This window comes from Scyliorhinus torazame, chromosome 18 (assembly GCF_047496885.1).
Source record: "Scyliorhinus torazame isolate Kashiwa2021f chromosome 18, sScyTor2.1, whole genome shotgun sequence".
In the NCBI taxonomy this organism is placed as follows: Eukaryota; Metazoa; Chordata; class Chondrichthyes; order Carcharhiniformes; family Scyliorhinidae; genus Scyliorhinus; species Scyliorhinus torazame.
In genome coordinates, this window is record NC_092724.1 from 70,027,877 (window position 1) to 70,172,055 (window position 144,179).

The 144,179-nt window shown below is 47.5% G+C and overlaps 1 protein-coding gene and 2 non-coding genes across 4 annotated transcripts; all 3 read right to left on the reverse strand.

Annotated features, from left to right (window-relative positions):
• Positions 1 to 15,241: 15,241 nt before the first annotated feature.
• safb (scaffold attachment factor B) lies at positions 15,242 to 117,047 on the reverse strand. Of its 2 annotated transcripts, XM_072482862.1 has the most exons (24): positions 116,838 to 117,047; positions 115,243 to 115,330; positions 114,694 to 114,755; positions 92,312 to 92,563; positions 90,519 to 90,596; positions 89,006 to 89,033; positions 87,028 to 87,529; positions 86,476 to 86,525; positions 85,612 to 85,727; positions 80,237 to 80,386; positions 71,029 to 71,153; positions 70,269 to 70,420; positions 69,964 to 70,052; positions 54,813 to 54,955; positions 50,701 to 50,857; positions 48,668 to 48,789; positions 48,424 to 48,579; positions 41,046 to 41,315; positions 39,167 to 39,200; positions 30,395 to 30,546; positions 26,334 to 26,449; positions 22,304 to 22,370; positions 20,956 to 21,019; positions 15,471 to 15,628 (listed from the first exon to the last, which is right to left on the reverse strand). In XM_072482862.1, exons 1-23 carry the CDS (start codon positions 116,988 to 116,990, stop codon positions 20,980 to 20,982), a joined length of 3,102 nt encoding a protein of 1,033 aa, XP_072338963.1. In that variant the 5' UTR covers positions 116,991 to 117,047; the 3' UTR covers positions 15,471 to 15,628; positions 20,956 to 20,979. The 2 variants fall into 2 exon arrangements, with proteins under 2 accessions (XP_072338962.1, XP_072338963.1); XM_072482861.1 differs by lacking the exon at positions 20,956 to 21,019 and having other exon boundaries at positions 15,242 to 15,628.
• On the reverse strand, positions 23,984 to 24,122 carry LOC140395814 (small nucleolar RNA SNORA42/SNORA80 family). Its single transcript, XR_011936325.1, has one exon. It is a non-coding gene; the product is annotated as a small nucleolar RNA SNORA42/SNORA80 family (small nucleolar RNA).
• Positions 47,701 to 47,839, reverse strand: LOC140395813 (small nucleolar RNA SNORA42/SNORA80 family). Its single transcript, XR_011936324.1, has one exon. It is a non-coding gene; the product is annotated as a small nucleolar RNA SNORA42/SNORA80 family (small nucleolar RNA).
• Positions 117,048 to 144,179: the final 27,132 nt, after the last annotated feature.

A 144,179-nucleotide genomic window follows, 5' to 3' on the forward strand; every position in this document is an offset into this window, starting at 1 on the left:
GTTACCCCGGGGGAATTTCTTGAGATATATGCAGGTGAGGGCGTTTACTAGACAACAGGTGAGGGAATTTCCGCGGCTCCCAACACAGGGGATACAGGACAGGGTGTTATCAGGGGTGTGGGTCGGAGAGGGCAAGGTGTCAGAGATTTATAGAGAGATGAGGGAAGAGGGGGAGGAGTCGGTGGGCGAACTAAAAAGTGGGAAGAAGAATTAGGGGAGGAGATAGAGGAGGGTATGTGGGCTGATGCCCTAAGCAGGGTAAATTCCTCTTCATCATGCGCCAGGCTTAGCCTGATTCAATTTAAGGTGCTACATAGAGCACACATAACGGGGGCAAGATTGAGCAGGTTCTTTGGAGTGGAGGACAAATGTGGGAGGTGTGGCGGGAGCCTGGCAAACCATGCACATATGTTTTGGGCGTGCCCGGCACTGGAAGGGTATTGGAAGGGACTGACGGGAGTGATTTCGCAGGTGGTGAAGGCCCGGGTCAAACCAGGCTGGGGGTTAGCTCTATTTGGAGTTGCGGAAGAGCCGGGAGTGCAGGAGGCGAAAGAAGCCGATGTCGTGGCCTTTGCGTCCCTCGTAGCCCGGCGCAGGATCCTACTCATGTGGAAGGAGGCGAAACCCCCCGGACTGGAGGCCTGGGTAAACGATATGGCGGGGTTTATTAAACTGGAGCAAATAAAGTTTGCCCTGAGAGGATCGGCTCAAGGGTTCACCAGGCGGTGGCAGCCATTTCTCGACTACCTAGGGGAACGTTAGAGGGAAGACGGGTGACCAGCAGCAGCAACCCGGGGGGGGGGGTAAAATATATTTTTTAAAAAACTAAATGTGTATGCGCCAAATTGGGATAATGTGGAGTTTATAAAGAGGATGCTGGGGAAGATACCGGACCTGGACTCACACAGGTTGGTCATGGGAGGGGACTTCAACAGTTATTGACCCTGGCTTGAGCAGGGCCTTACTGGTAGGGATGGTGGACACGGGGTACTCGGCTATCACAATCTCAGACCATGCTCCGCACTGGGTTGACCTGCAGGTTAGTAAGGACAGTAACCAACGCCCGCACTGGAGGTTAGATGTGGGACTTTTAGCTGACGAAGGGGTGTGCGAGTGGCTGAGGAAATATATTCAGAACTACCTGCAGGTCAACGACACGGGGGAAAGTTCAGCAGCGGTGGTCTGGGAAGCACTGAAGGCGGTGGTCAGAGGGGATCTGATCTCGATACGGGCTCATAGGGAGAAGGTGGAGAGGGCAGAGCCAGACCGACTGGTAAAGGAGATACTACAGATTGATAGGAGGTATGCAGAGACACCAGAGGCAGGGCTTTTAAGGGAACGGCGGAGGCTACAGGCAGAGTTCGGCTTGTTAACCACAGGGACGGCGGTGGAGCAGCTGAGAACGGCGAGGGGGTTGATCTAGGAGTATGGAGAGAAGGCCAGCAGAATGCTTGCACAGCAGCTTAGAGAGAGGGAGGCAGCCAGGGAGATAGGGAAAGTAAATGATGGCGATGGGAGCCTGGCAAGAGATTCAGCAGGAGTGAATAAGGCGTTTAGGGATTTCTACAGTTGGCAGTATGGGTCGGAACCCCCAACGGGGCCGGAGGGGATGCGGCACTTCTTCGGGGGGCTGAATTTCCCAAAGGTGGACGGAGAGCTGGTCGAAGGGCTGGGGGCCACGATCGGGTTGGAAGAGCTAGCGGAGGGTCTGAAGGCCATTCAGTCGGGTAAAGCCCCGGGGCCGGACGGGTACCCAGTGGAGTTCTATGAAAGGTTCTCTGGGATATTGGGACCATTTTTGATGAGGATGTTCAATGAGGCAAGGGAAAGAGGGGTGCTGCCCCCGACGATGTCACGGGCCATGATTTCGCTGATCCTGAAGCGGGACAAGAACCCAGAGCTGTGTAGGTCCTAAAGGCCGATATCCTTGTTGAATGTGGACGCCAAACGGCTGGCCAATATTTTGTCCTCCAGGATTGAGGATTATATGTCCCAGACATTATTGGGAGGACCAGACGGGGTTTGTTAAGGGTAGGCAGTTGGTGGCCAATATAAGAAGGCTATTAAGTGTGATCATGATGCCCCCGGGAGGAAGGGAGGTGGAGGTAGTGGTCACAATGGATGCAGAGAAGGCTTTAGATCAGGTAGAATGGGAATATCTGTGAGGTACTGAGCCGGTTCGGATTTGGGCGGGGCTTTATTGACTGGGTCAGGTTGCTGTATTAGGATCCTGTGGCAAGCGTATGGACGAATAGGACATCGGACTACTTTAGACTGCACCGGGGGACGAGACAGGGATGCTCCCTCTCCCCACTGTTGTTTGCGCTAGCTCTAGAGCCACTGGCAATTGCTCTGAGCTTCAATGGGCTGGTCTGGGGGTGGAGGGGGGGGTGGCGCACAGAGTCTCACTTTATGCAGACAACCTGCTTCTGTATGTAGCGGACCCAATAGAGGGGATGGAAGAAATCATGAGGATTCTAGGGGAATTTGGCCGGTTTACGGGGTATAAGCTAAATATGGGGAAAAGTGAGATAGTTGCGGTCCAGGCGAGGGGAGAGGTGATTGGAGGAGCTGGTGTTTACATTAGTAGGGGGAAGCTTTAGGTACCTCGGCATTCAAGTGGCGCGGGAATGGGACCGGCTGCATAAATTAAACCTTGCCCGACTAGTAGACCAAATGAAGGACAATTTTCGGAGATGGGACGCGCTTCCGTTGTCACTGGCTGGGAGGGTGCAGATGGTGAAGATTACGGTCCTCCCGAGATTCCTGTTTGTATTTCAGTGTCTCCCCATTTTTATTCCGCGGTCCTTTAAACGGGTCAACAAAGTGATCACTGGCTTTGTTTGGGCGGGCAAGACCCCGCGAGTAAGGAAGGTGATGCTTGAGCGGAGCTGGGGAGAGTGCGGGCTGGCGCTGCCAAATTTTAGGAACTATTACTGGGTGGCGAAGATAGCCATGATCAGGAAGTGGGTAGTGGGGGAGGGTCGGTATGGGAGCGTATGGAGGCGGCTTCTTGCAAGGGCACCAGTCTGGGGGCGTTGGTAACTGCGCCTCTGCCGTTCCCGCTGGCACGGTACTCCACCAGCCCCATGGTGGTGGCGGCCTTGAGAATTGGGGCAATGGAGGAGACATGTGGGAGCATCGGTCTGGTCTCCAATCTGTAATAATCACTGGTTTGCCCCGGGAAGTATAGATGGGGGGTTCTGGATATGGCGGAGAGCAGGGATTGAGGGGATTGGGGATATGTTTCTAGAAGGGAGCTTTCCGAGCTTGAGTGTGCTGGAGGAGAAGTTTGGGTTGGCGAAGGGAAACAAATTCAGGTACCTGCAGGTGCGGGGACTTCCTTCGTAAACAGGTGTCAACCTTCCCGCTCCTACCACCAAGGGGGATTCAGGACAGGGTAGTTTCCAGAGGGTGGGTAGGAGAGGGGAGCGTCTCTGACATTTAGAAGAAACTTATGGGATCGGAGGAGTCGCAGACCGAGGAGCTGAAGCGCAAGTGGAAGGAGGAGCTGGGAGGAGAGATAGAGGATGGTCTATGGGCGGACGCGTTGAGTAGAGTCAACGCGTCCACAACATGTGCCAGGCTCAGCCTAATACTGGTCGTAATCAAGGTCGTTCATCGGGCTCACATGACAGTGGCCCGGATGAGCAGATTCTTTGGGGTGGAAGACAGGTGTGCAAAGTGTGCGGGAGGACCAGCGAACCATGTCCACATGTTCTGGACATGTTCGAAGCTTAAGGGATTTTGGCAGGGGTTTACAGATGTCATGTCCACAATGTTAAAAACAAGGGTGGCACCAAGTCCAGAGGTGGCGATTTTCGGGGAGTCAGAAGATCTGGGAATCCAGGAGAAAGAGGCAGACATGCTGGCCTTTGCTTCCTTGGTAACCCGGAGACGGATACTATTAGCCCCTGAAGTCGGAGACCTGGCTATCGGACATGGCTAGCTTCTGTTTGGAGAAAATCAAGTTTGCCTTGAGAGGGTCAATTTTAGGGTTCGCCTGGAGGTGTCAACCTTTTGTCGACTTCTTTGCGGAAAATTAATCATCAACAGAGGGGGGGGGGGGGGGGGGGTTAGTTTAGCTTGGAGTAGGGGGGGTTACTAAAGGTGGGACCTGTAAGGGAGGGAGACGGCTTTTGCACTATGTTTATAGATTAATATACATTGTTTATTTTGTTGTTGTAATACCAAAAATACCTCAATAAAATGATTATAAAAAATAAAAAAAATACAAACACCTCTCCCCCTCCCAGGGGTCAGCGAACGTGGCTTGGGCTTGTCCGCCTTCGGATCCAACACTATTTCAGGCAGATACTCTTTTTTAAAAAATATATATTTTATTCAAGTTTTTTGGCCAAACATAACAATATGTAGTGTTTCTTTTACACAATAAAGTAATATAAATAACCGTGGCCAGTTTTAAACAAATAAATAAGTAATATATAAACAAAAACAAAAAAACAAAACTAAATGGCAACTGCCTTGTCCAAAATAAATACTCTCCAAAAATACAATCCAACAATCCAATATACAATTACATATACCAAATACCTATACATATACAATAACATCCCTGAGAGTCCGTCCGATTCCTCCCCCCCGCCCTCCCCCACCCACCCCCACCCCCCTCGTTGCTGCTGTTGTCTACTTCTTTTCCATTCCCTCTACCTTTCTGTGAGGTAGTCGACAAACGGTTGCCACCACCTGGTGAACCCCTGAGCCGAACCCCTTAACACGAACTTAATCCGTTCTAACTTTATAAACCCTGCCATATTGTTTATCCAGGTCTCCACACCCGGGGGTTTGGCTTCCTTCCACATTAACAATATCCTGCGCCGGGCTACAAGGGACGCAAAGGCCAACACGTCAGCCTCTCTCGCCCCTTGCACTCCCGGCTCTTCTGCAACCCCAAATATAGCCAACCCCCTGCTTGGTTCGACCCGGACCCCCATCACCTTCGAAAGCACCTTTGCCACCCCCACCCAGAACCCGTGTAGTGCCGGGCATGACCAAAACATGTGGGTGTGATTCGCTGGGCCTCTCGAGCATCTCGCACACCTATCCTCTACCCAAAAAAATTTACTAAGCCGTGCTCCAGTCATATGCGCCCTGTGTAGCACCTTAAATTGTATCAGGCTTAGCCTGGCACACGAGGACGATGAGTTTACCCTACGTAGGGCATCAGCCCACAGCCCCTCCTCAATCTCCTCCCCCAGTTCTTCTTCCCATTTCCCTTTCAGCTCATCTACCATGATCTCCCTCTCGTCCCTCATCTCCCTGTATATGTCCGCCACCTTACCGTCCCCCACCCATGTCTCTGAGGTCACTCTATCCTGCACTTCCTGCGTCGGGAGCTGTGGGAATTCCCTCACCTGTTGCCTCACAAAAGCCCTCAATTGCATATACCGAAATGCATTCCCTTGGGGCAACCCATATTTCTCCGTCAGCGCTCCCAGACTCGCAAACGTCCCATCTACAAATAGATCTCTTAGTTGTACTACCCCAGCTCTTTGCCATGCTCCAAATCCCCCATCCATTCTCCCCGGAACGAACCTATGATTGTTTCTTATTGGGGACCGCACCGAAGCTCCCGTCCCTCCCCTATGCCGTCTCCACTGCCCCCAAATTTTCAATGTAGCCACCACCACCGGGCTTGTGGTGTATTTCTTTGGTGAGAACGGCAACGGCGCCGTCACCATTGCTTGCAGGCTAGTCCCCCTGCAGGACGCCCTCTCCAATCTCTTCCACGCCGCTCCCGCCCCTTCTCCCATCCACTTACACACCATTGAAACATTGGCGGCCATTGGTAGTACTCACTTAGGCTCGGTAGTGCCAGCCCCGCCCTGTCCCTACTACGCTGCAAGAATCCCCGCCTCACTCTCGGGGTCTTCCCAGCCCACACACAACTCATAATGCTCTTCTCAATTCTTTTGAAAAAAGCCTTCGTGATCACCACCGGGAGGCACTGGAACACAAAAAGGAATCTCGGGAGGACCACCATTTTAACCGCCTGCACCCTACCTGCCAATGACAGGGACACCATGTCCCATCTCTTGAAATCCTCCTCCATCTGTTCCACCAACCGTGTTAAATTGAGCCTATGTAATGTACCCCAATTCTTGGCTATCTGGATCCCCAGGTACCGGAAGTCCCTTGTTACCTTCCTCAATGGTAAATCCTCTATCTCTCTGCTCTGCTCCCCCGGATGCACCATAAATAACTCACTTTTCCCCATGTTCAGTTTATACCCTGAAAAATCCCCAAACTCCCCAAGTATCCGCATTATCTCTGGCATCCCCTCCGCCGGGTCCGCCACACATAGCAACAAATCATCCTCATACAGAGATACCCGGTGTTCTTCTCCCCCCCTCCACTTCCTGGAACCCCTCAGTGCTATGGCCAGGGGTTCAATCGCCAATGCAAACAATAACGGGGACAGAGGACATCCCTGCCTTGTCCCTCTATGGAGCCGAAAATAGTCAGACCCCCGTCCATTCGTGACCACGCTCGCCATCGGGGCCCTATACAGCAACTGTACCCACCTGATATACCCGTCCCCAAAGCCAAATCTCCTCAACACCTCCCACAAATAATCCCACTCCACTCTATCAAATGCTTTCTCGGCATCCATCGCCACCACTATCTCTGCTTCCCCCTCTGGTGGGGGCATCATCATTACCCCTAGCAGCCTCCGTATATTTGTATTTAGTTGTCTCCCCTTCACAAACCCAGTTTGGTCCTCATGGACCACCCCCGGGACACAATCCTCTATCCTCATTGCCATTACCTTGGCCAGAATCTTAGCATCCACATTCAGGAGGGAAATGGGCCTGTATGACCCGCATTGCAGCGGGTCTTTTTCCTTCTTTAGGAGGAGCGATATCGTTGCCTCTGACATAGTCGGGGGCAGCTGCCCCCTTTCCCTCGCCTCATTAAAGGTTCTCATCAGTAGCGGGGCCAGCAAGTCCAAATATTTCTTATAGAATTCAACTGGGAATCCGTCTGGTCCCGGGGCCTTCCCCGCCTGCATGCTCCCAATCCCTTTCACTACTTCCTCCGTCTCAATCTGTGCTCCCAGCCCCACTCTCTCCTGCTCCTCCACCTTAGGAAATTCCAGCTGATCCAGAAAGCACATCATTCTCTCCTTCCCGTCCAGGGGCTGCGCTTCATATAATCTTTCATAAAATGCCTTGAACACTCCATTCACTCTCTCCGCTCCCCGCTCCATCTCTCCCTCCTCATCTCTCACACCCCTATCTCCCTCGCTGCTCCCCTTTTCCTCAGTTGGTGGGCCAACAACCTACTCGCCTTCTCCCCATATTTGTACTGTACACCCTGTGCCTTCCTCCATTGTGCCTCTGCATTACCCGTAGTCAACAAGTCAAATTCTACATGTAGCCTTTGCCTTTCCCTGTACAGTCCCTCCTCCGGTGCCTCCGCGTATTGTCTGTCCACCCTCAGAAGTTCTTTCAACAACCGCTCCCTTTCCCTACCCTCCTGCTTTCCTTTATGTGCCCTAATAGATATCAGCTCCCCTCGAACCACTGCCTTCAGTGCCTCCCAGACCACTCCCACCTGTACCTCCCCATTATCATTAAGTTCCAAGTACCTTTCAATACACCCCCTCACCCTTAAACACCCCCCCTCATCTGCCAATAATCCCATGTCCATTCTCCAGGGTGGAAGCTGTTGTTTTTCTTCCCCTATCTCCAGGTCCACCCAGTGTGGAGCATGATCCGAGATGGCTATAGCAGTGTACTCGTCCCCGTCACCTTTGGGATCAGTGCCCTTCCCAAAACAAAAAAATCTATTCGTGAAAATACTTTGTGTACATAGGAGAAAAATGAAAACTCCTTACTCCTAGGTCTACTAAGTCTCCAGGGATCTACTCCCCCCACCTGCTCCATAAAATCCTTAAGCACCCTAGCTGCAGCCGGCGTCCTTCCGGTCCTGGACCTCGATCTGTCCAGCCCTGGGTCCAGCACCGTATTAAAGTCTCCACCCATTACCAACTTCCCCACTTCTAGGTCCGGGATTCGTCCTAACATACGCCTCATAAAATTGGCATCATCCCAATTCGGGGCATACACGTTCACTAATACCACCGCCTCCCCTCGCAGTTTGCCACTCACCATCACGTATCTGCCCCCACTATAGTCTTTGCCTCAAACATTACCCGCTTCCCCACTAGTATGGCCTCCCCCCTGTTTTTTGCATCTAGCCCCGAATGAAACACCTGCCCCACCCATCCTTTGCGAAGTCTAACCTGGTCTATCAGCTTCAGATGCGCCTCCTGAAGCATAACCACATCTGCCTTAAGTTTCTTTAGGTGTGTGAGTACCCGTGCCCTCTTAATCGGCCCGTTCAGCCCTCTCACATTCCACGTGATCAACCGGGTTGGGGGCTCTTTACCCACCCCCCTTGACGACTAGCCATTTCCTTTTTCAATCCAGCTCCTCACCCGGTTCCCACGTAGCTGTATCCCCCCCAGGCGGTGCCCCCCCGCCCCGACCCCCCCTCCCATACCAGCTCCCCCTTCACCCCAGCAGCAGCAACCCAGTTAACCCCCCCCCCCACCCGCTAGATCCCAAGCTAGCGTAATTGCACCCCCCATGTTGCTCGCAGAAGTCAGCAAACTCTAGCCGACCTCGGCTTCCCCCCCCCCGTGACCTCGGCTCACACTGTGCGAGGCCCCCTCCTTCCTGCTTCCCGCCATGATTACCATAGCGCGGGAACAAAGCCCGCGCTTCCCTTTTGACCCCGCCCCCAATGGCCGGCACCCTCAGCTTCTCATCCTCCCTCACCCCCTCCCCCACGACATGGGGAAGAGAGAGAAGTTACAGGGTCGCAGGTTTAACAACTTGGGAAGTCCTCTCTTCCCCCTTTTATCCCACAAATTCACCCCCCCACTTTTGTCCCAAACGTTCTTTTTCTGGCCCGCTCACTCCAGCTTCTCCTCGACAATAAATGTCCACGCCTCATCTGCCGTTTCGAAGTAGTGATGTTTCCCTAGATGTGTGACCCACAGTCTTGCCGGTTGCAGCATTCCGAATTTGACCTTCCTTTTATGCAACACCGCCTTGGCCCGATTAAAGCTTGCCCTCCTTCTCGCCACCTCCGCACTCCAATCTTGATATATGCGGATCACCGCATTCTCCCACCTACTGCTCCGAGTTTTCTTTGCCCAACTGAGGACCATCTCTCTGTCCTTATATCGGAGAAATCTTACCACTATTGCTCAAGGAATTTCTCCAGCCCTCGGTCTTCGCGCCATAACCCGATAGGCTCCCTCCACCTCCAGCGGACCCGTCGGGGCCTCCGATCCCATTAACGAGTGCAGCATCGTGCTCACATATGCCCCGACGTCCGCCCCTTCCGGAAGACCAAGAATCCTTAGGTTCTTCCTCCTCGCATTATTCTCCGGCGCCTCCAGCCTTTCCACACATCTTTTGTGTTGTGCCTCGTGGATCTCCGTTTTCACCACCAGGCCCTGTATGTCGTCCTCATTCTCAGCAGCCTTTGCCTTCACGACCCGAAGCTCCTGTTCCTGGGTCTTTTGCTCCTCCTTTAGCCCCTCAATCGCTTGTAATATCGGGGCCAACAACTCCTTCTTCATCTCCTTTTTGAGTTCATCTACGCAACGCCGCAGGAACTCTTGTTGGTCAGGGCCCCATATTAAACTGCCTCCTTCCGACGCCATCTTGCTTTGTGCCTGCCTTCCTGGCCGCTGCTCTAGAGGATCCACCGCAATCTGGCTACTTTCCTCTCTTTTTTCCATCCGTGTCCAGGGGGGATTCCCTTCTGGATTACTGCACAGTGTTATTTGCCGTTAAAATTGCCGATGGGGCTCCTATTAAGAGCCCAAAAGTCCGTTCCACCGGGAGCTGCCGAAACATGCGACTCAGCTGGTCATCGCCGCACCCGGATGTCAGGCATATACTCTTAGCCAGCATCACCAACCTCCCTTCCAAAGCTCCCATTACTACTATGTATCTATCCCTCTGATCAGATACCACCATCTCCATCTGAAACCTCAACCTCTTACCCACCAGAATTGCCACTTCCCAGGCCCTGCTGTCAAAGCTCGAGTGGAACACCTGATTCACCCAACCCTTCCGAAGCCTCACCTGGTCCTGCACACTCAGATGGGTCTCGAGCATCAGCACGTCGGCTTTCAAGCTCTTCAAACGCGAGAGAACCCTCGCTCGCTTCACCATTACCCCCAGCCCTTGCACGTTCCACATCACCAACCTGACCAGGAATCTTCTATCATCAAATTATGTTCAAGGCTGTGATCCAAAGATTTTTTAAATCCTTCAAGGAATAGAGGTTTTTTAAAAAAGTGTGTTCAGGGCAAGTGGGCATCACTGGCTGGAGCTGGACCAACATTTATCGCCTGTCCTTAATTGCACTTGAACGGAGTGACTTGTTCTGCCATTTCAGTCAACCACATTGCTGTGGGCCAGGGGTCACATATCCAAAAAGTGCTGTTTCTGTCTGGTGTCAGGTGCGCTAATATTTTCTGCCCAATGCAGGTCATTTCCTGCTGTGGCTGAGTTCTGACAAGTGCAACTAAATTTGAGTTTAACTGTAAGCCTCTGATATTTTAAATCTTTTGGCTGCTGAGAGAGACCAGGAATCAGAAGGCCTAACATCCAGAATCAGTTAAAATTATGTAGGCATGGAGTTTGTAATCACAGAAATGGCCATTTGATTGAACTGGTTTATACGAGTCTTCTCTAACTCTGATCAGGGGGATAGATACATAGTAGTAATGGGAGGGGAGGTTGGTGATGCTGGTTAGAATATCTGCCTTAAACAGTGTTGGATCCGAAGACAGCCAAATGCAACAGTGTTCGCTGACCCGTGTGTGTCACATTGGGGGGGGGGGGGGGGTGTTGGCCGTATTTATTTATAATGACCTTCCTACCTTGTTCCATATCTCTCACATATGCATCAAGTCTCATTAAATGTTCTAATCCAATCTTTGTCACCACGTCATGAGGTAGCGAGCTATTCTCACTCATTTTCTAGCCTGTCTGGTTCTCCCAGGGTCGAACAGCTTCAGTGACAGGTGTGACGGGGTGGGTGAGCGGTGCACCGAGGACTTGGTTTGAACCCGGCCCCGGGTCACCGTCCCATGTGGAGATTGCACATTCTTCATGTTTGCGTGGGTCTCACCCCCACAACCCGAAAAGATGTGCAGGGTAGGTGGATTGGCCATGCAAAATTGCGTCTTAATTGGAAAAAATATTGTTTTAAAAAAAAAAAAGGGGACCAGGTGTCCAGAGTAGAATATGAGGAAAACTCCATGAAGGGCTATCCATTCACCTTCCCTCTTCGGAGCTCCATCCAATTCCATCCTTGTTTCAAAGACCACGGTAACTCTTCCTCTGGGTTTAACTAACCAATACCTTTAATGGGATTCCCAGTTCCTCCCCATTCTTCTCCAGCTTTCCCCCTCCTACTCAGATGTCCAAGTGCTAGGTATCGAAAGGTGAGCCTTTGCTGCCCTGATCTCAGAGCCATCATGTTCTTCCTGGAATAGTTTCCAGAAATGCAGTACCAGAGATAGCAACAAACTAATTCTCAATAAGCTGTTCACAAATTCCGTCAGGTTTTTTTCCCTCTGAGCACCCTACATACAATCTAATGTAACTCCCAGTATGTCTCATTCTTTCATGGGATAGAACATAGAGCGCAGGAGGCCATCGAGTCTGCACCGACCCACTTAAGCCCTCAATTCCACCCTATCCCCGTAACGCAATCACCCCATCTAACCTTTTTGGTCACTAAGGGCAATTTATCATGGCCAATCCACCTAACCTGCAAGTCTTTGGACTGTGGGAGGAAACCAGAGCACCTGGAGGAAACCCACGCAGACACGGGGAGAACGTGCAGACTCTGCAGTGACCCAGCAGGGAAACAAACCTGGGACCCTGGCGCTGTGAAGCCACAGTGTGCTACCGTGCTGCCCATGGGTGTGTGTGTCACTGGCAAGCCCAGCATTTGTTCTTATTCCTTCCAGGGCAATTAGGGATGAACAAATACAGGGCTTGTCAGTGAGACCACCAACCCATGAAACAATAAACCATCATGTTCTCCTTACTACAAAAACAAATTACTGCTGATGCTGCAATCAGAAACAAAAACAGAAAACACTGGACAATCACAGCAGGTCTGAGAGCATCTGTGGCGAGAGAAGGGAGTCATCGTTGAGTCTGGATGACTCTTGACTATGTTCTCCTTCGGTACTCTTGGCACTTCTCTCATGTTGACTTGGTATTTGATTTCCTATGTCTCAGTCCAACATCTTCCACCATCCAGCTTTTAAACTTGGGCAGCCTCTTGGGCTATTTAGACACCAGTTACTTCCTGGAGCTTCAGTGCAAGTCCTCGGCCAATTTCCTTCAACTGATTCTTCAGTTGTGAGACCAGTTTAGTAATTTCACTGGGAGCTGTGATTAGTAATTCTTGATGCACCCTAGAAGGTTTAGTTTATGACTATGGTGCTCACACATTAAAAGGCCAGGCAATTGGAGATCAGATGTCACCCAACCAACATTTAGAACATAGAATCTACAGTGCAGGCCATTCGGCCCATCAAGTATGCACGGATCCTCTGAAAGAGCATCTACCTATGCCCACTCCCCCACACTATCCACATAACCCCCGCCAAACCTGCACATCTTTGGCACAAAGGGCAATTTAGCATGGTCAATCCACCAAACATGCACAACCACTTCCATAGATTAGTTTTTTTCCAGGGCCTTCTCATTTGGTTCCCTTCTCCCCATCCTACTTGATCTAGTTTTTTTTCTGGCCAATACAATACTTAATCATGCTTGCGCCTTCCAACGGTCAAACAGATCTTCCTTTTGTTCATTATCATAGAAAGGTTACAGCACAGGAGGCCATTTGTCCATGGCTGCCCAAGGACCCCTAGGTGCCCTTTGTAGTCCCACCTTCTGGCACCCTGTCCATAGTCTTATAGATTACAGCACTTAAGGTGCAGATCCAGATACTTGAGTTTCGGGTCTGTCTCCATTACCAACCCGGGCAATGAATTCCAGACTCCCACCACCCGCTGTGTAAACAGGTTCTTCCTCATGTCCCCTCTACACCTCCTGCCACTTATCTTGAATCTATGTCCCCTGGTTCTAGAATTCTTCAAGGAGAACAATTTTATCCTGTCCAATCTTTCCTCGTAGCTACATTTCTAGCCCTGGCAACATTCTTGTAAACCTCTCCAGAGAAATTACATCCTTCCTGTAATGTGGTGACCAGAACTGCACAAATACTCCAGTTGAGGCCTCACCAGTTTCATACAATTTCAACGTTATATCCTTACTTTTATATTATATACCCCTGCCAATGAAGGAGAGCATTCCATATGCTTTCTTTACAACCGTGTCTACTTGAACTGCTGCCTTTAGGAACATGTGTACTTCTACGCCAATATCTCTTACTTCATCTATTCCTCTTAGTATATTCCCGTTTATTGTATACTCCCTAGAACAGTTTAAGCTCCCTAAAAGCATGACCTCACACTTCTCGGTGTTAACTTCCACCTGCCACTTTATCACCCACTCTTCTTCCAAACTCTACTTGCAGAAAACCAGTTAACATTTGGGACTTTATCCAGTTTGCACCTGAAACATTATTTATTTCTACCCTGCACAGATGTTGCCTGACCCAAGTATTTCCAGTATTTTACATTTTCATTACAGTTCTATTTTCACTTGACTGGAGCAATCTGCAAATCCCACAGTAAGGTACATCCAAATCTTAATGTCCTTCTTTGGCTGCTTCAGTTAATACATTCAAACCCAACCTACTGCAAGTGCCATCATCTGCCTGGGCTGCTTAAAGGCCACTTGCTCTGCCAGTTTATTGACCGTCACTACACAAAAACATTTAAAGGCTTTGTTTAGGGGACATTTGGCCTTACTGCTTATACTGCCAAAAGAGAGCTAATCAACCGAATCCAACTTTCCAGCTTTTCTTGGTCCATATCCCTGTAGATTATGACACCCAATATTCAGATGAGTGTTTCCATCTCGATCATTCTTTCAGGCAGAGTTTGGGTGAATAAATTACTCAAATCCTTCTATCAATTACTTTAAATCCATGTCCTGTGGTTATTGACCCCTCTGCTAACAGAAATAGGTCCTCGAGTCCATCAACTTGAAGAGTCGATGGACTCAAAACATTAACTGTTTCTCTAATAGATGCTGGCAGATCTGCTGGATTTTTCCAGGGTCCTTGGTTCATGTTTTATACAGTTCTAGAGTAACCTCCTGCTCTTATACTCTAGGCCTCAGCCAATAAAGTGTCCCACATGCCATTCTGGCCATTTTCCTACCTGCCCCGCTACTTTAGGGATCTGTGAACAACCACGACAAGTTTCTCACACTCTACACTTCAGAATTTTAGCATTTGTTGTGTATTCCCTTAGCTTTGTTCTCTCCCCCCACTCCCAATCCCACTCCCCAGCAAATGCATTACCTCACACTTCTTTGGATTGAATTCCGTTTGCCATTTTTCTGCCCAAAAATGTCTTTTTGCATTCAAGGATCAACAAAAGAATAAAAAGAGACCTGCACTGTGGCTTACAAGGAATTTCTGGACCCCTACTTGGTGAATTGTATGTTATCCGGTCACTTACTTGAACATAATATCTACTGCCAAGAGTTAGGAAGTCAATGACGATTCAACATCACTAACTTAGTGAGGAAGGGTGAAGACCTCTCACCCTAAGAAATCCAGTGGAAGGAAAGAGTTGGGGGGGGGGAAATGAATCAGCAACTCTTCTCTGAAGAGTGAAAATACCAGGGGATGAAATTCTAAATTAGAAAAATAGTTGTAAAAAAGTATATCTGCCAGGACTATCTAAAAATCGTGCATCAAATTACAAGAATATTAAGAGAGGCATATTGAACTAAACAGGGTGGAAGGGGTAATTAAATGCAGTGTTATGTAGAACCATTGCCCACAGACTGGACAGCATATTTCGGCATCTCCAAATCATTTTAAAAATACATTCAAGAAGTTGTTATTTGAGGACCAGATGGAAAATACTAGAAAAGTGCACTATAAGACATTCCTTTTAATAACCAAAACTCAAAATGCCTGCAGACATTAAATCATATTAGAAAACTTCATGGGCAGTCACACCATCACAAAGAGAGTCCCCAAATTTGCATCTAATCTTAAAATTAAGTGCAGACACGCAAAATCTATTTTTACTTTTATTTATGGAAAATTGAAGTGACTCCTTCAGAGTCTAGGCTCAATACAAGTACTTTAACAATAAAGTAACCATGAAATGATCATTAATTCCAAAACAATTCTGGTTTCAGAGGCAGTAAACAAAAATACACAAGAACATGGTACTGTGATTAGCACTATGCACCACTATTAAAGATTTCCTTTACATTAAAATCAGTTGATAAGAAATAAGAGCTAGTAGCGATGCTGGAAGCGGGGATCGCTGGACAGTATCTGCACTTGTTCACCAAAGCTGCCCAATCCTTGTATGCCGCTGCCTGCCATCATCTGGACAGTGCAGTTCATTGGTTGACCACTACCCCCCTGGTTCCCGTCTTGTACAAATCCTCCATGCCTGTGGAAAAAGGATGTTTGTCTCAATTCAGTGATATCGATGTGGACATGCCGAGAAACGAATATGCACACATTACAAGTGGATCCACCGAATAGTGCTATGAGCCCTAACAAAAATCAGGCATAAATGGCCAGAACATCCGATGATAGGACAAGACAATCAATATTCATATTACTGGTCCATGTGGACAGACATCAAATTAAAACATTTTTAACTTCAGGTGAAGAACAGAGATAAGGCTGAAATCTCACTTGCATATAAATCAACAGGTTAAAAAGACATTTTTTGACTCAGCCTCTCTCACTCTCTCCGCCTCACTCACTCACTCTCTCCGCCTCACTCACTCACTCACTCTCTCCGCCACTCACTCACTCACTCTCTCCGCCACTCACTCACTCACTCTCTCCGCCACTCACTCACTCACTCCGCCACTCACTCACTCACTCTCTCCGCCACTCACTCACTCACTCTCTCCGCCACTCACTCACTCACTCTCTCCGCCACTCACTCACTCACTCACTCTCTCCGCCACTCACTCACTCACTCTCTCCGCCACTCACTCACTCACTCTCTCCGCCACTCACTCACTCACTCTCTCCGCCACTCACTCACTCCGCCACTCACTCACTCTCTCCGCCACTCACTCACTCTCTCCGCCACTCACTCACTCACTCTCTCCGCCACTCACTCACTCTCTCCGCCACTCACTCACTCTCTCCGCCACTCACTCACTCTCTCCGCCACTCACTCACTCTCTCCGCCACTCACTCACTCTCTCCGCCACTCACTCACTCCGCCACTCACACTCTCCGCCACTCACTCACTCACTCACTCTCCGCCACTCACTCACTCACTCACTCTCTCCGCCACTCACTCACTCACTCTCTCCGCCACTCACTCACTCTCTCCGCCACTCACTCACTCTCTCCGCCACTCACTCACTCACTCCGCCACTCACTCACTCTCTCCGCCACTCACTCACTCACTCTCTCCGCCACTCACTCACTCACTCTCTCCGCCACTCACTCACTCACTCTCTCCGCCACTCACTCACTCACTCTCTCCGCCACTCACTCACTCACTCTCTCCGCCACTCACTCACTCACTCTCTCCGCCACTCACTCACTCACTCTCTCCGCCACTCACTCACTCACTCTCTCCGCCACTCACTCACTCACTCACTCTCTCCGCCACTCACTCACTCACTCTCTCCGCCACTCACTCACTCACTCTCTCCGCCACTCACTCACTCACTCTCTCCGCCACTCACTCACTCACTCTCTCCGCCACTCACTCACTCACTCTCTCCGCCACTCACTCACTCACTCACTCTCTCCGCCACTCACTCCGCCACTCACCCACTCACTCTCTCCGCCACTCACTCACTCTCTCCGCCACTCACTCACTCACTCTCTCCGCCACTCACTCACTCACTCTCTCCGCCACTCACTCACTCAGCCACTCACTCTCTCCGCCACTCACACACTCACTCCGCCACTCACTCACTCACTCCGCCACTCACTCACTCACTCCGCCACTCACTCACTCACTCTCTCCGCCACTCACTCACTCACTCTCTCCGCCACTCACTCACTCACTCTCTCCGCCACTCTCTCTCTCTCTCAGCCTCTCTCTCACTCTCACTCAGCCTCTCTCTCTCTCTCACTCAGCCTCTCTCTCTCTCTCACTCAGCCTCTCTCTCTCTCTCACTCAGCCTCTCTCTCTCTCTCACTCAGCCTCTCTCTCTCTCTCACTCAGCCTCTCTCTCACTCAGCCTCTCTCTCACTCAGCCTCTCTCTCACTCAACCTCTCTCTCACTCAACCTCTCTCTCACTCAACCTCTCTCTCACTCAACCTCTCTCTCACTCAACCTCTCTCTCACTCAACCTCTCTCTCACTCAACCTCTCTCTCACTCAACCTCTCTCTCACTCAACCTCTCTCTCACTCAACCTCTCTCTCACTCAACCTCTCTCTCACTCAACCTCTCTCTCACTCAACCTCTCTCTCACTCAACCTCTCTCTCACTCAACCTCTCTCTCACTCAACCTCTCTCTCACTCAACCTCTCTCACTCAACCTCTCTCACTCAACCTCTCTCTCACTCAACCTCTCTCTCACTCAACCTCTCTCTCACTCAACCTCTCTCTCACTCAACCTCTCTCTCACTCAACCTCTCTCTCACTCAACCTCTCTCTCACTCAACCTCTCTCTCACTCAACCTCTCTCACTCAACCTCTCTCACTCAACCTCTCTCACTCAACCTCTCTCACTCAACCTCTCTCACTCAACCTCTCTCACTCAACCTCTCTCACTCAACCTCTCTCACTCAACCTCTCTCACTCAACCTCTCTCACTCAACCTCTCACTCACTCAACCTCTCTCTCACTCAACCTCTCTCTCACTCAACCTCTCTCTCACTCAACCTCTCTCTCACTCAACCTCTCTCTCACTCAACCTCTCTCTCACTCAACCTCTCTCTCACTCAACCTCTCTCTCACTCAACCTCTCTCTCACTCAACCTCTCTCTCACTCAACCTCTCTCTCACTCAACCTCTCTCTCACTCAACCTCTCTCTCACTCAACCTCTCTCTCACTCAACCTCTCTCTCTCTCACTCAACCTCTCTCTCTCTCACTCAACCTCTCTCTCACTCAACCTCTCTCTCACTCAACCTCTCTCTCACTCAACCTCTCTCTCACTCAACCTCTCTCTCACTCAACCTCTCTCTCACTCAACCTCTCTCTCACTCAACCTCTCTCTCACTCAACCTCTCTCTCACTCAACCTCTCTCTCACTCAACCTCTCTCTCACTCAACCTCTCTCTCACTCAACCTCTCTCTCACTCAACCTCTCTCACTCAACCTCTCTCTCACTCAACCTCTCACTCAACCTCTCTCTCACTCAACCTCTCTCTCACTCAACCTCTCTCTCACTCAACCTCTCTCTCACTCAACCTCTCTCTCACTCAACCTCTCTCTCACTCAACCTCTCTCTCACTCAACCTCTCTCTCACTCAACCTCTCTCTCACTCAACCTCTCTCTCACTCAACCTCTCTCTCACTCAACCTCTCTCACTCACTCAACCTCTCACTCACTCAACCTCTCTCGCTCACTCAACCTCTCTCGCTCACTCAACCTCTCTCACTCACTCAACCTCTCTCACTCACTCAACCTCTCTCACTCACTCAACCTCGCTCACTCACTCAACCTCTCGCTCACTCACTCAACCTCTCGCTCACTCACTCAACGTCTCGCTCACTCACTCAACGTCTCGCTCACTCACTCAACGTCTCGCTCACTCACTCGTCTCGCTCACTCACTCAACCTCTCGCTCACTCACTCAACCTCTCGCTCACTCACTCAACCTCTCGCTCACTCACTCAACCTCTCGCTCACTCATTCAACCTCTCGCTCACTCATTCAACCTCTCGCTCACTCAACCTCTCTCTCACTCAGCCTCGCTCCTTCACTCAGCTTCCCCCCCCTCTCTCTCTCACTCAGCCTCCCTCTCTCACTCCGCCTCCCTCTCTCTCTCATTCCACCTCTGCCTTCCCCCCATCTCTCTCTCTCTCTCACTCCACCTCCCTCTCTCACACTCCCTCTCTTTCCGCAGGTAGAGATTCAATTCCCACAGTCTGAAGCCGGGAATAACAGATGTGTGACTGTGACCGGACTGCCTGATGATACAGAGGAGGCTGTCCACCATCTCCTCAATCTGGAGGAGGAATATCTCCTGGACATCGCACAGGTCGGCCAGACCCCGCCGCCCACCTGCAGCGTGGAGAAACCAGACCACCGAGGATTCACCATCCGATGCGCTCCCTGGGACCAGCAGCAAGCACCCGATCTCAGCAGCACGGAGGAATTCCCCGCATTCAGATCTGTTGTAGGACAGACGACCACAAGTGTGTGGGGCCAGAAGAGGTTCTGAAGGTCTTGCGTTTGTCCAGGATGCGGACAGAAGGGGAGCAGGCCTGGCACGGAATTAAGGGGCCTCCTACAACCCGTCATCACTGCCTAGACCCGCCTGGAGTGGGGCCCCCCCTCTCTAAAGCCCTCATTCACCCACTCAAATATCACAATAAAATCAGAGCAAAAAAAAACGGACATGTTTCAGTGCCATAAAATTACTCTGGGGAAATAATCCCTTACAGAAAACCTCAGCCCTGGGCATGTAAGGAAATCATGAATCAGTTTGTGGCGGTGTTTTACCATTCAGATGAGTAGTGAACCTTTGTGCTAACGTGCCGCACCTTTCCCCTGCCTTCAACCAATTTATTAAGTTGACAAAAGTATTTCAATTACTAACTCCAGTATAACCTCGCATTTCTTACTTTTAACCTTGTATCCACATCCTAGACCCACCACGCACCAGAAACAATCTGTTTCTTTATAAGCTGTTTCATTCGCAAACATTTCTTTTAAATCATTCTATTCTAACAAAAGCAGTTCTGAATTTCATGGTCTCTCCTATGTGTATTTCCCCCATACCAGGCATCATACCATCTTATAAATGTTCAATGCAGCTTCCTTTATTTCTCAAAATGATTAACCATGTTCCCACTTCAACATCTTCTAATGGAATAACATCCCTTCTGGCCTTTTATCTAAATCAATATATACACTCTCAGAATTGCCTGCTCGAAGCCCGATCCTTTTTAAAAATAAATTTTAAAGTGGTCTCTTATTTTTTCCAACTAAGGGGCAATTTAGCGTGGCCAATCCATGTGAGACCCACGCAGACATGGACAGTGACCTGGGGCCAGGATTGAAACCAGGTCTGTGGCACTGTGAGGCAACAGTGTTAACCGCTGCACCACCGTGCCGCATTAAACCTGGTCATTTTTAAATAATAAATTTAGAGTACCCAATATTTTTTCCCAATGAAGGGGCAAATTAACATAGCCAATTCACCTACCCTGCACATCTTTGGGTTGTGTGTGGAGAGAGGGGGAGGTGGAGAGAGGGAGAAGAAGAGACCCGCGCACACGGGGAGAATGTGCAAACTCCACACGCAGTGACCCGGGGCCGGGATCGAACCCAGGTCCTCAGCGATGTGAGGCAGCAGTGCTAATCACTGCACCACCACACCGCCCAACCTGATCCTTTTTAAACCAGTTTTAAAATTCTATCAACTGAAACTTGAGAAGCACAAATATAATTATTCTTGACCATATGATCTCTTAATTACTTTTTCTATGCACATATTTTTGTAATAAGTACATTTGAGTGGTTGGTCAATTGTTTCTCAGTAAATGGAGCAAAATAGAATGGATAATAGCATTGACTTCATTCACTAATGCCAGCAGCAATGAAGACTATACTGACCTCCATTCTGCATATTTACATCAGTCATAAGCTGCTCCGAGAATGCCAAATGAACTCAGTTGCTCTGGTAAAATGAGAAGGATTGGGATCAACCTTTTCACAAAAGTAGCCACGATCAAATAATTCAATTTTTATTTATTTCTTTATAAAATAAACTTTATCTTCATTTGCAGGATATAGGTTTTACCCATTCATCCATAAACAGCTGCTGAAACCATTCAAGCAGAAGTTAAATGTAACCGAATTAATATGCATTAAAAAAAATCATAAATGGAAAGTTAACCCAAAATTCTTGTTTTTAAAATCTGTTTTGTATGAAAAGTGCGAAGCAGAAAAATGAAAAGATATGATCAGTGACTTTAAATCGCCGTTCAATGCCGATAAACATTTCCCCAGAAAAATGATACTGTGTAGAAAACAGAGTCCTTCACAAAGTATTTTTTCTGCAAATACAATGTACCTAATAAACTGGAAGTATTACAGACCATAGGACTATGCTAATTAACACTTCACAAGTTTTTTTTTTTAGTCATAATGAAAATGATTTTTTTTACTTGGTCTGAATCAAAATGGCAGCTTGTTTTTGGAAACCAGACACGGGCAGTTCGCATTGTGAACAAGATCGTAGAAATGAAGACAAACAACAGCTTTATAGTAATGGACATACATACAAGTGCAGACAGTATCTGATTAAGGAGTTCGAGAAAGTCAACTCAAATGAAATCATTTGCTTTATAGGTATGAATGAACAGAATTTTTGCCAGAGGCTATTAAAGAAGCTATTAAAATTTTTAAACTAATTTTGAGATTTATTAATAGATGATAATCATCAGGCTACATCCGACAGTGTAATGTAATATTCCGTTGCATAAGGTCCAGTTAAGTTCAGAAAGATGGAATTGCAGTGCAAATTCCAGTTTACAAATACAATTTTAAAGTTTTTGGTAACTATATGCCCATTCTAGAGATTGGAATTTCTCTATTTCTTGCTTCCAGCATTGGTTCAAAATAACCTAGTTTCACCTTCAATGGGTACCTATCAATCAATCTTAGCTTCATCAACAAACCTTCCAGCACAGGCATAAGCCTGACACATTACAGACAATTTTGTGCAGCAGGCCCACACAAGGAACTTCCCAAAACTCATTGATGACCAACAAGAATGATCACTTCTATCCCATTAAACTGGATTGGTTCCAAACCAAGACCCCAGTGATTAAATTGCCAACAATTCTAGGAAGGGTACCCAGACCTCCTGATCAAATATTGTTTAATTATATTTGTGCTCAGCAGGATTCAGCAGTAGCTAACAGTTGCAGAGCCAATAATTACAGCATGCTCATCTTACCCAGGAATTCCTCCTCGTTGTATGATATGGCCTTGCCCAGACTGGGCAGGTATGCCCCTTTCTCCTCCTACAAAAGCAGAATATCAGGTTATTCCCACAAAAAAAAATGACTGATTTTTTATTAAAAAACGTGCATGTTAATTCAACAAAAACTTTATGAAATGCATTTCTCATCGGGGTTAGCACTTGCTTGCCATTACTTCAGATTTCCAGGGAAAATATTTTCCACAGCAGATTGAAAGTAAATGAGAACCAAAGCATAATCTTAGAAACAGAAGGGTGACAATTCAGTGTTCCAGAACTCATGACAATGCAAAGTCATTGAGTTGTAAAAGCTAATGCTGTTCCAAACTTTAAAGTCATTTGGGTTTCAGGAACATCAGCTTGGCAGAACCATTGCTTGAATCAGAACTACAGAAAGTAGTATTGAGAAAGATTTGCACTGCTAGGGCATGTACCTTTAAGAGATGAACCTATAGAGTGCCTGTGTTCAGTTCATAGAATCATAATTTACAGTGCAGGAGGCCATTTGGCCTGTCGAGTCTGTACCTGCCCTTGGAAAGAGCACCCTACACCTAAGCCCATGCCTCCACCCTATCCCCGAAACCTCAACTAACCTTTTTGAACACTAAGGGCAATTTAGCAAGGCCAATCCACCTAACCTGCACATCTTTGGACTGTGGGAGGAAACCGGAGCACCTGGAGGAGACCCACGCAGACACGGGGTTTGGTATAGAGAAATCTTGTGGCACAGAGCAAAGACAGTAAGAAGTCTTACAACACCAGGTTAAAGTCCAGCAGGTTTATTTGGAATCACTAGCTTTCAGAGCGCAGCTCCTTCATCAGGTGAGTGATAAAGTGATCACCCGATAAAGGAGCTGCGCTCCAAAAGCTAGTGATTCCAAATAAACCTGTTGGACTTCAACCTGGTGTTGCAAGACTTCTTACTGTGCCCACCGCAGTCCAACGCCGGCATCTCCACAACAGAGCAGAGAGGTCTCCCAGTGTTGTCTTCTTGTGTGGAATTGGTTACCATATTTGCCTAAATATCAACGACTGCACTTCCAAATTAACTCCCTGGGTGTAAAGTGCTGTGGGGTGGCCTGTGAATGTAACAGGTACTAGATCAATTAAAATTATTGATAGCTTTTTAATCATAGTTTGATATTTCTCACTTTACCATAGATAAAAGCACTGAATAAATAGGGATTTGAAATGTTTTTAGCTAGGCACACTAACATTAGAAAATGCTATGGATTCTGGAAATTTGCAACACATAAATAGTACTCTACTCACTGCAAATGTCAAACTTGAAAGGATTAGATGATTGCATTTTTTTATGAGTCTGACCGTAATGAGGAAGTGCCTCTCATTTAAAATCTAAGTTTGTGTTGAGGAATAAATTGTGGTTACATCTTCAGTTAGACTAAAAACCCTCAAAGGAAATTCCCAATATAACCTCCAATAAAATGTTTGTTATAATATAGTTGATATATTAGTGCTCAAGTAGTTTGTACATGTAGCGAATATGAAAGGTTAAAAAAATTAAATTGGGAATTACATTTGGGAATAGCAAAATTGAGAAATTTCAACATTACAGCAACCATCAATAGAGTGAGATGACCTGATAGAACATACTAAATATACAGAACACACCTTTAAACAAAACAACCGATTATTCTTTGTGCTGCCCACATCAGTGAAGCAGGCCTATGGATGATTCAGGCCAGTCAATGGTTTGGGACAGTGATTTGATTTTGCATGGAGTACACTATGAAGAGACCATGGGATGGATCCCACCATAAATCCACAGCCATGCAAATGGTATTTTTTTTATTTTTTAAGAACTACAGTGCAGAAGGAGGCCATTTGGCCCATCGAGTCGCCACCGACCCACTTAAGCCCTGCCCTCATTTCCACCCTATCCCCGTAACCCAATAACCCCATCTAACCTTTTTGGTCACTAAGGGCAATTTATCATGGCCAATCCACCTAACCTGCACATCTTTGGACTGTGGGAGGAAACCGGAGCACCCGGAGGAACCCACGCAGACACGGAGAGAACGTGCAGACTCCACACAGAGTGACCCAGCGGGGAATCGAACCTGGGACCCTGGCGCTGTGAAGCCAGTGCTATCCACTTGTGCTACCGTGCTGCCCAAATACAAAGAGTGATTCCACAGTGAGACAATCATGGCTGCTCTTTAAATCCAACATTTCTTTCACCGGTCCTTGCTGACACTCAACACTTTAGTCCCACAGACACAATTGGCTGGATTCTCCCTTTTGGGGACTAAGTCCCCACGCCCACCGGAAAACGGGCGAGAATCACGTTGAACTTTTTCCTTGAAAGCCCGGGGGGATTCCCCGTTTTCCAGAGAGCTAGCAGAACCCCGGTGCATGTCCCGCAGCTCTGGCTGCCGGCAAGGCCCTGCTGTCCAGGCAGCGCGGCGGCCCACATCAGGGCAGGCACCACGGACATGGCAGACCCACACAGCGGGCCAAAGCTAAGGATGATAGCCCCTCCCCACCCTCCCAGATCGCGATGGCCCGCCGATCGGGGGCCCGGCCACCGCTGAACCCCACCTCTCCGCCGGAGTCAGACCCCATCCCCCAGCAAGGCAGCCATCGTGGCTGCGGGTGGTACCAGACGTGAACCACGCCGATGGGAACTCAACTGCGGAGAGTCGCCGCGGGACCCTCTTCCAACTGCCCCAGACCGGCACGTTGTCAACTGCGCGCGAGACTGGTGGGTCCGCGAAACGATTTCCGGCGTGAACAGCTATTCTCCGCCCCCGCGCCAGGCGCGATTCCGACACGGAGATTCCTGCCCAATATGTTTTCCCAATTTCTCCATAATATGCTGGATGTCTAACTTAAGCAATGGTCAGGACTTGGAAAAAACAAAGGAACTTGCATTTATATGGTGCTTTTCACAACCACCAGGTGTCTCAAAGCACTTTACAGTCAATGAAGTTGTTCTGTGGTGTAATGAGAAAACACAGTTGTCAATTTGCACTCAGCAAGCTTCCACAAACAACAAAGTGATCATGGCCAGATAATCTGGTTGTGTTGTTGACTTGAGGAATAAATATTGGCAGAACATCGGGGAGAACTCCCCTGCCTGTCTACAAAATAGTGCCAGGGGATTGTTTATAGCCACTTGACACAGCAGACAGGTCCTTAGTTTAATTTCTCATCCAAAAGGCCATCAATATTGCTGCATTCCCTCAGTCCGGCACTGGAATGACAACTTTGATTTTTATGTCAAGTCCTGGACATGAACCCAGAATCTTGTGACAGAGGCAAAAGTGTACCAATTGAGCCATGGCTAGCCTGTAATGTACACTGCTTGTTAATGCTACTTTCAAAAAAAAAAAAAAGCTCCCGCGCAAGTTGGCAGGCATCACAGAAAATTGGGGCGATGTGGTGAGGCAGCAAGTAGATTTTCTTTTGATTCCCATACACATTTTAAAAATGATTCCTTCACTATTGGAATATTTGAAGTTTAACGTGCACCATACACAAAATTTGCTAAAATGAACAGGTTTAATTATTGGATCAAGATTAGAAAACTTGGCTTGTTGATTTTGAATTACAAGTTTTCTAATCTTGATCCAATAATTAAACCTTTTCTAATCTTGATAGACAACTAAACATTAAACTTGAACTGTCAGGTGCACAAATTTCAATTTTGATGAAAGTTGCAAAGCTGGACTCCAGTTAAGCACATAACGTACTACTAACACAGAGCTGACGAAGGTCTAGTCTTCCTGCACATTAATACATAAAATAAACAATGCATAGCTCATATTACCTGAATTAACTGCCAGAAGTGTAAAATGATATGCCAGTCCCTTGCAATTATTGGTTATCAGTGATATCGACGAAGTGTTGTAAAAAGCTTTTGGAAACAACTAACGGTAAAATGATCTTGATCACAGCTTAAGAATGACCAGACTCATCAAACAATAATTGACTCTTATTTTTTTTTTTTTAAATTACAAGTTTCACTGTTCTAAAAGTTTACCTTGCCAACGATCAGGATCTCTTCCCATAATTCCTGCTTCCAGGGTACTCTGCCAAGAGCGTTCTGGGTGGCCTTCTATCTTCCGTCCATGGTCATTGTTCCAATCCCTACCATCTCTGTACAAACAGAAGTAACATTTACAATGTACTGAGCCGATGAGTTAACATCTAAAAATGTTTTCCATGGGGCAGGAAGGGTGACTATAGTTCAATTTAATTTCTGTGGCCACTAAATTTCTCCTAGTTTTACCCTCTAAGTTAGACTCGCTCAGGTACTGCATTAGCTGTTTTACCCTCAACTCCTGCCCTCTATACTCAGTAGTTCTTCATCTCTGTCACTGTTATCTCCAAGTTAATCTCCTTCATGAGACTACCGAGCTCACATCCACCCAACAAATTTCTAATCAGCTACCGTTCTTTGCTCCTGTGCTTTCTAACATATTAAATGAACCCTTTTTCTTAGGCATCTCCAATGCTGCCTTGTGAAAAGTCCATTACTGGTTGGACATTTCCAACCTCCTTCCTCTCCAAATGTCACCCCACTATTTAAGGGGTGGAGAAAGAAAACAGGGAACTATAGTCCTGTTAGCCTTACATTAGAACAAATGCTAGAATCTATCCTAACATATATGATAAATGGACACTTGGATAATAATGAACTGATTGGGCAAAGTCGATATGATTTATGAATGGGAAATGTTTGACAAGCCCATTGGGAGTTTTTTTTGAGCATGTTACTTGGAGATTGGTTAGCAAAATTAAAGCGCCTGGGATAGGTGGTGATATACTGGCATCGATTAAGGAAGCATTCCTTGTTAGTACAGTGGTTACTGTGAGGATCGGGGTTCTATGTCTCGACGGGGCAGATGCTCACTTTTCATTGACAGAAAATTGTACTAGACTTGCAAATCGTTTATCCAGGAGACGGAGTGTAGACAAAGATTATGTTTAGGGTGGCACAGTGGTTAGCACTGCTGCCTCACAGCACAGGGACCCGGGTTTGATTTCGGCCTTGGGTGACTGAATGGAGTTTGCACATTCTCCCCATGTCTGCATGGTTTCCTCGGGGTGCTCCAGTTTCCTCTCACAGACCAAAGATATGCGGGTTGGGTGGATTGGCCATGATCAATGCACGGGGTTACAGGAACAGGGCAGGGGAGTGGGCCTAGGTAGAGTGCTATTTCGGAGGGCTCTACAGGCTCGACGGGCCGTATGACCCTCCTTCTGCACTGTAGGGATTCTATGGATTGGTTAACAGACAGAAGAGTAGGAATAAATGGGCCATATTGCGTTGACATGCTGTGACTAGTGGGGTACTGTCAAAAGTATTTGGGCCTCAGTTCACAAATTACATCAATGATTAGTATGTGGGGAGCAAATGTAATATTTCCCAGTTTATGGGTGACACAAAATCAGGTGGGAACATGTGATATGAGGAAGATGCAATGCAATAATTGCTTTAATATTAAAAAAAAAAAATTATTCATTTTTTCCAATTAAGGGGCAATTTAGTTTGGCCAATCCATCTACCCTGCACATCTTTGGGTTGCGGGAGCGAAAACCAAGCAAACACAGGGAGAATGTGCAAACTCCACATGGACAGTGACCCAGAGCCGAGATTAAACCTGGGACCATGGCGCCATGAAGCAACAGTGCGAACCACTGCACCACCATACCGCCCATGCAACTTCCAAAGGGATTTGGACAGACTTAGTGAATGGCAGATGGAATATAATGTGGAAATATGAGGCTATCCACATTGGTAGGAGGAACAGAAATGCAGGGTATTTCTTAAATGCTAAGAGATTAGGAACTGTTGATGTACAAAGGGGCCTGGGTGCCTGCATCAAAAGTCACTGGAGGCTAATGTGCAGGTTCAGCAAGCAATTAGGAAGGCTAATGCCAAGTTAGCCTTTGTCACGAGAGGATGTGAATACTGGAGTAGCAAAGTCTTGCTTCAATTACGTGAGTACTGAGATTTTGATCCCCTTACCTTAGGAAGGATATTATTGTCATAGATGGGACTGTCTAAAGCAGAGAGTGGCAGATTTCTAAGTGCCGCAAATAATAATCTTTGTTGTCACAAGTAGGCTTACATTAAAACTGAAATGAAGTTACTGTGAAAATCCCCTAGGTGCCACACTACGATGCCGGAGGGAGAATTTAGAATGGCCAATTCATGTAACAAGCACGTCTTTTGGGAGGAAACCTGAACGCCCAGAGGAAACCCACGCCAAATACGAGGAGAACATGCAGATTCCGCAGTGATCCAAGCCGGGAATCGAACCCGGGACCCTGGCACTGTGAAGCAACAGCGTTAACCACTATGCTACTGTACCGCCCAAAATCGAATTCAAATGTCACCATCTGCCATGGCGGGATTCGAACACAGGTCCCCAGAATATGTCGAAATCTCTGGATTACTAGTCCAGCAACAATACCATTATGCCGCTGCCTCCGTACATCAAGGGATATGGGGATATAGTGTGGAAGAAAGGCTTTGGTATGGATGATCAGCCATGATTGTTATTAAATACCAAAGCAGGGTCAATGGACTGAATGGTCTACTCCTGTTTCTGCATATGGGGTATGTCTGCATGTTATGAGACAACTCCCTATTGGTTTGCACCCATCCATAAAACAAAGCAGCTGAGATCAACAACCCGTGAAACATAATTACCCGTCTTATTTGCCATTTCCCCATATCTTCTCTAGTTACTTAACCATTTCTGTGCATATGCTCCTACACAGCTCCACTCATATCTGCCCTAGTAAGCCAATACATCAGCAATGTTAATGCCTTTGCAACACGAACCCCTCCTTCCCCAAACATCTCCAGCTAGTCGATATCCTGCAATACACCCCAAAACGTCAAACTCAGCTCCACAGTGCCCATCAGTTATATCAACTATGGGCACAAGACTGCCTTTAATATGCATGATAACTAGTTCTACAACTTTCCCTCAAATACACAACCACACTTTCCCTGAAATACACAACCACACTTTCCCTGAAACGAACACTGGTGAGAACAAAGACACTAAATTTGGCCACGGGTTCTATATAGTTATCATATTCCATCTCCCATCTAATCACCCTCTCAAAAATATCCTGGTAATCAAAATGATTACTTCCACCTCTGCAAAGAATGGTACCAGGGTAAAACTAACGCGGGCGGCACGGTAGCTCAAGTGGTTAGCAGTGCTGCTTCACAGTGCCAGGGACGCGGGTTTGATTCCCAGCTTGGGTCACTGCCTGTGCGGATTTCCTCCGGGTGCTCCGTTTTCCTCCCACAAGGCCCGAAAGACATGCTATTTAGGTGAACTGGACATTCTGAATTCTCCCTCCGTGTACCCGACAGGCGCCGGAGTCTGTCATCTAGGGGATTTTCACAGTTACTTCATTGCAGTGTTAATGCAAGCCTACTTGTGACAATAAAAGATTATTATAATGTTAGTATCCCCTTGGGTAAATTTAAAGATGCTCTAATGGAGATTTAAAAATGAGTAAGAAATCCATAGAATTAAATTTTACAGCACAGAATAGTCCCATTTACCTAATAAGTCTACACAAGAGTCTCCTCTTGCCTTATATAACATCACCTAGTTTGTGGAAATCTGGAACTTGCCTCTTCTAAAAGGTTCTGAATGCTGGGTCAAATAGAACTTTTCAATTTCGAAGTTGATACATTTTTGTTAGGTAAGGCTACCAAAGAAAGGTGGGCGAATGGAGTTGAGGTACAATTAGCCAATCTAAATTAATAGTAGAATAGGTTTAACCCAAAGTCCTATTTGCCCACCTCCGCTGAAATCTTTATTCATGCTTGGGTCCAAGCTCCTGCCAATCCCTCCCAAGTCTACCACCAACACGTATAAATACCCACTTACATATCACTCTAAACCTCGTCTACATAATGTAGCTTCCTGTATCCCAAAATATTATATCCTCCACAAACCACAGCCGACCTCCAAACTTCGCCATCCGTATACCTTACATCAGCCCTTCTTTCCACCAATCCAAGGCTATGTTTAACTAGTCCCTGCAGTTTTATCAAACACTTACCTTGATTGACGAGGCATAATTCCTCCTCTGGTGTCTCCTACACGTTTCATGTCAGATGCAAAGCCACCACCAGACCCGCCCCAACTCTCTCGCTGTGACCCTGAATCACGACTGCGGGGTTCTGGTCCTCCATGCCTTCCATCAGGATAATGCTGAAGCCATTTAAAAAAATGAAGTTTGTTCAAAGAAACTACATAGAATAACTCATTTTATGCTTTAATTTTTGAGCATATTCCTTTCAAATCAACATGATAAACAACAGCTTTTAACAATATGTTTTTGTCTTCTGAACCCTTTCTTGCTCCATCAAAGCTGCAGATATGTTTGTGCTTTTCCTTCACCTTGCATCCTACTTGATTAAAATTAAGACCCATGACACTGTCTCTCCCAAGATTACAGAACGGAAGAATCTTCGGTTTCACAAACAATGAGCTTGATATCATTCCTCACTTGGTCTTTCAACTAGGATTAGATCAGAGTGCAGGTTTAATACCTCAAATCCAGATTCCCCCAGCTATACTGAGGCACTGGGCGGAGAAGCTGACCTCCAACCCATCAGCACCCACCTTTGAGTAATCAGCCAGGCCAAAGCCAGAGCATCAGCCTCAATGTCACCTGCAGCTCTGACACCCAAATAGGGCCCCCCAAAGGAACAGTGTTTCAGTTCAATTTGCAGGATACAACCAGAAATTGTGCACATGGTTAGCCGGACCCCTCCCACAACGCTCACATTTATTCTCCATTCCTGCAAACAACCTCCTCATCTTAGATCTAGTCAAATGAGCCCTATGTACCATCTTCAACTGTATTAACCCGAATCTCGTAGACTCTCCACAGGGCCTTGCACCATACCCCACCCTCCAATTACAAACGTAACTCCCCCTCCCACTTGGCCTTATTCCCCTCCACCAAATTCTGTTTGCGTCCTCCACCATAATCCATCCATAAATCCCCGAGGGACTCCCCTCCTCCATCCCTGCAAGTGACAAAACCCTCTCCAGCAACAAGGTGGCAGCATCATAGGGATATTGGAAAGACTTATTTCGCAAAATTGCGAACTTCTAGATACCCAAATGTCTCAAACTGCGAAAGCCCAAATTTATCCGAAAACTCTTCCCAAGCTCAATCGCCTTTCCAAAAACAAATCCCTTCCACCCCCTCCATCTGCACCCAAACAGCCTCAGGATCCCCACACCACCGCAGTACCTTCTCCGCATTCGCTGCCGAATAATAATAAATTGAATGCCAGGCCCCGACTGACGATCCCCATGAAGGACAGTCTTTCGAATCCTAGCTACGTTACCCGCCCAAATAAATGACAAAATTAATCTCTCAACTCCCCCAAAGGAGAATTTTGGTAGAAAAACCGGCAAACATTAGAACAGAAACCACGGTAAACTGTTCATGTTCACAGACTGAATTCTGCCCAAGGACAGAGGAAGACGACCCCACCTCTGCAATTCGGCCTTGACCCTACTCACCGCTCGCAAGAGTCAACTTAGGAAGTCAGGCCCAATTCCTAGCTACCTGTACCCCCAAAACCTAAAACGAGGACCCGTTAAACAAAACGGCATCACCCCCCAGATTGGTCCCCCTCCCTGGGGTGGCCAGAAATCACTCACTTTTCTCAGAATTCAATTTGTACCCCGAAAAAGCCCCAAAATGTTTCAATAGCGCCCACTGTGTCACATAGAAGATCATCAACGTACAAGGAACACCGCGTTCCACCCCCCCCTCTCCCGAGGCTCCCAGGGCAATGGCCAAAGACTATTGCAAATGCAAACAAGAGGGGGGTTGATGTCATAGGGCATCCCTGCCTAATTCCCCCGTGCAGCTGAAAATACCCTGAACTCTCATTATTTACACTGACATTCGCCTTAGGTGCCTTATATAACTGAACCTACAACACAAATTTAGGCCCTATCCCAAACCATTCCTGCACTGCAAACAAATATCCCCCATTCCACCCCATCAAAAGCCTTCTCAGCATCCAATGCCACAATAACCTCCTGCTCCCTCCCCTCAGACAGGGAAAAATATCCCGAACTCTCATTATTTGTACAGACTCTCATCTTGGGTACCTAATATAACTGACCCCATGACACAAATTTAGGTCCTATCTAAAACCGTTCCAGCACCGTAAACCAAAATCCTCCATTCTACCCCATCAAAAGCCTTCTTGGCATCCATGCCACAATAACCTCCTGCTCCCTCCCTTCTGACGGGGACAACAGCACATTTAAAAGCTGCTGCAGATTAGATGCAAACCCGGTCTGATCCTCCCCTATAACCTGAGGGAGACACTCTTCCAACCTCAGTGTTAGAACCTTGGTCAACATCTTCGTATTCACATTTAATAAGGAAATCGGATGGTACGGCCAACACTCCACTGGGTCCTAATGTTTTTTTTTTAAAAACAAAATCAAGATGGACACTTGCATCAATCTTTGGAAGAGACCCCAGCACTACTGAATATTCAAACATCTCCATTCACCAACAATGATACCAGCCGATCAGCAAACCTTTTATAAAATTCCACCTGGAGCCGACCCGCCACTGCACCTTGCCAGTCTGCATTTGCCCAATGCCTGTCTTCCACCCACAAAGGTTCTTGCAACTCTTCCCGATCCTCCTCCTCCGCCGAGGTGAGGAAATTAACAGAAAGGCATGATGGGTAGTTAGGCCAAATTAGGAGTAAAATCTTAATGTGCAGCCTGCAAGTGGGATTCAAGGCAGGAAGAAGGGGGATGGGCAGCCATTAGGACTGTTTCTTTGTGCAGAGGATGGTGCAGAGAATGCTGGGTGAAAGGGGCCCCAGAGGGCTGAGGAATATGGAATGAGCCTATTGGGATCAGTAATTGTGAAGATCAGCTTATATGGCCAGGTCAAGGAATGTGTGGGAAAGCCTACGGGAGCTTTGCATTTGCCATCTTGCCTTATTTGGTTGTGTGAGAAACTTGATTCTATGTTCATGTGTTTAAGATGCTATGTGCTTTGTTTTCACTCACTTGCTCTGGGGATCTCAGGAACAGTGTTGGTCCTGCTGTTATCAGAGTGAGTCTAGCTTGCAAGCTATTTGAAATAAAATAAATCAATACCTACGATCCCGACTCAGCGTTTTACTGAGACCAGGCTGAGGGCTGAAAGAACTCAATATCGTCAGAGGGACACTCCAACCCCTCTAAAAACTCCACTATATCCAACTCCTTTGCAGGCTGCTCCGACCTGTAAAGATTCTTATAGAACGCCTCATACACCCCATGACGTTATCTGGCACAGACACTACTCCCGAACCTGAACAATCTCTCAGGAGGCTGTAAGACATATTCATGTCTTACACACACCTGCCTCGTGCGCTGCGACTGGTACACCGCCTTGTCAGTGGATAATAGGGCAAACTGCATCTGCAGTTTCTTCCTACTAGCCAGGAACTAATGACCTGGAGTTGGGTCACTCGAATACTCACCATCTGCCTCCAAGATCTCATACATCACCTTTAGCGTTCCGTCCTTGCCTCCCTATTCATCTGTGCCTTATGTGAGATTATCTCCCCTCTCACCACCACCTTCAGGGCCTCCCACAGTACCAAGGGTGAAACCTCCCCATTTTTGGTAAACCCCACATACTCAATCAAATCCAAAATCCGCCAACAGCCCCATATCAAAACTCTACATCGGCCGCTGAACCGCTCAGTCTCCAAAACCAAATCTACCAGGCAGAGCATGATCCGAAATAACTCACAAAATATTCCGCTTTCCTCAGCCCTGCAAGCAGAGACCCCCCCCCATCACAAAAAAGTGATACGCGAATACACATTATGCATCGGAGAATTCCTTGTTCCCAGCGTGCAAAAAAACTGCCACGGATCCGCTCCACCCAGCTCCTTCATAAACGCCGTCAGTACCTTTTCTATGCTCGAAGGGGCCAACGACTTTGGCTTAGACGGATCCAACTTAGGATTCAAAACGCAATTCAGAACTCTCTCCTCCCCCCCCCCCGCCCCAAGATCAACCGGCATGCGTCTATACTCTTCATAAACTCCACATCATCCCAATTTAGCACATACACACAAAAGAAACTAAAACCCAAACCACCAAACCCAAGAGCCGAAATTCCCCCACGCCCTCCTTCAACCCTGAAACTACCAAAAACCCCATGCTTCCTCCAAAGTCATATGCTCCCTCAACTAAAAATAGCACCTGAAAAAAAAAAAAAATTCCAATTAACAACTCCATACCAAAAAAAGGGGGCGGTGGAGAGAAAAAAACACTTTACAACAACATCCCCATACAAACCAATCCCAACGACCAAACACCCATTCAAAGCCCCTCAGTTCAGTTCAAGTCCTTGAGATTTAATAAAAGCTTTCGCTGTCTCAAAGAATTTGGAATTATATGCAATTCTCAGTCTCGCCAGGTACGCCACACCAAAACGCTGCCACTCTTATAAAAATGCCGACTTCACCCTGTTAAAGGCCGCATGCCTCCTTGCCAATTCTGCCTTGATATCCTGTTATAAACGAAGACTGCTGCCTTGGCCCAATTCAGGACTCTCTCCTTCATCCGATAGCTATGAGAACACACCATCACCACTTGTGGTTTTGCCCGGTGAGCCCTGTCCAGCTCGATTTGGGGGGTGGGGGGGGGGTGCAAAAGACGCTATCATATCTGCTTCCACACCTCCACCGACAGCGCATTCCACGCATTCACCGCCCAGTGTTAAAAAAAAATAATTTGCCTCGCACATCTCCTCTATCAGGTTGCCCCTCAACCTCCGTCGTTGCAGTGAAAACAATCGGACTGCCGGTGGCGACCATGGAGTGAGCAGTCGCACATTTGGTGGCTCCTGCTCAGTGTGAATTTTTTTGGTCTTTTCCCTGCCCGAAGGGTGAAGTATTTGAGAGCAAGAGGTGCAGGAGTGCCCACGGAAGGTTTTACTCCTCTGGTTTGGTTGGTGGATGGATTCACGGACAAGGAGTGGTGCAAGAAGGAAATAGCTGCTGGAGCAACATTCTTCGTGGTGCGCCACAGGAAAAGATGGCGGGGGGCAAAGGGGCTGCGCTGCCTGCCCAGTGATCAAAGGAGCAGTTAATAGAGTTCCTCAATGATACATTTCGGCAGCAGAGGAAAGAGGCCCTGGAAGATCTAGCCATGGTGGTGGAACCGCTTAAATCTGGGAGAGGAGCAGAGGTTGGAGTCCTAGGGACTGGCAAACCAAAAAGTGGAGGCAGCAATAGAGAGCACGAGGAGTTGGCCTCGTTAATGGCGGAGATGGGAGTGATGGAAGAGAGCCCTGGGAGCGATGAAAGAGAGCCAGAAGATGCTGAGGGAGGAGGAGGAGAATCGCTCTAGAAGGCATAATCTCAGGACTGTCAGGATGCCTGAAGGCATTGAAGGTGCGGAGGCCAGCGTGTATGTAGCCAGAACACTGGAGAAATTGGTGGTGGTGGTTGGGGGTGCCTTGGGGGGTCCCTAGAGGTCAACCAAGAGCACAGGGCACTGATGAGGAGGCCGCAGCCGGCCAGCTGCTGAGGGAGACGGTGGTGCAGTTGCACCTCTTTCTAGACAAGGAGAGGGCAAGGCAGACCAGGAAATGTACCTGGGAAGGGAATGAGGTGTACCAGGATCTGGGAGCAGAACTGGCGAAGAGGGCCGGGTTTAACTGGGTTACGGCTGCCCTCAAAGGGGGTGAGGTTTGGAGTATTGTACCCAGTCTGCCTCTGGATGACTTTCCAGAAGCGAGGTTGTTATTTCGGTACGCCAGAGGAGGCAATAGGAGTTTGTGAAGGACAATGGACTGGGAGGAATGCATTGAACCTTTGGAGAGTTTTGTGTGTTTTTAAAAAAAGTTTTTGATGGTGGGTTTTTGGGGCAGGTTTTTTATTTAAAACGGGGGAACAACAATGGTGAGTGCACCTTTTGTTACACTTCAGGGAGGGTGTTGGGGGAGGGGGGTGGAAGAGAGAGAGATGGAAAGAAGGGTGAATGGAGGCAGTGGGATGGTTGGTTAGGGGCTACCATGCTAGCTGGGCGGGCTAGTTAACGGGAATGGGGGGTTGCCAGGAAGCAGGCGTTGGGGAGCACGAATGTGATGGTTAGTGGAGATGCTGGTGCTTCTGGTAAATGACTATGCCCCAAATTGGGGCGATGTAGATTTTATGAGATGGGTGCTAGGAAAGACTTGGGAATCGTATCGGCTGATTATGGGGGAGGGGGGGTTTTAACATAGCTATAGAACCAAGCCTGGTCCGGTTGACGGAGGATGTCGGCAGTGGCCCAGGAGCCAAGGGGGCCCAAGGAGCACGACGGGGGCAAAGGCGTTTTCATTCTTCTCCCATGTGCACTGGGTGTACTGCCGGATTGCTTTTTTAATGCGAGACAAGACATTGCAGGCGGGGGTGGTCGTCTCTAGGTACTTCGGGGGATGAGGGGTGCCCACTTTTCATGTTCTTCTTTGCCTTGTCGACAGAGCTGCTGGCAGTGGTGCTTAGGGCGTAGAGGGACTGAGTTTGGGGGGGCACGTTGACCACTGTGTCTCATTGTATGCTGGTCACTATTTCAGACTCGTTGGACAGTATCGGAGGCAATATGGGGATCCGATAGGAATTTGGCCACTTTTCGGGATCCATGAATATGGGGAAGAGCAAAGTGTTCCCGATTGAGACTAGAGGACAGGAAATAAGATTAGGAGACACACCGTTTATGATGGTGGGGGCGAACTTTAGATACTCTGGTATCCAGGTGACGCCGGGCTGGGCGCAGCTGCACAAGTTGAACCTGGCTCGGCGGGTGCAGCAGATGAAAGCGGATTTCAAGAGGTGGGATGTGCCCCTGCTGGAAGGGCGGGTGCAGACAGAACAAATGATGGTGCTACCAAGGTTCCTCTTCATGTTCCAGAACCTCCCAATATTCGTCCCACGAAATGTTTTAAAGGCCATTGCTCTAATCCCGGGATTTGTGTGGGCGGGGAAGACCCCGCGATTTAGGAGAGCTTTCTTGGAATGGGGACTTATTGTTATGGTTAGGAAATGGATCGCGAGGAAGGGGCCGGATGGAGGCGGCATCGTGCAGGGGAACATGTTTATGGGCTTTGCTGTTGGCACCTCTACCATTCTCGCTGACCAGTTGGAGCATCTACCGTTCTGTGATGTGAAGATGCCGGCATTGGATAGGGGTGAGCACAGTAAGAAGTCTTACAACACCAGGTTAACACTTCTTACTGTTCTCCGTGAGCCCAGTGGTGGTGTCGGCCCTAAGGGTGTGGGGGCAGTGGAGGCAGCATTTGGGGTTGTAGGGTGCCTCAGTGTGGATACCATCCTGCGACAACCATAGGTTTGCGTGGTTTTGGGGTGGCGGCAGGCATGGATTGAGCGATTCGTTTATGGGGCAAAGTTGGAGGACCTGGATGAAGACTACAAGTTGCCCGGGGGAACGGCTTTAGGTACCAGGTCCGAGACTTTGCAAGGAGAGAGGGGTGCGGTCCTTTTCTGAGCTGCCGCCCCTGGGGTTGCAAGACAAGGTGCTGTTGAGGGATGAGATAGGGGACCGATGTATAGAAGGAGTTGATGGATCAGGAAGGAGCCCTGGTGGGGAACAAAGCGTAAGTGGGAGGAGGAGCTGGGAGGGAAGGTGGGGGCCGAGATATGGGCAGAAGCCTTGCGGTGGGCGAACGTAGCGCTTGAGGCTAAGTCTCATCCAGTTCAAAGTGATACATAGGCTTATAACAGTAGCAAAGATGAGTAGGTTCTTTGAGGGGATAGAGGATAGGTGTGGATGGTGTATGGGGGGGGGGGGGGGGCTCGTGAATCACATCCACACATCTGGGCGTGTCTAAGGTTGAAGGAGTTCTGGCAGGGGTTCGTGGATGTGATGCCCGAGGTGCTGGGTGTGGAGGTGATTCCTCGTCCAGAGGTTGCGATATTCAGGGTGTCGGAAGACCTGGGAGTTCAGGGGATGATACTGGCTGATGTTTTGCCTTTGCCTCCCTAATCGTCCGAAGATGGATTTTTCTCAGGTGGCAGGACAGTCGCCAAAAGCGGGGGTTTGGGTGAGCAACCCGGTGGAATTCCTGAGGCCGGAGAGGGTCAAGTTCATCTTGAGGGAGCCGGTGGATGGGTTCACCTGGAGGTGGTAGCCGTTTACGGATTTCTTTAAGGATTAAAGGGGTCCACAGGGAAGCTTAAGGAGGTTAAAATGGGGAAGGCGGGATGAGAGTAGGGGTGCAGAGTGGGTGTTGGCTGCTTTTGCTTGTTTATATGAAAATGCCTTGAATAAAACATTTTTTTTTAAAAAGTCTTAGACTTTATTCACCCTCTCCTTATAGCTAATACCCTCCAGACCAGGCAACATCCTGGTAAACCTCTTTTGTACCCTCTCCAAAGCCTCCACCATCCTTTTGGTAGTGTGGCGATCAGAATTATACACTATATTCCAAGTGTGGCCGTACTAAGGTTCTGTACAGCTGCAGCATAACTTGGCAGTTTTTATACTCAATGCTCCGACATATATAGTTAAGCATGTCGTATGCCGTTCCCACTTTCAGTGACCTGTGGACCTGTACACTCAGATCTCTCTGCCTGCCAATACGCCTAAGGGTTCTGCCATTTATTGCATGCTCAGTAAAAGATTTCCTTCTCTATAATTGATATTCGGTATGTATCAAGATCATATTGCCAGGAAACATATGACAATCCTGGTTTAAGATCTGAAAGTGACAATCCCAGAGTTTCCAAATCCGTAGACATAATTAATAAATTCAAGTGAAATATGTTACCTGTCCATCTCTATCACTGACTATGCCTCGAGAACTGTGAAAGAAAGGAACACAACAAAACTAAATGATTACAAGATTTCAGACTGCTAGAGCAAGAAACACATCAGCAAACCAGTTCCCAAAATACTATTTAAATATTTCATTCAACTACTGCGACTTTTAACTGTTAGGTAGTATGACTACAGCGGACATGGGGTTCCTCTTCCAGCTTAAGAGAAGATTGGAGAAGTTGATTGCCACTCTAATAAATGGTCAAATGGATCATTTCAAGTTCTGTTAAACATAGCACTATTAAGATAAATAAGTTGCACCAGAGTGGCATCTAACAGCAATCCATTTTAAACTGGATATCAATAATAATAATATTTATTAGTGTCACAAGTAGGCTTACATCAACACTGCAATGAAGTTACTGTGAAAATCCCCCAGTCGCCACATTCCAGCACCTGTCTAACTAGCACATCTTTCGGGATTTGTGGGGGGAAACTGGAGCACCTGGAGGAAACCCACGCAGACACGAGGAGAACGTGCCGACTCCAGTGACCCAAGCATGATCACCAAGAAATCCAATAGGAGGGGCAGCACGGTGGCAGTGGGTTAGCCCTGCTGCCTCACGGCGCCGAGGTCCCAGGTTCGATCCCGGCTCTGGGTCATTGTCCGTGTGGAGTTTGCACATTCTCCCCGTGTTTGCGTGGGTTTTGCCCCCACAACCCAAAGATGTGCAGGATAGGCGGATTGGTCACACTAAATTGCCCCTCAATTGGAAAAAAATTTATATTAAAAAAAGAAATCCAATAGGGAATGGTTGAAGCAATTAGCAGATGCATTTAAGGGGAAGCTGGACAAGCACACGAGGCAGATGCAAATGCAGGTTATAATGATAAAGCCAGGAGAGGAAAGTTGGAAGGCCAAGTGGAACACCAGCATGGACTTATTGGGCTGTACGTTCTGTTGCTGTGCTATCTTATGTATATTAGATATAAATTCTTCTCAAATACTTACTCATTCATGCCCAATGAAGGCAGCTAGGCCATACCAGATTATGCAACATTAAAGTTTGTTGAAGGGTTCCAGTTGATTTTAGATTGGTCAATTTCCAACTGAACAACTAAAAACTAAAGTTCAAGAGCAGTGGTACAGAGAACTTTTTGAGCACAAGTATTTCATTCCCTCTCATAAACTTCTTAATGTTTTAAAAGCAAACTTGTTTTTCTTCTCGCATTATACATCTCAATCCATTTATTTTCTGTGCCATTCTAGATATTTAAATGCCCCTGCACAGATACTTGCAATGGCCATGATGCATATCCTACAGGAACTTTTTAAACTGACTAAGTATTGTAGACTAGCATAGGCTCAATTTATTGTAGTAATAATAATATATAATAATCGCTTATTGTCACAAGTAGGCTTCAATGAAGTTACTGTGAAACGTCCCGAGTCGCCACATTCTGGCGCCTGTTCGGGGAGACTAGCACGGGAATTGAACCCACGCTGCTGGTCTTGTTCTGCATTACAAGCCAGCTGTTTAGCCCACTGTGCTAAACCAGCCCCATGGAAACTATATTCTGTAATCATTAGATTCAACCATATTCATTGCATTTCAAACATGATGAAATGGTAAATGACCTATTAACATTCACCCTACCCATCCGATAGCACAACCATGTGCATCATCCACCCCAATTGCTAGAATTATTAACTCTAGGATAGACAAAAAGCTCACTAAAAACCTGCTATAATTTTCAGGTTATCACCCTCTGACAATCCAAGTACATTTCAACAGATCCATGTGACATCTCTCCCGTCCTGATGCATCACAACGTCCATTGGACCATCATACAGAGACAATCACAGGTTCTATGAATTCAATACACACCCAGAATCACGCCTGTCTGGGATCCGCTCAAGTTTCCAGTTGCCACGTGGTGGCCCTCTTCGTGGAGATTCGCGCCGAGGGCTGTGGTTGCGATGGGAGCCGTGATCAAGATGTCGATCGTGGTCTCTACCTGATTTGAGAACAATATCACGGCCCCGACTACCACGTCTATCATGGAATCCTTCAAGCCTCTTGTCAAATCTTCCTCCAAAGAGTCCTTCATCCCGACGTGGTGGGCCACTATCTCTGCGGTCAAATCGATCCATTCGCCTACATGAGAGAGATGATGTTATCAACAATATGACCAAACTCACTTTTGCTAGTGGAAAAATTAGTCAAAGACCAGTGAAAACAAAGCAGAGACCAAAATCTAGGCAAGATCCACATCTTAATATGGAGGTCTGAGGATTGGGTGACTAAGAACACTTATCTGGGACCTGGGTCTGAGGGCAATCCTGGCCAGGATAATTGCCTCCCTTTCTGCCAGCCGCAAAAAAAAAAGAATCTCTGGCAGTCACTCTAGCTCAGATTTAATTAAAATAATTTTGGTAATTGATGTCTCAAGTAGAGCTGCAAAGCTGTGGTGGGAAATAACTGGGGTTGCAAATTTGGATTTCGGGCAGATTAGGAAAGTGTACTGTACCTGATCTCAGAGCTTGATACCATACATGAAGAAATACAAATGCTGCATCTCTGCATCTTTAAACTTTGCATAATTAAGAAATTTATAAATTAACACTAAATGCCGTAACTCACTAACATTCACTTTCTGGAGAGTCCAGTGCACCCAGAAAATTGTATCAAAGTTTATTTTAAGCTTTAGATTTTCACCAACATCAACAAACTTGTTTCGATCAACAGCCTTCTCACAATTAATGCTGTGAACAAGTAGCTTTTGGGAAGATTCCCAAAATCACAGAATCCCTACAGTGCAGAAGGAGGCCATTCGGCCCGTCGAGTCTGCACCGGCCCTTGGAAAGAGCACCCAACCCAAGCCCATGCCTCCACCCTATCCCTGTAACCCCAACTAACCTTTTTGGACACCAAGGGCAATTTAGCATGGCCAATCCACCTAACCTGCACATCTTTGGACTGTGGAAGGAAACCAGAGCACCCGGAGGAGACCCACGGAGTTTGGTGTAAAGAAATCCTGTGGCACAGAGCAAAGACAGTAAGAAGTCTTACAAGTCCAGCAGGTTTATTTGGAATCACTAGCTTTCAGAGCGCAGCTCCTTCATCAGGTGAGTGATAAAGTGATCACCCGATGAAGGAGCTGCGCTCCAAAAGCTAGGTGATTCCAAATAAACCTGTTGGACTTTAACCTGGTGCTGTAAGGCTTCTTACTGTGCCCACCCCAGTCCAACGCCAGCATCTCCACAACAGAGCAGAGAGGTCTCCCAGTGTTGTCTTCTTGTGTGGAATTGGTTACCATATTTGCCTAAATATCAACGACTGCACTTCTAAATTAAATCCCTGGGTGTAAAGTGCTGTGGGGTGTCCTGGGAATGTAACAGGTACTGGATCAATTAAAATTATGCTTTTTAATCATAGTTAGATATTTCCCCACTTTACCATAGATTAAAAGCAGCACTTTACTAATAAGGATCTGAAATGTTTTAGCTAGGCACACTAACATTAGAAAATGCTATGGGTTCTGGAAATTTGCAACACAAATAGTACTCACTGCAAATGTCAAACTTGAAAGTATTAGATGACTGATTACATTTATGAGTCTGCCTGCAATGAGGAAGTGCCTCCCATTTAAAATCTAAGTTTATGTTGAGGAATAAATTGTGGATGTCAAACTACACACCAACACCATTTTCAGTTAGACTAAAAACCCTCAAAAGGAAATTCTTAATATAACCACCAATAAAATGTTTGTTACCATAGAATTTACAGTGCAGAAGGAGGCCATTCGGCCCATCGAGTCTGCTCCGGCTCTCGGAAAGAGCACCCTACCCAAGGTCAACACCTCCACCCTATCCCCATAACCCAGTAACCCCACCCAAAACTAAGGGCAATTTTGGACACTAAGGGCAATTTATCATGGCCAATCCACCTAACCTGCACATCTTTTGGACTGTGGGAGGAAACCGGAGCACCCGGAGGAAACCCACGCAGACACGGGGAGGACGTGCAGACTCCGCACAGACAGTGACCCAAGCCAGAATCAAACCTGAGATCCTGGGCTGTGAAGCAATTGTGCTATCCACAATGCTACCGTGCTGCCCTAAATACATAGTTGATATATTAGTGCTCAAGTAGTTTGTGTATGTAGCAAATATGAACGATTCAAAATTTGCTTTGAACAAAAAACTTAAAAAATTAAAATTGGGAGTATCAAAATTGAGAAATGTTGAGAAATTTCAACATTACAGCAACCATCAATAGAGTGAGATGGCCTGATAGAACAGGTTTATACAGCTATATATAGTTTATATCAACAGTCTTCCCACAATTAATGCTTTGAACCAGTAGCTTTTGGGAAGATTCCTAAAATCACACAGAATCCCCCCCTACAGTGCAGGAGGCCATTCGGCCCGTCAAGCCTGCACCGGCCCTTGGAAAGAGCACCCTACCTAAGCCCATGCCTCCACCCTATTCCCGTAACCCTGTAACCAAATTTCTCTTTATACAATATACAGCTTTAAACAGAGATTCTACTTGCAGCTGCAGCTTGTTAATTAGTTAATTGGATTAAACCAGTTTTCAGAGGCTAGATTCAACAGTATAAAGGGGACGCACCTTACAGTACTGAATGTGTGTGCATTAGAGTGTTAAAGTGAGAGTTTGGTGACTGAGATGAGGAGGGAGCATGGTGCTCCTTTCATTTCATACATTTCCTCAAAGAGCGTGATGGGAGCCGGGAGTTTACAGAGTGCAGCTGACTGGGAGTAGAGTTGGAGGGCGGAGTTCCAGTTGGTTCACAGGGCAGCTACATTCTGTACGGTAAGAGTTGTTTAAAAAAAATATTTTTGTGTTTGCTTTGTTTTTTGGGGGCAGCAAGCTTTATATCATTTAGCAGAATCACCAATTTTAGAGGGTTCACTTTGGAGAGTAGTAGCATTATATATATATGTTTTTTTAAGGGCCGAAAGGATGTTTAATCTTTTCTTTTTTCCCCCCCATTAAATCTCTTTGGGAGTTCAGATCAGAGGGGATGGGGGCTAGGGCAGTTGCATGCTCCTCCTGTAGGATGTGGGTGGTGAGGGACACCACTGGTGTCCCCATTGACTACACCTGCGGGAAGTGCACCCAACTCCAGCTCCTCAGAGACCACGGGAACTGGAGCTGGAGGAACTTCGGATCATCCGGGAGGCAGAGGGAGTGATATAGAGGAGTTACAGGGAGGTAGCCACACCCAAGGTGCTGGACTAAAGTAGCTGGTTTACAGTCCGGGGACGGAAAAGGGACGGGCAGACAGTGCAAGGATCCCTCGTGGCCGTTCCCCTTCAAAACAAGTGTAACGTTTTGGATGCTCTTTGGGGGGGGCTAGCTGCCAGGTCTCTGGCACTGAGCCTGGCTCAGAAGGGAAAGGGGGAGAATAGAAAAGCAATAGTGATAGGAGACTCAATGGTTAGGGGAACGGATAGGAGATTCTGTGGTCGCAAACGAGACTCCTGAAAGTTGTTGCCTCCAGGGTGCCAGGGATGTCTCGGATAGAGTCTACAGGATTCTTAAGGGGGAGGGGGAGCAACCAGAAGGCGTGGTGCACATAGGCACCAATGACATAGCTAAGGAAAGGGATGAGGTTCCAAAAACCGATTTTAGGAAGTTAGGTTGGAAGCTAAAGAGCAGGATAAGCAGAGTAGTGATCTCAGGATTGCAACCGGTGCCACGTGCAAATGAGGCAAGGAACAGAGAGCAAGTGCAGCTGAACACGTGGCTACAGGTCTGGTGCAGGAGGGAAGACTTCAGGTATGTGGATCATTGGGATATCTTCTGGGGAAGGTGGGACCTGTACATGAAGGACGGATTGCACCGAAACTGAGAGGCACCGATATCCTGGGTGGGAGGTTTGCTAGAGTTCTTCTGAAGGGTTTAAATTAGTTTGACAGGGGGATGGGAACCAGAGCTATGGATCAGAGAATAGGGCAGCTGTTGAACAGGTAGAAATAGTATGCAGCGAGTCTGTGAGGAAGGATAGACAGTTGATAGGGCAATCTTGCACTCTGAAATGGGTTAAAGTGTGTGTGTTTCAATGCAAGGAGTGTCAGGAATAAGGGAGATGAACTGAAGAGCATGGATCAGTACTTGGAACTACCATGTTGTGGCCATTACGGAGACATGGATTTCACAGGGGCAGGAATGGTTGTTAGATGTTCCGGGATTTAGATGTTTTCAGAAGAATAGGGAGGGAGGTAAAAGAGGAGGGGGTGTGGCACTGTTAATTAGGGTGTGCATCACAGCGACAGACAAGAAGGTAGTTGAGAAGGGTTTGTCTACTGAGTCAGTATGGGTGGAAGTCAGAAACAAAAAAAGGAACAGTCACTTTATTGGGACTTTTCTATAGACCCCCAATAGCAGCAGAGATATAGGAACAGATTGGGTGGCAGATCTTAGAAAGGTGCAGAGGTAACAGAGTTGTTGGCATGGGTGACTTCAACTTCCGTAACATTGACTGGAACCTCCTTACTGCAAATGGTTTGGAGGGTGCAAATTTTGTCGGGTGTGTAAACACAACAGTATGGGAAGGTTTTTAATTGGGGGGGGGGGGGGGGAGAATTATACTGCTATTAGACAGGAGCCGAGGAGCATGAAGTGGGAACAATTGTTCTTGGGGAAATGCACAACAGTAATGTGGGGTTGTTTAATGAGCACTTGCTGCGAGTGCTGGATAGTTTTGTCCCACTGAGATGAGGAAGGAATGGCAAGGTGAAGGAGCCTTGGGTGACAAGAGAAGTGGAGCTTCTAGTCAAGAGGAAGAAGGGTTGAGGAAGCAAGGATCTGGCACAGCTCTAGAGGGTTACAAGGTAGCCAGGAAGGAACTCAAAAATGGACTTAGGAGTGCTAGAAGGGGGCATGAAAAAGCCCTGGCGGGGTGGATTAGGGAAAACCCCAAGGCATTCTACACTTATGTGAAAAATAAGAGGATGATCAGAGTGAGAGTAGGGCCAATCAGGGATAGTGGTGGGAACTTGTTCCTGGAGTCTGAGGAGATGGGGGAGGCCCGAAATGAATATTTTGCTTCAGTATTCATTAGAAAGAGGGACCATGTTGCTCATGGGAACAGTGTGAACCAGGTTAATAGACTCGAACAGGGTGATATTAAGGAGGAGGGGGTGCTGGAAATTTTGAAAAGCATCAGGATAGATAAGTCCCCTGGGCTTGATAGATACACCCAAGGTTACTACGGGAAGCAAGGGAGGCGATTACTGCGCCGTTGGCGATGATCTTTGCATCCTCACTCTCCACTGGAGTACCGGATGGCTGGAGGGAGGCGAATGTTGTTCCCCTGTTCAAGGAAGGGAATAGGGAAATCCCTGGGAATTACAGACCCATCAGTCTTACGTCTGTGGTGAGCAAAATATTGGAAAGGATTCGGAGAGATAGGATTTATGATTATTTAGAAAAACATAGTTTGATTAAAGATAGTCAGCATGGCTTTGAGGAGCAGGCCATGCCTCACAAGCCTCATTGAATTTTTTGAGGATGTGACGAGACACATTGATGAAGGTCGGGCAGTGGATGTGATGTATATGGATTTCATTAAGGCATTTGATAAGGTTCCCCATGGTAGGCTCATTCAGAAAGTTAGGGGCATTTGATACAAGGAAATTTGGCTGTCTGGATACAGAATTGGCTCTCCGAAAGCTGGGCTGAGAAGTGGCAGATGGAGTTCAACCTAGATAACTGTGAAGTGATTAATTTTGGAAGGTCGAATTTGAATGCCGAATACAGGGTTAAAGGCAGGATTCTTGAAAGTGTGGAGGAACAGAGGGATCTTGGGGTCCACGCATAGATCTCTCAAAGTTGCCACCAGGTTGATAGGGTTGTCAAGAAGGCATATGGTGTGTTGGCTTTCATTAACAGGGGGATAGAGTTTAAGAGCCGTGAGGTTTTGCTGCAGCTTTATAAAACCCTAGTTAGACCACACTTGGAATATTGTGTCCAGTTCTGGTCGCCTCATTATAGGAAGGATGTGGATGCTTTGGAGAGGGTACAGGGGAGATTTACCAGGATGCTGCCTGGAATGGAGGGCATGTCTTATTAAGAAAGATTGAGGGAGCTAGGGCTTTTCTCACTGGAACAAAGGAGGAGAGGTGACTTGGTAGAGGTGTACAAGGTGATGAGAGGCATGGATAGAGTGGATAGCCAGAGACTTCTCCCCAGGGCAGAAATGGCTGTCACAAGGGTATGTAGTTTTAAGGTGATTGGAGGAAGGTTAGAGGGAAATGTCAGAGGTAGGTTCTTTACACAGAGAGTGGTGGGTGTGTGGAATGCACTGCCAGCAGAGGTGGGGGGGGGGGTCAGAGTCATTAGATACATTTAAGCGACTCTTAGACAGGCACATGAACAGTAGTAAATTGAAGGGATGTAGGTTCGGTTGACCGTAGATTAGGATAAATTGTCGGCACAACATCGTGGGCTGACGGGCCTGTACTGTTCTATGTTCTACAGAACACACCTTTAAACAAAATAACCAATTATTCTTTGTGCTGCCCACATCAGTGAAGCAGGCCTATGGATGATTCAGGCCAGTCAATGGTTTGGGACAGTGATTTGATTTTGCATGGAGTACACTATGAAGAGACCATGGGATGGATCCCACCATAAATCCATAGCCATGCAAATGGTATACAAAGAGTGATCCCACAGTGAGACAATCATGACTGCTCTTTAATTCCAACATTTCACCAGTCCTTGCTGACACTCAACAATTTAATCCCACAGACATACGTTTTCCCAATTTCTCCATATGCTGGGTGTCTAACTTAAGCAATGGTCAGGACTTTTGGGGGGGGGGGGGGGGTAACCCACCAGGAATTTGCATTTATATGGTGCTTTTCACAACCATCAGGTGTCTCAAAGCACTTTACGTCAATGAAGTTGTTCTGTGCTGTTGTAATGTGGAAAACACAGTTGTCAATTTGCACTCAGCAAGCTTCCACAAACAACAAAGTGATCATGGCCAGATAATCTGGTTGTGTAATTGACTTGAGGAATAAATATTGATAATTCTGATGTTTCATAATTGTGCCTTTGTAAAGTTCACTAATTTAACTCAACTGCAGCACATGCAGGATTCTCAAACTGTAAGCACATGCAAAAACCAATACTCTCAAGTGTTCTTAAATCCAAGGATGATGTGCACTTCCACCCTTAATTTTCCCCGTTTCAACATCATCACAGTCTGCTCTGAACCGTGACTCACCTGTCCACCTGCGTATCTGGAAACCCCCGACCTCGCTCTCGGTGATCAAAGTCATTGAACCTTTCTGGGCGACCAAACTCAGACCCGTGACTGCCATATCTGCTGTCACTGTCAAGGGCTATACGTTTCTGATCAGGCCAGTACTGATCGTCCCGTCTAGAAGAGGAGGATGAAACCCATTTTTAGTTTTATGCATAACAATTACGCAAAGAGCAATGAGCAGCATTACAGCTTAGACAGTTACCTATCACTGTCATATGGTCTTTTAATACCACCACGGCGTTCATGCTCATAGCGCATCTGCTCCTGCTGACGTCGGAGTTCTTCTTTCTCTCTATTAATTCGCTCCTGTTCACGCCTCCTCTCCTGTGTAAAGGAAAGACATTTAAGGATTAAGCAACGGAAGCCTAATTTTATTCTATATCGTTAGCATTGCTGCCACACGGCGCCGAGGTCCCAGGTTCGATCCCAGCCCTGGGTCACTGCCCGTGTGGAATTTCTTCCCGTGTTTGCATGGGTTTCGCCCCCATAACCAAAAGATGTGCAGGATAGGTGGATTGGCCACCTAGAATCATAGAAGTTTACAGCATGGAAACAGGCCCTTCGGCCCAACCAGTCCATGCCGCCCAGTTTTTACCATTAAGCTAGTCCCAGTTGCCCGCACTTGGCCCATAACCCTCTATACCCATCTTACCCATGTAACTATCTAAATGCTTTTTAAAAGACACAATTGTACCCGCCTCTACCACTACCTCTGGCAGCACATTCCAGACACTTACTACCCTGAGTGAAGAAATTGCCCCTCTGGGCCCTTCTGAATCTCTCCCCTCTCACCTTAAACCTATGCCCTCTAGTTTTAGACTCCCCTACCTTTGGGAAAAGATGTTGACTATCTACCTTATCTATGCCCCTCATTATTTTATAGACCTCTATAAGATCACCCCTAAGCCTCCTACGCTCCAGGGAAAAAAGTCCCAGTCTATCCAGCCTCTCCTTATAACTCAAACCATCAAGTCCCGGTAACATCCTAGTAACTCTTTTCTGTGCCCTTTCTAGTTTAATAATATCCTTTCTATAATAGGGTGACCAGAACTGCACACAGTATTCCAAGTGTGGCTGTACCAATGTCTTGTACAACTTCAACAAGACGTCCCAACTCCTGTATTCAATGTTCTGACCAATGAAACCAAGCATGCTGAATGCCTTCTTCACCACCCTGTCCACCTGCGACTCCACCTTCAAGGAGCTATGAACCTGTACTCCTAGATCTCTTTGTTCTATAACTCTCCCCAACGCCATACCATTAACTGAGTAGGTCCTGGCCTGATTCGATCTGCCAAAATGCACCACCTCACATTTACCTAAATTAAACTCCATCTGCCATTCGTCGGCCCACTGGCCTAATTGATCAAGATCCCTTTGCAATCCTAGATAACCTTCTTCACTATCCACTGTGCCACCAATCTTGGTGTCATCTGCAAACTTACTAACCATGCCTCCTAAATTCTCATCCAAATCATTAATATAAATCACAAATAACAGTGGACCCAGCACCGATCCCTGAGGCACACCACTGGTCACAGGCCTCCAGTTTGAAAAACAACCCTCTACAACCACCCTCTGTCTTCTGTCGTCCAGCCAATTGTGAATCCAATTGGCAACCTCACCCGTGAGCTTTAACCTTCTGCAACAACCTACCATGCGGTACCTTGTCAAAGGCTTTGCTAAAGTCCATGTAGACAACGTCTACTGCACTGCCCTCATCTACCTTCTTGGTCACCCCCTCAAAAAACTCAATCAAATTTGTGAGACATGATTTTCCACGCACAAAGCCATGCTGACTGCCCCGAATCAGTTCTTGCCTCTCTAAATGCTTGTAGATCCTGTCTCTCAGATACCTTCTAGCAACTTACCTACTACAGACGTTAGGCTCACCAGTCTGTAGTTCCCAGGCTTTTCCCTGCTGCCCTTCTTAAACAAGGGCACAACATTCGCTACTCTCCAATCTTCAGGCACCTCACCTGTGGCTGCCGATGATTCAAATATCTCTGTTAGGGGACCCGCAATTTCCTCCCTAGCCTCCCACAACATCCTGGGATACATTGGATGTAAATTAAATTGCCCCTTAATTGGAAAAAAATGAATTGGGTACTCTAAATTAGATGGGTGTTTCTCCATCTTCGACTGAATCAAAAGTAGCTGAACGTATACCCCTATATTTTTAATCATCAAATTGAATGATTTAACAATTGGTATTATTCCTGGATCCTGTTTTACCTGCTCAATTCGGATTCTCTCCCTTTCTAGCTTTTCCCGTTCTAGCCGTTCCCTCTCAAGACGCTTCCTTTCAATTTCAAGCCGCTCCCTCTCCCGCTGGAGCAGCTCCCGCTCTTCACGCTCTCGCATACGCTCTCTCTCCCATTTCTCCCGTTCTCTGTTAGAGGAAATCAACAGCAACACCAGTTATTGAAATAAAAGCACCAGTTAAAGGAAAGTTTCACAAATGTACATTCAATACAGATTTCCCCATGATCAACGAAAGCAACTGAGCATATCCATTGCTGAAATTATATTGCAAATGATTTTGTTTGCTTTGCCACATCAAAATAGTCAGCACTTTAAACAAAAAACACAATCTTGACTATCCCCATCTTACATCAGCTCCTGTGGAAAAACACAAAATAATTTCCCAAAGTTAGATCATACCCAAAAACTCATTATGAACCATGTCCAAACTTAGCACCGGGTTTGATCCAGAGTGAGTTTCAAATCCAAACTTATTAAAAGCACAAGCGTAGCTCATGTTCACCTCCACAACAGTGGCTCTACAAATTTGTTATTCCTAGGTTTATAATCTCACCAGCTTCTCCCGCTTATACAACTGATCCAAACCTGCAAAACCTAATCATCTCTACTGATTCCATTTCACATCCCTTTCATGGCTTTCTCAGTTCTCCATCCCAATCTATGCCAGATGGTCCTTTATCTTTGCTCTACTGTGACTCCCTTGTGCCATGTTATAAGAACCTCTAGCCATCTTGGGCCTTCCTCCTTAAAACTCTCCATTTGCCTGCTGTATCCGCAGTCGTAAAAATCTGCAAAAGACCTTTTATTTTATTTTTAAATATACTTTAAATTCAAATTTTTCATTTTATACAATACAAAACCACAAGAACCATTTACATATATTAAAACCCGCAACATACCATACCTTCTCACAGTATCTAACTCCTCCCTGTCCTAACTCCCTCAACAACTGGACAAATTCCTTGAAGTAAATAATGAACGGCTGCCACCTCCAATAGAATCCCTCAATTGCTCCTCTCAGGGTGTATTTGACTTTCTCAAGTTATAGGAACTCCATCAGGTATCCCAGCCACAACAAGGCACTGGGGAGACCGAGACCCACACCCCAACAGCACTCGCCTCCAGGCAATCAGCAAAGGCCCAAACATCGGTCCCCACACACACGTCTGCAGCGCAAGCAAGTTTGACACCCCGAATATGGCCACTAAAGAACTGGGCTTCAGCTCAATCTTCAGAATCGTCGACATGGTGCTGAAGAAAGAGTCCCAGAAACCCACAAGCTTTGGGCAAGATCAGAACATGCGCGTGTGGTTAACCGAGCCACTTGAGCAGTGCTCGTTCCTGTCCTCCACCTCTACAGAGAAGCAACTCATTCTGGACTTGCCAGTTGCAACCTAAAAACTAAGTTGCATCAAACTAAGCCTCGCGCACGAGGACGTGGAGATCACCTTGCGAAAGGCCTCACTCCACACCTCATCCTGTATGGGCCCTAGCACCTTCTCCCACCTAACCTTAAACCCCGCCACTGACACCGAATCCTCAACATAATCAGTCCATAATGTCGGAAGTGCTCCCTTCTTCCAACCCTGAAACCATAAGAACCCTCTGCATTAGAGATGTTGGCGGTGCCACGGGGAATGTCAGAAAAATCCTAAGATATCTAACTAAATCTGAACCGCAGAGTCCACGCTTCCCGACAATTCCTCTAGACTGGCAACCCCCCATTCCAGCCCCTTCCCTTCCCACCCCCCGAACGTGGCATCCAATATCACAGGCTCACACAGATAATTTGCACAAATGGGAGCCAGCTTTGACATTGACCAATTTATCGCCAACATTTTCTCCATATCTTCAAGTGGAAATAACCACTGTATTTGGCGAATACTTTGTTGGTGAGAACGGGAGTGAGGCCGTCACCAATGCCCTTTAGATCAGACTCTCTACATGACCTAGATTCTATCGGCACCCACGTAGCCCGCAGGTCACTATACCAACCCAACACCTTCTCTGCATTAGCTGCCCAGTAATAGAATATCAGGTTTGGCAATGCCAGGCCCCCGACTGCCTATTCTTTTGAAAGACTGCCCTATGATTTCTCGAAATCGTGCCCGCTCATATAAAGGATGTAATCAACTTCTCAACCCTCCCCAAAATCAAGCAAATCAGCAAACATTGGAACCAAAACAAGAATCGTGGCAAAATGTTTAACTTGATCAGCTGAATTTTGCCCCGCCAAGGACAGGGAAGGTTATCCCAACTTTGCAGATCAATCTTGACTCTACCCACCAAACAGCTTATGAAGTCAGGCCCAATCCTGAACTACTTGGACCCCCAGCCTGCACCCCCAGAGTGGCTCCCCTCCCCAAGGGGATTAAAGACCATGGCCGGGATTCTCCATCGGCAGGATCCTCTGTTTCGTCGGCAGCGCACTCACGCCCGCGGGGTTCCCGACGGTGTGGGGGTGGTTACAACGGCAAACCCCTTTGGCCAGCTTCCGGGCAGAGGGTCCAGTTGCAGGCTGGGGAGGGAGCGACGCCAGAAAACTGGTCTGAGGAATGGAGAATTCCACCCCATTTATAGAACATAGAACAATACAGCGCAGTGCAGGCCCTTCGGCCCACGATGTTGCACCGAAACAAAAGCCATCTAACCTACACTATGCCATTATCATCCATATGTTTATCCAATAAACTTTTAAATGCCCATACATTTGACCATACTTTTCATTATCTTCAAACTTTTCCACTGCTCCCCAATCTGGTTCTCTTCTGCAGAGCTTGAGGGTTTTGACATTAAAGACCACTATTTAAATATTCTCATTTGAGAGGACACTAGCAGTTTCATGGAGATCTGCATTGTGGATCTGCTAGATATAAAATCTTAATTTACCACTTGCACCAGGTGATAATAATAATCTTTATTGTCACAAGTAGGCTTAACACTGCGAAGTTACTGTGAAAGTCCCCACAGTCCGGCGCCAGCTCGGGTACACGGAGGGAGAATTCAGAATGTCCAAATTACCTAACAGCACGTCTTTCGGGACTTGTGGGAGGAAACCAGAGCACCCGGATGAAACCCACGCGGATACGGGAGAATGTGCAGACTCCGCACAGACAATACCCAAGCTGGGAATCAACCTGGGACCATGGCGCTGTGAAGCAACAGCGCTCACCACTGTGCTATTGTGCCACCCATAAGCCACTGACCAGAGATCAGAGGATGTTTCTATTCTCTGGATGAAAGCATCCATTCATACCAAACACAGCTATCTTCAAGGTGAATTGACAGAATCTTTCTTGCAGATAGTTCCTCTAAAGACCATTTTTAAAGCTGAGTTAAGCTTTGTACAAATCGGGTAGAAGCGTATTTACTTCACGGCGGTGAGGAGTCGATCCTGGCCTTGAGTCACTGTCCGTGTGGAGTTTGCACATTCTCCCCATGTCTGTGTGGGTTTCACCCCCACAACACAAAGATGTGCAGTGTAGGTGGATTGGCCACACAAAATTGTCACTTAATTGGAAAGAGAATTGGGTACTCTTTAAACAAAAAGTGTATTTACTGCTCAAGTTAGTCACTGGTGTATAGAATTTACAAGTCTTTAATAACCATCTGAATATCAGTTCTCTGGGTCAGCTGTTAGCTAAAAATGCTGCTCGTTTCTAATTGCATTTCCGATGGATCGGAATCTAGCTTTGCAAACGGCACTTGTTCAGGGTCAATTTAGATAAATATTTAGAATGTTCAAAACAAAAAAAATCACAACTATGAAGTGTACTGAACCCATCAGTGAACCAGAGCTACAATGGATACAAGCCGGTCAATGGTTTGGTACAGTAATTTTCTATAGCATGGAGTACACTATGAGGGAATCACAGAACAGATCCAAACATAAATCCATAAACCATGCATCTCAGTTCTGAGAGCCAGAATTAAAAGAATAATCCAAAGATTGCTGTTTTTTGAACCTTGTTATATATTGAAGGCTGTTAGATGCATGCAGATATTAATAGGCATTTTGCAATAAAATTGGAATGAAATTTCCTAAACATCTTTGCTGTTAAGATTCATGAAATTTGTTTTACCTGCGCCTTTCTATCTCACGAATCTCTCTTTCGCGTTGCCTTTGCCGTTCACGCTCTCGTTGCTCTTTGATCTTGTCGAAGGAGAGGATGTCTTTCTTATCCTTTTCTTTGCTGTCTGGTTTGCCGTCCTGACTTTTCGCAGACTATTTTAACAAAACAAAATCCCTCAAAGTTTGTGTTGAATAATTGAAACTGCAGTTAACAGAATACTATGAGAGTCTGCCTCTCTTTGGTATGAATATTACGGGCGGAATTCTCCGTTCCAGAGACTCGTGTTGATGCCGGGGCAGGACCGATGCAGCAAAACTGCACCTGGACCGATTGAGCGACCGTTGAGGGGCTAGCACCGTCACCCGAGTGGTACACAATCGATTCCAATGAGAAACAGTGCAGGACTTGCAATTGACACGCGCGAGGCCGACAAACTGCAGCCGCATATACATACTTCACTCCCCACGCACACCATCCCAGCCAACAAGATGGCACTGGTTGCGCTGGAGCACGCCCATACCGCTGATGCGTCAGCTAGGCCAAAGAGCACCCGGGGGACACCCATGCAACCTGCGGCGTTAAATTCACAAGTGGACAGTCAGCACCATGTGCAGCTGCATGGCTGCCTTGCAGGCTGCTGCAATGGTGTTCCCATGCCCAGCCACCCCGACCCCACAGCCCACCTCTTGGCCAGCCCCCGCTACTCCCCCATGGCCTACTCCTCCCAGGCCATGGCAGAAGCCCGCTGGCCAGCGGCACAACTGTCAGCAACCATGACGATGTTGGACTTTCCCCACCCCCTCTGTCACTCTCAGTAGCCACAGCGCCCATTTTGCAATTTATGAAAGCACCAGTGAACCTCACCACTGGGCATTCTCCCCAGTGGAAGATGTCCGGTCAGGCCCGCTAATGATACACCAACAGCATTTACTGTACATGCAGAGCAGAACGCATTGATGCCGCTGTTGGGGCACCGGAGAATTGAGATTTGGCGTGAAACTGGCACCCGCCACGATTACGCCGTCAAAACGGATTCTCTGCCCAATTGAGTTTCCAGATTCTGCCATCGGGAGAATCCCGCCCCACATGTTTGGATAAAAGCATAAGTGTAGGCCTTTCTTAATGGACAAGATCATAATTCAGTACTTATTTTTTCCAGGAATACGTCGACTCCAAATCAGGTACCACCATACAACAACCTGCCCTAGGCTAATATGACCATAATGTGAATGGTGCTGCAGTATCAAGAAGTTTCAAATATGTAGATTATTATTGTTCCTCATTTCAATCAGGCCTTATCATGAAGAAAATGGAAGCAAAAATGAGTCCTAGAACATAAAAATTAGCAGTAACCATTGAAGACTGACTCTCGGGTTTCAGGATTTGAGATGATGCAAGGGGAGAAAAGAGCCTTGGAGTTAAGCACATTAATATTATGTAAAACTGATCCTTCAAAGGTTACTTTTGAAAGACAGCAGTAGTAGTAAGTATGGATTAGTGTTAGCTTTAGACAATGCCACCCTGGTCAGTGTGCTGGATGCAATGAAAGTTAGTTCAAGATTCCAGTGATTGTTCAAATTAAGTGATCCTTGAACAACTCTATTCTAGTGACCCACAACAGTTGCCAAGTTAGATTGGTGAATTCTGCCAAGGAGTTGAAATAAGTGGGAACTAGCTGAAATAAAATTGATGAGTTGGACTTTTAAGAAAATAGAAAAGTTATACTAAGCAGCAGACATCAGACAAGCATTGCAAGAAAGTTGACTTTCGGGATAGCTGTATGATGCGAGGCAGAAGTTATTCAGTTTAGAATTATTAAGGAAGTGGAGCAGCATAACTTGATTACACAAAGGCATGTTGCATTGTTTCATATGTTATGAACGCTGTTCTTTACTGTTAAATAAAACAGCCACTGTGCTGCTTCATGCCACATAAGACAATAGGAACAGAATTAGGTCATTCACTTCCGGGTGCGGCGATGACCAGCTGAGTCGCACGTTTCGGCAGCTCCCTGTGAAACGGACTTTTGGGCTCTTGATAGGAGCCCCAACGGCAATTTTAACGGCTGAAAACACCGTGCGGTAAACCAGAAGGGTGTTCCCCCTGGACACGGATGGAAAAAGGAGAGGAAAGTGGCCGGATTGCAGCGGATCCTTTGGAACAACGGCAAGGAAGGCAAGCAGAAACCAAGATGGCGTCGGAAGGTGGCAGTTTCATATGGGGCCCTGAACAACAAGAGTTTTTGAAACGCTGCGTGGAGGAGATAAAAAAGGAAATGAAGAAAGAGTTGTTGGCCCCGATATTACAGGCGATTGAAGGGCTGAAAGAGGAACAAAAGACCCAGGAGCAGGAGCTTCGGGTCGTGAAGGCGAAAGCAGCAGAGAATGAAAACGACATACAGGGCCTGGTGGTGAAGTCGGAGATACAGGAGGCACACCAGAAACGATCTGTGGAGAGGTTGGAGGCACTGGAAAATAACGCAAGGAGGAACAACTTGAGGATTCTTGGCCTTCCTGAAGGTGTGGAGGGGGCGGACGTCGGGGCATATGTGAGCACGATGCTGCACTCGTTAATGGGAGTGGAGGCCCCGACGGGTCCGTTGGAGGTGGAGGGAGCATACCGAGTTATGGTGCGAGGATCGAGAGTAGGAGAAGCTCCCAGAGCCATAGTGGTGAGATTTCTCCGTTTTAAGGATAGAGAAATGGTCCTTAGATGGGCGAAGAAAACTCGGTGTAGTAAATGGGAGAACGCGGTGATCCGCGTCTATCAAGATTGGAGTGCGGAGGTGGCGAGAAGGAGGGCGAGCTTTAATCGGGCCAAAGCGGTACTTCACAAAAAAAAGATAAAGTTTGGAATGCTGCAACCGGCAAGACTGTGGGTCACATATCAAGGGAGGCACCACTACTTTGAGACGGCGGATGAAGCGTGGACTTTTATTGTAGAAGAAAAATTGGAATGATTGGACTACGAAAATGAACGTTTGGACAAAGTGGTGGGACGAGTGGGGGGGGGGGCGAAGAGGGATTGTATGATTAATCCTGCGGTATGGTAACTTTTCTTTCTCCCACAGGTGGTGATGGGGGGAGGTGGGGAGGGAGAGGAGATGGGGCGTTGGCCATGGGAGGCGGGGCCGAGGGAGAGGCACGGGCTTGGTTCCCGCGCTATGATAATTATGGCGGGAATAGAGAAGCAGGAAGGAGGGGGCGCCGCACGGGGCGAGCCGTGATCACGGGGGGAAGCCGAGGTCAGCCAGAGTTTGCTGACTTCTGGGAGCAACATGGGGGGAGTAATTACGCTAGCGGGGGGTCTAGCGGGGGGGGGGGGGGAATTACTGGGTTGCTGCTGCTGGGGAAAGGGGGGAGTGGGTGTGGGAAAGGATGGGCGGGGGGGCACCGTCTGGGAGAAATACAGCCGCTTGGGAACTGGGCGAGAAGCTGGAAAAAGATGATGGCTAACCGGCAAGGGGGGGGGTGGGAAGCCCCCCAACTCGGCTGATCACGTGGAACGTGAGGGGGCTTAACGGGCCGATAAAGAGGGCACGAGTACTCGCACACCTTAAGAAACTTAAAGCAGATGTGGTCATGTTACAGGAAACGCACCTGAAACTGATAGATCAGGTTAGGTTGCGCAAAGGATGGGTAGGGCAGGTGTTCCATTCGGGGCTGGATGCGAAAAACAGGGGGGTGGCTATATTAGTGGGGAAGCGGGCAATGTTCGAGGCAAAGACTATAGTGGCGGATAACGGGGGCAGATACGTGATGGTGAGTGGCAAATTACAGGGAGAGATGGTGGTGTTGGTAAACGTGTATGCCCCGAATTGGGACGATGCCAATTTTATGAGGCGAATGCTAGGACGCATCCCAGACCTAGAGACCGGAAAGCTGATAATGGGGGGAGACTTTAACACGGTGTTGGAACCAAGGCTGGATAGGTCGAAGTCCAGGACTGGTAGGAGGCCGGCAGCAGCCAAGGTGCTTAAGGATTTTATGGAGCAGATGGGAGGGGTGGACCCGTGGAGATTCAGTAGACCTAGGAGTAAGGAGTTCTCGTTTTTCTCCTATGTCCATAAAGTCTATTCACGCATAGACTTTTTTGTGTTGGGTAGGGCATTGATCCAGAGGGTGAGGGGAACGGAATATACGGCTATAGCCATTTCGGATCATGCCCCACACTGGGTAGACTTGGAGATAGGGGAGGAAACAAGAGGGCGTCCACCCTGGAGAATGGATATGGGACTTATGGCGGATGAGGGGGTGTGCTTAAGGGTGAGGGGATGCATTGAAAAGTACTTGGAACTCAATGACAATGGGGAGGTTCAGGTGGGAGTGGTCTGGGAGGCGTTGAAGGCGGTGGTTAGGGGGGAGCTGATATCAATAAGGACACATAAAGGGAAGCAGGAGAGTAAGGAACGGGAGCGGTTGTTGCAAGAACTTTTGAGGGTGGACAGACAGTATGCGGAAGCACCGGAGGAGGGACTGTATAGGGAAAGGCAAAGGCTGCATGTGGAATTTGACTTGCTGACCACAGGCACTGCAGAGGCACAATGGAGGAAGGCGCAGGGTGTACAGTACGAATATGGAGAGAAGGCGAGCAGATTGCTGGCACACCAATTGAGGAAAAGGGGAGCAGCGAGGGAAATAGGGGGGGTGAGAGACGAAGATGGAGAGACGGAGCGGGGAGCGGAGAGAGTGAATGAAGTGTTTAAGACATTTTATAAAAAATTGTATGAAGCTCAACCCCCGGATGGGAGGGAGAGAATGATGGAGTTTTTGGATCGGCTGGAAATTCCCAAGGTGGAAGAGCAGGAAAGGATGGGATTGGGAGCACAGATCACGGTAGAAGAAGTGGTGAAAGGAATTAGGAACATGCAGACGGGAAAGGCCCCGGGACCGGACGGATTCCCAGTTGAATTTTACAGAAAATATTTGGACTTGCTCGCCCCGCTACTGACGAGGACCTTCAACGAGGCAAAGGAAAGGGGACAACTGCCCCCGACTATGTCAGAAGCAACGATATCGCTTCTTTTAAAGAAGGAAAAGGATCCGCTACAATGCGGGTCCTACAGACCAATCTCCCTCCTCAATGTAGATGCCAAGGTCTTGGCCAAGGTAATGGCAATGAGAATAGAGGAATGTGTCCCGGGGGTGGTTCATGAGGACCAAACTGGGTTTGTGAAGGGGAGACAGCTGAACACGAACATACGGAGGTTGTTAGGGGTAATGATGATGGCCCCACCAGAGGGTGAAACGGAGATAGTAGTGGCGATGGATGCCGAGAAAGCATTTGATAGAGTGGAGTGGGATTATCTGTGGGAGGTGTTGAGGAGATTTGGGTTCGGAGAGGGGTATGTTAGGTGGGTGCAGCTGTTGTATAGGGCCCCAGTGGCGAGTGTGGTCACGAATGGACGGGGATCGGCATATTTTCGGCTCCATAGAGGGACAAGGCAGGGATGTCCTCTGTCCCCATTACTGTTTGCACTGGCGATTGAGCCCCTGGCGATAGCGCTGAGAGGTTCCAAGGGATGGAGGGGAATACTTAGGGGAGGAGAAGAACACCGGGTATCTTTATATGCGGATGATCTGCTACTATATGTGGCGGATCCAGCGGAGGGGATGCCAGAAATAATGCGGATACTTGGGGAGTTTGGGGATTTTTCAGGGTATAAATTGAACATGGGAAAGAGTGAGCTGTTTGTGGTGCATCCAGGGGAGCAGAGTAGAGAAATAGAAGACCTACCGTTGAGGAAGGTAACAAGAGACTTTCGTTACCTGGGGATCCAGATAGCTAAGAATTGGGGCACATTGCACAGGCTAAATTTGACGCGGTTGGCGGAACAGATGGAGGAAGATTTCAAGAGATGGGATATGGTAGCATTGTCAATGGCAGGGAGGGTGCAGGCGGTTAAGATGGTGGTCCTCCCGAGATTCCTTTTTGTGTTTCAGTGTCTCCCGGTGGTGATCACGAAGGCTTTTTTCAAAAGGATAGAAAAGAGTATCATGGGTTTTGTTTGGGCCGGGAAGACTCCGAGAGTGAGGAAGGGATTCTTACAGCGTAGTAGGGATAGGGGGGGGGCTGGCACTACCGAGCCTAAGTGAGTATTATTGGGCCGCTAATATTTCAATGGTGAGTAAGTGGATGGGAGAGGAGGAAGGAGCGGCGTGGAAGAGATTAGAGAGGGCGTCCTGTAGGGGGACCAGCCTGCAGGCTATGGTGACAGCCCCATTGCCGTTCTCACCAAGGAACTATACCACGAGTCCGGTGGTGGTAGCTACACTGAAGATTTGGGGACAGTGGAGACGACATAGGGGAAAGACCGGAGCACTGGGGGGGTCCCCGATAAGAAACAACCATAGGTTTGCCCCGGGGGGAATGGATGGGGGATATGGAATGTGGCAAAGAGCAGGTATAACGCAATTGAAAGATCTATTTGTGGATGGGAAGTTTGCGAGTCTGGGAGCGCTGACCGAGAAATATGGGTTGCCCCAAGGGAATGCATTCAGGTACATGCAATTGAGGGCTTTTGCGAGGCAGCAGGTGAGGGAATTCCCGCAGCTCCCGACACAAGAGGTGCAGGACAGAGTCATCTCAAAGAAATGGGTGGGGGACGGTAAGGTGTCGGATATATATAGGGAAATGAGAGACGAAGGGGAGACTATGATGGACGAACTAAAAGGGAAATGGGAAGAGCTAGGGGAGGAGATTGAGGAGGGGATGTGGGCAGATGCCCTAAACAGGGTAAACTCGTCGTCCTCGTGCGCCAGGCTAAGCCTGATTCAGTTTGAGGTATTACACAGGGCACATATGACTGGAACACGGCTCAGTAAATTTTTTGGGGTGGAGGATAGGTGTGCGAGGTGCTCGAGAAGCCCAGCGAATCATACCCATATGTTTTGGTCATGCCCGGCACTACAGGGGTTTTGGATGGGGGTGACAAAGGTGCTTTCGAAAGTAGTAGGAGTCCGGGTCGAACCAAGCTGGGGGTTGGCTATATTTGGGGTTGCACAAGAGCCGGGAGTGCAGGAGGCGAAAGAGGCCGATGTTTTGGCCTTTGCGTCCCTAGTAGCCCGGCGCAGAATATTGCTAATGTGGAAAGAAGCCAAGCCCCCGGGGGTGGAGACCTGGATAAATGATATGGCGGGGTTCATAAAGTTAGAGCGGATTAAGTTCGTCCTAAGGGGGTCGGCTCAAGGGTTTACTAGGCGGTGGCAACCGTTCGTCGAATATCTTGCGGAAAGATAGATAGGGGAGAACAAAGAAGGCAGCAGCAGCGGCCCAGGACTTTGGGGGGGGGGGGGGGGTGTGGCCTGAGACAAGGCAGTTGCCAATTAGGGCTAGTTTTTATTTTTTTGTTATTTAATATTTATTTATTTGTTGTTGTTTTTGTTTAAATTTAAAAAAGGTCATTATTATCTGTATTGTTACAATGTTGTGTAAAGGATGCACAATGTACTGTGTTGGTTGACCAAAAATTTTCAATAAAATATTATTTTAAAAAAAAGAATTAGGTCATTCTGCCCCGCTGATGTTTCTCATCCCCATTCCTTCTCGCCATAACCCCTGATCCCTTTATTCATCGAGAACCTTGTCTATCTCTGTCTTAAATACACTGTGATTTGGTCGCCACAGCCTGCTACGGCAGTGGGTTCCACAGATTCACCACACTCTGGCTTAAGAAATTCTTCCTCATCTGTTTTAAAGGATCGTCCCTTCAGTCTGAGGCTGTGCCCTCGTGTTCTTGTGTCTCCCACTCGTGGAAACATCCTTTCCACATTCACCCTATCTAGGCCTCTCAAGTTTCAATAAGATCCCTTCTTAAACTAGGTGGCGCAGTGATTAGCACAGCTATCTATTGGCACTGAGGACCCGGGTTCGATCCCGGCCCTGGGTCACTGTCCGTCTGGAATTTGCACATTCTCCAGTGCCTGCATGGGTTGGGTCAGTGTCTGTGCGGAGTCCACGCATCCCCCTCGCGTCTGCGTGGGTTTCCTCCGGGCTCCGGTTTCCTCCCACAGTGCAAAGGTGTGCAGGTTAGGTAGATTGGCCATGATAAATTGCCCTTAGTGACCAAAAAGGTAAGGAGGGGTTACGGGGATAGGGTGGGAGTGAGAGCTTAAGTGGGTTGGTGCACTCGATGGGCCGAATGGCCTCCTTCTGCACTGTATGTTCTATGTGCAGGCTAAGTGGATCGGCCGTGCTAAATTGCCCCTTAATTGGAAAAAAAATAATTGGGTACTCTAAATTTATTTACAAAAAAAAAAATCCCCTCTTATCCTTATGAACTCCAACGAGTACAGACCCAGAGTCCTCAACCGCTCCTCAAATGACAAGTCCTTCATTCCGGGGATCATAGTTGTGAACCTTCACTGGACCCTCTCCAAGGCCAGCACATCCTTCCTTAGATACAATGCCCAAATCTGCTCACTATATTCCAAATTGGGCCTGACCAGAGCCATATACAGCCTCAAAAGTACTACCCTGCTTTTGTATTCTAGCACCCTCAAAATGAATGCTAACATTGCATTTTCCTTCCTAACTGCCAACTGAACTTTAAGAGAATCCGTAACTAGGACTCCTAAGTTTCTTTGTGCTTCTGATTTCCGAAGCATTTTCTCATTTAGAAAATAGTCTATGCAACTATTCTTAAGTGCATAACCCCACACTTTTCTACATTGTATTCCATCTGCCACTTCTTTGCCCACTCTCCTAGCCTGACCAGGTCCTTCTGCAGCCTCTGCTTCCTCAACATAACCTGTCCCTCTACATATCTTTGTATAATTTGCAAATTTAGCAACAATGCCCTCAGTTCCTTCTTCCAGGTCATTAATGTATAACATGAATAGCTGTTGTCCCAATACTGACCCCTGTGGAATACCACTAGTCACCGGCTGCCATCCTGAAAAGGACCCCTTTATTTCCACCCTCTGCCAGTCAGCCAATCACCTACCCATGCCAGTATCTTGCCTCTCACACCATGGGCTCTTATCTTATTTTGTAGCCTCCTGTACAGCACTTGGTTAAAGGCCTTCTGGAAATCCAAATAGATCATGTCCACTGGTTCTCCTTTGTCAAACTTCCTCGTTACCTCCTCAAAAGATTCCAACAGAATTGTCAGGCATGACCGCCCATTGATGGATCCATGCCGACTCAATCCTATTTCACCATGCACTTACTTCCAAGTATTGCGCAATCTCACCTTTAATAATGGACTCTGAAAATCTTACCAACAACCAAAGTCAGGCTAACCAACCTGTCTTCTGTATACTTCCCTACATAATAATGGGGTGTTACATTGTCCATTTTCCAGTCCTCTAGGACCCTCCCTGCCTCCAGTGATTTCTGAAAGATCACCACGAATGCCTCCACAATCTCCTCAGCTATCTCCTTCAGAACCCTGGGGTGTAATTCACTCGGTCAAGTTGATTCATCCACCTTCAGACCTTTCCGTTTCCCAGCACTTTCCCCTTAGTGATGGCCACTTCACTACTCACCTCTGTCCCTGACTTCAAGTACTGGTATGCCACTGGTGTCTTCCACTGTGAAGACTGATGCAAAGTTCCTCTGCCATTACTTTGTTCCCTATTACTACTTCTCCAGCCTCATTTTCCAGTGGTCCAATGTCCAGTCTTACCTCTTACCTTTCATATAATGAAAAAAAAACTCTTGCACTCTTCTTTTATATTACTAGCTAGCTTTACTCATATTTAATCTTCTCCCCGCCTTATTGCCTTTTTTAAAGTTGTCCTCTGCTTGCTTTTAAAGGCTTCCCACTAATCCTCGCCATATTGTATGCTTTTTCCCTTGCTTTTATGCTGTGCTTGCTTTCCCTCGTCAACCATGGTTGCCTTGTCCTCCCCTTAAAATGTTTCCTCCTCCTTGGGATGAATTTCTCTTGTGGCTCCCGAATAAACCCCAAAACTCCCGCCATTGCTTTTCAAATGTCTTTCCTGCTAGGCTCCCCTTCCAATCAATTCGGGCTAGCTCCTCCCTCATGTCTTTGCAGTTACATTTATTCAATTGTAAAACCGTTGCGCCTGATTCCAGCTTCTCCCTCTCTAACTGCAGGGTGAATTCTATCATAGTGGTCACTGCCCCCTAGGGGTTCCTTCACCTTAAGTTCCCTAATCAAATCTGCCTCATTACACATCAAATCCAGAATTGCTTATTCCCTGGTGGACTCTGACGCACACTGCTCCAAAAAACATTGTGGACATTCCAGATTCATTTTCTTGGGATCTGCTACCCATCTGATTTTCCCAGTCCACCTACATATTGAAGCACTCATTGATTATTGTAATATTGCTTCTTATGCCTTTTTATCTCCTGTTTTATTTTCTGGCCCATACTGACTACTGCCAGGGGGCCTGTACATAACTCCCATCAGGGTGTGTTTTCCTTTGCGATTCCTCAACTCTATCCACACAGATTCTACACCTTCCAACCCTATATTGATTTTTGCTAGCGATTTAAGTTCATTTCGTACGAACAATGCAACCCCGCCCCCTCTGCCCATCCTTTCCATAGGGCACATATGCTTAAATATTTAGATCTCAGCCCTGATCCCCTTGCAGCCACGTGTACTACTAATATCAATGTGCGCAACAAGCTCATTCACCTAGTTTTGTATACTGCGCGCATTTAGGTACAATGCCCTCAGTCCTGCGTTGAACGCCTACCCAACTCATAGTTGTCCCGTTTTTGCTGTGCCTAAAGTTGGATTCCTGCCGCTTTCTATGCTCTCTGCTATTACATGTTCTGGAAACTTTACTAACCTCTCCTGAGCCCTCGGCGCCTTTAACTCGTATAAAGTCCTCACCATCAACCTGCACTCTCACATTCTCCTTTAAATTTGGTTTTCAAATTTTCCATACAACCACAATTTTTCCCCCCCCCACCCAAACAAGTCCTATCTACAGCCCTAGTTATGCGATTCGTGAGGACTCTGGGTCCATCAGAACAGCTCCTTCCTTCCCCAGAACTGGTGCCAATGCCCCATGAATTCAACCCCATTTCGCCCACACCAACCTTTGAGCCACACATTTACCTCTTTAATCTTATTGACCCTGTGCCAATTAGCTCATGGCTCAGCTAATAGTTGCGAGATTTGGTTCTGCTTTTTAATTTAGCTCCTAGCTGTTCATACTCCCTTAGCAGAAGCTGTGTCCTTGTTCTACCTTTGTCATTGGTACCTACGTGGACCTTGCTAACTAGATCTTTACCCTCCCACTCCAAGTTCCTATACAGCCCAGGTGAGATATCCCGAACCCGAGCACCAGGCAGGCAACACAACCGCCGGAACTCTCGATTCTGGTCAGAGAGAATAAGTCGGGCGGCAAGTGGCGCAGTGGTCAGCACTGGGACTACGGCGCGAAGAGCCAGAGTTCGAATCCCGGCCCTGGGTCACTGTCCTTGTGGAGTTTGCATTCTCTCCGAGTCTGCATTGGTTTCACCCCCACAACCCAAAGATGTGCATGTTAGGTGGATTGGCCACGCTAAATTGCCCCTTAACTGGAGAAAAAAAATAATTGGGTATTTTATTTTAATAAAGAGAGAATATGTCTATACCCCTAACTATACAATCCTCAATTCCGACAACATTTCTTTTCTCTTCCCAAACTGGAGTGGCTCCCTATACTCAACTTTGAGCCAGAGTTCCTCAAACAACCAACATTTACTACAGATATGGTGACTGGGAATCACAATGGGACCCACCAGCTCCCACTCATGCAGGAACAACACATCACCTGGTCCTGCATCTCTTTGGTTTAATTACATTTAATTTGTTTTTTAAAATTTTCTGCTAGTTTTAGTCTTTCTAAACTGTAAAATATTTATCTTTTTACCTTCAATCTGAAAGCAACTCAGAATAGGTCATGCAAATGAGCAGTTAATTGCCAGCCAATGAACTTAACGTTTTACTATGATGTCACTCCTGGATTGTTTTTCAAACATAGCCAGCTGCCCAGAGGGTCCCTCTCAGCTCCGGCTCTTTTTAAATCTCCTCTTGGACTCTCCAGTCCAGCTCTACTTAAATCTCCTCTTGGACTTTCAGCTCCTGCTCTACTTAAATCTCCTCTTGGACTTTCAGCTCCTGCTCTATTTAAATCTCCTCTTGGACGCTCCGGCCCAGCTCTATTTAAATCTCCTCTTGGACTCTCCGGCCCAGCTCTACTCAAATCTCTGCTCAGACTCTCAGCCCCCGCTCTTTTTAAACCTCCGTCGACTCGCAACTCCCACTGTTTTTAAATCTCTGCTGACTCTCAGCTCCCGCTTTTTCAAACTCTCCGCTTTCACAGCTCCCGCTCTTTTTAAATCTCTGCCCGGACTCAGCTCCCGCTCTAAATCTCCACTCTCACAGCTCCTGCTCTTTTTAAAACCCCGCTGACTCTTAGCTTCTGCTCTTTTTAAATCTCCGCCCTAACTCCCAGCTACCGCTTTTTCTAAAAACCCCATTGACTCTCAGCTCCCGCCCTGACTCCCAGCTACTGATGCAGAACAAGGCCAGCAGCGCGTGTTCAATTCCCATACCAGCTTACCCGAACAGGCGCCGGAATATGGAGACTAGGGGCGTTTCAAAGTAACTTCATACTTGTGACAATAAAAGGTTCTTCTTATTATTAGATCTCCGCTCTCATAGTTCCCACTCTTTTTAAAATCTCCTGGCTCAGCTCCCACTATTCTTCAATCTCCGCTGACTTGCAGCTCCCGCTCTTTTTAAAAGTCCGCCCTGACTCTCAGCTCCCGCTCTTTCTAAATCTCCGCTCTCACAGCTCCCACTCTTTTTAAATCTCCGCCGACTCTCAGCTACCGTTCTTTCTAAATCTCCGCTCTCAGGGCTCCCGCTATTTTAAATCTCCGCTGACTCTCAGCTACCGCTCTTTTTAAATCTCCGCCCAACTCTCAGCTACTGCCCTTTCTAAATCTCCACTGACTCTCAGCTCCCGCTCTTTTTAAAACCCCAGATTTTCAGCTCCCGATATTTTTATATCTCCGCTGACTCTCCCGCTACCGCTCTTTCTAAATCGCCGCTCTCACAGCTCCCACTAATTTTAAATCTCCACTGACTCGCAGCTCTGGCTCGGTCTAAATCCCTGCTCTCACCGCTCCCGCTTTTTAAAAATCTCTGCTCCAACTCTTAAAATCTCCTCTCTCACTCGTAGCTCCGACTCTTAATCTCTTTGGATTCTCTTTCCAAATCTCCGCTCCCACTCTTTTCAAATCTCCACTGACTCTAAGCTCCTGCTCTTTTTAAATTACTGCTCTCTCAGCTCTCGCTCTTTTAAAATCTCTGCCTGTGTCTGTCTGGAGATTGAAGGCATTGGAACTTGGGAGCAGGAGTAGGCTATTCACCCCTTCAAGCCTGCACCATCTTCAATAAGATCATGGCTGATCTGGTTGTGTCTCGACTCCACTTTGCCATCTGCCCCCAATAAAACTTATCTCCCTCATCTATCAAAAGTCTATCTAATTCTGCCCTATGTGGTGTACCTACCTGACATTGTGCTGCCCCAGTTGGGCACCAAGAGGAAACTCTGTTAGATCCTGTTTGAAATTGCATCGTTTGTTTCAATCCCATTTTCCTGTTGAGCAAGTCTTAGAAATGTTTTTCTCAGATTTATGACCAGCTTTCTCTTTGAAACAAAAAGCATAGGCGGAGACCATTTGGCCTATTGTGTCCATGTCAGCAACAAGAGTTATCCAGCCTAATCCCAACTGCCAGCTATTGGCCCATACCCCTGTAGGTTACAGCAATTCAAATACATATCCAAGTATCCTTTAACTGCAATGAGGCTCTCTGTCTCTACCACACTTTCAGAAAGTAACCACACACAAATCAGCTCTAGAACAGAAAATGGGCCCTTACTCCATCACCTTAGTGAAAATCTAACTTCCAATTCAACAGCTGTGCTGCCTCCATCAGTGAAACTAGCCTATGGAGGATCCAGGCCAGACAATGGTTTGGGGCAGAATTTGATTTAGCATGGAATGTACGATGAAGGAATCATGGTCTATTTCCCATTATAAATCCATAGCTATGCAATTTATAACTCGTCCAGCAGTAATGAGAAGGGTACCAGCATGATTAACATCTACATCTCTTCCTAGTTTCAGATCATGATTACAAATTACCTGAACGTCATTGAATTTTGAATCTCACACACCTATATGACCCAGCCTTCTAACCGTGAATATACATGTTGAAGGTCATGGAAGCAATTTTACAGAAGTACAGACACCAAAGTCCAGTGCTACCTTAGGTAATGCACCAGACATTCATCCTGAATTAATAATATTGACATAATCACTGGAAGCAATCAGTTAATTGTTAACGATCCTAGATTACAAGTACAATGTGGAATTAAATAAACTGTGCATCACCTTAAGGCAAGATTGATTTCAAATCTGGGGCGAGATTCTTCGCCCCCCCCCCGCAGGGTCGGAGCATCGCTGGGGGGGGGGGGGGGGGCTGGCGTGAATCCCGGCACCGGATATTCGGTGGGGGCGGGAGTCGCGCCGCGCCGATTGGCGCCCCCCCCCCCCCGGCGATTCTCCGGCCCGGATGGGCCGAAGTCCCGCCACTAAAATGCCTGTCCCGCCGGCGTAGATTAAACCACCTACCTTACCGGCGGGACAAGGCGGCGCGGGCGGGGCGATCTGATTAGTGCGCGGGGCGATCTAGCCCCTTAAGGTTGGGGCTCAGCCCCCAAAGATGCAGAGCATTCCGCACCTTTGGGGCGGTGCGATGCCAGACTGATTTGCGCCGTTTTGGGCACCAGTCGGCGGACATCGCGCCGATACCGGAGAATTTCGCCCCAGATCTTAAGAACGATGCTTGGAAATCTCACTTAGAGCTCATGGGTCAAATATCATGAGGTAGCAAAAATGTATCTAATGGAGTACGAGTTGTGGTTTAAGGGCCATGCTGGGTAGAACAGAGGGAAAGCTTTGCGCTGCGTGTTATCTTATACTTTACCTGGGAATATTTGATGTCAAAGATGTTGCACTCCTGATATCTCTTGTCACAAGACCAAAATTCCTTCAAAAAGGTTTCTCATTCTTTCATACCATATGATTTTAATTTATTTCACTTGATTGCAATTAAAGTAATCTTGACTGAGCTGTGCAATAGTCTTGGTTGAGTGGAACAAATAAGCATACTCACTGACTCATCTTTGGACTTTGTTTTCACACTGATGACCGGTTCTCCCTTAGATTTATCCATCACTACTATTCTCTCTGAACCGCGACTTCCTGAAAAGGTAAAGATAAGGATGCATACTTTTGTCAATTTCAGAATGATACCCATTGGGAATTTAACAGTGTAAAAATATTAAAATGTGCACTAGCCCTTAACTGTGTTTTCAAAGCTAGACATTCCAGGTTACATGACCCCATCATGTCAACTACTCGGCATCAAGGGCATTTAAAGACTGCATCATCTCCCAACAGATACTCAATATACCTTACCTGATCTGCTTCCACCAGCATGTGAGGATCCAGTCTTCCGTTCATTTTTTGAATCCTTTTTGTCATCTCGCTTTTCATCCTTTGAATCTTTCTTCCTGTCATCCAGTTTCTTAGAGTCTTCTCTTTTATCATCTTTTTTTCCGCTGCTGGACCTGCAGCACAAATTGCATTTGACTATCATAAGGGGCTTGGAGTTTGGCAGAAACCTATACAAGGTTGATACTGGGAGGAAAATACGTAATTCACTGTTTGCCAGTACTCGCCAGCTAGTTTCGCTGTACATTGTGTGGAATGATCTATGACTTTTCTCCCACCCTAGCATTATCCTCTTTCAGGTCAGTCACTCCAAGTTAACCCTGAGCGTTCTCATAGTCCATGGAGGTACCATTGCTTCAGACACAAATCAGAGCTGTGTTTTACTAATTTATATTAATTTGTTGTTAAAACTAATGGGACATAAAAATGCCCATTACATATTTGTGGGTTTTAAGCCCCTTTCAAAATTTGAACATGAAATATAGGCACACTACTGAGGGAGAGTTGCATCAATTTTCAACTGAGACATTAAACCAAAGTTCTGCCTGCTTGCTCAGGTGGGTGTAAAAAAATTCCCAGGTATTCATTTTACTGGTGTCCAAACTCAATCATTGAAAATACCTTTTATTACTAATGCTTGCATTTGTACTCACTATAAAATGGATATTCTATTAGCATGGGCTAGAAATCTTCAAAAGGCTACCTAAGCAATCTTATCACTCACTTGTCAGTTTTGGACTCTGCAGAATGGCGTCTGTCACCACTGAGTTCTCGACTTGAAATGGACTTGGAATCCTTTTTTGAGTCATCCTTCTTATCTGGTTTCTTACCTGAAGGCTCATTTTTAGCCTGGAAACAAAACAATTTTATAATTTCACATCTACTCAGAGCAATTATAATCCCAACCCACAAGCCATGACAAGTCATATTCTGAGCTAGCTGATAATTTTGTGCCGCTCACCAGTAACAATAGAACTCAGGCTGGACCCCCTACAGGATTCTTCCTCCATCCTAACCCATTCTACCCCTTCTCCTTCCCACCACCGCCTCACCTTCTCTACGTTCACCTCCTCTACCAGTTTTGTTAAATTCCATTTACGTAGCATCCCCATTCCCTCACTACCTGAATCCCCAGAAATCCAAACATGTCTCTGGCCACCTTAAATGGCATCCTCCTAGATTGACTCGCCAACCCAACTTGTTCACCAGGAACACTTCGCATTTAACTTGTATCCCGAGAACACCCCAAACTTCCCCAACTGGCCCATGATCCTATCCATACTCTCCAGTGGGTCTGAAACATACAATAGTAGGTCGCCCGCATATAGCCACACCCAATGCTCCCTTCGTCCCCTCTTAATCCCTCGCCACTCTGCCAACCCCTTAAGAGCCATTGCCAGAGGCTCGGTAGCCAGCGAAACAGCAGTAGCAACAGCGAGCACCCATCTCGTTCCCCTGTGCAGTTCAAAGTTCTGTGAATCCAAGTCATTAGCTGGACACTCGCCATCGGTGCCCCACATAACAGGGGCAGCCATGCCACAAACTTCAGCCCAAACTTTCCCAGGACCTCAAACAGGTACCACCACTCCACCTGGTCGAATGCCTTCTCCATGTCCTTGGACAGCACTACCTCCGGCACCTGGGCTCGACAGGGTCATGATCATGTTTAACAGCTGCCGGATGTTATTGGGAAGCTGCTTGCCCTTTACGAAACCTGTTTGGTCCTCTGCAACCACTCCGGGACACAACCTTCTATCCATCACGCCACCAACTTAGCTGGGACTTTCACATCCATATTTAATAATGATAGGGGCAGCATGGTGACGCAGTGGTTAGCACCGCTGCCTCACGGAGCCGAGGTCCCAAGTTCGATCCTGGCTCTGGGTTACTGTCCATGTGGAGTTTGCACATTCTCCCAGTCTTTGTTTGGGTTTTGCCCCCACAACCTAAAGATGTTAGGTGAATTGGCCATGCTAAATTGGCCATTAATTGGAAAAAGTTAAATGGGTACTCTTAATTTTAAAAAAAATATTTACTAACAATATATGCCTATATGATCCACATTCCAAAGGGTCCTTTCCCCTTTTTTTGGTATTGTGATCGTTGCCTGCGTCATGGTCTCCAGCAGCTCCCCCTTCTCCAACGCCTCAAGAGATGTGGTGCAAACTTCTTTTAGAATTCCGCCGGGTAACCACCGGGCCCTTCTCCACTTCATACCCCTTATAATATCCAATACCTCCCTCAGCCCCAAACGCTCCTCTAGTGTGTGCCTTTTCTTCCTCCAACTGTGGAAACTCCAGTTCATCTAAGAACCGTCCCACATCCCCCTCTTCACCTCCCTGGTCTGCCTTGTACAGCTCCTTATATTAATCCTTAAACACCTAGTTTATCCTCACTGGCTCCGACACCACATCCCTCACCCCAGTCCGTACCTTCAATATTCCCCACCCTCCATAGCTTACATGCGAACATTCGACTCGCCTTCTCCACATTATTCGTACTGCATCTCTCCTGCCCTACGCAGGTATCCTACGGCTCTCAAATTGCCCCTGTAATTTTTTTCCTCATCAATCCCTCCATGGTGGGCACCCTAGAGTACGCCCTATACCTCCACTATCTCACTCATTAGCTGTTCATATTCCCCCCTCCTTTCCCTATCCGCATGTGCCTTGAATGAGGTAATCTCCCCTCGGACCACCGCTTTTAGCGCTTCCCAAAATGTGGCTACCAAGCAAAGAGGCAGGCATTGGAGGAGCCCCTGGGGCTGAGGGAGGTGGATAGTTTCAGGGGTATGAAGTCGGAATTTTAAGGAATTTGCGACGGACCCGGCACCACATCTTTTGGGTGTGTTTAATGAAGCACCAGAGACAGGGGATTGCCGGAGGCCACGACGCAGGCAGTAATCACACTAATCCCGAAAAAGGGGAAGGGCCCAGTGAAGTGTAGGTCGTATAGGCCCATATCACTATTGATCACGGATGTCGAAGTATTGGCTAAGCTGTTGGCGGGGAGGATGGAGGAGTGTGTCTCCGGGGTGGTGGCAGAATATCAAACAGGCTTTGTGAAGGGAAGGCAGCTCGCAAGAAATATAAGACGGCTGTTGAATGTGGTGTCCGTGAACGCGGAGAATTGATCGGGTGGAGTGGCGGTATTTGTTTGAGGTTTTGGGCCGAGATTTGTGGCATGGGGACGGTTGCTGTATGCGGCACCAAGAGTGAGGGTGAGGACGAATGATATGAGCTCATGAAGCATTGACTTACACAGGGGTGCCCGCTGCCACCGCTGCTGTTTGCGCTAGCCATAGAGCCATTGGCGATGGCTCTCAGAGGGTCGCCAGAGGAGTGGGGGATTATATGGGGCAGAGGGAGCATCGGGTGTCGCTCTATGCCGATGACCTCGTGCTGTATGTTTTGGATCCGTTGGGAGTATGGGAAGGATTATGGGCCTGCTGGGGAGGTTTGGAGGGTTCTCAGCGTACAAGCTGAATGTAGGGAAAAGCGAAGTATTCCCGGTGAATGAACTGGCACAGTGGGCTAATTTAGGGGAGATGATATTTACGGTAGCGAGGGAGGTTTAGGTATTTCGGGATTCAGGTAGGGAGGGAATGGACGAGGCTCCATAAGTGGAGGGGGGGTTTGGCGTCGCTGAACTTGCTTCATTATTATTGGGCAGCGAATGTGGACATGGTGTGGCGGTGATGGGAAGGAGAAGGGGTAGAGTGGGTTAGGGTTGAAGAGGAATCTTGTAAAGGGTCTAGTTTGAGGGCTATGGTGACGGCAGCGTTGCCATTTACTCCGAGTAGGTATTCAAGGAGCCCGGTGGTGAAGTCCACAGTGAAGATATGGAATCAGTTGAGGAGGCATTTTAGGATGGAAGGGATGTCGGTGCTAATGCCGCTGTGCAAGAATCATGGTTTTGAGCCGCGCGCAGGAGGGGGGGGGGGAGAGAGAGAGAGAGAGAATGAGTGCGAGTGCTGTGGGTGGGAGCCAGCGAATCGTGTGCGCACGCTTTGGGGTTGCGAAAAGTTGGCAAGATTGCGATATTTGGGGTTTCAGAGAAGCCGGAGTTCATGGAGAGGAAGAAGGCCAATGTCTTGGCCTTCTCTCTGATCGCACGACAGCGGATTTTGCTGGAATGGCGGTCAGCATCGTCACCGGGGGGGGGGGGGGGGGGGGGGGGGGGGGGGGGGGGGGGGCAGCGGCTTGGTTGGGTGACCTGTACGACTTCCTGCGGTTAGAGAAGATAAAGTATGAGTTAAAGGGCTCAGCAGGGGAGTTTGAGAAAAGGTGAAGATATTTGTGACCGTGTTTGAGGAGCTGTTCACTGCGAGGGAGGGGGTGAAAAGGGGGAAAACTCTTTACAGACTGCATAGTTGATTGTTGGGAAGTATGTTTCCCGGGGAGTTTACTCACTGTAACCTGTTTTGATACACGTTTGTAATAAGATACTCTTTTTTTATATAAATGTGGCTGCCGACACCTCCCCGTTTTCTACATAATTTGGCAAAATTTGGTTCCAACTCCATCTACAAGTTTGCTGACGATACAACCATTGTGGGCCGGATCTCGAATAACGACGAGTCAGAATACAGGAGGGAGATTGAGAAGCTAGTGGAGTGGTGCAGCGACAACAATCTATCCCTCAATGCCAGCAAAACTAAAGAGCTGGTCATTGACTTCAGAAAGCAAAGTACTGTACACAGCCCTGTCAGCATCAACAGGGCCGAGGTGGAGATCGTTAGCAGTTTCAAATTCCTAGGGTTACACAACTCCAAAAATCTGTCCTAGTCCACTCACGTCGACACTACCACCAAGAAAGCACTTTGTTTTACGTAAGGAAACTCGGCATGTCCACATTAATTCTCACCAACTTTTACAGATGTACCATGGAAAGCATCCTATCTGGCTGCATCACAGCCTGATATGGCAACTGCTCGGCACAAGACCGCAGGAAACTTCAGATTCGTAAACACAGCCCAGTACATCACACAAACCTCCCGCTCATCCATTGACTCCATCTGTACACCTCCCACTGCCTGAGGAAGGCGGGCAGCATAATCAAAGACCCCTCCTACCTGGCTTACTCACTCTTCCAACTTCATCCATTGGGCAGGAGACACAAAAATCTGAGAACACGCATGAACACACTCAAAAACAGCTTCTTCCCTGCTGTTACCAGCTCCTAAATGACCCTCTTATGGACTGACCTCATTAACACTACACCGCTGTATGCTTCACCTGATGGCGGTGCTTATGTAGTTACATTGCGTACCTTGTGTTGCCCTATTATGTATTTTCTTTTATTTCCTTTTCTTTTCATGTACTTAATGATCTGTTGAGCTGCTCGCTGAAAAATACTTTTCACTGTACCTTGGTACACGTGACAATAAACAAATCCAATCCAAAATCTTTAATCACAGCCCGCACTTTGTCACAAAACCCTCCATCTGCCAACAACCCTGAATCGAGCCTCCACACCAGCCTCTGCTCCCATCCCGATCTAAGCTGAATCTCCAGCCAGTGGAGCACATTGCCGATATTACTATCCCCAAGTATTCTGCCCCCTCCACCCCAACTAAAATCTCCTGGCTCACCACAAAAAAGTAGATTCTTGAATACATCCTATACGCGCGAGAAAAAGGAACACACCCCTTTCCCCCTGGGTTTTTGAAGTGCCATGGGCCCAGCATGCCCATCTTATCCATAAACCCACCCAGCTCCTTTGCCATTTGTATTCTACCCATTGACCTGGGGCTCCACCCATCTACCCACGGCTCTAAGACACAATTAACAGCTCCTCCCATAGGGCAGCACGTTGGTGCAATAGTTAGCACTGCTGCCTCACAGCATCGAGGTCCCAGGTTCGATCCCGGCTCTGGGTCACTGTCCGTGTGGAGTTAGCACATTCTCCCCGAGATTGCGAGGGTTTGGCCCCCACAACTCAAAGATGTGCAGTGTAGGTGGATTGGCCACGCTAAATTGCCCCTTAATTGGAAAAAATGAATTGGGTACTCTAAATATAAAACATCTCTGCCCATAATCAACAGGTGTGTGGGCAAGTCTGGGATTGTGCCAGCAACCCCGTCATAAAATTTACATTGTCCCAATTCGGTGCATACACCTTCACCAATACCACCGGCGTCCATTCTAATACCCCACTAATCATCACATAACTCTCACCCAGGTTCCTCACTTCCATCATGCTCACAAACCCCATGTTATTTACTCATCTGGTCCATCACACAGAGGTGCGTCCCCTGCAGAAAGACCACCTCCGCATTTAAACTCCTTAGGTGCACAAAGAACTGAGATCTCTTCACCGGTCCATTGAGCCCTCACACATTCCATGCTTTCAGCCATACTTACGCGTCCATTCCTCTCTACCATCCTCACCTTTCAGCTCTACCACCATTAATTTCACCCTCTACTTGGCCCCTTTCTCCACACCTTTTTCTACCCCCCCCCCCCCGCCGGCCTTCTCCCCCCTCCCTCACTTCCTTTCACCAGCACTACCGGCCAACATGGCAACTCCTGCCCAAAGGCTCCTCCTGCTGACCCCCACCCCTAAAGCCTTCTGTTCTGAGAAAAAGGCTCCCTGCTGACCTCCCCCCTCCTCCACCCAAACGCATCTCGAACCACAGATCATCTCCCCCAAAGACAAACAAAAAGAAAAAACACAGCCATCCCCATACAAACGTTTCACCCCTTTTACCCTTTGTCGACCTGTGTTCCGAATTACTTCAAAGTATTAGTATCTCAGTCTCCCAAAATTGTTCAGTTCAGTTCTCCAGAGTTTTTGCTCCTTGATAAAGTCATTGGCCGCTTCTGGGGCCTCAAAATAGTGTTCACGGCCTTGATACATCACCCAAAGCTTCGCCAGGCAGAGCACCACAAATCTGATCGGCTGTAGCCATTTTGCCAGCTCAGTTCCAAAGTCCTGGTACATTTGGACCTTGTTCCCCTCCCATTCGCAGTTGCGCATCTCCCTGGCCCACTGCAGAATCTTCTCCTCCTCCACGAACCTGCTCCTCCACATTTACTCTCAAAATCTTGCAACGGTTACCCAAGAGCTCCGCCTCCAATGCACCCACCTGTGGTCTGACATCACCCTCTCGATCTGCGACCCCTGTGCCTTTAAGCATTTCTCCACCAATCTCTTTTTGGGTGCCACAGCCCCTTAGATGGCTTTCGAGCAATTCTCCTGCATCGCCTTCCTCTGCTGATGCAACACATCCTTCCATTGACAACTGAGCCACAGGTCTCTTCCAACTACTAGGCCAAGTCCTTCACCTTCTTCTGCCGGGTTTGATATACCACTCCAGGGGGCGAACTTCTCCTCCGACCTTCCGTTTCCATCCAAGTTGCATCCAATTACAGGTAAAAAGAACTCTTTTCTACACCTTCAAGCAGGAGCTGTCCTGTGTGAGACCACTCATACCATGGCCCCCACCGGAAGTCCTGCAGTTCCTTGCTACTGACCAAAAGCTCTGGAGTGGGATCTTCTGCATACTCCCCCACAACCTCCAATATTTCATCTATCAGCAGCTGCTCTCTTGCCTCCCGATGCACCTGTGCCATATAAGAGATGATCTCACCCCTTACAACTGCATTCAGTGCCTCCCAGATCGCTGATGCGAGACCTCCCCATTCTTATTAAGGCCCACATAATCGTTAATCACCTTTGCCACCCTCACACAAAAACTTGGATCCGCAAGCAGCCCCACATCCAACCACCACGCCGGCCTCATCTCCAGAAGCCACACCCATCAAATGCAGAGCATGTGATCCAAAATAACAATCACCAAGTATTCAGCTTACCACACCGCCGACAGCAATCTCCCCATAATAAAGTCAATCCTCAAATGTACATTATGCACTGGGGGAAAAAGGAATACGCTCGACCCCTTTGATGCAAGAACAACCATGAGTCCGCTCCCCCCATTTCCTTCATAAACGCTGGCAACACCCTCACCGCTCCCCTCCCAACCCCACCCGAAGGGGTCAACGAGCGTGGCTTAGGTCGACCTACCTTCAGATGCAACACTATTTAAATCCACACCTAAAATTAACTGATCGAGTTTCCAAACTTCTTCGACCATCAGCATCCTCTTCATAAACCCTACATCATCCCAATTTGGGGCACACACCCTAACTAACACCACCAACCTCTCCTCCGAAGCACCCACCCCAAAACATATCTGTCCTCTGATCTGCCACCCCCCCCCCCCCCCCCATGTCACCGTTCAGTCTCAATCCTTTGGCCATCACGAACGGCCTTCACCCGGTTAAAAAAAAAAAATTAGAGCACCCAATTCCTTTTGTCCCAATTAAAGGGCAATTTAGCATGTCCAATCCACCTAGCCTGCACATCTTTTTGGCTGGTTGTGGGGTGGGGGGTGAGCCCCACGCAGACACGGGGAGAATGTGCAAACTTCACCCGGACAGTGACCTGGGATCAATCCCGGGTCCTCAGCATTGTGAGGCAGCAGTGCTGTCCGTCTTCACCCTGTTAAAGCCCGCCCACCATCTTGCCAGCTCCACGGTGACATCGTGGTATATATGAATACCACGGCCTTCCCACCTCACACCCAAATCTGATTGGCCCATCTCAAGATTTTCTCCTTCATCGGATAACGGTGTAAACAGACTATCAGAGCTCCTGGTGGACCATTTGCCTTTGGCTGGAGCGACCGATGAGCCCTATCCAGCTCAAAGAGGGAGGTGTTCCCCTCCTCCCCCAACAACTTGGCAAACATCTCTGAAAAATACTCTGTTGGCCTCTGGCCCTCCAGCCTTGCAGGCAGCCCCACGATCTGAAGATTCTACCGCCGTGACCAGTTCTTCAGGTCCTCCACTTTTTGCAGCTCCTCTCCCATTGAGGTGAGCTGTCGCTGTGCCGCGACAATGCCTCCTCCACCACCTTTAATACCTCTCCGTGCTCCTTCACCGCCGTCTTTCCAAGAGCCTCCTTTATCGGGGCCAACGATCGTCCATCAACTGGTTGAGCATTCCCATCATCTCCTTCCCACGCCCCTTAAAATGTCCATGTCCACTGTAATGAGCACATAGGTCTCTGCACCAAACTCAATCTCTCAGGAGGACAAGTGTTCGTTCCTTTTCGTGCCATGTTTTTCCGTTGGGTCTTCCGGCATTCTCCAATTACGACTTCATTGGCGACGTTAATATAACATTTCCCCCCAAAACTGGTTGAAAAGATCATAATAATAATAATAATAATAATAGCTTATTGCCACGAGTAGGCTTCAATGAAGTTACTGTGAAAAGCCCCCAGTCACCACATTCCGGCACCTGATCGGGGAGGCTGGAACGGGAATAGAACCCGTGCTGGTCTTGTTCTGCATTACAAGCCAGCTGTCTTAGCCCACGGTGCTAAACCAGCCTGAAAGCTCTAATGGGAGTCAACTAATGTGCAATCTCCACTTACATGTCATCACCAGAGTTTCAGAAAGCCATTTGTAGAGAAGATTCTTGAGCCACAGTATGCTACCCAAAACTGGATGAGCAGTGGGCTGCGTCTCCTTCAACATGCAGATATATTGCATGTGTAAGACAAGGAAGAACAAAGGTCCTAGAGGGACATGCACTGCCATGTTGGAAATTGTGAGAGAATAGAACAAGTATATTTTCATAGCTGCCAAAATGTTGGTTATTTTTTTCAGCAAATGTGTATTATTAAACAAAATTTCCAACCCTGTCAGGCTTGGCAGCATTGCCCAAGAACCTTAAATACACAAGTGGTCAGAAATCAATTTGATTGCTGGCTTGGAAATTTCAAATAGTTTCATGAGTTATGTGCCAACAGTCCATTAGAAATATCAAACCATAAATGTTTCTGTATAGATAATGAACCAGTGGAGATCCAGCACTATTTGTTTTTCAGACTTAAACTTATTTTTGCTACATTGCAGTCACCTTCTCCACGGAGATCATTCGTCCATGTAGCTCTGTTCTGTGTAGATTGCCGATACATTTTGTTGCCTCCTCACTGGTTGACATGGTCACAAATCCATAGCAACGTGCTCCAGGACTGCGAGCATTAGTCACTACCTTTGCACCAACCACCTACGCAGAAACAGAACTAAATTCAAGTGAACAGGATATGGTTGTATTTTTTTATCCTAAAATTGACATCAGGTCTCATAACAGCCAACTGTCACATATGTCAGTAAATATTTGCCAACTTATTACTAGCATAGACTGCTCTTCAGAAAAATAATGCAGTTAATCTACATCTATACACATTAAAAACTTTACTCGTGACATAATAAAAGATCACCGATAAGTGTCAAATGAATTCTAGCAAAATTTGCAAAACGGAAATATAAAGTCTCATTGATGCCACAATAAAAGGATTTATTCAGAACTAGATGAGACTAGGCTATTATTAAGTTATATAAAAATACATACATTTCAGCAAAACATATAAACCTTCGCACCCCTCACCTCTCTCGTACCATAATTTTACCCCCTCAATGCAGGCCTATTGTTTGCCCATTCTCCATTCAGCCCACCACTTGCAGTCATGTTACCAACCACCTAGTTCCAACGCTGTGAATTTTCTCCAATGTTCTGGGTTTGCAAGTTACTATAGCCAGATTTAATTAAAAATCAGCCAACTGCACTCACTGTCAATAAAACCCAGCACTTCATGATCTGAGTAAACCCTCATCATACATTTCCATTTCTTCATTTAAAATGAGAATGCTCCTAGTTAACTGGCTTGTCGCTTGGTAGGTAGTGTGCCACTGTAATATTTTCCTTGGGAATCATGGGATATGGGGAGCATGCAGGAAGTGAACTTGAAGCAAAAGATCAGTGATGATTGTACTGAATGGCACAGCAAAGATATGCAAGTTGCTCTAAATGCATTCCAATCACTCAAGCATGTGATTTCACTGCACTTAACTATCTTTGATGTGGGAAATGTTCACAAACATTTGGATTTAACCACTTATGAAAGGAAGGGAGATGAATGGATCAAAGCGTAGATGGTTTTCAAGAGCGGTCAATCACAAACCACAACTGGAAAGCCATTAATTGATTGCAGAAAATTAATCTGTGGGAACTAGACGCAGGAACAGCTGCTCATCTTGGAGGAACGGACACCTGGAGTTGCAAGTAGTACAGCTATAATGCTTCCCACAGCCCGTCTGGACTTCTCTCTAGCTTCCAGACATGGGTCATTTTCTTTTGGGGGGTTGTCGTGGCCAGTCTCCAGTGCAGGGCTGTCCTCGATATTGGGATTCCCTTGGAATTCCTTCGTTTTCTTCACCATGCAAAATTTGCATGTCAAGGAATACGGAATTGCACCCTGCTTTACAACCACAAAATGGATCGTAAAACTAGTGCAAATCAGCTCCAGCAGGAGAACATAGTCTCACAAACGGTTAATTCCACCAATAATCTTAATCAGGATAGAATTTTGAAAAATTATGCAATCAACATGTTTTTCTCTTTACAGTCATTTATGTGTTTCTACCATTTTCTGTTCTTACTTGTGGTTTATTTTTCAAACCTTTCACATTTTGCAAATTGGAATGAGTTTAAACAAAAAATTAAGAATCTTACAATGTCATGATTAAACTTATCCAATGAATTTGTCTATCAGGTATTTTAATGCTGCTGTTCATTCTACTTGCAAGTGCAGATCCGATATTTTTGCCTAGAGCTGTGACACTGAAGGCAGACAGATCCTGTAGGCTGAACAAGTCTGCACAATTTCCCAACATGAATCAAAGTCACATTTAAACAAGCCAGATGAGAGACAAGAGAGAAGACGTTGAACAAAATTTACTTGGGAAATTGAGTATAATGTGGGAAAATGTGAAATTTCCCATTTTGGCACGAAGAATAAAAAAAGCATATTATCGCAGTGAAAAGCTGCAGCACAAAAGTGCAAAGGGTCCTCGGTGTCCCAAGTTCATGAATCACAAACGGTTAGTATGCAGATACAGTAAGTAATTAGGAAAGCTAATGTTATCAATTATTGTGAGGGAAATCAAATACAAAAAGTAGAGAAGTTATGTTTCAGCTGTACAGGGGTAGTAGTGAGACCACATTTGAAGTGCCGAGTATAGTATTTATCATCTTATTTAAGAAAGGATGCAAATGCGTTGGAAGCAGTTGAGAAGGTTTACCAGACTGTTACCTGGAATGGGTGGGTAGTCTTATGAAGAAAAGTTGGACAGGCTCGGCTTGTATCCACAGGAGCTTGAGAGAGTAACAGGCGACTTCACTGAAAATTAAGCTCCGAGTGGCCTTGCGGGTGAATGTGGAAAGGATGTTTCCTCTTGTGGGAGAATCTTAGAACTGGAGTCATTGTTTAAAAATAAGGGGTCACCCAATTAAAACAGATGAGGCAAAATGTCTTCCTCTCAGGGTCATGAGTCTTTGGAAGTTGCTTCCTAGAAGGTGGTGGAAGCAAAGCGTTTGCATATTTTTTTTAAAATTTAAAATTTAGAGTATCCAATTCATTTTTCCAATTAAGGCCAATATCCACCTACTCTGCACATCTTTTTTGGGATGTGGGGCTGAACCCCACGCCCACACGGGGAGAATGTGCAAACTCCACAGTGACCTAGAGCCGGGATTGAACCTGGGAACTCGGCGCCGTGAGGCTGCAGTGCTACCCACTGCACCACCGTGCTGCCCTGTGTTTGTATATTTTTAAGGAGGTGGCGGATAGATTCTGATACGCCAGGGGGTGATAGGTTTGAGGGCAGGCAGGATAGATTTGAGGCTACCATCAGATCAGCCATGATGCTTGAGGGGCCTACTCATGTTCCTTGTTTGTATAAACAAAGCAGGTGAAAAGTAAGAAAAAATGTCAGGGGGTGGTCAACAAATATATTACATGCACAATAAAAGTTCTGAAAACGAAAGTCTTGATTTCCTGGGAAACTAGTGTATTAGACAGGCATGAGGTGGGATAGAATTCGAAAAAGATTTGGGTGATGCTTATGTTGGGGAATTGAAGATGGGGAAGAAATAGGAAGAGAATTAGGACAAGGCTATTAGGGAAGGATAGAGGGGAGGAGAGGGTGAAGGAGTGAGTAAAGAGAGGATAAACCAACAGAAAGGGAACATTGAAAGAGAACATTCAGCAGAGTTACGGTAAGCAGCTAGTTCATTTTTAAGTTTTCTTTGTAAAAAAGAAAGCAGCATATATTGCATTTAGTAGGAAAAGACCACCTAGGTGAAAAATAGTCAAGATATTAACCACAAGCTATTTCTTCCAGAATCTAAACAATGATATTTGGTTCATTCAAGTATTTGGAAAGCCTCGTTGTGTTGGAAAACCATTTGATCTTTGATGGCGTGATAGATGGACAGGCATTTTTTTTTTTTTTTTTAAATTGTGAGAAACTTTAAAAAGAACATGTTGACACCGAGGCTTTCAAAGGGGATAGTGGAAGGCGACTAGACTAATTTCTAGCAATGAGCACATTAATATTCAAGGTAAGCTCAAGCGTAGACTTAGAAGTAATCTCATTGAAGTTTATGCGATGAAAAGTTCCAAATTAAGTGTCAGATAATAATTTGTTCAATTCTAGAGCTCTCAATTTTCAGTTGAATAAGGCCTGATCTGGATTAGATGTCAAGTTGTTTCTTCGCCAGAGTATATTGGATCTTTTAAACAGGCTGTTGTCTTGTTTGTTGGAAGCCGTTTTATTGAATTCCTTTTGACAAGCTTGGACAGTTTCTGGTGTCGGATGGATATCACCAATTATATCAATGCCAGAGAGATTTCTTGGACTAGTTTTGGTCACCTCGATAGGTCAGAGTGATGTCCCAGATTTCATCCCCATTACCCACAAATTGGCTAAGATTTTGAAATTTGATTTTTTTTGTGCCTCTACAAGGAGATCACATGTTTTGGATGGTGGGGATAGTGCACATATTGTGATATAAAATATATCTCATTGCGTGGAACAGCTGAATGGGGTAGAGGGTGTTTCCCTACTCATCATTGTCTCCAGGACACCAAGAGCTGGGAGTAGGGCAACAAATTGAGAGACCAAGTAAAATTCAGGGCAATGTACATTTAGTCTTTCAATCGACATTGTAGCTGAACCCTAAAAAAATATTAACGGAATGTGTCAGAGTAGTAGAAATTAAGACGTTTATTTTCCAGTTGATGTTTTTGGAAATCTGAGGATTGTTCAGACGAAAGAATTTAGCAGGTATTTGGTTTACATAATTCCTCTGAAGTCGCTAGATACTTTGTTGTACGGTCACAGTAATTCAGAGGGAATACCAGAGTATGACACAATTCAAAGCATGCAGGGGAGATGGGAAGATTTTTGCAGAAAAGGAGGCTGAGAGTTCTGTGATCATGCAAAAGCTGAAAGTAGAGTTATTTTAAATTTGAGACACCAGAGAACCAGGAGCGAACGTGGGTCAGTACTGACTTTAGGAAATAAGTGAGTAGAACATGTTACAGAACACAAACAGTTTGATGCAGGCTGGAGTTAAGGGAGGGAGGGTGAAGGATGGTTGGCATCACCCAAATATCTTTGCTTTTCAGCACATGGGTATAAACAATTAGCTTTTTTATATATAATCTTGTCACAAGTATAATCGTGTCACAAGTAGGCTTACATTAACACTGCAACAAAGTTACTGTAAAAATCCCCTAGTCGCCACACTACGGCGCATGTTCGGGTACACTGTGGGAGAATTCAGAATGTCCAATTCACCTAACAGCACATCTTTTGGGACTTGTGGGAGGGAACCGGGGCACCCAAAGGAAACCCATGCAGACATTGGGAGAATGTGCAGACTTCACACAGAGAGGGACCCAAGCCGGGAATCAAACCCAGTCCCTGGTGCTGTGAAGCAACAGGCTACTGTGCCACCCTTAGCTGGTATGACTCTGTTAAATACATAATGTTTTCTATTATCTGATAATCCTAAAATGATAGTCAGATTAAGATTTTCCAAATGTACAAGGTAGAAAGCATCAGACAATCAACTTAGAGACACCCCATTTCTGTTAGAAGATATTGGTATTAAAAATAAAACCTCTACTAAATATTCCCCCATGAGTCAGTCAATTACAACACAGGGCATTCAGCGCATCCCAAGTCAATAGCAACTCTCCATAAACCAACCCAGTCAGTGCCAATTGCCCATTCTATCCCCATAGCCCTGTAAAGTTTATTTATTTGAATTTAATAAGCAAAGCATTCTTCAACCAGCGTTTTAGAATGAAAGACAGATCATTCCATAAAGATGCTTCACACATTACAAATCACTAAAGACTTCAGAATTTTCATATCCATTACCTTGCCATATTTACTGAAGAGGTTCTTCAAGTCAGTTGCTCTGGTGGCAGAGGACAGACCACTCACCCAAAGGTTCTTGCCTGCAGCATCCAAAATGCTGGTGCTACCAGATCGGCCTGAATGGCAAAGTATTACCGTTAGCAAGTGAATAAGCTTAGTTTTCCTGTATCAACATTAACCCCCAAAAATTAAGTAAAGACATCAAATAATCCAAAACTGTTACTTTTCAAATAAATTGCACTTCAAAGACATTGCATTCTGAAGAACAGCTGCACTGAAAAAGAGTGTAACAGTTACACAACTGTTATGCCAGTTGCCACCTGAAATTGTGGCTTGAGCCAAGGCTAGAAAACCAAAATGTGAAAGCACACAATCTATCCAGATTACATATGATCTTTCAATCACGTGCTTCTCTTCCACATATGTTAATCACCTACTTTAGATTTCTTGCCCTTTTGTCATCTGAAAATGCAACCCTCTAATCATAGAAATTACAGTGCAGAAGGAGGCCCTAAGAATCAAGAAATGATCCCAAACTAATTTCCTTTGGATGGGGGAAGACAGTGTTTAAATATATACCACTTGCACAGTAAATCAGAGGGGTTTTCAGTAATTACTTGAGTGAATACAAGCAAAAATCTGAATTTTATTTCTTTGATTTTATCTACATGATTTACAAAGCAGTTAAAAATGATGGGCACTTCCATAAAAATTTCCAAAAATCTTGGAATTGGCCCTTGCCACCAGCATCAAGTTCTGTGAATGGATTTGATGAGAGAAAATGACAAGAACACACCTACGGTTAGTAACTTGAATCAAGACAGAACTACAGCCATCAATGACTCCCAACGTTCTGTGGCCTACCTTTATCATCCTTTGCTGTGGTTTTAGTATCTTTCCCATCCTTGATAGAGCTATAGGTAAAATTAGACTTATTAGATAGAGAACAAATGGGATTTCAGAAATATACATATACAAAAAAAAAAAAAAACTTTTCCAAACTGAGCAAACTGTCGAATACCTACCAAAGTATACAGCTACGGTCAGTTAAAGATCACTGAAAATGCAACAAACCAAACATATTTGATGTAGGGGCACCAATGACATTTTAGATCCCAATTGGAAATGAAACTGCATCAAAAAATGTCTCATTACATTTTTGGTACTGTTGGTGAAGAGTACACAGAAGCAAAATATTCCAGTTTGTGAACAACCTCTGCAGGTTGGAGAGCAGAAAGTGTAAAAGGAAGTCGTCTCTAACAGTACAGGAAAAGAAAATTAAGGAACTTTTAAACAAAAACAAAAAAGATCAAAATTACCACCACTGTGCAGGCCAATTCACGAGATAGGTTTACTCGAATCTAAGTATGAATGAAAAAAAGAAAGCTTCTGATCTAGAACTGAGAAACAACAAACCTCTTGTTCTGATCACTGCCCTCTATAATCGAGGTTTCTTTCTTAGCTGCTTCATTAGAATCACCTTCATCTTCTGTTTTCATGGTTTCATCTTTGATTTCCTCAGTTCCTGGCTGCTGCTCTTTCTCTGTGCTCTCAATGCCTGCCATTTCTAACTCTTGTTTCTGTTGGTCGCTTTCTGTTTCACTCATATTTGTTGTTGCACTCATTTCAGTTTCATTTTTATTGCCACATGACGCTTGATCTGTCTTTTTCTCAGAGTCAGTCCCTGGTGGTTTGGATTCTTTCTTGGGCGCATCCATAAGCAAGTCATTGTCGAGTTCTAGTGTCAGTGCGTCCTCTGCTTGTACAGTAACTGAGATATTGTCATCTTCTTCTTCTTTCTGGTAGGACTCTATGTTGATCATTTCTTGTGTAGATAGCTGTGCCTCTTCAGGGGGCTCCTCCTCGATAGGGACTGAACTACAAGCTTCCCCCGAACTCTCGGCTACATTCTCCTTCTCTACAGGATCAATGGGAATAGAATGACACAAGGTTTAATTACCACTGAAATACAGCAAGAACATACACGGAGCTAATGTGTCTGCCGTGTAACTGTGCAGGACACTGCCCCTAGCTTTCACTAGAACCACAGGGAGATTGGAAAACTGAGGGAGCACACAACTAACTAGAAAAATCAAATTTGTTAATTTCTTCACTAATTTATCAATCGATATTTCATTAACCTCACATATCAGAAGTCCTCAATGCTGCAAACGGATAACTTGGAAGTTAGCAGTAGTAGTTCAAGTGAAACCATGATATGTCCATCTATCTCCAAGAAGTAATTAGTTGAAGTCAGAAATTCCTTTGCAGTTCAAGATGATCAGAAATTATTATTTCCAAACTACATCCACGAGTGTTCAATAAATGTTTCCTTTTGAGTCCTAAGTCTTCTGATTAACTTCATTTCTTCCAAGTGAAGCAAGAGTCCAACAAAATATATGTGGGTAGATTGTTCATCAAGTCTTTTAATATTCCTGGGGAGAATGATCTTCTATTTGCTTTAATCTGCAGCATTTTCTTAGTTCACAAGACTTTGTATTTTGCTTTTATTCAAATATCATAAACTGGTCAGTTTCTTTTACTTTGGTAACAGTTCAGTTTAGAGACTAAACTTTCCTTATAGTACTTTCACCTCATTGCCCAGTAAGTAGAATTTAGACATTTGAACATTACTCTTGTGTTCTCATACACATCACCAGATAGAGGTTAGAAAACCCAATTAGAATGCAAAAAGGGGTAACAGCATTAATTTGTGCTGTCCTTACTTTTGTTATATATGCACATGCCTATATAGCACAACTGAGTCATTGTCTTCCCCCTCTTCATAAGAACTCCCAGACCAAAATCACTCGGGTTAAGAACACCTGCATTTATTTTTGCCCTAGGGTGACAGAAAACAGTTAAATTACGAATCCAATGGATGACACAGGTTGATGGGTCCCATTTCAGTTTACTAAATATATACAACTGGTAGAATTTAAGTAAATTTGAAACCAGGTGCTGACGTGTAATTCTTACCATACAACTAATTTGTTACTAAGTGCATTAACAGCCATTAAAGTGCCATAAAACCAAAATGCAGCCCGTGTAATCAACTTTTAGAGTGGCATGATACGTGCAAATTAAGACTTCAACAGAAACGGAATTGCATTCAAAATGTAGAGCTTTGTTACTTCTTCCCATTTAGGAAAGCTAATAGATGTTCTAATGTTGTCAGTTATGTTGGGTCAGTTGTGCAATTAGAGCTTTGTATTAATTGAATTAATGTAGAAGATCTGGGACATGCCTAAGTTTTCCAGTCTCCCTGTACCTGTGCTGCTCTGTACCACTGCTACTATACACCAGAATACTTGCATGTGATCACATATTTTTTTAAAGTGAGAATATTAAGTTCCACTTGGGCACATGGATGGAAGGTGAGTTTCTTTAATACCTGTTTCTTCATGCAAATCTTCAGCACCCTGAAAGCAAATGAGATTAGAAATTATTAAAGCTACTTGCATCTTACATAAAGATTACACATAACTAAGGTCCACAGACCATTTAATAAAGACAAAAGTGATTTTTCAAGCTCTTATTTGGCTGACCTAAGTACAATATAATTTACAAGCAAACATTACCTGAATTACACTTTAATGCAAGTTTTAACAGAGCAGAATCTGTCTTTTCTGTGTTCACCTCAGTGAATATTTCCCACTTCCACACTCCTGGCATAAGCCAGGGAAACAAAAACCTTGAAAATGATGTACCCACAGGCCAAGTTGATTTCGGAGAACACCCAGTTATGTCACAGGTAAAGAATACAGAATACACAAACTTTTTTAAAACTGCTCAATTTAAGGCACTGCAAAAACAAAAGTTTACAGCAGTGTTCTGGCAGCTGTTAATACTACCAACTACAACTAAACCAATCAATTTAAAGTGTATCATCTTGGAAATACAAATGTGAGTTTGTTGTTGTACTATTAAAATTGACAACGGAATTTACCTACACACTGTTAAACATGCATATTTCCCAGAGCATGTTTTGAACAAATAAGAACTTTTGCGAACTTTTAAGTAGAAAAATCTAATATTGGCTCAGTAATAAAGTGTAATGGTTGCTGACTGCCCTAGCAAATGGAAAGTTGTTTCAAATAGTGTTCCACGGGGCTCGGTATTGGGACCCTTAGTGTTTATGTTATATTTAACGTCGCCAATCCACCTACCCTGCACATCTTTGGGTTGTGGCGTTTGAGACCCACGCAAACAAGGGGAGAATGTGCAAATGTCACACGGACAGTGGCCCGGGGCCACAATGTTAAACACTGCGCCACCCTAGGGTATTGAACTGGAATGATCAGTCATGATCAGAATGAATGGCGGAGCAGGCTCGAAGGGCCAAATGGCCTCCTCCTGCCTCTATTTTCTATGTATGTTTCAATGTAAGTTCAGTCAATATTTTGCACCGTCTGCTCATTCAAGTTTTCCCTTTTATAAACGTTTCACTTTCTTGTACTTGCAGCAGACAACATTGGTTACACTAACTCTTGCTGTTTACTTCATAATACCACCTCAGCTACAAACACAATTTAACTAGAAATAAAATCCTACTGAACTAGTGATCAACAAATATATTTGCTTTTAAACAGTGAAATTAAGTGCTGGCAAGACCAACCTCCAGAAGCAGGAAAGAAAATTGACCTTATTACATCTACACCAGCAACATCCTGCCAGCAGAAAATAACTAAGTTTGTAACATTAGCTTCTCACAAAAGTAAACTGTCAACAGTATTATCATTACCTAAATGAATCAGCGCAGTTGCTATTTCATACAAACATATGAAATGGGAGCAGGTGAAGGTCATTCGGCCCTTCGAGCCTGCCCCACCAATCAATAAGAGCATGGCTCATTGATTTCAAAATTACTTTTTTTCAAAATTAACCATGAAAAAGTGGCATCCTACTTCTTTAATTGACATGGACTCCTTCTCTGCAGTGCAAGGCATCTCTGTGTCAATCGTCTTCTTTGGTTCATCCACAATCTGAAATATTATGTCAAGTATTAAATTCTTCAGGCAAAGAGAGTTTAAATTGAACGGACATGCAGAACATGCCCACTGAATGTCTGCAGTCAAAATGCTACTTGTAAACATATTTTGTTTCAAATCCAACAGCAGTGACCCTGCAGCTCCAGAAATAGATGGATTCAGTCCCTGCCAAAACATAATTCTCATACTAATATTATGTTACAAGACGTTGAAAATCAAGGCGACTTTCTGCAAGCAGTCAGATTGTTATGAAAACTGTGTCAAAGAGGAGCTTCCTGTTCCCCAGTACTGCATTACACCCATTACAGCAGAACTGAACGTTTGTAAATTGATCATTGCTGGGTTGAAGGCCACATTTGATACCCAATAAGAGTATTTTAATCATTAGCACTATCCAAATCAAACATGAGTTAATGAGTGCCATTTTGAGTGCAATTTTTTCTTCTCTGCTCTATCATAGGTTTGTTCAATCCCAGCAATCTCAGACAGCACCACATCTTTGTCATGCTCTACACCACCCACTATGCTCGAGTTGGCAACTTGAGGAAATCTGAGTTATGTTCAGTAGAAGCCAGATTGAGATTAAAACCAGAATCTCACAAGTTTAGCCAACTCGTTGCCAACTCTTCCGCTCTCCCATTATTCCTGCTTCATTGATATAATTTCTCACTAATGAACTCTGCCTGCAGCAAAGCATTCCCTGAGCCAACTTCAGTCCTCCCCAGCGAATGATTCTCGAATCTCCTCCACCATCCTTGTTTATCTATGCAAAACACGTCATATCCTATTTGCAACTAAAACTGAATACAGTTCAGTGGCTCACCTATATTTTACACAAATTCCAGTTCTTTACACCCCTATTTATAAATCTAAAACATATTTCCCCTTTTTATGGACTATCCACTATCCTTTCATTTCAGCAAGTTATTGCTACTGCAGCCTAAGAGAAAGCTTTTATCCCAAAAGCCTGGGTGATATCTGAATACAGGTCAGGAAAGTATTTTAAACTCACTGCACTATCAATCCCTTGCCAGAATAAGTCAAATTCCAAGTTCAGCTTTGCTCCCTTTACTGTCAAAGAACAAAGAACAAAGAAATGTACAGCACAGGAACAGGCCCTTCGGCCCTCCAAGCCCGTGCCGACCATACTGCCCGACTAAACTACAATCTTCTACACTTCCTGGGTCCGTATCCTTCTATTCCCATCCTATTCATATATTTGTCAAGATGCCCCTTAAATGTCCCTATCGTCCCTGCTTCCACTACCTCCTCCGGTAGTGAGTTCCAGGCACCCACTACCCTCTGCGTAAAAAACTTGCCTCGTACATCTACTCTAAACCTTGCCCCTCTCACCTTAAACCTATGCCCCCTAGTAATTGACCCCTCTACCCTGGGGAAAAGCCTCTGACTATCCACTCTGTCTATGCCCCTCATAATTTTGTATACCTCCATCAGGTCGCCCCTCAACCTCCTTCGTTCCAGTGAGAACAAACCGAGTTTATTCAATCGCTCCTCATAGCTTATGCCCTCCATACCATGCAACATTCTGGTAAATCTCTTCTGCACCCTCTCTAAAGCCTCCACATCCTTCTGGTAGTGTGGCGACCAGAATTGAACACTATACTCCAAGTGTGGCCTGATTCTATCCATCAACAATTGAATGCAAATACACATCATGAAAAGAGTGAGTTAATTTAAATTCTTCATACTTCAGCTGGAGGATCTGTGCTTAGAATTAGAGGTGACTCCACAGGTTCTTCTGTACCCAAAGGCAACTGCATAGTGATATCTACAGGTAGTCCTACGTGTTCAATATTGTCAGTTAAGGATGCAGTTATTTGCTCAATCTCATTTTCATCAGCACACCCTGCCATTGCACCTTCGATGTCAGTTTCAGGCCCAAAATTAACATCCAATGCAGAAATGTCCTGTAATTGGTCAACACTGGCTTCAATGTCCTCCTGTAATGAAAGATGCACATTACTTTAGGGTGTGACCAGGAAACGCTCAAAACAATTATATAGCAAGTTATCATTCTGTAGATTTCATAACATCCTAAATAGCTCACACAAAGTTAAAACTTATAATATTGAATTTGAAGAACTAACAGCTGGTCAAGTTTCTAACCAAAGCTTCATACAGTTGGGTCCAACAAGACAACCCACTGCAGTGAAAAACATCATGTCTATCATGAAGTATTACTACATAAAGACAAGTCACACTGACTAATTCAACAAAATCAATTGGGTCTTAAATCATTGCTCTGAAAGTTTGCTGGTCAACGAAAGCAGCTTAATTTGTATTTAGCCACACCAAAGTGGAAGTGCCCACCATTGCGGTGCTGAAGAAATTATCTAAACTTGGAACAGATTTTATGATCGGCAATTATCTTGAAGACTGGCAAATCTTCAACACCACTGATCATGGTTATTCAGAGACTTGTTCAAACAGAAGGCTCTACAGAATAGCACCTGAGAAACTATGGGAGTTAAATAGAAGCAAAACAGCAAGTACATTAACAAAGAATATTTTGATTATATCTGGCTTAATTTAAGAGATATGGCAGGGTACATCAGACTCTTGGAATGCAGATCCTGTGCCATAAAGGACACCAAGAGGCTTCCCATATCACAGACAACCAAGAATACAAGGCATACGATCAGCGGGAGAAATGTAAACGCTATGTTTTGGAGCTTGACCAATAGTTTGTCACTGTGGTCCAGCCATGAGGATGAGTGTCTCATGGATTGTATCTTGCAGGAGTGCAAACAGAAGGGGACTGGGTGACTACCAGACAAAAACTGCAGGCATGTAGTGCAGGTGACCCAAGAGCATTCTGTTCTCTAATCAGGATTCAATCCAAAGTACTGATGAAGAGTACATCCAAAGCCAAGACGACAGCACTATGGGTGGCTCATGTGAACAGAGGGAGAAAAATGTTCAAGCAACAGTGATAGGAGATTCCTTAGTTAGGAGAGCAGACTCGTGTTTCTGTGGTAGCAGACATGATTTCAGGGTGGTGTGCTGCTTCCTTGGTGTCAGGGTCATGGAAATCACAGAACAGCTCAAGGAAGAGGGGGCCCACGGTCCACATCAATACCAACAACAGGTAGAAAATCAGTTGAGGTTCTGCAGACAAATTTTAAGGATTTGGAAAGAAACTAAAAAGCAATACTTCAAAGGGAGGACTGAAACAGGTTGGAGTAGGTGAATACATGGCTGGGGAGATGGTGCTGAGGGAGACCTTTAGATTCTTCAGGTACTGAGACTGGTTCTCAGAAAGTGGGTTCAGTACAAGCTAGACAAGTTGCACCGTAATATGGCAAGGACCAATATCCTCATGGGAAGATTTGTTAATGCTTTAAATTAGTTAGCTGAGTTAGGTTGAGAAGCTGAGCACAGTTTCAGAAAGAAGAAAAGCAGAGCTGGGAATGGATGGGAGAAAATTAACAAGTGGGAGGCAGAGTAAGTTTGATTGTGCTTAATACCCAAATGCAAAGGGATTTTGTACAACGGCAGGTTTGTACCTTTCCGCTTCTATCGACTTAGGGGATACAGGACAAGGTCGTTTTTAGAACGGGGGTGGAGGAGGCGAAGGTATCTGAAATCTATTTTAAAAACTTATGGAGTGGGAGGAAACCCAGATAGGCGAGATAAAACGTAAATGGAAAGATGAACTGGGTACCGAGTTAGAAGCAGGCCTGTGGGAGGATGAAGCAGAATCAACACGTCCTCATCATGCGCCAGGCTCAGCTTGATACAGTTCAAGGTGATCTACCGGGCACAGACGACGGTGGTCCAGATGAATAGGTTTTTTGGGGTGGAGGGCAGGTGTGTGAGGTGTGTAGAGGACCCGCAAACCATGTGCACATGTTTTGGGCATGCTCGAAGCTTAGAGGATTCTGGCAGGGATTTGCAGATGTCATGTACAAGGTACTAAAAACGAGGATGGCGCCAAGTCCAGAGTTGGCGATTTTTGGAGTATCGGAAGACCCAGGAGTCCAGGGGGTGAGAGAGGCTGCCGTCCTGGCCGTTGCCTCCTTGGTAGCCCTGAGACGGATAATACTAGCATGGAGGGACTCGAAGCCCGCAAAATCAGGGGTATGGGCTAGCGACATGGCTGGGTTTCTCAGTCTCAAGTAAATTAAGTTCGCCCTGAGAGCTGAGAGGATCGACATTAGGGTTCATTCGGTGGAAGCCGTTTATCGACTTCTTCGGAAAAAACGAAACTGTCAGCAGATTCAACATGGGGGGGGGGGGGGGGGCGGTGTTACGCACTGAACTAAGTTTACATTTGTATTTGTATCTTTTATTGTTATCAAACCATAAATGCCTTAATAAAATGTTTGTTAAAAAAAATACCTAAATGCAAGGAATATAGTAGATAAGGCAGATGAGTTGAGGGCAGTCATGGGAGTGTCCCTTTAACAAATGTTTTTGTCTTATCACATGGCTTCAGTGATGTCATTGTGTGGGTGGAGCTGGCCTGTGGCTCGGAGTTTTACTTTCGCTTTTGAGTTTGACCTGGTTTTGTATTGCACAGGTTGGAAAGAAGTGTCTTTCTATCTTCAGTTTAAAAGCAGTTTCCAGATTACTTGATAACTTTCTGGAAGGAATTCAAACCTGCTGTTTTGGAAAGGACCAGGTTTAACCATACCAAGTCTTAAAGATAGTAAGAATGCAGTGTGCTGGGTCACACCTTTGAAAAGGGGTTTCTGGGATCTTGTTATTAAATTGGAACAGTTAAAGGGGGGAATTTATTACTGGTGATACATAGATTACTGTAGCTGTGTGGGGTATTTATGTTTGTAGTTGATAAAATGCTTACGTGTGTTTATAAAAATGTTAACTAAATTTGTAGAATTGTCTTTGATTAAAAGTGCTCGAGGCCTCTATTAAATAACACCTGAAAGGCAGGCCCTTGTGCTCATCGTAACCAAAATCTATAAACAGTTGTAGATCAGGTGAACTCCATGATGTACTTTGGAGTTTTCTGAACCCTGGCCCATAACAGCACAGATTGCTACTTTGAAGTATGATTGCTTTTTGTTTTTGCTGAAACATGGTTTAGAAATGGTCAGGAATAAGAACTTAACATTTGTGGTTATTTGGTTTCCAGGTGAAAGGGAGAGCGAGGAGGCGATTGGGTGGCAATATTTGTAAAAGAAACAATTACAATTGTGAGATGGGATATGTTAGAGGGATAATCAGAGCAGTCACATTGCTAGAAGTGGGGATTCCAAATAACCGAGGAAGAGAGAGAATTAAATTTGTCGGCAAATCTCTTGACAAAAGCAATGAGGCAGTAAAACAGTTATGCTACTAACTGGGATACAGTCAGTGCAAAAATCACAGCACTCCTCATACTTATTCAGTATGTGGGGCAGGTGGAAAGGGTGTGAGTGGGATAGTGATCAAAATTCAGTTGGAGTCAGCAGTCATGGAAAAGGATTCCAAGATAAACATCCACAAAAAACAGGGTGTGGCAGTCAAATCCAGAATCCCTGGATGACGAGGTGTACAAAACGTAAGATAAGGCAAGAGGAAGCTTGTCAGACATTTAGAGCTTAATAACACAAAGCCAAGAATAATAAAATGTGTAGGGCTAAATTAGAAGGGAAATCAGAAAAGCAAAGATTGTGCATGTGAAAAAAATTAGGAAAACCCAAAAATGTTTTAAATTGTGTAAGCAGCAAGGGAAAAATGAAGGAAAAAGGCTTATTCGGGACCAGAAAAGTTAACCATGTGTCGAGATGGAACATGTGGATACAATTTTAATGGCTAATTTACAGCTGCCTTCTTAAAAGAATGAGCCGATGACATCATAGTTAAGGAGGATGAATTTGAAATATTGGATGGGAGGAGAAACATTACAAGAGGAAGTATTAAAGGATTTTGCATCTTTTGAAAGTAGATAAATCACTACGCCCAGTTGGAATATATCCCATTTGTTTATTGTCACGTGTACCAAGGTACAGTGAAAAGCATTTTTCTGCGGGCAGCTCTACATATCATTAAGTACATGAAAAGAAAAAGAAAAACCTCCCCAACCACAGGAGTGGATCAGAGGATTGGAGGACTAAGACGATTGTATTGTTGTTTAAAAAGGCACAATCATAGTAATTAAAGGCCGGTTAGCTTAACTTCAACAGTCTTATGATTGGCGTCAGTTCTGAGGGACAGTATAAATCTTCATTTAGAAAGGCATAGACTAATCAAGGCAAGTCAGTATGGATTTAAGAGAAGGTTTTTGGGGGTGAAAGATATGGAGGGCAATTCTGCCAAAAGAATGATTAAGTGGCATTATAGGCGGGAATCGCAGGACTGCTCTGAGTCCTGCCAGGTGTGTGCGCATGATCCAGATCACAATTCACCCACTCAAGTCATTTTTGGAGCTTGGGGAGATTCTCACAAAAAAATTCTACACATTAAAATAAAGTTTTTCTGGAGCGGAGAACGAAAGACACCAACAAGACCGGCCCACACCCCCACCCCATCCCACCAAGGGGCAATTTAGCATGGTCAATCCACCTAGGCTGCACATCTTTGGACTGTGGGAAGAAACCAGAGCACCCGGAGTAAACCATTCGCAGACACTGGGAGAATGTGCAAACTCCACACAATTACCCAAGTTTGTAATTGAACCGGGGGCAGCACGGTGGCGCAGTGAGTTAGCCCTGCAGCCTCATGGCGCCGAGGTCCCAGGTTCGATCCCGGCTCTGGATCACTGTCCGTGTGGAGTTTGCACATTCTCCGTGTGTTTGCATGGGTTTCGCCCCCACAACCCAAAGATGTGCAGGCTAGGTGAATTGGCCATGCTAAATTGCCCCTTAATTGGAAAAAATGAATTGGGTACTCGAAAAAAAAAAATTTTTAAGTTTGGAATTGCACCCAGATCCCTTGGGCTGAGGCAGCAATGCTAACCACTGTGTCACCCCATCGGGCCATCGCCCCCTCCCAAGTAAGCATACCCTTCTATGGCGATGCTGAGGGGCCACCCTTTTCATGGGCATCGCCCCACCCTTTATACCCACTGCCTGGGCCGCCAGGGCACTGCCCCGCCCACCCGGGAGCTACAATGGCTTCTAAGTCCCCCAGCATAGCCATCACATCTGATTTCCATATTTTGGAAACCAGTACAGATTGGCACTGGCATCATGCTGCGCTGACTGGGGCTAGTGAATCCCGAGAGCCGGGAGACGCTGGCCCTGAATGGGCTGTGCATATTTAAGTTTTAAGACTCATTTAAATATGCATATCTGGATCATGCCAAGTAAGGCAGTGATCCAGATTGCGGAAGTTGGCAACATTGCGATCGGTTTGACACCAGGCGCGAAACTCATTTTTTGGGCTTTCCTGCTATTCGCAAGGAATAGCGGTCGGTAACTGCGCCAGGCACAATGTGGCCAAAAAAATCTCACAGATAATTGTTGAGGCAAGTGCGGTGGATAAGGTCCAGATGGGGTTTAGCAAGGTTTTGACACATGGCAGGATGATCAAAAAATGTAAACACCCTTGGAATCCGAAATTGGTGTTAGCAGCAGGAAGCAATGGTTAACATGATGGCCAATGATGGGCGTTTTTCCATATGGAAGGGTCTTACCAACAGGAATCGGCAGTGCTCACATTTGTGGTTAATTTTGTTGCAAACGTGTCATAATTCATATGGTTTAGAATATAACTTGGGAATTTTTGTGGACAAATGAAAAAGGCAGGTCCTCCCTGCCTAACCATCAGCCAAACAACAGGTGTTCTACACATGATTTGCTTGTTCGGTAAACCGTTTTAAAACAAGTTTTTTAATACGCTTTGGGAATTCAACCTTCAGTTTACTTATCTTTTGACGAAAGCAAAGGAACTCTTGAATCAACACATTTGGCAATGCTTCACAGCTCCAGGGGTCTCAGGTTCGATTCCCAGCTTGGGTCACTGTCTGTGCGGAGTCTGCACGTTCTCCCCGTGTGTACGTGGATTTCCTCCAGGTGCTCTGGTTTCCTCCCACAGTCCAAAGATGTGCAGGTTAGGTGGATTGACCATGCAAAATTGCCCTTAGTGTTGGGTGGGGTAACTGGGTTATGGGGATAGGGTGGAGTTGGGAAGGGTGCTCTTTCCAAGAGCCAGTGCAGACTCGATGGGCCGAATGGCCTCCTTCTGCACTGCAAATTCTATATCTATATAAATTCTATATAATGTGGTTGGAACATTTGAGCTAAGTTGGGGAATAATGACCGGATTGTATCAAAATAATATGATGGAACAAATGGTAAAGTACCCCCAGAAGAGAGACAAATACGTGGTTAAACTCAAACATTCAGAAGGTGCATCCCAAGCTACGCATTTGCTTCACGAAAACTACACTGCACTATTTGGTCCATTGTGGAAAATCATAGAATATGGTGAAATTGCTGCATTTATAATAAACTGAACGTTACATAGAATTTACAGTGCAGGAGGCTATTCAGCCCAACAAGTCTGCACCGGTCCTTGGAAAGAGCATCCCACTTAACCCAACGAGTCTGCACCGGTCTTTGGAAAGAGCATCCCACTTAACCCAACGCCTCCACCCTATTTCCGTAACCCACCTAACCTTTTTAGACACCAAGGGCAATTTATCAATCCAGAGGAAACCCATGCACACATGGTGCAGACTCCGCACAGACAGTGACCCAAGCCGGGAATCGAACCTGGGACCCTGGAGCTTTGAAACAACTGTGCTAACCACTGTGCTGCCGCGCTGCCAATCCCCTCCCCCAATTTACAACCATTCAGGTAGTAATCTGCCTTCCTGTTTTTGCTTCCAAAGTGAATAACCTCACACTTATCCAAATTATACTGCATCTGCCATTGATTTGCCGACTCGCCCAACCTGTCCAGATCATGCTGTAGGATCCCTGCATCCTCGTCACAGTTCACCCTCCCACCCAACTTGGTATCATCTGCAAACTTTGAGATGTTACATTATGTTCCCTCATCCAAATTAATTCCTAATCTTTGTTTCCTCTCTGCCAAACAGTTTTCTATCCACCTCAATACATTTCCCCCAATCCCATGTGCTTTAATTTTGCACAATAATCTCTTATGTGAGACTTTGCCAAACGCCTTCTGAAAGTCCAAATATACCACATCGACTGGCTCCCCCATGTCAACTGTACTGGTTACTTCTTCAAAGAATTCCAACAGATTTGTCAAGCATGATTTTCCCTTCATAAATCCATGCTGACTCTGACTGATCCTGCCACTGCTTTCCAAATGTTCCGCTATAAAGTCCTTGATAATGGATTCAAGAATTTTCCCCACTAACGATGTTAAGCTTACTGGTCTATAATTCCCTGCTTTCTCTCTACCTCCCTTTTTGAATATCGGAGTGACGTGAGCTACCCTCCAATCTGCAGGGACTGTTCCAGTCTATAGAATCCTGGAAGATGACCACCAATGCATCCACTATTTCCAGAGCCACCTCCTTAAGTACTCTGGGATGCAGATTCTCAAGCCCTGGGTATTTATCCACCTTCAATCCCATCAATTTTCCCAGCACTATTGCTCTCCTAATGTTGATCTCCCTCAGTTCTTCCCCCTCACTAAACCTTTCATTCTCCAATATTTCTGGTATCTGATTTGTGTCCTCTTTTGTGAAGACAGAACCAAAGTATGTATTCAATTGCTCAGCCATTTCTTTGTCCCTTATTATGCATTTCCCCATTTCTGTCTGTAAGGGCCTACATTTCTCTTTACCAATCTCCTTCTCTTCACATATCTATAGAAACTCTTAGTCTCACAGTCTTTATGTTCCCTGCAAGCTTCCTTTCGTACTGTAGTTTCCCCTTCTTATTCAATCCCTCTGTCCTTTGTTGAATTCTAAACTGCTCCCAATCCTCAGACTTATTCTTCTTCTTGGCCAATCTGTATGCTTCTTCCTTGAATCAGATACTATTTCTAATTTCCTTTGTAAGCCGTGGATTGGCCCTCTTACCCATTTTGCATTTGTGCCAGACAGGAATGAATAGTTGCTTAGTTCCTATGCGTTCCTCGTATGTTTGCCATTACACAGAACATACAGCGCAGGAGACCATTCGGCCCATCGAGTCTGCACCGACCCACCTAAACCCTCACTTCCACCCTATCCCCGTAACCTTTTTGGTCACTAAGGGCAATTTATCATGGCCAATGCACCTAACCTGAACGCCTTTGGACTGTGGGAGGAAACCGGAGCACCCGGGAGGAAACCCACGCAGACGCAGGAGAGCGTGCAGACTCCGCACAGACAGTGACCCAGCGGGGCATTGTACCTGGCACCCTGAAGCCACAGTGCTACCGTGCTGCCTATCTACTGTCACCCCTTTAACTAACTCTCCCCAATCTATCAAGGCCAACTCACATCTCATACCTTCATGGTTCCCTTTAGTAAGATTCACCACCCTAGTCTCTGAATCAACTATTTCACTCTCCATCGTGATAAAAAATTCTATCATGTTATGGTCGCTCATCCCTATGGGGTCTCGCACAGCCAGATTGGCAATGATTCCCTTCTCTTTACACAGTACCCAATCCAAGATGGCCTGCTCCCGAGTTGGTTCCTCCACATATTGGTCAAGAAAATCATCCCGTATACACTCCAGGAATTCCTCCTCTATGGCTTGTGGTTAATTTGATTTGCCCAATCTATGTGAAGATTAAAATCACTCATGATCAGCGATATTCTATTACATGCATCTCTAATTTCTTATTTAATGCCATTCCCAACATCATCACTGCAGTTTGGGGGTCTATATGACACCCACTAATGGTTTTTGCCCCATGGTATTTCTCAATTCTACCCATACAGACTCCACATTGTCAGAGCTAATATCCTTTCTCACTGTGTTAATTTCCTCTTTAAACAGCAGTGCCGAGAGTCGAGGAACTGGAGGGGGTTGGTGCGGAGCATAGGGTGTCGCTTTATGCGGACGACCTGCTGCTGTATGTGGCGGACCCGGTGGGAGGAATGCCAGAGGTAATGAGGATCCTTGGGGAATTTGGGGACGTTTCGGGGTACAAGCTCAATATGGGGAAGAGCGAGCTGTTCGTAGTTCAGCTAGGGGACCAGGAGAGGGGGATTGGCGAGCTCCCACTAAAAAGGGCGGAGAGGAGCTTCAGATATTTGGGGGTCCAGGTGGCCAGGAGTTGGGGGGCCCTGCATAGGCTTAACTTTACAAGGCTGGTGGAGCAAATGAAGGAGTTCAAGAGGTGGGACGCGTTGCCGCTGTCCCTGGCGAGTAGGGTGCAGTCAATCAAAATGACGGTGCTCCCAAGGTTTTTGTTCCTGTTCCATTGCCTCCCCGTGTTTATCCCAAAGGCTTTTTTCAGGCGGGTTAACAGGAGTATAATGGGGTTTGTGTGGGCGCGAGGGACTCCGAGGGTGAGAAGGGTGTTCCTGGAGCAGAGTAGAGATAGGGGAGGACTGGCGCTGCCCAACCCCTGTGGGTACTACTGGGCCGCCAACGCGACAATGGTGCGCAAGTGGGTGATGGAGGGGGCTGCATGGAAGAGGCTGTAGACGGCGTCCTGTGTGGGTACAAGTCTGGGGGTGCTGGCAACGGCGCCGTTGCCGCTCCCTCCAAGGAGGTATACCACGAGCCCGGTGGTGGTGGCAGCCCTCAAAATTTGGGGCCAGTGGAGGTGGCGTGGGGGGGGGGGTTAGGGCCTCGGCGTGGACCCCATTACGAGGGAACCACCGGTTCGCCCCAGGAAGAACAGGTGGAGGGTTTTCGGGGTGGCACAGGGCAGGGATACGCAAGTTGGGGGACCTGTTTGTGGACGAGAAGTTTGCGAGCTTGGGTGAGCTGGAGGAGAAGTACGGGCTCCCCCCCGGGGAATACCTTCAGGTACTTACAGGTAAGGGCGTTTGCCAGACGGTAGGTGGTGGAATTCCCACGGCTACTGCCACACACAGTCCAGGATAGGGTGCTCTTGGGGGGGGTGGGTGGGAGTGGGGAAGATCTCGGAAACATACCAGGTGATGCAGGAGGAGGAGGAGGCCTCAGTGGTGGACTTGAAAGGTAAGTGGGAGGAGCTGGGAGGGGAGATCGAAGAGGGGACGTGGGCAGATGCCCTAGGGAGGGTGAACTCTTCCTCTTCATGCGCGAGGCTCAGCCTCATACAGTTTAAGGTGCTGCACAGGGCACACATGACCAGGACAAGGATGAGCAGGTTCTTTGGGGGTGAGGACAGGTGTGTTAGGTGCTCAGGGAGCCCAGCAAACCACACCCATATGTTCTGGGCATGCCCAGCACTGGAGGAATTTTGGAAGGGCGTATCGAGGACGGTGTCGAGGGTGGTAGGATCCAGGGTCAAACCGGACTGGGGGCTCGTAATATTTGGGGTGGCAGAGGAGCCTGGAGTGCAGGGGACGAAAGAGGCCAGAATTCTGGCCGTCTTTGTTCTGGCCGTCTCATGTTGTCTCACCACGGTCCTGTACAGTTGCAGCATAACCCCACAGCTCTTAAACTCAAGCCCCCGTTAATAAACGCTAACACACTATCGGCCTTCTTCACAGCTCTATCCACTTGAGTGGCAACCTTCAGAGATCTGTGAACATGAACCCCAAGATCTCTCTGTTCCTTCACATTCCTCAGAACTCTGCCGTTGGCCCTGTAATCCGCATTCAAATTTGTCCTACCGAAATGAATCACCTCGCATTTATCAGGGTTAAACTCCATCTGCCATTTTTCGGCCCAGCTCTGCATCCTAGCAATGTCTCTTTGCAGCCTGCAACAGCCATCCACTACTCCACTAATCTTGGTGCCATCAGCAAATTTACTGACCCACCCTTCAGCCCCCTCCTCCAAGTCATTTATAAAAATCACAAATAGCAGAGGACCCAGCACTGATCCCTGTGGTACACCACTGGTAACTGGTCTCCAGTCCGAAAAAGTTCCATCCACCACCACCACCATGTGATAGCCAGTTACTTATCCAATTGGCCAAATTTCCCTCTATCCCACACCTCCTTACTTTCTTCGTGAGCCGACCATGGGGAACCTTATCGAATGTCTTACTAAAATCCATGTATACGACATCAATTGCTCTACCTTCATCTACACACTTAGTTACCTCCTCAAAGAATTTAATCAAATTTGTGATGCATCTTCACGAATCCCGGATTAAGCTGCATCTTTCCAAATGGTCATTAATCCTATCCCTCAGGACCCTTTCCATTAACTTACCAACCACCGAAGTAAGACTAACAGGCCTATAATTACTAGTCATTCCTATTCCCTTTCTTGAACAGAGAAACAACATTCGCCACTCTCCAGTCCTCTGGCACTATCCCCGTGGAGTGAGGCCCAAAGATCAAAGCCAAAGGCTCCTAGAATATATCCCATCTGGCCCAGGGGACTTGGCCCTCAGGTTTTTCAAAATTGCTAATACATCTTCCCTCAGAACATCTACCTCGTCCAACCTACCCGCCTGTATCACACTCTCATCCTCAAAACATAGCCCCTCTCCTCGGTGAACACTGAAGAAAAGTATTAATTCAACGCCTCTCCTATCTCTTCTGACTCCATGCACCCCACTACTGTCCTTGACCGGCCCTAACCTCACCCTGGTCATTCTTTTATTTCTCACATAAGAGTAAAAAGCCTTGGGGTTTTCCTTGATCCGACCCGCCAAGGACTTCTCATGCCCCCTCCTAGCTCTCCTAAGCACTTTTTAAATCGCTCATTCCTTGCTACCGTGTAACCCTCAAGCGACCCAACTGAACCTTGTTTTCTCATCCTTACATACTCTTCCCTTTTCCTCTTGACAAGACATTCAACCTCTTTTGTGAACCATGGTTTCCCTCACACGGCTATTTCCTCCCTGCCTGACAGGGACATACCTATCAAGGACACGCAAGGATCAAGGATTCCTTGAACAAGCTCCACTTTTCATTTGTGCCTTTCCCTGACAGTTTCGGTTCCCATCTTAAGCTCCCTAATTCTTGCCCAATCGCATCATAATTACACCTCCCCCAATTATAAACCTTGCCCTGCCGTATGGCCCTATCCCTCTCCATTGCAATAGTGAAAGACACCGAATTGTGGTCACTATCTCCAAAGTGCTTTCCCAAAAACAAATCTAACACTTGGCCCGGTTCATTACCCAGTACCAAATCCAATGTGGCCCCACCTCTTGTCGGCCTATCCACATATTGTGTCAGGAAACCCTCCTGCGCACACTGTACAAAACCTGCCCCGTCCGAACTGTTCGACCTATAGAGGTTCCAATCAATATTTGGAAAGTTAAAGTTACCCATGACAACTACACCTATCCATAATCTGTTTTGCAATTTCTTCCTCCACATCTCTATTACTGTTTGGGGGCCTATAGAAAACTCCTAATGTGACCGCTCCTTTCCTATTTCTAACCTCAGCCCATATTACCTCAGGAGGCAGATCCCCCTCGAACTGCCTTTCTGCAGCTGTTAAAACTATCCTTGATTAACAATGCTACTCCTGCACCTCTTTTACCACCTTCCCTACACTTACTGAAACATCTATACCCCAGAACTTCCAACAGCCATTCCTGTCGCTGTTCTAACCATGTCTCCGTAATGGCCACAACTTCGTAGTCCCAAGTACCAAACCATGCTCCAAATTCACCTCCCTTATTCCAGATGCTCCTTGCATTAAAGTAGACACACTTCAACCCACCTTCCTGCCTGCCAGTACACTCCTGCGACCTTGATACCCTCCTCAGTACCTCACTACCCTCAACACTGGCTTCTGGACTACAGTTTGTTTTCCCATCCTCCTGACAAATTAGTTTAACCCCCCCCCCCCCCCCCCGAAGAGCCGTAGCAAATTTTCCTCCCAGGATATTGGTGCCCCTCTGGTTCAGGTACAAACCGTCCTATTTGTACAGGTCCCACCTTCCCCAGAATGTGCTCCAATTATCCACGTAACTGAAACCCTCCCTCCTATAACATCCCTGCAGCCTCGTGTTTATCTGCACTCTCTTCCTGATCCTCAACTTGCTAGCACGTGGCTCCGGCAACAAACCAGAGATGACAACATGGGTTGTCCTGGCGCTCTGCTTCCACCCTAGCTCCCTAAATTTGTTTTAAATCCCCGTCCCTACTCTTACCCATGTCGTTGGTACCGGTGTGTACCACGACTTGTGACTGTTCCCCCTTCCCCTTAAGGATTCTGAAAACACGGTCTGACGTCACGGACCCTGGCACCCGGGAGGCAACATACCATCCGTGAGTCTCTTTTGTTGCCACAGAACCGTGTATCTGTCCCTCTAACTATCAAGTCCCCAATAACTATTGCTCTCCTGCTCTCCCCCCCTTCCCTTCTGAGCCACAGGGACAGACTCAGTGCTGGAGATCTGGTCACCATGGCTTACCCCTGGTAAGTTGTCCCCCCCCCACCAGTATCCAATGCGGTATGCTTGTTACCAAGGGGAATGACCACAGGGGATCCCTGTCCTGACTGCTTCCTCCCAGCCCCTCTCACCGTCACCCATCTATCTTCATTCTTCGTAATAACTACATCCTAGTTTCGGGAGCCGTTCGGAGGAGGAGGAGCAGTCTCTGTGTGAGTATAAAAACCTACTTTAACCCGGGGATCGCGGCCTAGTTTCGGGAGCCATTCGGAGGAGGAGCAGTCTCTGTGTGAGTATAAAAACCTAACGCTAACTTCCTGTTTTCCGCTTTCCCCCCCAAAAACGACATCAGAGGGAAGCTGTGATCTGATTGGTTGATAGCAAATCTGCCCCAAATTTTAAAAAAACACAGCTAAACTAATTAATTAATTAGAGTTGGCTGGTCAGGTGATGTGCTTGAACTGCTTGATGTGGGAGCTGGCAGATCCCATTGCGAGCTGCAGCAACCACATCTGCATTAAGTGTTGGCTGCTCGAAGAGCTCCGGCTCAGAGTTGATGAGCTGGAGTCTGAGCTTCAAACACTGAGGTTTAAATAGTTTAAATCCTGCCAGTGGCCAGGGACAGCAGGGTGTGACTGCAAGTCAGGCAGGTAAAGGGAACCAGCAGTTACGAACTCAGGAGCCTCAGCCCTTGACCCTGACCAACAGGTACGAGGCACTTGCTCCCTGTGTGGATGGCGAACAGGGCTGCAGGAAGTGTGAGTCAGCTGACCCAGGCACCATGGTTCAGCAGGCCATTCAAGGGGAGGGAGTAAATAGGCAAGTTGTAGTTGTTGGGGATTCTATTATCAGGGGGATAGATGGTATCCTTTGTGAGCAGGATAAAGAGACCCGCATGGTATGTTGCCTGCCCGGTGCTAGGGTGCGGGACATCTCTGACCGGCTTGAAAGGATACTGGAGGGGGAGGATCCAGTTGTTGTGGTCCATGTCGGTACCAACAACATAGGCAAGTCTAGGAAAGAGGACCTGTTTAGAGATTATAAAGAGCTAGGATTCAAATTAAAAAACAGGTCCTCAAGGGTCATAATCTCCGGATTACTGCCCGAGCCACGTGCAAATTGGCATAGGGAGGCAAGAATAAGGCAAGTTAACACGTGGCTGAAAGAGTGGTGTGGGAACAAGGGATTCCTTTTCATGGGACACTGGCATCAGTTTTGGGACAGGGGGGACCTATACCGTTGGGATGGTCTCCACCTGAACCGAGCTGGGACCAGTGTTCTGGCAAAAAGAGTAAATAGGGTGGTCAATAGGACTTTAAACTAGAGATTGGGGGGGGGGAAGGGAAAGTCAGGGAACCAAGAGGTGAAGTAATCAGTGGGAAGCGTAGCTGCTTAGGAATACAAAAAAGCACTAAAAGACAGAACTCAGGAGAGGTTACGATAGTCCCCATCTCACAAAATATGAGTGTATGGAAAGGCTCAGTAAACCAAGGTCCACCACACTAAGAAAACAAAAAGGGACGGTCAATAGAGAATTAAAGGTGCTATATTTAAATGCGCGCAGTGTACGGAACAAGGTAGATGAGCTTGTGGCCCAGATTGTGACTGGCAGGTATGATGTGGTAGGCATCACAGAGACGTGGTTGCAGGGGGTTCAGGACTGGCATTTAAACATCCAGGTATTCACAACCTATCGAAAAGACAGAGAGGTGGGCAGAGGGGGCGGGGTTGCCTTGTTAATTAGAAATTAAATTAAATCAATAGCACTAAACGACATAGGGTTAGATGATGTGGAGTCTGTGTGGGTAGAGTTGAGGAACCACAAAGGCAAAAAAACCATAATGGGAGTTATGTACAGGCCTCCTAACAGTGGTCAGGACCAGGGGCACAAAATGCACCACAAAATAGGAAGGGCATGTCAGAAAGGCAAGGCCACAGTGATCATGGGGGACTTCAATATGCAGGTGGACTGGGTAAATAATGTTGCCAGTGGACCCAAAGAAAGGGAATTCATTGAATGTTTACAGGAGGGCTTTTTGGAACAGCTCGTGATGGAGCCCACAAGGGAACAGGCCATTCTGGACTTAGTGTTATGTAATGAGCCAGACTTGATAAAAGATCTTAAAGTAAGGGAACACTTAGGAGGCAGTGATCATAATATGGTAGAATTCAGTCTGCAATTTGAAAGAAAGAAGGTAGAATCAGATGTAAAGGTGTTACAGTTAAATAAAGGTAACTACAGGGGCATGAGGGAGGAACTGACGAAAATCGACTGGGAGCAGAGCCTAGTGGGAAAGACAGTAGAACAGCAATGGCAGGAGTTTCTGGGAGTAATGGAGGACACAGTACAGAGGTTCATCCCATAGAAAAGAAAGGTTATCAGAGGGGGGATTAGGCAGCCATGGCTGACAAAGGAAGTCAGGGAATGCATCAAAGCAAAAGAAAGCCTATAATGTGGCAAAGAGTAGTGGGAAGTCAGAAGATTGGGAAGGCTACAAAAAGAAACAGAGGATAACAAAGAGAGAAATAAGGAAGGAGAGGATCAAATATGAAGGTAGGCTAGCCAGTAACATTAGGAATGATAGTAAAAGTTTCTTTAAATACATTAAAAACAAACGGGAGGCAAAAGTAGACATTAGGACGCTCCAAAATGACGCTGGTAATCTAGTGATGGGAGACAAGGAAATAGCTGAGGAACTAAATAAGTACTTTGCGTCAGTCTTCACAGTAGAAGACATGAGTAATATCCTAACAATTCAGGAGTCAGGGGCCAGAGTTGAATATGGCAGCCATCACAAAGGAGAAAGTGCTAGAGAAACTAACAGGTCTAAAAATTGATAAATCTCCGGGCCCAGATACGCTACATCCTAGAGTTCTAAAGGAGATAGCTGAAGAAATAGTGGAGACGTTAGTTATGATCTTTCAAAAGTCACTGGAGTCAGGGAAAGTCCCAGAGGATTGGAAAATGGCTGTTGTAACCCCCCTGTTCAAGAAGGGAACAAGGAAAAAGATGGAAAATTATAGGCCAATTAGCCTAACCTCGGTTGTTGGCAAGATTCTAGAATCCATCATTAAGGATGAGATTTCTAAATTCTTGGAAGTGCAGGGTCGGATTAGGACAAGTCAGCATGGATTTAGTAAGGGGAGGTCACGCCTGACAAACCTGTTAGAGTTCTTTGAAGAGATAACAAATAGGTTAGACCAAGGAGAGCCAATGGATGTTATCTATCTTGACTTCCAAAAGGCCTTTGATAAGGTGCCTCACGGGAGACTGCGGAGTAAAATAAGGGCCCATGGTATTCGAGGCACGGTACTAACATGGATTGACGATTGGCTGTCAGGCAGAAAGTTGGGATAAAAGGTTCTTTTTCGGAATGGCAACCGGTGACGAGTGGTGTCCCGCAGGGTTCAGTGTTGGGGCCACAGCTGTTCTCTTTATATATTAACGATCTAGATGACGGGACTGGGGGCATTCTGGCTAAGTTTGCCGATGATACAAAGATAGGTGGAGGGGCAGGTAGTATTGAGGAGGTGGGGAGGCTGCAGAAAGATTTAGACAGTTTAGGAGAGTGGTCGAAGAAATGGCTGATGAAATTCAACGTGGGCAAGTGCGAGGTCTTGCACTTTGGAAAAAAGAATAGAGGCATGGACTATTTTCTAAACGGTGACAAAATTCATAATGCTGAAGTGCAAAGGGACTTTGGAGTCCTAGTCCAGGATTCTCTAAAGGTAAACTTGCAGGTTGAGTCCGTAATTAAGAAAGCAAATGCAATGTTGTCATTTATCTCAAGAGGCTTGGAATATAAAAGCAGGGATGTACTTCTGAAGCTTTATAAAGCACTAGTTAGGCACCATTTAGAATACTGTGAGCAATTTTGGGCCCTACACCTCAAGGACATACTGGCACTGGAGCAGGTCCAGCGGAGATTCACACGGATGATCCCAGGAATGGTAGGCCTAACATACGATGAACGTCTGAGTATCCTGGGATTATATTCATTGGAGTTCAGGAGGTTGAGGGGAGATCTAATAGAAACTTACAAGATAATGAATGGCTTAGATAGGGTGGATGTAGGGAAGTTGTTTCCATTAGCAGGGGAGACTAGGACCCGGGGGCACAGCCTTAGAATAAAAGGGAGTCACTTTAGAACAGAGATGAGGAGAAATTTCTTCAGCCAGAGAGTGGTGGGTCTGTGGAATTCATTGCCACAGACGGCAGTGGAGGCTGGGACGTTGAGTGTCTTTAAGACAGAAGTTGATAAATTCTTGATTTCGAGGAATTAAGGGCTATGGAGAGAGTGCGGGTAAATGGAGTTGAAATCAGCCATGATTGAATGGTGGAGTGGACTTGATGGGCCAAATGGCCTTACTTCCACTCCTATGTCTTATGGTCTTATCCCTGAAGCTATCTATGACCACCTCTGCCTCCTGAATGATCCGAAGTTCATCCAGCTCGAGCTCCAGTTCCCTAACGCGGTTTGAGCTGGAGATGGGTGCACTTCCCACAGGTGAGATCAGCAGGGACACTGACGGCGTCCCTCACCTCAAACATTCTGCAGGAAGAACATTGCACTGCCTTCCCTGCTATCCCCCCTAGATAACTTGCGGTAAAAACAAGAAGAAAGAGCTTACCTGATATTCACTTAGGTTAGAGATGGTGGAAGGGTGGGGGACACTAAAAGTGTAGTGTCTCGGGTTTAGCAACCACCCAACTTAAATACAGGTAAAATACAGGTATTACTTGTGAAATGTTGCATGTATAGGCCATGATCTTACTGAATGTCAGAGGACTTGATGGGCCAAATGGCCTACTCCAATTCCTTTTTAAATAATTTTACTTATGATAGTTGTGAATAATCTCGTACTCAACTGACAACTTATTGCCAGCCCATTTAACCTAATCTATATCCCTTTGTAGACTCTCACATCGTCCTCAATTCCCAATGTAAAACATCGAAGTCAGAAAAATAGAAGTAGTCGAGGCCCCTTCAATAACCTTGTGGCACACGATTAGGAACAACTCGTTAAACCAATTGTTGGAGATTTCAAAAATGTTTTTTTTAAAGATGTTGGTGTTCTTTTTTCCTTTCTTCGTTCAATCTTTCTTTCCCTCTGATTTGGCATTAATTCACCCAACTCCAATTTACATCTCCTCCTTGGCCTTTTATTAATTTCAGAGGCCTTCAATCTGAGTTTGAGATAATACAGCTGCTCACTGTGCTCTGCTATATTTTCTGTTATTTATTCTTTCATGGAACGTGGGCAATAACATTTTCTGCCCATGCCCAATTACCCTAGAGAAGATATCCTTTGAATCACTGCAATTCGTGCTGTTAGGAAGGGAATTCCATCCAGAATTTTGGCTCAGCAGCAGTGAAGGAAAATTTATATAGTTCCAATTTAAAATGGTGTGTGGTTTGATCGGGAAAAAACATTTGCTGCCATTGTCCTTCTGGGTGGTAGAGAGCGTGGGTTTGGAAGGTACTATCAAAGAGCCTTGGAGTTGCATCTTGTATAATGGTAGACACTGTTGCAACTGTGCATCAATGGATGGAGTGGAAGGTGAAGGATGGGTGGTACCAATCAAGAGAGCTACTTTGTCTTGAACGGTGTCAAGCTTGAGTGTAGCTGCTGCAACACAAATCCGGGCAAGTGGAGAGTATTCCATCACGTTCCAGGCTTGTATTTTGTGGATAGGCTTTGTGCAGTCAGGAGAGCTACTTGTTGCTGAATTCCCAGCCTCTGTTCTGGGCTAGTGTTCATATGGTTGGTCCTGCTCAGTTTCTCGTCAATGACTGTCCCCTGGATGACAGTGGAGGATTCACCAATAGTAATTATCATAGAATTTACAGTGCAGAAGGAGGCCATTCGGCCCATCCTGTCTGCACCGGCTCTTGGAAAGAGAACCCTACCCAAGGTTAACACCTTCACCCTATCCCCATAACCCAGTAACCCCACCCAACACCAAGGGCAATTTTGGACACTAAGGGCAATTTATCATGGCCAATCCACCTAACATGCACATCTTTGGATTGTGGGAGGAAACCGGAGCACCCGGAGGAAACCCACGCAGACACGGGGAGGATGTGCAGACTCCGCACAGACAGTGACCCAAGCCGGAATCGAACCTGGGACCCTGGAGCTGTTAAGCAATTGTGCTATCCACAGTGCTACCCTAATGTGTAATACCATTAACTGGAGGAGAGATGGTCAAGATTCCCTCTTGTTGGGAGATGGTCAATGCCTACAACTTGTCAGTTGCCACTTAACAGTCCAAGCTTGAATATTGCTGCATATATACATGGTCTTCTTCAGTATCTGAGTAGTCGCAAATCTTGAATATTGCACAATCATCAACGACATCCCCACTTCTGAATAGTGGATAGAAGATTGTTGATGAGCAGCTGAAAATGGCTGGGCTGAGGATCTAGTCCTGAGGAACTGTTGCATCCATGTCTGGGACTGAGGTGATGGACTTCCAATAACCACAACTATCATGTTAGTGCTAGGTATAACTTGATGCAGTGGAGAGCTTTCCTCGTTTCTCACTGACTTCAGGGTCACGTGGGGGACTCAATTACTAAGGGTCACGAGTTCAAGGTGAGAGGGGAAAAGTTTAAGGGAGATATGCGTGGAAAGTTCTTTGCGCAGAGGGTGGTGGGTGCCTGGAACGCATTGCCGGCAGAGGTGGTAGAGGCAGGCACGATAGCGTCATTTAAGATGTATCTACACAGATACATGAATGGGCAGGGAGCAGAGGGATACAGATCCTTAGAAAATAGGCGACAGTTTTAGATAGAGGATCTGGATCGGCGCAGGCTTGGAGGGCCGTAGGGCCTGTTCCTGTGCTGTAATTTTTCTTTGTTCTTTGTATCTAGGACTCCTTCATGACAGTGTACTCATGCCAAGGGCAATATGTCCTTCCTGAGGTGATAGCACAAAACTGCACACAGTCTACTTTGTGCCATAACCAAGTCTTTATGTAGCTGTAGCATAACCTTTGCTTTAAATTCATTTATGGGATGTGGGTGTTGCTGGCTAGGCGAGTATTAACTGCCAATCCTTAGATGCCCTTGAATGTGGTGAGCTGCCTTCTTGAACCTCTGTAGTCCATGTGGCGTAGGTACATTCAGTGCTGTCAGGGAGTACCAGCATTTTGTTCCTGTCCATGACATTTAAAAACGTAATTTTCATGGATCTCATCTATTCAGGACTAAAAAATTCAAAACTGGGTGGCCTCCAAATGGTGAACACCCAGAAACAGCCATCACAAGGAAATCCAGTTTTACACATTCACTTCATCTTTCAGAAACATTTGTATGCCGCTATCTGCACGGCCTGTGTTTGTGCCAGCAACAAACTAGATGAAGCTTTCTATCTCATCAAAGTCCTTAGCAAATAGTGAATAGATGAGACCGCAGCACATTCTTGTGAAACCTGCCTGGTTAAATGTACCTGCCCATTATCACTTTGTTACTTATTTGTCAGAAGTTCAAAAGGGAATAAAACACAAGCATACAAAATGTACAAATCTAGATAATGAGGAAAAGATACTCCACAGTGAACGTCCTGAAACTAACTGTTGCCTGACCCGAGCGCCTCCAGATATTTTGTTTTTACATTAAAACGTTCAAAGTTTTTTCCCCCCACATTCTAGAAGTCTTCTAAACAGGTCTAGCAGGGCAATTTGGATGTTCATTTATGGGATACACAAAGAGAAGGAAACCCCTAAAGACATTTAATGCGAAGTTAAAATCAGAAGAAATATCATATCTGAAGATTTCAGGAAACTTTTCATTATTATACACTTAGCAGGCAAAATGGTAGTGTGTCAGGCACAGGAAGCTGAAAGCAAGAAATTATGTATTGGAGAAATGTAGAAGTGCCATCCAGTACACAACATCAAAAAAGAAAGTGAACCATTAGAGAAGCACTGTAAAAACAGGTTTGAGACATCAAGTGGCATGTGAGAGCAGAATCGGAACACAGAGGAATTGACATAGAGAAGTGCATACAGTTGTTGGCCTTGGTGAATATCCATATTCAAACTTGTTAAAAAAAAATACTTTTTGCTGAGCCGTACCAAAATAGACCCAAAGAACTTGGAAGAATCCAGATTATGACTATCTCAGACACGTCCTTTTTAAATCTATTCTTCTCTATATACCAAAAACAGCTTTGTGAGCCAATGTATTGTAAAACTACTATATCAATGTGTAATTCATGAAAAAATTAGCTTTTTTTAAATTATGAATTTATTCATAATTGGCTGGTTTAGCTCACTGGGCTAAATCGCTGGCTTTGAAAGCAGACCACGGCAGGCCAGCAGCACGGTTCAATTCCCGTACCAGCCTCCCCGAACAGGCGCCGGAATGTGGTGACTAGGGGCTTTTCACAGTAACTTCATTGAAGCCTATTCGTGACAATAAGCGATTTTCATTTCATTTAGAAGTGCCCATAAACTCAAAGCCATCAAATAATATGTATACTTTTTATACAGAAATAAATGAAATGTGTACGTTTGAAATGTAGTTTATATCTAGACTGGGCTCTTACTGGGTTACCTTGAAAGAATCAAAAATTACAAGAGTAGTTAAAATTAAAAATCAGTGTTATTAGGAACAATGAAGAATGTCAATGTGGATGACTAAATAATCAGCCTTTTGCTGCACATTTCCACTAATCTTAATGTGTTACTATAGCGTGAATAAATACAATAAAGACATCTTGCCTAATCACCAACCTGTCCATCGCCAGAATCCTCCTCCAGACCATCATCAGTTCCATCATCTTCTGCTCTTCGACCTACCCCCAAGAATATAGAAAAGCTTCAAGATTTGAATTACACAAAGGGATACATATATACACAGATCATGAACCAGTGTACTAGTGTAACCAGAATTACAGAAACATGCACAAAATGTTTAATATTAGAAACTTAGAATTGTTAGAACCGACCCTCTGAAAGAGCACCCTACCTAGGCCCACTCCCCCACCTGGTCCCCGTAATCTTACCTAACCTGGACACTAAGGGGCAATTTAGCATGGCTGATCCACCTAACCTACACATCTTTGGACTGGGAGGAAACCCCTGCATATACGGGAGAAAGTGCAAACTCCATACCGACAGCCACCCAAAGACAGAACTGAACCCAGGTTCCTGATGCCATGACGCAGCAGTTCTAACCACTCTGCCACCCCATTAGTTCAAGGTTATTCAGAAAGGAGAGCTGGTCAGCGTTGGGTGTTCCACTTAGAGGATATATGCTATGCACATTGCTACACAAACTACCTTTTCCTGTCCGCTTTGATATTTTCCGTCCTGGAGTGTCTGCCGCAATCGGAATTTCGTCAGGATTTCCTCCTTCCTCTTCTACTGCCTGAAGGGAGAGACCACAATTATTATTCGACGAAAAGGGTAGATTACCTGCATTTATAACACTATTTTGGGAAATATGTGCTTAATACCTAAAAGGGTAAACATCTCAATGATGAGTTGAAGTAATTAATGCAGTTGAGGAGTTTGTTGAAATTGTAAACAGAGAAATTCCGCTGAAATATATTACCGAAATGGAGGAATTTGATACCAGCAATGACTTTTCAACCCATGATTTTCCACATCCTCTCCATTCCACTATGGCAGAACCCAGCAACTATACCACTACATGCTTCGATGTTCTTGCTGCATTCAAATTTCTAGTTCAAATATTACCTCATTAACTAACTTACGCTCTGCTCGCTGATATTCACCAAACCTCTTGTAAATCACCTTTCGATAATCTATTTTGTGTAAACTGTTATGTAGCACAAGTTATTCCTGAATCCAACACAACTCCCATTATGGAGAATTGCTCTGAGCTATTTCCTTAATAAGCAACTTTAAGAAAAATGATTGCCACTGCAAGGGAAAAGACTGAAATTCTTTGTGGCTGAAAAATAACTGCTCTACTGGGGAAAGAATTGCAGCATTAATTGCTACAATGGAGATATTTTAGATTAAATAGCACTCACTGCAACCTCATTTTGCTCATGTTCTAGGCTTGTAATTTGAGTTGGTATACCATACAACATTCCTTCCTATTTAGCCAGTTTTATCCTTTTCAATTTACAAAAACTTTCAACTTGTAATTTCAAACTCGTTGGAAACACTGGAATTGTTACTACAATAATCTGTTAATCCAGGTGTTTTAATCTCTGGCACTGATATATTCCTGACACTTTACTGGGGCTATCAATTTTGACTTCTGCAGTGAACACGAGACACTGCATTTACCATCTCTTTCTCTCTTAGTTTTTCAATTGACGCTATTGGAAAGAACGTTCAGTTTAGAATCGCAAATGGCATTTAATTAATTAAGGTCCTTCTGGGGTGCGTTAATTCTCAAGGAGATTGTATTTCGCTAACCAGGTTAGAACTCTGCAACAAGGGTACAAATCGGTCGCAGAAAACACGTGGCACTAATGGGACAAAAGGAAACCCAGAGAAATGTTTGCAGCAAATTGGCGCTAAAGGTGAAGAGGAAATAAAGTCAATGCGGATTTCAAACAGAGTCAAACGAAAATTGCCCGACGGATTTCAGAGTAAAGATGTGTACTGGAGTAAAGGCCGCTCGTTGACGTTGTTGCTGCTGAAGGGCCGATTTAATACAAGAGCGTTTGTCTGGAGGGAGAACGGGAATTAAATAAGGAAACAGAGTTACAGCAGGAATTAGATAAATGCGGAGAGGAAGGTAAGGGCGGCGGCGGGGAAGACCAAACTGATTGCCGAGGATGTGCGGCCTCCCTCGAAGGAGCAGAGGCCTCGCTCCGGGCCTCAATGTTAGAGCCTGGGGCCTGCGGTGCTGCCCGGGCCTGCCGCTTTGCAATGGCCGCCGAGGCCGCCCCCACCTTGCGGAGCCGCTCTACCAGGACGCTCTTGTTGCCGTTCGTGTCGAGGTTCCTCTTCTTCAGCTGCGCTTTCAGATCCACCACCCGCAGTTCTGTGATGCTGCGCAACTCTTCCGCCGCCGTCTGTTCCACAGCCTCGCTCTCCGCCGCCATCACCGCGATCCGACCACCAGGGATGGAGTGGACAAAATGGCGCCGCCTGCTCCGAGGAGGAAAACCGGCGTCACGGACTGCGCGTGCGCGAGGTGGACGCATTCGCGCGGCGGGGCGGGGGGGGGCGGGGGCGGGAGCAGGAGGGAGGGCGCGGGAGGAGGGGAGGGAGGGAGGGGGGTGGGCTGCGCTTGCGCGTCATATCCTATCCAAGCAGCCAATGAGTGGAGTTGCAACATTCAATGGATTACAGATCTACCTGGTAATAATACATCCCATAAACAAGACAGTTTATATATTTTTTAATTTAGAGGACCCAATTGTTTGTTTCAAATAGGGGGCAATTTAGCGTGGCCAATTCACCTATTGGCCCTCAAAAGAGGGGCCTATCCACCTACCCTGCGCATGTTTTAGGTTGTGGCCCGGGGCCAGGATTGAAGCCGGGGCTTTGGTGGCGTGAGAGCCACCGTGCTGTCAGTGGACAGTTTATAATTTTTTTTAATAAATATTTTATTGAAAATTTTTGGTCAACCAACACAGTACATTGTGCATCCTTTACACAATATTATAAACACAAATAACAATGACCTATTTTATAAACAAAAAAAAGTGAATAAATAATAAATAACAAAAATGAAAACTTACCCTAATTGGCAACTGCCTTATCACAAGTAACACTCTCCAAAAATATAATTTGACAGTCCAATATATAATTATCTGTAGCAACGACCTATACATATACAGTATATATTAATAACCCTGAGAGTCCTGGTTCCTCCCCCCCCCATCCTGGGCTGCTGCTGCTGCCTTTTTTCCATTCCCTCTATCTTTCTGCGAGGTATTCGACGAACGGTTGCCACCGCCTGGTGAACCCTTGAGCCGACCCCCTTAGAACAAACTTAATCCGCTCTAGCTTTATAAACCCTGCCATGTCATTTATCCAGGTCTCCACCCCCGGGGGCTTGGCTTCTTTCCACATTAACAATATCCTGCGCTGGGCTACTAGGGACGCAAAGGCCAAAACATCGGCCTCCCTCGCCTCCTGCACTCCCGGCTCTTGTGCAACCCCAAATATAGCCAACCCCCAGCTCGGTTCGACCCGGACCCCCACTACTTTTGAAAGCACCTTTGTCACCCCCCTCCAAAACCCCTGTAGTGCCGGGCATGACCAAAACATATGGGTATGATTCGCTGGGCTTCTCGAGCACCTCGCACACCAATCCTCCACCCCAAAAAATTTACTGAGCCGTGCTCCAGTCATATGCGCCCTGTGTAATACCTTAAACTGAATCAGGCTTAGCCTGGCACACGAGGACGACGAGTTTACCCTGCTTAGGGCATCTGCCCACAGCCCCTCCTCGATCTCCTCCCCCAGCTCTTCTTCCCATTTCCCTTTTAGTTCTTCTACCATAGTCTCCCCCTCGTCCCTCATTTCCCTATATATATCTGACACCTTACCATCCCCCACCCATGTCTTTGAGATCACTCTGTCCTGCACCTCTTGTGCCGGGAGCTGCGGGAATTCCCTCACCTGTTGCCTCGCAAAAGCCCTCAGTTGCATATACCTGAATGCATTCCCTTGGGGCAACCCATATTTCTCGGTCAGCGCTCCCAGACTCGCGAACTTCCCATCCACAAACCGATCTTTCAGTTGCGTTATTCCTGCTCTTTGCCACATTCCATATCCCCCATCCATTCCCCCCGGGGCAAACCTATGGTTGTTTCTTATCGGGGAGCCCACCCAAGGCTCCAGTATTTCCCCTATGCCGTCTCCACTGTCCCCAAATCTTCAGTGTAGCCACCACCACCGGGCTTGTGGTGTAGTTCCTCGGTGAGAACGGCAATGGGGCTGTCACCATAGCCTGTAGGCTAGTCCCCCTACAGGACGCCCTCTCTAATCTCTTCCACGCCGCTCCCTCCTCCTCTCCCATCCACTTACCATTGAAATATTAGCGGCCCAATAATACTCACTTAGGCTCGGTAGTGCCAGCCCCCCCCTATCCCTGCTACGCTGTAAGAATCCCTTCCTCACTCTCGGGGTCTTCCCGGCCCACACAAAACCCATGATGCTCTTTTCAATCCTTTTTTAAAAAGCCTTCGTGATCACCACCGGGAGGCACTGAAACACAAAGAGGAATCTCGGGAGGACCACCATTTTAACCGCCTGCACCCTCCCTGCCAGTGACAGGGATACCATATCCCATCTGTTGAAATCCTCCTCCATTTGTTCCACCAACTGCGTTAAATTTAACCGATGCAATGTGCCCCAATTCTTGGCTATCTGGATCCCCAGGTAACGAAAGTCCCTTGTTACCTTCCTCAACGGTAGGTCCTCTATTTCTCTACTCTGCTCCCCTGGATGCACCACAAACAACTCACTTTTCCCCATGTTCAATTTATACCCTGAAAAATCCCCAAACTCCCCAAGTATCCGCATTATTTCTGGCATCCCCTCCGCCGGGTCTGCCACGTATAGTAGCAAATCGTCCGCATACAAAGATACCCGGTGTTCTTCTCCTCCTCTAAGTACTCCCCTCCACTTCTTGGAACCCCCCAACGCTATCGCCAGGGGCTCAATCGCCAGTGCAAACAATAATGGGGACAGAGGGCATCCCTGCCTTGTCCCTCTATGGAGCCGAAAATATGCAGATCCCCGTCCATTCGTGACCACGCTCGCCATCGGGGCCCTATACAACAGCTGCATCCACCTAACATACCCCTCTCCAAAACCAAATCTCCTCAACACCTCCCACAAATAATCCCACTCCACTCTATCAAATGCTTTCTCGGCATCCATCGCCACTACTATCTCCGTTTCCCCTTCTGGTGGGGATATCATCATTACCCCTAACAGCCTCCGTATATTCGTGTTCAGCTGTCTCCCCTTCACAAACCCAGTTTGGTCCTCATGGACCACCCCCGGGACACATTCCTCTATTCTCATTGCCATTACCTTGGCCAGGATCTTGGCATCTACATTTAGGAGGGAAATAGGTCTATAGGACCCGCATTGTAGCAGGTCCTTTTCCTTCTTTAAGAGAAGCGATATCGTTGCTTCAGACATAGTCGGGGGCAGTTGTCCCTTTTCCTTTGCCTCATTAAAGGTCCTCGTCAATACCGGGGCGAGCAAGTCCACATATTTTCTATAGAATTCGACTGGGAATCCATCCGGTCCCGGGGCCTTTCCCGCCTGCATGCTCCTAATTCCTTTCACCACTTCTTCTACCTCGATCTGTGCTCCCAGTCCCACCCTTTCCTGCTCTTCCACCTTGGGAAATTCCAGCCGATCCACAAAGCCCATCATTCTCTCCCTCCCATCCGGGGGTTGCGCTTCATATAATTTTTTATAAAATGTCTTGAACACTCCATTCACTCTCTCCGCTCCCCGCTCCATCTCTCCTTCCTCATCCCTCACTCCCCCTATTTCCCTCGCTGCTCCCCTTTTCCTCAATTGGTGTGCCAGCAACCTGCTCGCCTTCTCCCCATATTCGTACTGTACACCCTGTGCCTTCCTCCATTGTGCCTCTGCAGTGCCCGTAGTCAGCAAGTCAAATTCTACATGTAGCCTTTGCCTTTCCCTGTACAGTCCCTCCTCCGGTGCTTCCGCATATTGTCTGTCCACCCTCAAAAGTTCTTGCAGCAACCGCTCCCGTTCCTTACTCTCCTGCTTCCCTTTATGTGCCCTTATTGATATCAGCTCCCCTCTAACCACCGCCTTCAACGCCTCCCAGACCACTCCCACCTGGACCTCCCCATTATCATTGAGTTCCAAGTACTTTTCAATGCACCCCCTCACCCTTAGACACACACCCTCATCTGCCATTAGTCCCATGTCCATTCTCCAGGGTGGGCGCCCTCCTGTTTCCTCCCCTATCTCCAAGTCTACCCAGTGTGGAGCGTGATCCGAAATGGCTATAGCCGTATACTCCGTTCCCCTCACCTTCGGGATCAACGCCCTTCCCAGCACAAAAAAGTCTATTCGTGAGTAGACTTTATGTACATAGGAGAAAAACGAGAACTCCTTACTCCTAGGTCTGCTAAATCTCCACTGGTCTACACCTCCCATCTGCTCCATAAAATCTTTAAGTACCTTGGCTGCTGCCGGCCTCCTTCCAGTCCTGGACTTCGACCTATCCAGCCCTGGTTCCAACACCATGTTAAAATCTCCCCCCATTATCAGCTTTCCCATCTCTAGGTCCGGAATGCGTCCTAGCATCCGCCTCATAAAATTGGCATCATCCCAGTTCGGGGCATATACGTTTACCAAAACCACCGTCTCCCCCTGTAGTTTGCCACTCACCATCACGTATCTGCCCCCGTTATCCGCCACTATAGTCTTTGCCTCGAACATTACCCGCTTCCCCACTAATATAGCCACCCCCCTGTTTTTCGCATCTAGCCCCGAATGGAACACCTGCCCCACCCATCCTTTGCGTAGCCTAACCTGGTCTATCAGTCTCAGGTGCGTTTCCTGTAACATAACCACATCTGCCTTAAGTTTCTTAAGGTGTGCGAGTACTCGTGCCCTCTTTATCGGCCCGTTCAGCCCTCTCACGTTCCACGTGATCAGCCGGGTTGGGGGGCTTCCTACCCCCCCCCCCCCCTTGTCGATTAGCCATCCCCTTTTTCCAGCTCCTCACCCGGTTCCCACGCAGCTGTATCTCCCCCAGGCGGTGCCCCCCCGCCCATCCCCTCCCATACCAGCTCCCCCCTCTCCCCAGCAGCAGCAACCCAGTAATTCCCCCCTCCCACCCCCCCCCCCCCGCTAGATCCCCCGCTAGCGTAATTACTCCCCCCATGTTGCTCCCAGAAGTCAGCAAACTCTGGCCGACCTCGGCTTCCCCCCGTGACCTCGGCTCGCACCGTGCGACGCCCCCTCCTTCCTGCTTCTCTATTCCCGCCATGATTATCATAGCGCGGGAACCAAGCCCGCGCTTCTCCCTTGGCCCCGCCCCCAATGGCCAACGCCCCATCTCCTCCACCTCCCCTCCTCCCCCCATCACCACCTGTGGAAGAGAGAAAAGTTACCACATCGCAGGATTAGTACATAAAACTCCTCTTTCCCCCTTTTTTAACCCCCCTCTTCGCCCCCCACATTCGCCCCACCACTTTGTTCAAACGTTCTTTTTAATAACCCGCTCATTCCAGTTTTTCTTCCACAATAAAAGTCCACGCTTCATCCGCCGTCTCAAAGTAGTGGGGCCTCCCTCGATATGTGACCCAGTCTTGCCGGTTGCAGCATTCCAAATTTTATCTTCTTTTTATGAAGCACCGCCTTGGCCCGATTAAAGCTCGCCCTCCTTCTCGCCACCTCCGCACTCCAGTCTTGATAAACGCGGATCACCGCGTTCTCCCATTTACTGCTCCGAGTTTTCTTTGCCCATCTAAGGACCATTTCTCTATCCTTAAAACGGAGGAATCTCACCACTATGGCTCTGGGAATTTCTCCTGCTCTCGGTCCTCGCGCCATCACTCGGTATGCTCCCTCCACCTCCAACGGACCCGCCGGGGCCTCCGCTCCCATTAACGAGTGCAGCATCGTGCTCACATATGCCCCGACGTCCGCTCCCTCCGCACCTTCAGGAAGACCAAGAATCCTCAGGTTGTTCCTCCTTGCGTTGTTCTCCAGTGCCTCCAACCTTTCCACACATCATTTCTGATCTGCCTCAAAGAACAAAGAACAAAGAAATGTACAGCACAGGAACAGGCCCTTCGGCCCTCCAAGCCCGTGCCGACCATACTGCCCGACTAAACTACAATCTTCTACACTTCCTGGGTCCGTATCCTTCTATTCCCATCCTATTCATATATTTGTCAAGATGCCCCTTAAATGTCCCTATCGTCCCTGCTTCCACTACCTCCTCCGGCAGAGAGTTCCAGGCACCCACTACCCTCTGCGTAAAAAACTTGCCTCGTACATCTACTCTAAACCTTGCCCCTCTCACCTTAAACCTATGCCCCCTAGTAATTGACCCCTCTACCCTGGGGAAAAGCCTCTGACTATCCACTCTGTCTATGCCCCTCATAATTTTGTATACCTCTATCAGGTCGCCCCTCAACCTCCTTCGTTCCAGTGAGAACAAACCGAGTTTATTCAATCGCTCCTCATAGCTAATGCCCTCCATACCAGGCAACATTCTGGTAAATCTCTTCTGAACCCTCTCTTAAGCCTCCACATCCTTCTGGTAGTGTGGTGACCAGAATTGAACACTATACTCCAAGTGTGGCCTAACTAAGGTTCTATACAGCTGCAACATGACTTGCCAATTCTTATACTCAATGCCCCGGCCAATGAAGGCAAGCATGCCGTATGCCTTCTTGACTACTTTCTCCACCTGTGTTGCCCCTTTCAATGACCTGTGGACCTGTACTCCTAGATCTCTTTGACTTTCAATACTCTTGAGGGGTCTACCATTCACTGTATATTCCCTACCTGCATTAGACCTTCCAAAATGCATTACCTCACATTTGTCCGGATTAAACTCCATCTGCCATCTCTCCGCCCAAGTCTCCAGACAATCTAAATCCTGCTGTATCCTCAGACAGTCCTCATCGCTATCCGCAATTCCACCAACCTTTGTGTCGTCTGCAAACTTACGAATCAGACCAGTTACATTTTCCTCCAAATCATTTATATATACTACAAAGAGCAAAGGTCCCAGCACTGATCCCTGTGGAACACCACTGGTCACAGCCCTCCAAGTAGAAAAGCATCCCTCCATTGCTACCCTCTGCCTTCTATGGCCTAGCCAGTTCTGTATCCACCTTGCCAGTTCACCCCTGATCCCGTGTGACTTCACCTTTTGTACTAGTCTACCATGAGGGACCTTGTCAAAGGCCTTACTGAAGTCCATATAGACAACATCTACTGCCCTACCTGCATCAATCATCTTAGTGACCTCCTCGAAAAACTCTATCAAGTTAGTGAGACACGACCTCCCCTTCACAAAACCGTGCTGCCTCTCACTAATACGTCCATTTGCTTCCAAATGGGAGTAGATCCTGTCTCGAAGAATTCTCTCCAGTAATTTCCCTACCACTGAAGTAAGGCTCACCGGCCTGTAGTTCCCGGGATTATCCTTGCTACCTTTTTCTTAAACAGAGGAACAACATTGGCTATTCTCCAGTCCTCCGGGACATCCCCTGAAGACAGCGAGGATCCAAAGATTTCTGTCAAGGCCTCAGCAATTTCCTCTCCAGCCTCCTTCAGTATTCTGGGGTAGATCCCATCAGGCCCTGGGGACTTATCTACCTTAATATTTTTTAAGACACCCAACACCTCGTCTTTTTGGATCACAATGTGACCCAGGCTATCTCCCTTCTCCAGACACAACATCTACCAATTCCTTCTCTTTGGTGAATACTGATGCAAAGTATTCATTTAGTACCTCGCCCATTTCCTCTGGCTCCACACATAGATTCCCTTGCCTATCCTTCAGTGGGCCAACCCTTTCCCTGGCTACCCTCTTGCTTTTTATGTACGTGTAAAAAGCCTTGGGATTTTCCTTAACCCTATTTGCCAATGACTTTTCGTGACCCCTTCTAGCCCTCCTGACTCCTTGCTTAAGTTCCTTCCTACTTTCCTTATATGCCACACAGGCTTCGTCTGTTCCCAGCCTTTTAGCCCTGACAAATGCCTCCTTTTTCTTTTTGACGAGGCCTACAATATCACTCGTCATCCAAGGTTCCCAAAAATTGCCGTATTTATCTTTCTTCCTCACAGGAACATGCCGGTCCTGTATTCCTTTCAACTGACACTTGAAAGCCTCCCACATGTCAGATGTTGATTTGCCCTCAAACATCCGCCCCCAATCTATGTTCTTCAGTTCCCGCCTAATATTGTTATAATTAGCCTTCCCCCAATTTAGCACATTCATCCTCGGACCACTCTTATCCTTGTCCACCAGTACTTTAAAACTTACTGAATTGTGGTCACTGTTACCGAAATGCTCCCCTACTGAAACATCTACTACCTGGCCGGGCTCATTCCCCAATACCAGGTCCAGTACCGCCCCTTCCCTAGTTGGACTGTTTACATATTGTTTGAAGAAGCCCTCCTGGATGCTCCTTACAAACTCCGCCCCGTCTAAGCCCCTGGCACTAAGTGAGTCCCAGTCAATATTGGGGAAGTTGAAGTCTCCCATCACCACAACCCTGTTGTTTTTACTCTTTTCCAAAATCTGTCTACCTATCTGCTCCTCTATCTCCCGCTGGCTGTTGGGAGGCCTGTAGTATACCCCCAACATTGTGACTGCACCCTTCTTATTCCTGATCTCTACCCATATAGCCTCACTGCCCTCTGAGGTGTCCTCTCGCAGTATAGCTGTGATATTCTCCCGAACAAGTAGCGCAACTCCGCCTCCCCTTTTACATCCCCCTCTATCCCGCCTGAAACATCTAAATCCTGGAACGTTTCGCTGCCAATCCTGCCCTTCCCTCAACCAGGTCTCTGTAATGGCAACAACATCATAGTTCCAAGTACTAATCCAAGCTCTAAGTTCATCTGCCTTACCCGTAATGCTCCTTGCATTAAAACATATGCACTTCAGGCCACCAGACCCGCTGTGTTCAGCAACTTCTCCCCGTCTGCTCTGCCTCAGAGCCACACTGTCCCTATTCCCTAGTTCTCCCTCAATGCTCTCACCTTCTGACCTATTGCTCCCGTGCCCACCCCCCTGCCATACTAGTTTAAACCCTCCCGTGTGACACTAGCAAACCTCGTGGCCAGGATATTTATTCATCTCCGGTTTAGATGCAACCCGTCCATCTTATACAGGTCACACCTGCCCCGGAAGAGCTCCCAGTGGTCCAGATAACGGAAACCCTCCCTCCTACACCAGCTGTTTAGCCACGTGTTTATCTGCTCTATCTTCCTATTTCTAGCCTCACTGGCACGTGGCACAGGGAGTAATCCCGAGATTACAACCCTCGAGGTCCTGTCTTTTAACTTTCTGCCTAGCTCCCTGAACTCCTGCTGCAGGACCTCATGCCCCTTCCTGCCTATGTCGTTAGTACCAATATGTACAACGACCTCTGCCTGTTTGCCCTCCCCCTTCAGGATTCCCTCTACCCGTTCGGAGACATCCTGGACCCTGGCACCAGGGAGGCAACATACCATCCTGGAGTCTCTTTCACGTCCACAGAAGCGCCTATCTGTGCCCCTGACTATAGAGTCCCCTATTACTATTACTCTTCTGCGCTTTGACCCTCCCTTCTGAACATCAGAGCCAGCCGTGGTGCCACTGCTCTGGCTGCTGCTGTTTTCCCCTGATAGGCTATCCCCCCCGACAGTATCCAAAGGGGTATATCTGTTCGAGAGGGGGACAACCACAGGGGATTCCTGCACTGACTGCCTGCCCTTTCTGGTGGTCACCCATTTATCTGCCTGCACCTTGGGTGTGACCACATTTACATAACTGCGATCTATGACGCTTTCCGCCACCTGCATGCTCCTAAGTGCATCCAATTGCTGCTCCAACCGAACCATGCGGTCTGTGAGGAGCTCCAGTTGGGTGCACTTTCTGCAGATGAAGCCATCCGGGACGCTGGAAGCCTCCCGGACCTGCCACATCTCACAGTCAGAGCACAGCACCCCTCTAACTGACATTGCGTCAATTAATTAAAATTAAAATTAAAATTTGTCTTTTTTTTTTAAATACTTTTTAAAAAATGTCAAAGTTACTGTCAACTATCTGTTTCCTAGCACTAGATTTCTAATAGAAATGCGATAGCTAACTATAATACTCTCCGATCTCTGGCTTAGATATCCTCTAAATTATAATTAAGTTATTATGTTTAATTAGTTACCAAATACTCAATTTTTTAAAAAAATTTAGGTTAGAATCCCAACCAGCCACTCTGGCCACAGCTTTTCTGTGATGTCACTTCAGTTTCCCCCCGACGCACACAATTTGAAAAAAGGTATAAAAGTAAAAATAAGTAAAAATCACTTACTTACCTTCTTACCTTCTGAGTGTCTTAGATGTTCTCAGGTTCTCTCGCTGACAGAGACTGCTCCTCCACCTCCGAACCTTGACCTGCACAATGCTAATAATACAATAATAATATAATATGGCACTTACCTTACACCAATGGGTTTTATTATTAGGTTAGAGGAGGAGGGCGGGTGGGAGACACTACACGTGTAGTGTCTCGGGTTTCCTCTCCACCAGAATTTATTGGTTGGGGGGGGGGGGCTTGCCAGAGGTCCGCGGGTCGAACTTCCGGTTCCCGCCTTATATAAAAACAAATAAAACAGAAAAGAAGAACAGACACGGGACCAGGCAAGGCTTTTTAAATTCACTACTCACCTCCCAGAAGGCCCCTGCGCACCGCTGCCGCCGAAATCCAAAGGGCTGCTCCTGTAAAGGTAAGGCTTTTGAAATTCACTACTCACCTCCAAGAAGGCCCCTGCGCACCGCTGCCGCCGAAATCCAAAGGGCTGCTCCTGTAAAGGTAAGGCTTTTTAAATTCACTACTCACCTCCAAGAAGGCCCCTGCGCACTGCTGCCGCCGAAATCCAAAGGGCTGCTCCTGTAAAGGCAAGGCTTTTTAAAGTAAGTACTCACCTCCCAGAAGGCCCCTGCGCACCGCTGCCGCCGAAATCCAAAGGGCTGCTCCTGTAAAGGTAAGGCTTTTTAAATTCACTACTCACCTCCAAGAAGGCCCCTGCGCCCTCATGCGTCTCCGTCTTCACCACCAGGCCCTGTATGTCGTCCTCATTCTCGGCTGCCTTTGCCTTCACGACCCGAAGCTCCCGCTCCTGGGTCTTTTGTTCCTCCTTTAGCCCTTCGATCGCCTGTAGTATCGGGGCCAACAGCTCTTTCTTCATTTCCTTTTTGAGCTCTTCCACACAGCATTTCAAGAACTCTTGTTGTTCAGGGCCCTATGTTAAACTGCCACCTTCCGACGCCATCTTGGTTTTTGCTTGCCTTCCTTGCCGCTGTTCTAAAGGATCCACTGCAATCCGGCCACTTTCTCCTTTTTTCATCCGTATCCAGGGGGGATTCCCTTCTGGTTTACCGCACAGTGGTTTTAGCCGTCAAAATTGCCTTTCGGGCTCCTATCAAGAGCCCAAAAGTCCGTTTCACCGGGAGCTGCCGAAACGTGCGACTCAGCTGGTCATCGCCGCACCCGGAAGTCCAGTTTATAATTTATAAAGCGCCTGTAACTTAGAAACATCGGGTGGCACAATGGTGTTGCCGCCTCACAGCACCGAGCAGCAGGGTTCGATCCCAGCCCATGGCCACTGTTCCTGTGGAGTTTGCACATTCGCCCCGTGTCTGTGTGGATCTTATCCCCACAACCCAAAGATGTGCAGGGTAGGTGGATTGGCACTATTTTGAGAGCAACCAAATATAGAAATGATTTGGAGGTGCTGGCGTTGGACTGGGGTGAGCACAGTAAGAAGTCTTACAACACCAGGTTAAAGTCCAAAGTCTTACAACACCAGGTTAAAGTCCAACAGGTTTTTAAAAAAAAATTTTTTATTAAAGGTTTTCATAAAATATCAATAACAAAATGAGAAAGAAAAAAGAACCCAACAGGGTTAAGTACAAAACACAATCTAAAAAAGCAACCCCCCCCCCCCACCTAAATAATAAATTAACATTAACACCCCGACTTAAGACAACAGGTGTATACACCCACTCAGACCCTTCCAGTGTAAATAACATAAACAAAAATAAAGTAAACCCCCCCCCCCCCCCGCCCCGGCCCCCCGACCTGCTGCTGCCATTGACCAATGTCTATCGTTCTGCCAGAAAGTCTAAGAACGGTTGCCACCGCCTAAAGAACCCTTGTACCGACCCTCTCAAGGCGAATTTCACCCTCTCCAATTTAATGAACACTGCCATATCGCTGATCCAGGATTCCACGCTTGGGGGCCTCGTATCTTTCCACTGAAGGAGAATCGTTCGCCGGGCTACCAGGGACGCAAAGGCCAGAATTCCGGCCTCTTTCGCCTCCTGCACTCCCGGCTCCTCTGCCACCTCAAATATTGCGAGCCCCCAGCCCGGTTTGACCCTGGATCCTATCACCCTCGACACCGTCCTCGCAACGCCCTTCCAAAATTCCTCCAGCTCTGGGCATGCCCAGAACATATGGGTGTGATTTGCTGGGCTCCCTGAGCACCTAACACACCTGTCCTCACCCCCAAAGAACCTGCTCATCCTTGTCCCGGTCATGTGTGCCCTGTGCAGCACCTTAAACTGTATGAGGCTGAGCCTCGCGCACGAAGAGGAAGAGTTCACCTTCCCTAGGGCATGTGCCCACGTCCCCTCTTCGATCTCCTCTCCCAACTCCTCCTCCCACTTACCTTTCAACTCCACCACCGAGGCCTCCTCCTCCTCCTGCATCAACTGGTAAGTTTCCGAGATCTTCCCCACTCCCACCCACCCCGCCCCCGAGAGCACCCTGTCCTGTACTGTGTAGCCGTGGGAATTCCACCACCTGCCGTCTGGCAAACGCCCTTACCTGTAAGTACCTGAATGTGTTCCCCAGGGGGAGCCCATACTTCTCCTCCAGCTCACCCAAGCAACAGGTTTGTTTTGAATCACTAGCTTTCGGAGGACTGCTCCTTCCTCAGGTGGAGGAAGGAGCAGTACTCCGAAAGCTAGTGATTCAAAACAAACCTGTTGAAATATAAGAAAGGAAACAAACTTGGGGACAAAGCAAAAAGGGCCGCTCCTGATAAGGGTACTGCCGGAACGTAACAAGAGATCAATGGAAACTTAAAAACACCAAATGAGAGTGCAATTAAAGGGGTCAATAAAGCCCTCCAACAACCCATGCGGTGCCCACCGAGCACAGAAGTCCTCAATGGTGACCGTAGACACCATATGCTTCCTTTCAAGGGACACCCAGCCGCAAAAGTAGCTGCTGAAGAGGGGTAGATAGTCTGGTCGCTCAACCCCCATGGTGGCCCGCTGCCTGGACCTCTAAATGGGGCTTTTCGCAAGGTTCACAAGGAGGTCCTCAACCTTCTCTGCCCCCCTCCACACCGGGTGCCCATATCAGGAGCAAGGGGCTGGAGTGCAAACAAAACTTCAGCAATAGATTTGTCTGAAAACTAAAAAGGGGGTGCAGCCTATAACATGTAACATAGACATGGTCCACAGACTCCAAGGCCGCAAAAATGGCAGGCTTCTCGGGAGTCCGTGAACCGGTGCAATCAGTGATTGTATGGTACTGCTGCTTGCAACACTCTCCACCCCAGGTCCCCAAGATTGAGGGGGCGAACTCCTCCATCGAGGGACCTCCAGTGGGGACCTCTGCTGCCGGACGGCAACCAGGCACTCCATGGCGTGCCCAGGCAACGGGAGAGGGTAAGGAGGTGAAGGGTGTGCAGCAGCAGCCTGTACAGGAAACTCCTCTGCGGGTGTGAAAAGGCACGGAGGGCATTTCCACGAGGCGGCTAGGATTGTGGGCCACCAGCCCCCGAGGGAGGTGTTGGGGCCTAGGGCCAATGTGCAATTCCGTGCGAGCCAGGATACCACCGCACACCTACGCGTCCTCCAGGCCATGAGTGCCATTGGGTCCAAGCATGGTTGTTTTGAGGTCTCGGATGGCATTGGCCATGAGTCGGACATTCACCGCCGTGGTTGGACTAACCCGTGGGGTGTCATCCAGCCCACTTCTCCGCCACCCAGGACAACCCCGATCCTGGTCACCCCACCAGCCACAGCTCACTCCTCTGCCAGCCACTTGAAATGGTATTGGTGGAGGTGCGGATTCCAGCGTAGCCGCTCCCAGACGACAGCCACTATTCCCGACGGGTGGGGGAGCTGTGCCGTGAGGCAACCATGCGCCAGACATTTGAGAAGGTTCTGGTAAAAGATGGGTAGTGTCTGTAGAGGGTGACAAAGACCCTGCAGATCTATGAACAGGAGCTGCACATCATAATTCAGGCCGTCTACCTGGCGGAAGAAATGCGTCGCCAGGGCACACCATTGTGGAGGAGGCACAATGTAAAGGTATCACTTCAGGGCCTGAAGGCAGAAGGTCACCACCTGGGTGCAAAGGGCGCACCAGCCCCTTGCCGCCTTCCTAAGCAGGAGACTCGGAACGTCATCAGCGACCCAGTGTAGTCTCTTGTCCCAGAAGAACTCTACAAGCATTCCCTGGATCTTCTTGACAAAGTCAGGGGGAGGGGGCAAAGTGACCAGCAGTACCACAATATGGAGGCTATCAGCTGGTTTATGATGAGAACTCGGCCCCTGTAAGACAGCACTAGGAGCAGTCCTGTCCAGCGTCTGAAGCGAGCGGTAATCTTGGCCTCAGCCAGGCTGGACTCCCAAGTAGAGGACGCTTGTCCTGCTCCAGGTGAAAGGGCTGAGCTCCTCTGGGAGGCGGTCCATATGCCTGGACCGACCAGACGTCTGGACCACTTGGCCCAGTTGACCCTGGAAGAGGATGCGGCGGACAGCCTGGCAGACTCCCCTCCTCCGCAGGTTAGCAGGATCGATGAACATGAGGTGCATGTCATCAGTGTTAGCTGAGAGGACCAACCCAATGCTCGGGCTGCCCAGAAACAGCCCCATCCACCACCTCCGCTGGTGGCGTAGGAAAGGCTCCACGCAAATAGAATCGAGTTGGCCAGACTAGGAGCAGCCCTGAGGCACTCCTCTTCCAAAGCGAAGGGATGCCATCAGGGACACGTTAACCTTAACGAGAACTTTGCGGCAGTGTACAGATGTCGGATCCGGGCAACGACATGTGCCCCGAACCCGAATGCTTGCAGATCCACCAGGTTGAACATCTTCTCCTGATCAAGGGTCAGGAAGATGCTTGACCAGCCCTCAGGGAATGATGGACCAGGTTCAAGACCACCTGGATGTTGTCGTGGATTGTGTGGCCCGGGACCGTGTAGAACTGGTCAGGGTGGATCATGTGGTCCAGCACGGTGTCAAGGCTCAAGCACGTCACCTTGGCAAAGATCTTGTAGTCCATGCTGAGGAGGGAGACCAGTTTTTAAGGTGGTGGCGATTCTCCCCTCTTTGGCAGCAGGTGGCCCTGCGCAATGAGAGGGGCATCTCCCTGGTCACGATACTTCCCCCAGGACACTCTAGCCCCCTTAGTCGCTCCCCAGAACTCCCTGAAAAACTCCATGATCAGTCTATCCAGCCCTGGGGTTTTGCCCCTGGACAGGCTGCCGAGGGCGCAGGTCAGCTCCTCCAGGTTTGTTGGGCCTGTCAAACCTCCTGATGACCTCCGGGCCGACCTGCAGTATGCCTTCCCATAATACTGCAAGCATACTCGCTGGACAGATCCGGGGGGAAAAAGACGCCATAGAAGCTTTGGATTTGGGCCCTAACCTCTGAATCTGAGACAAGGGACCCGTCATTGACCAGCAGCATAAGGAGCTCTGACGGACACTGTTGCTCTTTTTAGCCTTAGTTTATTAGCTCTGATTATGTCACCTTTGCTCACAAGTCGCCAGGTATCTTTCTGATACCGCCACGTGGTTCAAGCTCGAGTTATGATTAATAAGTCAGCACACCGCTTAGTAAGATTGAAATCAACGGTCATTTATTATGTACAACAATTAATGCTTACACAATAATCCTACTATCTATATCGAAACCTACCACTACTGGCCAATACTTAACTTTAGGAAGAGCCCACCAGGTCAGGGAAACGAATGGCTTATCGAATCTGATCTGGCCCGCGGGATTCAAAAAGGCCGATACGGGTCGATGGCTAGGAATCTTTATCGGGTAGCGATCGCTGGAGTCAGACTTACTGTTTCTGGTCGATGTTCTTGCGAAGGTCTCGAGCAGGAGAAGAAGGGAAAGAGAGCGAGATCTGAACTTGGTCCCTCACTTTATAGGGCCCAGGGGCTTCCCGCCTCTCGGGGCGGCCCTTGACCCTGAGTCCCAAGTGATTGGACTTGTTCCCAATCACTGGGTTCGATATGTCCAATAACGGGGCGATTCCTCGATCGGGGGGTGGTCGTTCACCTGTCTTTGTTTCGGCCACTGCAGGCGCCGACAGGTCTGGCCCGGCATTCAATTGCTAATATGTTTCAATTGTTCCCGGGGATAGCCGATTAAACTGCAGATGTCTGGGTTGATGTGCTGCTAATAGTCTTGAGTATCGATCTGGGCCGACTTCCCCAGAGCCGAATACGCTATTCTGTCTGCAGCTGTCCGTTTGTGTCCTGTTGGCTGCTTTTCCCATCAGCCTTTTCGGTTAGCCATTTTAATCGGGTTTTGGCCAAATTAATAGGGAATCAGCCATTTTAGATGGCTATAACACCGTGCCTTTTTTCCAGCGAGTAGAAGAAGGGGAGCCGTGATCCATGTCCGATAGGATCTGGATCCATGACCTTATGTACGCGCCGTGGGACCCGGCAAGTTGCAGGTCCCGCAGTGCGCCCTTCTTCTCTCAGTACACCAGCCACAGGGCTGGGCCATCATTGGGCTGACAGAGACGTCAAGGGTGAAGCATCTCCTTCTCCAACTCCTCAACCCTGGATTTCCCCCTCTTTGTCAACCCCCTCGCATACACCTGACAGAATGTACACACGTGAGTCGTTCCCATGTCCCACCATAGCCTCAAGGCTTCCTTCTCCAGATGGTCCAGAAGCGACAATAGGAGCCCAGGAACTGCTCGTCCTCCAGCAGCAGGTTGTCAAAGTGCCAGTGTGCAGACCGCGACTCAGCGCGAGACAGGACGAGCCCCGCCCACACCAGACGGTGGTCCCAGCATGGTACCGCTTCTCTCTCTCTCTCTCTCTCAACACATAACCATACAATTTTTTTTTACCCCCTCCTACCGGTGACGAACAACTCCTCAAACATGGCCACGTACATCCCCCACCTTGCCTTGAAGCCATCGTACTTGACCTTTTCTAGCTGAAGATAGTCATACAAGTCCCCCAGCCTGACCGCTACCCCCGGTAGCATTGCTGCCCGCCACTCAACAGAATTCTTCGCCGGGCAATCCTAGGCGAAGACCACAATGTCGGCCTCCCTTCCCTCCATCAGCTCTGGCTTCTCCGATATCCTGAATATTGTCACCAAAGGGTCCGGCTCAACCTCCCCCACTATCCTTGTACGCACCCAGAATCTCTCCAACTTTTCGCAGCCCCAGAACATGTGCGAGATTCGCTGGTCCCTGCCCACACTTCTCACAATGTCTGCTGTTCCCTGAAAGAACCAACTCATTCTTGCCCGCATCATATGTACCCTGTGTACGACCTTGAACTGTATCAGGCACATCCTTGCGAAAGAGGAGGTCACATTTACCCTATGTAACGCCTCACTCCATACTACCCAGTTTATCTCCCCTCCCAGCTCCCCCTCCCAGTTCTCCTTAATCTTTATCCCAACCACCTGTATATGTCTCCGATCCTGCCATCCCCTTCCATGTCCGGACGCAGCAGTCATTTCAACTCGGCCCAGGTTCGATTCCTGGCTTGGGTCACTGTCTGTGTGGAGTCTGCACATTCTCCTCGTGTCTGCGTTGGTTTCCTCCGGGTGCTACGGTTTCCTCCCATATGTCCCGAAAGACGTGCTGTTCGGTGAGTTGGACATCCGGAATTCTCCCTCTGTGTACCCGAACAGGCGCCGGAATGTGGCGCCTAGGGGATTTTCACAGTAACCTCATTGCAGTGTTTTTTAATAAATTTAGAGTACCCAATTATTTTTTTTCCAATTAAGGGACAATTTAGCGTGGCCAATCCAACTAACCAGCACATCTTTTGGGTTGTGGGGGTGAAACCCACGCAGAAAAGGGGAGAATGTGCAAACCACCCGGACAGTGGCCCAGGGCCGGGATTCGAACCCGGATCCTCAGTTCATTGCAGTGTTAATGTAAGCCTACTTGTGACACTAATAAAGATTATTAGATTAGGAACTGTTGTCCACTTTCTTTACCTCTTCACATTGTATTGCAATCTACTTTCATTTCAGAAATAATAGCCATATCTAAAAGCAGTTAACTTTAAAGAAAGAGTCCTGAATAAATTACTTCTGGTCTGGAACAGTTTGGAAATTACTGGAGACCCTATCTGAGGCTGACCCTATCTGAGGCTATGGAGGCACTGGATTATGAGGAGCGATTTATAAAAATTAAGCATGTTCTCAATGAACAAAAGAGAATGTTGAGAGAGGATATGATTGATTTTCGCACTGAAAAATGTGGACCATGACCCAGTAGACAGTGGATACGTCCTGTGCTTGGGACGTTGGACCTATGGGGCTATTCTCCGATTTGGAGACTATGTCCTGACGCCGGCATGGGAACGGTGTTTTACGACCGGAAAATCGGTGCAAAACGGCCACTGATCCTCCGTCTGGTTGGGGGCTAGCAGGGAGGCAGCGTAGAGCACCGGGCTCCAGCTACCGATACGGCAGGAGAATTGCCAGGTCCGTGGTCGCGCATGCACATGGCGCTGGGAGCGCGCGAACCTGGCCTGCAAATAGTGCCCCCCTTTGGCCAGGCTCGCAACCCCCAGACCACCCCCACCAGCGCCCCCCGACCCGGCCAAAGACCCCCTGCCCGCGATCGGGCTCTCCCCCGACTTTGACTGTGCTGGACTCAGTCCGCAGCTGCCACACCGAGTTCCCGAAAGAAAACAGCATGAGAGACCCACGCCGTCGGAAACTCGGCCGGTCGGGGACGGAGCATCAGGGGGAGGGCCCTGGTAACGTCCTGATCCGTCCATACGGTGTGCGGGAGGGGGCGGAGCATCGCGAAAGCTGGACCGTCCCCGATTTCATCGCAAACGGGGATTCTCCGAGCGATCACCGAACGTGATTTCGGCGTCGGAGACAGGAGAATCCCGCCCATGGTTCCCATAGCTCTTCATTGCTGGCATTTGCCTCACTTTGTGTTTCGGCTTGATATAGCCTGACTGATAGAAATTGATTAAAGCATCGTTACTCAACAAGTTTCGCTAGGTCGATTTCTGAGATGAATGTATTGTCTCATGAGGAAAGGTTGAGTAGGTTGAACCTATGGGCATGATTTTCCCCAAAAATTTCTAAGTTCACTTGTGGCGGGTTTTTCAGGGAGTTTCCTGGGCCTGCGCTGTTATTCAATGACACTTGTTCACTTTTTTGTACTCTGGGGAGATTCTCACCAGTTTAGCCCACAGTTAAAACATTTTTTTTTGCACTGGGGAACTGAACTCAGAGAACGGGCCGCCATTTTGAAAGGGTGCCCCGATCTCCAAGTGAGCTTGTGGGACCCCCCCTCCCATGGGCAATGTCACTCACCAGACGTGGGCACTACATCACACCCCACAAGTCAGGACACCCCGCTATGGGGTTCCTGGGGACCTCCCTTCAGGCTCCCCCCAAACCCTCTTGCAGTACCCCCTCCCTTCCAGGACCACTCCCAGTCACCCCCCCCCCCAACCTCTTGGAAGCCCCACTTACCTGCCCTGCACACCCCTACCCTTCTAACCCCCCTCCACCCTCCTTTCATGGGCATGGCCCCCCCTCGGGTCCTGACCCTTGGTAGTGCCACGCTGGCACTGCTCCAGCCAGCTTGGCAGTGCCACCTGGGTGTTGTGTTCTGTGCACCACGCTACAAACTTAAGCCCAATCCCGAATTTCTCCAGTACTGCCATCAGATAACTCCACTCTACCCAATCAAGCGCCTTCTCCACATCCACCTCAGTCTCCCTCTCCCCTGCCAGAGAGAGGACCACATTCAACAACCTGCACACGTTTGAGAACAACTGTCGACACTTTGCGAACCCTGTCTGGTTCTTCCCGATCACCTTTGGGAGTCACCCGTCCAACCTTAATGCCAACACCTTTGCCAGTATCTTGGCATCTGCATTCAGCAAAGCTATGGGCCTATATGACCAACACTCCATCGGATCCTTATCCTTCTTTAACAACCGTGATATGTAGGCCAGCCCCATTGTGGAAGACACCCCTAACCATCACGTCCTCTAACATTCCCACCATCAATGGCGCCAGCTTGTCCTTAAACATATTTTTAAAAATATATTTACAGCATCCAATTCATTTTTTCCAATTAAAGGGCAATTTAGCGTGGCCAATCCACCTACCCTGCACATCTTTGGGTTGTGGGGTGAGACCCACGCAGATACGGGAAGAATGTACAAACTCCGCACGGTCAGTGACCCGGGGCCAGGATCGAACCCGGGTCCTTGGCAGCGTGAAGCAGCAGTGCTAACCACTGTGCTTCCCCTGTCCTTAAATGTTTTATAAAATTCGAACGGGAATCCATCTGACCCCATCACCTTCCCTGCCTGCATCCTCCCAATCGCACCTTCACTTCTGTTGCCCCACCGGCTCCTCCAACCCTGCCCTCTCCGCCTCTCCCAACCTCAGACACCCCAGGCCATCTAGAAACTCCCTCATTTCCCACTCCTCCTCCAGTGGCTCCGACCTATACAGGTCCCTATAAAACTCCTCAAATACTTTATTAATCTGCTCCAGAGCCACCATCAACTCCCCTGTCTTGTCCCGCACCCGAACTATCTCCCTCGCCGTGGCCTCCCTACCGGAGCTGACCTGCCAACATATGCCCTGCCTTCTCCCCATACTCATAGACCCCTTGCCCTTCTCAGGTGATGCACTGCTTTCCCCGTGACCCAAGGTTGAACCTTGCCTGCAACACCTTCCTCTTTGCCGGAGACCCGGGTATGGGTCCCCCATGAACCTCCCATCTACCTCCAAAATCTCTCTATCAGTCGTTGGCGTTCCTCCCTATCCACCTTAGCCTTAAATGAGATCGCCTCCCCCCTCCTCCCCGCCTTCAGGGCCTCCCAGACCACCGACTGCGACACCCACCCCCATTCAGTTGAACCGCACATACTCCTCAATCACCTTCCCTATGTTGTCACAGAAGCTCTGGTGCGCTAATAACCCAACATCCATTCTCCACCCCGGCCTCTGGGCTGCCTCTTCCCCAAAAGCACATCCATACAATGCGGATCGTGATCTGAAATCACAATTGCTGAGTACTCCTGCCTCTTAACCCCAGCCAACAGCGCCTTTCTCACCACAAAGAAATCGATCTTCGAATACACCTTGTGCACCGGGGAGAAAAAAGAATATTCTCGATCCCTTGGATGTAAAAACCTCCACGGTTCCACTCCTCCCATCTCACTTATGAGTCCAGCACCCCCCCGCCCACTTTGACTGGGTCAGCGAACGCAGCTGGGATCTGTCCACCTTCGGTTCCAACACTGTACCTGTGCCCCGCTACTATCAGCTCATGGGTATCCAAACCTGGAACGGCACCCAGCACCCTGCATTGTCCAAGTTGAGGCCATATATGTTTGCCAGAGCCACCAAGTTCCCCTCTAACAGACCCGTCACTATCACGTAACTGCCCCTCTGATCAGCGACCACCTTCTCCGTCTGAACCTCACCATCTTGCCCACCAATATCACGATCCCCGAGCCCTACTATCAAACTCCAAATGAAACAAGTGGCTCACCCAACTCTTCCTCAGCCTCACCTGATCCTTTACCCACAAATGGGTCTCCTCCAGCATTACCATATCAGCTTTTAAACTCTTCAAGTGTGCGAAAACACTCAATCACTTCACCGGTCTCCCTAACACACTCGCATACCACGTCACTACTCTGACCGGGGGCCTCTCAGCCCCCACCCCTCCTATCCACCAACATCATAACCCCAGGCTCTGCCCTTCCGCCCAGGTCCACCCCAACCTTTTGTTACCATTAAACCCTTCACCCCCCTCCCAGAATCCCTCCATCTACTTCCTCTTGCAAACATCTCTCCCAGTATCGAACCTCTCCCCCCACCTTTCACACCTCCCAGACCCATCAAAATCTGTTCGACCAGGCTCCAGTAACCCAGCCCCACATACCTCAACAATCCCCTACCTCCCTCATATTCATAGATTATCATAGAATTTACAGTGCAGAAGGAGGCCATTCGGCCCATCGAGTCTGCACCGGCTCTTGGAAAGATCACCCTACCCAAGGTCAACACCTCCACCCTATCCGCATAACCCAGTAACCCCACCCAACACTAAGGGTAATTTTGGACACGAAGGGCACTTTATCATGGCCAATCCACCTAACCTGCACATCTTATGACTGTGGGAGGAAACCGGAGCACCCGGAGGAAACCCACGCACACACGGGGAGGATGTGCAGACTCCGCACAGACAGTGACCCAAGCCGGAATCGAACCTGGGACCCTGGAGCTGTGAAGCAATTGTGCTATCCACAATGCTACCGTGCTGCCCCTTAAAGAACAGTACAAAACTGTGCCCACAGCAAAATAAACCAAAAGCTCAATACATACATGAACAAATGAAGACAGGACTTCCGGTTGAGGCTATGCGGAGCTAAGTCGCACGTTCGGCAGCTCCCGCTAGAAACGGACTTTTGGGCTCTTTTAGGGCCCCCAACGGTATTTATTCGACGATTTCCAGTGTGGGAAGGAGACAGCAAAATTCCCCCGGCACTGTAGGGATTGGACCAGGAGTGGAGCGGTGAGAAAAGTGGAATTGGAGCAGAGAAAGGTGCGAGGGACGAAGATGGCAGCGGCGTGACCAGGCAGCGTGGGCGCAGTGGTCACAGGAGCAGCAGGAGTTTCTCCAGCGCTGCTTCACGGAGCTGAAGACAGAGCTGCTGGAGCTGATGAAGGCTTCGATAGACAAGCTGCTTGAGACTCAGACGGCCCAAGGGGCAGCGATCCGGGAGGTCCGGCAAAAGGTCTTGGAGAATGAGGACGAGATCTTGGGCCTGGTGGTTAAGGTGGAGACGCACGAGGCGCTCCATAAGAAATGGCAGGCGAAGTTCGAGGACATGGAGAATCGGTCGAGAAGAAAGAATCTGCGGATTTTGGGTCTCCCGGAAGGGCTGGAAGGATTGGATGTCGCAACCTACGTGGTCACCATGTTGAACACGCTGATGGGGGCGGGGGCCTTCCAGGGGCAGCTGGAGCTGGAGGGGGCCCATCGAGTGCTGGCGAGGAGGCCCAAGCCCAGTGAGCCGCCGCGGGCGATGCTGGTGCGGTTCCACCATTTTGTGGACAGAGAATGTGTCTTATGGTGGGCCAAGAAAGAACGGAGCAGCAGGTGTGAGAATGCAGAGGTCCGGATTCATCAGGAATGGAGTGCGGAGGTGGCTAAGAAGAGGGCCAGGTACAATTGGGCTAAGGCGGTGCTGCATCGGAGAGGGGTGAAGTTCGGCATGTTGCAGCCGGCGCCACTGTGGGTCACCTACAGGGACCGTCACCATTACTTCGAGACGCCGGAGGAGGCGTGGACCTTTATTCAGGCCGAAAAGCTGGACTTGGACTGAGGGCTGGGGACGAGGGGATGCTGAGGGGGGATGGTTGGGACTGTTGTGTCATGTTTTGGGGGGATTGTGCGGTTGTTTGGGCAATGTTTCTTCTCTGTCTGTCGGGTGGGTTCGTAGGGGGGAGGCAGGCAAAAGCCTGTGGGCATCGGTGGCTGGAAATGGAGATCAGGCCCCGCGGGGGGGGGGGGGGGCGGGGGGGGGGGGGGGAGGCCTCGAGCCGGGGGAATTGGGACTGGGCCTGGAAAGGGAGCTGCACCAGAGGAGGAGGGGTCGGGTGGGTGGAAAGTGCGGGCTTTTTCCCGCGCTAAGAGTGGAAAGGGGCGGGACCGGTGCAGGAAAGCGTGGGCTTTTTCCCATGCTGAGAGTGGAAGGGGGTGGGGTCGGGGAGCAGAGAGCCCATTGACGGACAGGAGGGGGGAAGGGAGACTCCCACACTGGGGGGGGGTCGATGGAGCGGCGGGAGTGGCTGACTCACGGGAGTGCAATGGGGGAGCAATGCTGCTAGGGGGAGACCTAGCTGGGGAGGGGTGCAGTGGGGAGGGGGGGGGGTTGCTGCTGGAATGGCCAAGGGGGAGCTGGAGTCTGTAGAGGAGGTCGGGGGGGTGTGGGGGGGGGCGTCGGCCGCTGGCGGGAACGCGAAGTGCGGAGGGCGCGGGCACGTGGCTGGCCTAGAAAGGGTTATGGCTAATCGGCGGGGGGGCAGCCCCCTGATCTGGCTGATAACCTGGAATGTAAGAGGCCTGAACAGGCCCGTGTGTTCGCGCACCTGAAGGGGCTGAAGGCAGATGTGGTCATGCTCCAGGAAATGCATCTGCGGGTGGCAGATCAGGTAAGGCTAAGAAAGGGGTGGGTAGGGTAGGTGTTCCATTCGGGGTTGGATGCAAAAATCGGGGGGTGGCGATTTTGGTGGGGAAGCGGGTGTCGTTTGAGGCGTTGAGCATCGTGGCAGACAATGGAGCTAGGTGTGTGATGGTGAGTGGTAAGCTGCAGGGGGTGCGGGTGGTCTTGGTAAATGTATACGCCCTGAATTGGAACGATGCGGGGTTCATGCGGCGCATGTTGGGCCGGGTCCCGGACTTGGAGATAGGGGGCTTGATAATGGGGGGGGGGGGGGGGGGGACCTCAACACGGTGCTGGATCCGGTATTGGATCGCTCTAGGTCTAGGACGGGCAGGAGGCCGGCAGCAGCCAAGGTGCTGAGGGGGTTTATGGACCAGATGGGAGGAGTGGATCCGTGGAGGTTTGAGAGGCCGGGGGCCAGGGATTTCTCATTCTTCTCCCATGTTCATAAGCCTACTCTCGGTTTGACTTTTTTGTAATGAGCAGGGCGCTGATTCCGAGGGTGGAGGACACGGAGTATTCGGCGATAGCCATCTCTGACCCTGTCCCGCATTGGGTGGACCTCGAGCTGGGGAAGGAGAGGGACCAGCGCCCGCTGTGGCGCTTGGAGGTGGGGTTGTTGGCGGACGAGGAGGTGAGCAGGCGGGTCTGGGGGTGTATAGAAAGGTACCTGGAGGCCAATGATAATGGGGAGGTGCAGGTAGGGGTGGTCTGGGAGGTGCTGAAGGCAGTGATCAGAGGTGAGTTGATCTCCATTAGGGCCCACAGAGAGGGGAAGGAGAGGAGAGAGAGGGAGAGGCTAGTGGGGGAGATGGTAAGGATGGATAGGAGGTATTCAGAGGCCCCCGAGGAGGGACTACTCAAGGAGCGACGGAGCCTTCAGGCCGAGTTCGACCTGTTGACCATCAGGAAGGCGGAGGTGCAGTGGAGGAAGGCGCAAAGGGCGGTGTATGAGTACGGAGAGGCTAGCCGGATGCTGGCACACCAGCTTCGGAAGCGGGAGGCAGCGAGGGAGATCAGCGGAGTTGGGGATGGAGGGGGGGAGCACGGTGCAAAGTGCGGTGGGTATTAATGGGGTCTTCAGGGATTTTTACGAGGGACTGTATCGGTCTGAGTCCCCATCGGAGGAGGGGGGGGGGGATGGGTCGCTTTCTGGATCGGCTGAGGTTCCCGAGGGTAGAGGAGGGGCAGGTGGCGGGGCTGGGGGCGCCGGTTGGGTTGGAGGAACTGGTCAAGGGACTGGCGGGGACTCCCGAGGGTAGAGGCGGGGAAGGCACCGGGGCCAGATGGGTTCCCGGTGGAATTCTATAGGAAGTATGTGGACCTGTTGGGCCCGCTGCTGGTAAGGACTTTCAACGAGGCAAGGGAGGGTGGGGTCCTGCCCCCGATGATGTCTAGGGCTCTGATTTCTCTAATTCTGAAGCGGAGGACCCTGTACAGTGCAGATCGTACAGGCCGATTTCACTCCTTAATGTGGATGCAAAACTGCTAGCAAAGGTATTGGCCATGAGGATTAAGGACTGTGTTCCGGGGGTCATACACGAGGATCAGACGGGTTTTGTGAAAGGGGGGCAGTTGAATACCAACGTACGTAGGCTCCTGAATGTAATTATGATGCCAGCGGTGGAGGGGGAGGCGGAGATAGTGGCGGCTATGGACGCGGAGAAGGCCTTTGATAGGGTGGAGTGGGGGTACCTGTGGGTGGTGTTGAGGAGGTTTGGGTTCGAGGAGGGGTTCGTCAGCTGGGTGAGGTTGCTGTACGAGACCCCGGTGGCGAGTGTGGCCACGAACAGGAGGAGGTCGGAATATCTCCAGCTACACCGAGGGACGAAGCAGGGGTTACGCTGGCGAATGAGCCCCTGGCCATGACTTTGAGGGAGTCTAGGAACTGGAGGCGGGGGGGGGGGGGGGGGGGGGCGGTGCTGCTGCTCCAGTGGTACTAGTGAACATTTACACACCAAAACTGGGATAACGTAGAGTTCATTAAGAAACACTGGTGGCGATCCCTGACCTCGATTCCCATCAACTGATCATGGGGGGGGGGGGGGGGGTAATTGTAACTGTGACCTGGACCCGAGGGTGGGTAGGACAAGTCCCAAGTCAGGGGAAAGGTCGGGAATGGCAAAGAAGAATAAAGAACAGGACAGCACAAGTACAGGCCCTCCAAGCCTGTGGCAATCATGATGCCTGTCTAAACTAAAACCTACTGTACTTCTTGGTCACGGTGTCTCAGTGGTTAGCACTGCTGCCTCACGGCACCGAGGTCCCAGGTTCGATCCCGGCTCTGGGTCACTGTCCGTGTGGAATTTGCACATTTTCCCCGTGTCTGCGTGGGTCTCACCCCAACAACCCAAAGATGTGCAGGATAGGTGGATTGGCCGCGCTAAATTGCCCTTAATTGGAAAAAAATGAATTTGGTACTCTAAGTTTATTTTTATAAAACATATGTCCCCTGGTGAAAGAACGGACTGTTCATGGAACAGATGGGGGAGGGCGGCACGGTGGTGCAATAGCACTGTTGCCTCACGGCACTGAGGACTCGGATTCGATCCTGGCCTCGGGTCACAGTCCGTGTGGAGTTTGCACATTCTCCCAGTGTCTGCATGGGTCTCATCCCCACAAACCCAAAAAGATGTGCAGGGTAGGTGGATTGGCTATGCTAAATTACCCCTTAATTGGAAAACAAAATAATTGGGTACTCTAAATTTTTTTTAGGGGGGAGGAAATGACTACAAATGGAGTTCAAGCTGATTACAACTGGGAAAATGGGGACTTTCTACGAATATGGGGACAAGGCAGCCGCCTGCTGGCCCATCAGTTGAGGAAGCAGGCAGCTGCATGGAAGACAGCACAGGTCAGGGACAGAAGCGAGTTGGTCACAGGTCCAGAGGAGATCAATGGTGCTTTGGAAACGTCTACTGAGGGGCTGTACACATCTCAGGCCCCAGAGGGGGACTCAAAGATGAAACAATTCCTGAATGGATTAGACGTTCCAGTGCTGCAGGAGGATAGAGGCAGGAACTGGAAGCAACGTTGGGTCTGGAGGTGGTTATGGGGTGCATCAATTGCATGAATCCGGG

What these genes read in the sequence shown, in the direction of transcription:
- safb (XM_072482861.1), bottom strand. Translation starts at nt 116,990, where the DNA reads ATGGCGGCGGAGAGCGAGGCTGTGGAACAGACGGCGGCGGAAGAGTTG. An exon ending in AGGATTCTGGCGATGGACAG is followed by an intron (nt 92,564 to 114,693) that starts GTTGGTGATTAG and finishes CTTTCATTACAG; the next exon opens with GAGGACATTGAAGCCAGTGT. An exon ending in AGATTTGCATGAAGAAACAG is followed by an intron (nt 87,530 to 89,005) that starts GTATTAAAGAAA and finishes TTGATCCTGTAG; the next exon opens with AGAAGGAGAATGTAGCCGAG.